The sequence below is a fragment of the Rhinoderma darwinii genome, chromosome 1 (assembly GCF_050947455.1).
Source record: "Rhinoderma darwinii isolate aRhiDar2 chromosome 1, aRhiDar2.hap1, whole genome shotgun sequence".
NCBI classification, from domain to species: domain Eukaryota; kingdom Metazoa; phylum Chordata; class Amphibia; order Anura; family Rhinodermatidae; genus Rhinoderma; species Rhinoderma darwinii.
Window position 1 is genome coordinate 63,845,000 of NC_134687.1, and position 121,896 is coordinate 63,966,895.

Consider the following 121,896-nt stretch of genomic DNA (forward strand, 5'->3'; position numbering starts at 1 on the left):
ACCCCGTATTTTGCACTTTTTGAGGGTATGAATTGGCGGAATGAGAGACGCCCTTTGAAATTCATTAGCGATTCATCCACTGCTAAATTTTGGTCAGGGGTATATGCTCCTAAAAAGGAGGAATTAAGAAAATTTAGCAAAGGCCTTAATTTATACAGCCGGTCACGACTTCTGTTGCTGGAAGGGGGTGCCTGTAGGTTATCACTAAAGTGGAGAAATCGCATAAGTATTTCATACCTGCTGCGTGACATAATGCCAGAAAAAATGGGGGTAGCATGTATAGGGCTTGATGCCCAATATGACCTAATAGAGGTTTTTTTTATAATTCCCATGTTAAGGGTGAGGCCCAGAATTTTTTTTATTTCCGTTGCATTTGTGGGATTCCACAACCTGGCATAAGGTGACGAAGGCTTATTGGCAATGCACTGCCTGGCATACAAATTTGTTTCCTGCACAAAATGTTCCAAAACTTGGTCCGTAATAAAAATATTAAAATAATTTAGTGGTGAAAAATTACTGACATTGGGATTTATGCCAGGAGTAGCAATAAAGTCATTTATGGTGGGAGAAAATAGACTTGTGGGTTCCCACATTAAATTGGTTTGGTGGGGTTGCGCAATTTCAGGGGCTGCACTTTGAACGGACGTTGTGGCAACTGCGCCGTCTCCCATATCACTGGTGCTGGGTCTCATATCCGTAGAATCCCTTGAAGCAACACTTTCGCTGTCGCTTTCAAGAAAAAGCTCAACTTCAGATGCAGAATCCGTATCGGAGCATAGCATCTGATAGGCTTCCTCAACGCTGTATCTTTTGGCAGCCATAATTATTATACAGTCTAAACCGGAAAATAATAAACGTAACTAGCGGTTTCAATTTTTTTATCAACTAATCACACTAAAGGAATTACATTTTTTTTTTTTTTTAAGTTTTTTTTTTTTTCCAACCTAAACCTAAACCTAAACCCTACGCCTAACACGAACTGTAAACCTAAGCCCAGAACAGAACCCTACGCCGTCTAACAGCGTACACGCCGTCTAACAGCGTACCCTAAAAAGAAAGTCGTTTATAGTACGATTCTTAGTATATACAGTAAATATATTTATATTTATATATATATATGTATATACTATATACTATAAAATACTGAAAAAATGTTTGTTTTTTTTGAAACTATGTGAGGAACAAGTGATTTTGTGAGGGGACACTGACACACTTGTATCTGTTTCTCTCCACAGCTAGAACAGTGAGGAGAAACAGATACATGTTTTACTTTTATTTTACAGTAGTGATCACTATGATTGGATATCATAGTGAACACAAAAAAGATCAGGAACCAATACTATTGGCTCCTGATCACTGCTCTAAGAACAGAGCTGCTAGCAACAGCTCGTTCTTAGAGCAGGAGCTGTCATTTAGACACTCCCAGCGGCTCTGTACACAGTAACAGCGTGTGACCGCTGTGATTGGCTGTCACAGCGGTCACATGCTGTTACGACGAAATCGGCAGGTCCTGATGGCTGCACTAAGAACCGGACCTGTTACATACAGCCGGTTTTTAGTGCAGACTTGACCAGGCTGCCGTTAAACCCACTCTACTACAGCGACGCCAAAAGGCGTCGCTGTAGACTGAGTACCTGCACCGCCCGACGTCAAAAGACGGTGGGCGGTCGATAAGGGGTTAAATGGGATAGTTGCAGAAACTTCTGCAACAAATTTGGTATCTGTAAACAAACTCTTGCAAACCAATCTCTTTCCCCATCTTGAAGTTTACCTAACCTTTCAGGTGACTTTTCTGAATAAGTTGCCATGTGTGTGTGATAAGTTGATAAAGAGGCTTTTTTCTCTAATAAGATATATTACAAAGTTTCATACATTTGCTTGTACTATCGATTTATGCAAAGTTTGTTGAAAAGTTAGTGACCATTTAACCCCTTCCTGACATTTTTCGTAAGTATACGTCATGGAAACCCAGTGCTTCCCGCAAATTGTCGTATACTTACGACAAATGGATGGCACCGGCTCAGAAGCTCAGTGGCCGTTTTTTACCTTTTTAACAACTGGGCATTGTAAAGAGAAGTGTATGACGCGGAACAATCAGAGTCATACACTTCTCTTCACTCATTTTTATCAGTACTCGCAACGCAGCGTGTCACATAATCCCACATTAACTTCACCGAAGTGTCTTGAGAGTGAATAAACATCACCTCCAGCCAGGATGCGATGTCTATTCCCACTCCCGACACTTCAGTAAAGTTTCTGTGGGACTTAATCACAGCACCAGCGTGAGCTCGTAAAAAACGCCCAGTTGTCTATTAAGAAACTAATTAAAAATGATCGTTTTTCAAATTAAAAACCACTGTTGTTATCTACATTGCAGCGCCGATCAGAGTATGTAGGAGATAGGGCACTTATAATCTGGTGACAGAGCCTCTTTAAAGGAACAGTGTCACCAAAAAATTTTTTTTAATATCAGTTTTATGTTAGGGTTTTATTAAAAATGTTTGTATTTATTTGTGTGTTTGTGTGTTACTTTTTTCTATTTTTACACTTTTTCTTCCCTATGGGGGCTGCCATTTTTTTTTTCTATTTCTGTATGTGTCGATTAACGACACATACAGACATGGAATACGGCAGCTCCAGTCCCATAGGGACTGCGAACGGGGCCCGTTCCATCCACTTTGGTGTACGCTGTGTGTGTGGGAACGGCGCATGCGCCGCTCCCACACAGTCCGATTTGAAATGCGCGCCGTCCGGCGACATTTTCCTGTGGACCGGAAGTCGCGGCAATTTTGCAGCATAAAGCAATGTGGTTGCTTTACCACATGCAATGCTGCAATTTTGGGAATTGCTCCATCTAGTGACCAGTGCTGGGAAATATTATAAATTGAATCCAATTTATAATATTTCCTGACTCGTGGAAAAAATAAAAAAAATTATAACAATGTTTAATCACCTACACACTAATTGTTTAACTAAAAAAAAACAACATGTTTTTCTGGCAACACATTCCCTTTAAAGAGGCTCTGTCACCAGATTTTCAAACCCCTATCTCGTATTGCAGCAGATCGGCGCTGCAATGTAGATAACAGTAACGTTTTGTTTTTTTCAAAAACGAGCATTTTTGGCCAAGTTATGAGCATTTTTATATTTATGCAAATGAGCCTTTCTTAATTACAACTGGGCGTGTTTACAGTTATGTCCAAGTGGGCGTGTATTGTGTGTGTACATCTGGGCGTTTTTACTTGTTTTACTAGCTGGCCGTTGTGAATGGAAGTGTATGATGCTGACGAATCAGCATCATTCACTTCTCTTCGTCAACACCCAGCTTCTGGCAGTTCAGACACACAGCATGTTCTACAGAGATCACGCTGTGACGTCACTTCCTGCCCCAGGTCCTGCATCGTGTCGGACGAGCGAGGACACATCGGCACCAGGCGACAGAGGCTACATCGACTTACCTGCAAACGCCGATGCTGCTGCAGAATCAGCTGTAGCCTCTGTCGCCAGGTGCCAATGTGTCCTCACTCGTCCGACACGATGCAGGACCTGGGGCAGGAAGTGACGTCACAGCGTGATCTCTCGAGAACACGCTGTGTGTCTGTGCACTGCCAGAAGCTGGGTGTTGACGAAGAGAAGTGAATGATGCCGATTCGTCAGCATCATACACTTCCATTCCCAACGCCCAGCTAGTAAAACAAGTAAAAACGTCCAGATGTACACACACAATACACGCCCACTTGGACATAACTTTAAACACGCCCAGTTGTACTTAAGAAAGGCTCATTTGCATAAATATAAAAATGCTCATAACTTGGCCAAAAATGCTCGTTTTTGAAAAAAAAAACGTTACTGTAATCTACATTGCAGCGCCGATCTGCTGCAATACGAGATAGGGGTTTGAAAATCTGGTGACAGAGCCTCTTTAACTAGCACTTTTTTACTGTACATTTTGTATCACAATTTTTCCTCATGGATTGTAAGCTCTTGCGAGCAGGGTCCTCACTCCTTGTTTGAATTGTTAATTCGTTTTGTCATTATGTAATGTCTGATATTGTCTGCACGTGTTCCCTCTAAATTGTAAAGTGCTGCCGAATATGTTGGCGCTATATAAATAAAGATTATTATTATTATTTATTTATTTTTATTTCAAATTTTTTTATTTTCCAGAAAAGAAATAGGGATACAGAAAAAGAAAAAAGGGGTGACATGGGTACAGAAACAGCCCCCGAGGGCTGGACATTTCAACCTTTATTCTACAACAATAAGTAGATATACAATCAAGGTCCTCTCTGCATAGCCCGATCCATGTGCAACAAGCCTGAACACATCAAGAGAAGACTGTCAACGTTACGCCCTCATCCACCCCTCCCTACCCACATCAGTAGTAATTCTCAGTAACAATAGATCCAAATGGGAAATTAAACGAAAGTTAGACAGAGTAAAAAAGCAAAAGCGAAAAAACTAGGTGGGGGGGGGGGAGAGGTGAGGAGAGGGCGGGGGGGGGGGAAGGGTATAGGGAAGTCTTAAGAGGGAGAGGGGAAGATGTTCTCCCCCCACTCCCTCCCCCACAGCACATCACAGACCAGAGAGAACTCAAAAGCTCCCTGAATCTCCACCAATCTGTTCACCCACAGCCCTCTTATATCTGTCCGACTTGCAGAAGTCGAACCAGTAGTACCAAGTTGCGTTGCTCGTTCAGGTGTAGAGTGGAGCAACTCCTCCATTCTCCGAATTTCGTGGATGCGCTCCAGCCATTGTCTAATCACTGGAGGCTCAGAAGACCTCCAACCCACCGGGATACATGCCTTAGCTGCATTCAACAAATGTCTCACTAGGATTATTATTATTATTACATAGTGACTGCACCAGAACTGTACTTAAATGGATGAGTCGGGTTAGTGAAGCAGTAAATGTAAAGTAAATATAATAAGATGACATCTGCATAGTTGTGATAACCTTCCCAGGTCATCTCATCTGATAACACCACCTACTGGTTGCAGGCACATTGCAAACATTATGAGAGATAAGATAGTCCCCTGTGGCAGTTCACAGTAGAGAGGGGGGACTATCTCTCCATCATCTACCAGGCAGGAGAAATTCCAACCAGGGCAACTAATAAAAATATCTCTGTTGTGCGCCATAACATAGTGGTGGTAGTAGTTCAGTGATGTCTGCTGGTCGTACAGCTGTAGGACTGTCTCTGCACTGTGTCATGGCATAGAAGATTTATTAAAGGACTGCTTCAGTCATAGAATGAATGGGGTTGTAAATTTCTTTGGTTGACTGATGGAATTCCAGTTTAGGTATATGGCCCAATGACATTCCATAGATAAGGAGGGTTCGAGATAACATTGTCCTTAGTCCTCTGAGGTTTTTAGAACAAACGTGCACAGCTTGCATACATAATATAACTAAAGGTAAATGATTTCTTAGCATGGCTGGACTCTTATTTCCCTTTGGATCTCTCTTATTTTCTCTCATTTTACCTATGGTCCTGGTTAGCTTATTTGCAGATTTGGGTTTCAGTTTCTGACGTCTCAATCTATCTGTCATTATGTAACATGTCATCCTGTGTGTGTTCTTTGCAGCCTCTCAACTCTTCCTCTCAACAAAGCCAAAGCAGAAAAGATAATGTCTACTTGTGGTCCATTTACTCTAGTTTTATTAAAGTTGTGCTTTTGGGTGATTTTCAATCGTTTTTAGCTCTTTAATTCAGACACATATTTCAAGTGAAGCTCTGTTTACTAGTCACATTGTTATACTAGGGGTATGCCGTATGAGCAGTTAAATAACACTGTATAATACAACAAAAATTGCTAATCTTCCAAGCAGGAAAATCAAAACTGAAAATGTTCAGGTTCAACTCTGGGATATATGATCCCTCTGGATCATATCCCTCCTATTACTACTCCATAGCTCTGGTCACACTGGGCAAACTTCTTTTTCTTGACATGACATTGTGCCATTATGCGACCTTGCATCTACATCGTGAGAACTTGGTTTGTGTCCACGATAGATAAGTCACCATCCCTTGAGAACCACCTTGATTCTCAAAGACATATCTGCAGTATCCTTTTTGGATCTTTGTGAAATTCACATAACATGCAAATGTTCCAGGTGAATTTTATGCAATTTACTGCAGTGGATGTGGTGTACATTGCTTTAGTCTCAGATTTCTTGTATAGTATATGTTTCCTGCTATTTATAGAAACATATAAATATCACATGATGATCATATTATATGATTATTGTACATGTGATGCTTCCAAAATACTATTGAATCCTAACCAGGGCCAATTCTAGCTTTTCTGCTGCCTGAGGCGAAAATGTAAATGGAGAGCCACAGATCTTGATTGACATCCTTCTTGCTGTTGTACATCACTACCAGCCTTATCCAACTCTTGCGGATGCGCCGTTGCAGAGTACACCTCGCTGCACGTTGCGTGCCCATGGAGTACAAGGCAATGGCGCATCCAAGAAAGCTGGAGAAGACTGGTAGTGATGTAGAACAGCCAGGAAGTTGTTAAACAAGCATGGGAAAGTGGGTTTGGAGTCAGGACTGTGTGACTCTTCAGGATAGAGGCACCGCCCTATGACCCTTTAAGCCCTTCAGGACCCAGCCTGTTTTGGCCTCAGGACCCAGCGATTTTTTCAAATCTGACATATGTTACTTTATGTGGTAATAACGTTGGAATGCTTTTACCTATCCAAGTGATTCTGAGAGTGTTTTCTCATGATATGTTGTACTTTATGTTAGTGAAAACATTTTGTCGATAATTTTGGTATTTATTTCTGAAAAACACCACAATTTAGAAAACATTTGCAAAAATTAGCATTTTCTAAATTTAAACATATCTGCTTGTAAAACAGATAGTAATACCACACAAAATAGTTACTAGTTAACATTTCCCATATGTCTACTTTATGTTTGCATCGTTTTTTGAACGTCCTTTTATTTTTCTAGGACGTTACAAGACTTAGAACTTTAGCTGCAATTTCTCATATTTTAAAGAAAATTTCAAAAGGCTATTTTTTCAAGGACCGGTTCAGTTCTGAGATTACTTTGAGGACATTATATATTAGAAAATCCCCAGAAATCACCCCATTTTGAAAACTGCACCCCTCAAGGTATTCGAATTAGCATTCACAAAGTGTTTTAACCCTTTAGGCGTTTCAGAGGAATTAAAGCAAAGTAGAGGTGAAATGTACAAATTTAATTTTTTTTGCCAAAATTCATTTCTAATACATTTTTTTTTGTAACACAGAAGGTTTTACCAGAGAAATGCAACTCAATATTTATTGCCCAGATTCTGCAGTTTTTAGAAATATTCCACATGTGGCCCTAGTGTTATAATGGACTGAAGCACCGGCCTCAGAAGCAAAGGAGCACCCAGTGGATTTTGGGCCTCCTTTTTTTTAGAATATATTTTAGGCACCTTGTCAGGTTTGAAGAGGTCTTGAGGTGCCAAAACAGTGGAAACACCCCAAAAGTTACCCCATTTTGGACACTACACCCTCAAGGAATTTATCTAGGTGTATAGTTAGCATTTTGACCACACAAGTTTTTCGCTAAATTTATTAGAATTAGTCTGTAAAAATGAAAATCTACTTTTTTTCTGAAAAAACATAGAAATTTTTAATATTTACAAGAAATAATAAAGAAAATGCACCCCAACATATGTAAAGCAATGTCTCCCGATTACGGCAATATCCCATATGTGGTAATAAACTGCTGATTGGACCCACAGCAAGGCTCAGAAGGGAAGGAGCGCAATTTGGATTTTGGAGCACAGATTTTGCTGGATTGGTTTTCGGTTCCATGTCGCGTTTGCAACCCCCTGGAGGGACCAAAACAGGGGAAACCCCCCAAAAGTGACCCCATTTTGGAAACTACACCTATCAAGGAATTTATCTAGGGGTATAGTTAGCATTTTGACCACACAGGTTTTTCGCTAAATATATTGGATTTAGCCTGTAAAAATTAAAATCTACTTTTCTCTGAAAAAACATAGAAATGTTTAATATTTACGAGGAATAATGAAGAAAATCACCCCAACATTTGTAAAGCAATGTCTCCTGATTACAGCAATATCACATATGTGGTAATAAACTACTGTTTGGACCCACAGCAGGGCTCAGAAGGCAAGGAGTGCCATTTGGATTTTGGAGCACGGATTTTGCTGGATTGGTTTTCGGTGCCATGTCGCGTTTGCAACGCCCTGGAGAGACCGAAACAGGGGAAAACCACCAAAAGTGACTCCATTTTGGAAACTACACCTCTTAAGGAATTTATCTAGGGGTATAGTTAGCATTTGGACCACACATGTTTTTTGCAGAATTTAGTGAAATTAGACAGTGAAAATGAAAATCAACTTTTTTTCTGAAAAAGCATAGAAATTTTACATTTTTACAAGGAATAAAGGAAAAAAAGAACCACAAAATATGTAAAGCATTTTCTCCTGATTACGGCAATACCCCATATGTGGTAATAAACTGCTGATTGGACCCATGGCAGCGCTCAGAAGGGAAGTAGCGCCATTTGGATTTTGGAGCACGGATTTTGCTGGATTGTTTTTCGGTGCCATGCCACCTTTGCAACGCCCTGGAGGGACCAAAACAGTGGAAGCCCCCCAAGTTACCCTATTTTGGAAACACCCCTCAAGGAATTTTTCTAGGGGTATAGTGAGCATTTAGACTCCACGGGTCTTTTGCAGAATTTATTAGAATTAGGCGGATTAAATTAATATCACAATTTTTTTCCACTAAAATGTTGTATTTTCTCATTTTCACAAGGAATAAAGGAGAAATAAACAACCAATTTTTGTAAAGCAATTTCTCCCGGGTACGGAAATACCCCACATGTGGTCATACATTTTTTTCATTAGAAATGAATTAACCCTTTCAGGACTGATCCATTTTTTGCTTTCTTATTTTTGTTTTTCACTACCCGCCTTCCAAGAGCCATAACTTTTTTCTTTTTCCGTCAGTGATGTGACGTGAGAGCTTATTTCTTGCGGGAGGAATTGTAGTTTCTATTGACACAATTTAAAGTGCCATAAAAAGTACTGGGAAACTGAAAAAAAAATAGGAAAATATAGTAATATAGGAAGAAAATCTGATTCCATTTTTTGGGGTTTTCGTTTTTACAGCTTTCGCCGTGCGGTAAAAATGAAAACTACAGCGATTTTGGCGGTTTAAATTATTTAAGTTTTTTACGGTGTTCACCGTGCGAGTTAAATAATGGTATATTGTAATAGTTCGGCCTTTTACGGACGTAGCGATATCAATTCTGTTTATTTTTTTACATTACTTTAGAAGAAAAATGGGAAAAGTTTTTTTTTTTAACTTTAAACTTATTTCTTTCTCACTACTAATAACTTTAATTCTTCTACACATTTTATTAGTCCCCTTAGGGGACTTGTACCAGCGATCATTGGATCCGCGGGTACAATATGCTGCGATACTAATGTATTGCAGTATATTATTATTTTTACAGACTCCTGTAACAGCGCGATCACTGTTCCTGTCCGTTAGTCCCGGGTGTCAGCTGTAATACACAGCCGACACCCGCAGCGTATGGAGCGGGCTCAGCACGTGAGCCCGCTCCATACATCAACCCCCGCACCATGACGTGCTATTAAAGCGAATGTGTTGTTAGCAAAAAATGTTTTTTTTTTTTTAGTTAAACAATTAGTGTGTGGGTGATTAAACATTGTTCTAATTTTTTTTATTTTTTTCACGAGTCAAGAAATATTATATTCCCAAAATTGCAGCATTGCATGTGGTAAAGCAACCACATTGCTTTATGCTGCAAAATTGGGAAAAAATCCCTCGCTCTAGTGAGCTCTCAGAATCCCCCCTCCTTTATCCTGGCTAGTGCCGGGAGAAACGAGGGGATTGAACGGTCTAACCTCCTACACTGTGTGTCGCCATTTTTTGAGCTAACACACAGTGTAGTAGGTTAACATATACTAGTAAAACACACTGAAACACGAACATACATAGAAATAACTTACCTGCTCCAGTCGCCGCCGCTCCCTCCGGTCCGTCCGCTCCGTCTGCTGCCGCTGCTCCATGTGCACAAGTCCGGAAGCCGCGACCGGAAGTAGTAATCTTACTGTCCGACCGCGACTTCCGGTCCACAGGAAAATGGCGCTGGACGGCGCGCATTTCAAATTGAACTGTGTGGGAGGGGCGCATGCGCCGTTCCCACACAGACGGCGTACACCATAGTGGATGGAACGGGCCCCGTTCGCATTCCCTATGGGATTGGGGCTGCCGTATTCCATGTCTGTATGTGTCGTTAATCGACACATACAGAAATGGAAAAAAAAATGGCAGCCCCCATAGGGAAGAAAAAGTGTAAAAATAAAAAAAAGTAACACACAAATACACAAATTAATACAAACGTTTTTAATAAAGCACTAACATCAAACTGATATAAAAAAAATTTTTTGGGGACACTGTTCCTTTAAGTCATAGTGCGCAAAGGGGTTAATGCACAGTGCATGGTGTGAATATTGCAATTTTCCACTGATATGCCATTTTAATGCATAATATGTTGTGCCCAGTTTGTGCCACTGAAGACAAATACCTCATAAAACGTTAAGTGGGTTCTCTCGGGTATGGCGATGCCATATATGTGGGCACAAACTGCTGTTTGGGCACGCTGCAGGGCTCAGAAGGGAGGGACACCATTTTGCTTTTGGAGCGCAGATTTTGCTTGGTAGTTTTCTGTTTTGGTTTGTTTCGCTGGTATTTCAGTTTATAATGTGGGGGCATGTGTAATCTGTGCGGAGAACATCAGGGCATAATAAGAGGGTATAATAATGCGGTAAATAAATAATAATTCATAGATGTGTGGCCGGTGTCGCACTGATAAATGGTGTTGGATGTTACCCGCTTTTAGAAAACACTGCACATTTTGCATCGCCATATTCTGAGAGCCAGAACTTCTTTATTTTTTCACCACCGGAGCTGCGTGAGGGCCTATTTGTTGCGGGACAATCTGTACTTTTCATTGGTACCATTTTGGGGTAAATGCGATTTTTTTTGATCACTTTTTATTACGTGTTTTTGCAAGCCGGGTGACCAAAAACAAGCAATTCTGACAATGTTTTTTTAGTTTATTTTTTGCGGCGTTCACCATGCACTATAAATGACTATTTTACTTTATTCTGCGGGTCGATACGATTATGGCGATACCATATGTATATAGGTTTTTTTTATGTTTTGCAGCGTTTGCGCAATAAAATCACTTTTTCATAAAATAATGTATTTTCTGTGTCACCATATTCTGAGAGCCATAACTCTTTTATTTTTCAGTCAAAAAAGCTGTGTAAGGGCTTGTTTTTTCGGGATGGGTTGTAGTTTTTATTGGTATTATTTTCGGGTACATGCGACTTTTTGATCACTTTTTATTCTCTATTTTGGGAGGGGTGGTGACCAAAAAATAGAGATTCTGGTGTCGTTTTTTATTGATTTTTTTGGGGGTGTTCATCGTGTGGGAAAAATAACATTATAGTTTTATAGTTGGGGTCGTTACGAACGCGGTGATACCAGATATGTGTACTTTTTTTAACGTGTTCATTTTTTTCCTATAATGAAAGTCTTATTATAGGAAAAAAAGCAGTGTTTGTTTATATAACTTATAACTTTTATTTTTACACTTTTTTTAAAACATTTTTATTACTTTTTTTTTACTTCTTTCACTTGTCCCGCTAGGGGACACTTCAGTGGCGGATTAAGTAGACCATAGGCCCTGGGCTGTTACCCATAGTTGGGCCCCCCTTCTCCACCGCCGCCCTGTAACTATTGTTAACACTTCCTTTTTGTCCAGACATTAACAAATGGGTGTTACTACTCCCCTTGTCAAAAGGCTGTGTCCCCACATACTGACAGTCTCCAACCATCGCTGACAGTATCGCACCGTGTAGGGACACATTCTCCTGACAAGGGGAATAGTAACACTTATTTGTCTATCAGTCCTGGACTGCACAAAGACTTTGTGAAATACAAGGATTTCCTATAATAAACATGTCAGTAGAGATGACAGATTGTCTATAAATCTAGTGACTCACAGGTGACGACGTAGTTTTTTTCCTCTTCTCCATCCAGTCCAGACTTCATGACGACTTTTCCCAGCCATGACCCATTTCTGCAGAATTTGCCACTCAGATGTCTTTGGCTCCTCACTTTTCCAACATTTCCACACCTATAAACAAAGATAATATTATCATGGTGCCACACACTCTGCCCCTAAATATAATAGCACCGAACACTGCGCCCCTGAATAAAATAGTACAAACACTGTGCCCCTAAATATTATAGCACCATAGACTGCGGCCCTGAATATAATTGTGTCAAACACTGTAGATAGCACCACACACAGCCCCCTGTAAATAGCGCTACACAGTCCTCCCCCTCTGTAAATAGCATCACATAGCCCTCCCCCTCTTGTATATAGTGCTACACAGCAATCCCCCTTAGATATAGTGATACACAGCGCTCCCTTCTATATAGTGCTATACAACAATCCCCCCGTGTATATTGTGCTACACAGCGTCTCCCCCCTTGGACCTGCAGCTCTTGTAATTGCTCAGTATAATGTCCCCCGTAGCTGCCCCCACAGTATAATGCCCTTCATAGCTGCGACACAGTATAATGCCCCCATAGCTGCGACACAGTATAATAGCCCCATAGCTGCTACGCGGTATATTGCCTCCATAGCTGCGACACAGTATAATATCCCCATAGCTGCGACACAGTATAATTCCCCATAGCTGTGACACAGTATAATGCCCCCATAGCTATGACACAGTATAATGCCCCCATAGCTGCAACACAGTATAATGCCTCCATAGCTGCGACACAGTATAATATCCCCATAGCTGCTACACGGTATAATGTCCCCATAGCTGCAACACAGTATAATATCCCCATAGCTGTGACACAGTATAATATCCCCATAGCTGCGACACAGTATAATTCCCCATAGCTGTGACACAGTATAATGCCTCCATAGCTGCAACACAGTATAATGCCTTCATAGCTGCGACACAGTATAATGCCCCCATAGCTGCGACACAGTATAATGCCCCCATAGCTGTGACACAGTATAATGTCCCCATAGCTGCAACACAGTATAATGTCCCCATAGCTGCAACACAGTATAATGCCCCATAGATGTGACACAGTATAATTCCCCATAGATGTGACACAGTAAAATGCCCCATAGATGTGACACAGTAAAATGCCCCATAGAGGTGACACAGTATAATGCCCCATAGCTGACACAGTATAATGCCCCATAGCTGACACAGTATAATGCCCCATAGCTTACACAGTATAATGCCCCATAGCTGACACAGTATAATGCCTCCATATGTACGTACCTAATAAAAAAGAAAACATAATTACTTACCTATCCCGGTTCCCACGACGGTGGGGGATGCTTCTCCTCCTCTGCACTGTGCTGTGAGTGACTCCGTGCAGACAGGCGTGATGACGTCATTACATCGCGCCTGCCTGCACCGAGCCGCTCACGGCAGAGTGAATGCTGGGGCGAGGCTCCAGCATTCAACCCAACTGAATCTGCGTCCTGCGGACGCAGATTCCGTTGGAAGCGGGCAGCGCGGCAGCGCTGCATAGTTTTTGAAGATTGTGTGCGCCCATATTATAATCCGCCATTGGGACACTTAGACTTGCAGCTCTGATCGCTGCTGGAATACATTACACTACACACGTAGTGTAATGCATTCCAACTGTCATTGTGACGTGACAGTCACACTGACAGGAAGCCTCGGAGGACCGGCCGGAGGCTGCTCCTCCGAGGTTTCCATACATGGCAACCTGGAGGTCATTGTCAGACCTCCGATTGCCACGACAAGCATCGGCAGCCCCCCACGATCACTTCGTGGGGGCTGCCGATGTGCTTCAAACCACTTAAATACGGCGACGGCAATCTGTCGCCGCATTTATGGGGTTAATTGCCGAAATCAGCGGCGATGGTCCGCTGACCGGCAAGGCTGGAGTGTCAGCTGTCGGAGACAGCTGACCTCCCGGTTCCCGGACACTGTCCGTTAGGACAGTGTGCGCCGGGAACTACTCCGCAACTGTACATCCTGATGCGGGAACTAACCCCTCTTCAGGACGTACTATTGCGGAGCAGCGCGGGAAGAGGTTAAAGGGTAATTAGCATATAGCGTGCACTGTTTTTAAAAGTTGACTTTAAAGATTTTGCTGCATCTAAAAAAAAAAACATACAGGGGAATGTTTGGAAATATTGTCAGGTCATGTATTACCGCATGGTGGCGGTTCAAGGGGTTAAAACGACCTGACAGGTTCCCATTAAATAGACAATGACTTGAAAAAATCCATCTGCCCTGCAAGTTTGTTATTATAAATATATCCTATATAATTACAGCAAAAGAAACAAGCTCTGACATATATACGGCACCAGACCAAAGTTCAGTACATTTATACAACACCAGAACTAATCTCAGGACATAAATAAAGCACCAGTACTAAGCTCAGTACACAAATACAACATCAGAACCAAGCTCAGTACATATATACAGCACTAGAACTAAGGTCAGTACATATATAAAGAACCAGTAGCAAGCTCATTACATATATACAGTACCAGAACAAGTTCAGTACATAAATACAACACCAGAACAAAGCTCAGTACATATATACAGCACCAGAACAGAGCTCAGTACATATATACAGCCCGAGCACAAATACAGCTCGATTCGGAGATCATTTGCAAATTCAGTGTAACCCCTGCCGTATAGGTGTAATGACGGGGAGGGAGACAGACAGGTGAGCCCTAATCTACCCACCACTCAGTCCCTGCCTAGTTGCAACGACCCGTCCTAGACGACGGGGTACAACTGGGCGACGGTCCCTACGCTCAGTAAGTGCAAGACAGACAAACAGACAAGGGTACACAGAAGCTACGGAAACGGGGCAGCTGCCCACGGACAACCGTGAGCAACCAGAGTAGTGAACGAGCCGAGTCAAACCTGGAGTGAACGAGGTACAAAAACGCTGAGCAGGAGAGTGGTCAGAAAGCTAAGGTCTATAACAAGCAGAGGATGAGTAGTACAAGCAGTAGCAGCAAGGCCAGGAAACAAGCAGAGCAGAATCACAAGCAAAGAAGGAACAGGAAAGGCAGGTATAAATAGACAGTGGGCGGGAGCTAGCTCCGTCTGGCCAGGCTGTGATAGGCTCTCCCACTCCTAAGCCTGCCATCCTGAGTGGTGGAAGATGGAGTCAGTCCACAGACATAGGAGCAGGTGCAGAATGATTGCCCATGGGCGTAGACACAGAAGCTGTGTCTTGCAAATCCTTTACAGTACCCCCCCTTTTATGAGGGGCCACCGGACCCTTTCTAGGTGGACCTGGTTTATTGGGGAAACGAAGGTGGAACCTCCTGAGCAATACCCGGGCGGGTACCCAAGTCCTCTTCTCAGGCCCGTATCCTCTCCAATGGACCAGGTACTGGAGGGAGCCTTGGACCATCCTGCTGTCCACAATCTTGGCCACCTCGAATTCTACCCCCTCAGGGGTGAGAACAGGGACCGGAGGTTTCCTCGAGGGAGCCAAGGACGGGGAGCAGCGTTTAAGGAGGGAGGAATGAAAGACGTTGTGCACTCGAAAAGACGGGGGCAACTCCAGTCGGAAAGGAGACCGGGTTAAGGACTTCAATGACCTTGTACGGCCCTATAAACCGGGGAGCAAACTTCTTGGACGGGACTTTAAGGCGCAAGTTCTTAGAAATTAGCAAATTTTTAGAAGATAGCCACACCAGATCCCCGACCACAAACAAGGGGTTAGCAGAACGTCTTCTATCTGCCTGAGTCTTTTGTATGCTCTGGGACGCCTCTAGGTTCTTCTGAACCTGGGCCCAGACTGTGCACAGTTCCTGATGAACGACATCTACCTCGGGATTGTTGGAACTACCAGGTGAAACGGAGGAGAACCATGGATTAAACCCAAAATTACAGAAAAAGGGGGAGACCCCTGACGAGTTACTGACCCGGTTATCAAGGGAAAATTTGGCGAGGGGAATGAATGAGACCCAATCATATTGACAGTCAGAGATAAAACACCTTAAATATTGTTCTAGAGACTGATTAGTCCTCTCCGTTTGGCCATTAGTTTCAGGATGGAAAGCCGAGGAGAAGGACAGATCAATCTCCAATTTTTTACAGAAGGCTCTCCAAAACAATGAAACAAATTGTACCCCTCTGTCAGAAACAATATTGACAGGAACCCCATGGAGACGCAGGATGTGTTTGACAAACAAGGTAGCTAACGTCTTAGCATTGGGTAGTTTCTTGAGGGGCACAAAGTGGCACATCTTACTGAAGCGGTCTACTACAACCCACACCACCAACTTGCCTTGAGATGGAGGCAAATCGGTGATAAAATCCATGGAGATATGGGTCCAAGGTCTCTGGGGAATGGTCAAAGAACATAGTAAGCCCGCTGGTCGGGGCCTGGGAGTCTTGGACCTAGCACAAACCTCACAAGCGGCGACGTAGGCCTTAACGTCTTTAAGCAACCCAGGCCACCAGTAGTTTCTGGCAATGAGGTGCTTGGTACCCAGGATGCCTGGATGGCCAGATAGTGCAGAGTCATGATTTTCCCTAAGTACCCTTAGCCGGAATTGCAGGGGAACAAACAGCTTGTTCTCAGGAAGGTTCCCGGGAGCTGAACCTTGATCAGCCGCAATTTCGGAGACTAAATCAGAATCAATAGAGGAAATGATTATACCTGGAGGCAAAATACAAGCAGGATCTTCCTCCGAAGGAGGGCTGGCCATGAAGCTACGTGACAGTGCGTCAGCCTTAATATTTTTAGACCCAGCCCTATAGGTGACCAAAAAGTTGAATCTGGTAAAAAAATAACGCCCATCGAGCTTGTCTCGGGTTTAGCCTCCGGCAGATTCTAAGAAAACCAGATTCTTGTGGTCGGTAAGGACCGTTACCTGGTGCCTAGCCCCCTCCAGGAAGTGGCGCCACTCTTCAAATGCCCATTTAATGGCTAAGAGTTCGCGGTTGCCAATATCATAGTTACTCTCAGGCTGCGAAAACTTCCTGGAGAAGTAGGCACAGTTCCGGAGATGGGTGAGGGAGACAGACAGATGAGCCCTAATCTACCCGCCACTCAGTCCCTGCCTACTTGCAACGACCCGTCCTAGGCGACGGGGTACAACTGGGCTACGGTCCCTACGCTCAGTAAGTGCAAGACAGACAAACAGACAAGGGTACACAGAAGCTATGGAAACGGGGCAGCCGCCCACAGACAACCGTGAGCAACCAGAGCAGTGAATGAGCCGAGTCAAACCTGGAGTGAACGAGGTACAAAAACGCTGAGCAGGAGAGTGGTCAGAAAGCCAATGTCTATAACAAGCAGAGGATGTGTAGTACAAGCAGTAGCAGCAATGCCAGGAAACAAGCAGAGCAGAATCACAAGCAAAGGAGGAACAGGAAAGGCAGGTATAAATAGACAGTGGGCGGGAGCTAGCTCCGTCTGGCCAGGCTGTGATAGGCTCTCCCACTCCTAAGCCTGCCATCCTGAGTGGTGGAAGATGGAGTCAGTCTCACAGACATAGGAGCAGGTGCAGACTGATTGCCCATGGGCGTAGACACAGAAGCTGTGTCTGGCAAATCCTTTACAATAGGTTTGTACAGCGTAAAACTACAGCTATATACTACATATATACAGCACCCGAACAGAGCTCAGTACATATATACAGCACCAGAACAAATCTCAGTACATATATACAGCACCAGAACAAATCTCAGTACATATATACAGCACCAGAACAGAGTTCAGTACATATATACAACACCAGAACCAAGCTCAGTACATATATACAGCACCAGAACAAATCTCAGTACATAAATACAACACCAGAATTAAGCTCAGAACATATATACAGCACGAGAACAGAGCTCAGTACATATATACAGTACCCGAACAAAGCTCAGTACATATATACAGCACCACAACAGAGCTCAGTACATATATACAGTACCAGAACCAAGCTCAGTACATATATACAGCACGAGCACGATTACTGGTACGGAGATCATTTGCAAATTCAGTGTAACCCCCGCTGTATAGGTTTGTACAGCGTAAAACTATAGCTCCCAAAATGGCCCGAATAATAGTAAGGATAAGCTTGCAGTTGCTATTTCACAAAAAAAACAAAAAAACAACACCCATCATCTCGCTGCAGATAATACAGTGACTACAGTACTGATTAGAGGCCGAATAAACATTTACATTGATTGACTCACAGTTTACATCATCTCAGGTTGCAGACTTCATCATGACCTCTCCCGGCTACGGTCCATTTCTTCAGTATTCTGCTCAGATGTCTTCAGCTCCTCATTTTTCAAACATTTCCGCACCTATAAACGAAGATAAAATTCTCATGGTGCCACACACTATGCCCCTAAATATAATAGCGCCATGCACTGTGTCCCTGATTATAAAAGCACAATATTACTGTGTCACACACACACACACACACACACACACACACTACCCCCTGTAGACAATGCCCCCTGTAGATAGAGCCCCTCATATAGTAAAAGCCCCTCATAGAGCCCCCTGTAGGTACGATACCTCTGTAGGTGGTGTCCTCCTGTAGATGGGGTCCACCTGTACATAGGGACCCCCCTGTAGCTAGAGGCACTCAGACTGGTAACTAAAAAACCCAAAAACTTTACATACTCACCTAATCCCGTTCCCGCGCCGTCCTCTAGCAATGCAGACCTCGTCTCTTCTGAACAACCCTCCTGGAGCTGAATGATGCAGTCGGTGCAATAACATCATGGCGCCGCTTGCATCATTGAAAGGCGCTGAATGGCAGTGTCTTTAAATGATGCAAAGGACGCGATGACGTAATAGTGTCGTTGAAAGGCGCAGAATGGCAGGGCAAGGAACATCCATATATGTAAATTGTACAATGGTGGCGAATTTACACTTTAATTTATTTTCACAATGTTGTTTTAAAAAGCCTTACTTACCTTAGACATAGGGTTTGTAAGAGAAATAGCAGGCGAAATTGCTGATTTTGGCTGACCATCGTTTGCATAATTGACGCAAACGTTTGTTTGCGATGGCTGACGGCAAACTTCTATCTGTCAAAAATGTTTTTAGCCAAGTTGGAAAATGTTGTTATGGTCGGACGTAACTACTTATGTATGGCATTATGAGACGAATTTGACCAGTTATTTCCAATTGTGCGCAAGTCCTCTGAGTTTTTACAAAAATGTCTTCATAATCTGCCAATTTTGTCTTTTATGTATCTAGTGGGATCTTTCATAAGAACAATACCATAGACAATTGATTTGCCGCAGTGCGGCTGATCCTTATTTTAGGTGTATGGCCAAGTTTAGATCTTTGTTATAGCAGAAGTATACATCACAAATAAATAAAGAACTGAAAAATAAACTAGAATCATGAAGTAATTTAAATTAAACTTTGTTTTTTTGCAGACTTGGAAGCGGTGGCACATAGGGCTGCAGACATAGAATTGCAAATGAGCCCCTTCTGGTGGTGGCCCAAGTTAACAGTAGCGTTATATGTGGTTATAGTGGAGCAATAGTGACATAGTGTAGCATGCTCCTTGCACAATGAATAAATAAAATTTTATTTTATACAGATCAAATACAGTATGATATGGCAGAATGTTATCAAGGGTGAGTCCAGATAGGGCTTTTGCCCCGGGGGTCCAAGAGCTTCACACTGGTTGAGAATGTCTATGTCACATCTTAAAGAGGCTCTGTCACCAGATTTTGCAACCCCTATCTGCTATTGCAGCAGATAGGCGCTGCAATGTAGATTACAGTAACGTTTTTATTTTTAAAAAACGAGCATTTTTGGCCAAGTTATGACCATTTTTGTAATTATGCAAATGAGGCTTGCAAAAGTCCAAGTGGGTGTGTTTAAAAGTAAAAGTCCAAGTGGGCGTGTATTAGGTGCGTACATCGGGGCGTTTTTAATACTTTTACTAGCTGGGCGCTGTGAAGAGAAGTAACATCCTCTTCTCTTCAGAACGCCCAGCTTCTGACAGTGCAGATCTGTGACGTCACTCACAGGTCCTGCATCGTGACGGCCACATCGGCAGCAGAGGCTACAGTTGATTCTGCAGCAGCATCAGCGTTTGCAGGTAAGATCGACTTACCTGCAAACGCTGATGCTGCTGCAGAATCAACTGTAGCCTCTGGTGCCGATGTGGCCGTCACGATGCAGGACCTGTGAGTGACGTCACAGATCTGCACTGTCACAAGCTGGGCGTTCTGAAGAGAAGAGGATGTTACTTCTCATCAGAGCGCCCAGCTAGTGAAAGTATTAAAAACGCCCCGATGTACGCACATAATACACGCCCACTTGGACTTTTACTTTTAAACACACCCACTTGGACTTTTGCAAGCCTCATTTGCATAACTACAAAAATGGTCATAACTTGGCCAAAAATGCTCGTTTTTTAAAAATAAAAACGTTACTGTAATCTACATTGCAGCGCCTATCTGCTGCAATAGCAGATAGGGGTTGCAAAATCTGGTGACAGAGCCTCTTTAAAGGGGTTTCTGGGCCTTTGTTTTTTTTTAGCTAGCCCTCTTGTTCATAAAAAATAAGAGGGCTTTCCCAATACATGTTATAGATAAAAAAAATACATACACGTTTTCCATACATTGCACAAAGAGTGAGATGGGGGGATATTATAAAACATGTGGTGGGAAAGCTCTCTTATTCATCATGAATAATAGGGCAAGATAAAAAAAAAAAAAAAAGCCCAGAAAACCTCTTTAAGTCGTGTATGTCCAGTTATCAAACAACTTTTCTAACATTGCAGAAATAAATATTAGCAACATCCTGTTTGGCTAGTGGGAGAAAAAAAATCAATGTTACCTGCCAGCCGATGATACGAGATTATGCCAGGAAATGTACAATTAAACGACTTACTCCCCCACAGATTTTATTGCTAATTAAAGTTTTTACACAACTTCCTTCCTTCCATGGTTGCTATGATCCCGTCAGAATGTAAACTGTATCTCACCTGACCTGCAGCTCACCTTGCCATCGCAATATGTCACATACTAATCCTGATTCCATGGAAACAGGATGAGGCTTGAGATGTGTAATGGAAAATGCTGAACATGGTATATCTAAAAAAAATAAAAAAATAAAAATTGCTTTTAATGTGAAGAAGAATGGTTGCAATAAGTGTTACTAATGTATTTGTCTGATGCCCTGTAGCATAGACATTTCTCCAACACACATTGATTGTATAAACTGTAATCATTATCTAATGATGTCTACATCTCAAAGAGTTCTTAAAGGGAAGGTGTCATGAAATATATTTTTTTTCTATCATACTGCTTTTAGTATGATATGACCATACATTTTATTTATTTGTGTTCTTGTGTTATACTTTTTACTTTTTTCTTACTTTTACTTCTCTATAGGGGCTGCCATTTTTTTTTTCATCTCTGTATGTGTCGATTAACGACACATACAGAGATGGAATACGGCGCATACATCCCCATAGAGAATGCAAACGGGAGCCGTTCCATTCTCTGCAGCATACGCCGCTTGTGTGGGAACGGCGCATGCGCCGCTCCCACACAGACCAAAAGGAAGCTCGTTAGCAGAGCGAAATCCGGCGCCATTTTCATGTGGACCGGAAGCCGCTGCCGGACAGTAAGATGACGACTTCCGGCCACGGCTTCCGGCCATATGTTCAAGGAATCGAAGACGCAAAAAATAGTAAGCGCTCTGGCCGGGAACCCTGGTCCTGGGGAAGCCCTTGGTGTCACTGTCCGTATATGGACAGTGACGTTAGAAGCTTTAGGATCCCAGAATCCCCGGCCAGGACGGCAGCAATGCTGCTCCTGGCAATTCTTCTCCAGGAGAAGCCCCTGACTTCACTGTCCATATATGGAGAGTGACATTAGGAGCTTTTAGATGCTGGAATCCCCGGCCAGAGCTTCCGTTCCTGGAGGAGCCTCTGACATCATTGTACATATATGGACAGTGACGTTAGGAACTTTGAGATGCCGGAATCCTTGACCAAAGCATCGACAGTGACGTTAGGGGCTCTTCCAGTCCCAGAGTCCTTCACCAGGGCACTTCCGATGCTCTGGCCGGGGACTCTGTAGTTGAAATCCCCTGACATCACGGTCTATATAGGGGCGTCAGGGCTTCTCCATTCCCGGAGTCTCCGGCAGAGAGTGCTTCTGATGCTATGGTTGAGGACTCCGTAGTTCAAAGCAACTGACATCACTGTTCATTTTTTTTTAGGTCCCTCAGGATGTAATAGTCTACTACGTTACTCCATCCTCAAAAAAAAGGTATACCAACTATAACAGCCGGACAGAGGCTAAAAGGACACTTTAAAAGGAGCTTTCCCGACGTACAAGCTAAACGTACGGTTAAAACACAATGTGAATCAGGCCATAGAAAGAACCTTTTAGGTTTCAAGTACTTGATATTGTGGCCCCTATGTTTATTTTGGAAAGACTACCAAGTGATGATGGTGAGAAAAATAAAAGTGGCACTGTCATTATGGCAGGCAGTCATTCTCAATGCCTTTTCTCTAGGCCATGTCCTAATTTTTTATTGGCATAGTATTGCATTGAGTAAAGTAGGAATAGAAATTGGTGAGGCTGGGTTCACACGACCATGTTACGTCCGTAATGGACGGAACGTATTTCGGCCGCAAGTCCCGGACCGAACACAGTGCAGGGAGCCGGGCTCCTAGCATCATAGTTATGTACGATGCTAGGAGTCCCTGCCTCGCTGCAGGACAACTGTCCCGTACTGTAATCATGTTTTCACTGCACTGTGTTCGGTCTGGGACTTGCAGCCGAAATACGTCCGTCAATTACAGACGTAACATGCTCGTGTGAATCCAGCCTTAGGAGAACGAAATGATAGGGAGATAAAAATCGGTAATCATTGTAGACAATTTTGTTAACTACCGATGATTTCCGTAGAGTCTAAAGCCTGGCATCTTTTCACCAGGAAAGCAGGGTTTTTATTCTTTCTACATTTATTTCAATTTATATTATGTCCCGCTGAACCGACTATGATGATGTTTTCTAGCATGTTTATAGAGTATGAGTCCTTAGGATAGGCACTAATCTAATAGCTGGAAACGTCAGTCTCATGCTGTTATTGATCTCTAGGACACCAGTAATCTCATACGTCAGCAAAATTATATAAAATCACCTTGTTAATCCCTGCAGGGAATGTTTTCTGAAGTACACAAAAGCTGAGAACATTGTGTTTACAAAGCAAGTTAAGATTATAGCTCAGCGGTACGAAATGTTCGGCAACACTTTAGGTGATTATATTAACGCATTAATATTCACTTATTCTGGGAAAAAAAACGAATGAAACGAGAACAGATTTAATTACAGTAGATGTATATGACAACATCCTTGTTCTTTGAGTTACTAATGAAAAATTCAGAAAGTGGTAGTGCAGCTGACAAAACTAAAAATTTGACCAAGAGTGGAGTATTATATAAATAATATACAGTAAAAAAAAAACATCTGATTGTACACGTCTAGTATTCATGAAGGATCCTGCTGACAGCCACCAATGGCTTCCTATTTCTGTGTCCTGAGACTTCTTAGATTGATGGAGAGATTTCTGGATCCAATGCGACCATCTCCTTGGGATGAATTTCTCTACAGCAAAGGAAGAGATCAGCTACATTGCAATTCCCTGCAGCCATTTTTCATGGCCAATTGTACTGTTTATATGTAAAATGGGCCCTTGTACTCTCAATTCATGTTGTCTCCAGGGACGTAACTATAGCGACCGACACCTCTGAACCTGGGTCCTGGAGAATTAGGGGGCTTAAAAGGTCCTTCTGTCCCATATGAGAAGACCACGTCATAGTTGGGAGCCCTGATCAGTGGCGGATTATCATATGGGCGATTCGGTTGGCCGCCCGGGGCCCGAGGCTCCCAGGGGGCCCATGGCAGCCCGAACCGCACATCATCTTGCAAAGGTACCTATTCAGCGCGCTAGCGCTGCTAACTAACGAAGATGAGGAGGGGAGGAGCAGGGAATTGGCCGGGAAAGGGGTAGGACACGCCTCCCTGACAAGTGCGGGCCGCCGCCATTGAGTAACAGAACAGCGACGGACGGCTGTTCTGTTACTCCGAATCTGCAAGACAAGAGCCGGGCGGTCGGTCACCGGTGCTGAGGTCAGTACAGCAGGCTTATCCTCCTGCCCAACTGGTTCCCGACCGCTGGCTGTATTTTTACGGCCAGCGGTCAGGGACGGGTCCTTAAAACCCGAGCCATAGACTTTCTACGGCTCGGGTTTTAACTTGCTGCCCGCGCGATCGGGCAGCTGAATGTCGGGTCTCCAGCTGTCAGTGACTGCCGGGGACCCTGAGGAGAAGACAGAAGCAGCTTTCGCTGCTTCTGTCTTCTCCGATGTCTTCTTACACAGCGTTCAATGAACGCTGTGTATAGGAATAGAGACAGCAGCAGCGGCGCAGTCTCTATTCCTCCCGGTGATCATGTGACTGGTCACATGATCGCTGGGTGCCGTTAGTGGCAGGCTGCTGCTGGGTCTAACTAGACCCAGCACAGCCCTATTAGTGACAATCCTCACTATGAGAGGGCTGATTTCCCCTGTAACTGGGGCTGCTGTGCAGCTCCAGTTACAGTGGAAAAACATGTTGTAAAAGAAAGAAAAAATATATATAAAGTTCCCCAAAGGTCTTTTTTGACCTTTGAGGAACAGACCACAGTAATAAAAAAATAGGAAAGTAAAGTGCAAAAAAAAATGAAATAATAAATACACATAAAATACCCACCCCAATAAAAACCGTCGTCCCCCCCGCCAATCATTGTTGTAACGCAAGCGCTGACCCAATTACCCTAATATAGACATGTAATATATTAACATTTACGGTAAACAATGACGATTACAAATAAAAGGTCTATTTTAGGGTAAAACTATGTTATTACCAAAAAAAATAGCTGAACCGTAAAAAAGCTTATTTTTTTACTATTATTTTCAAACTTTATGAATAAAAATTCTAAAATAGCAAAAAAGGTGTGTATAAAAATGATAAAAAAAAAAGAAACCTGCATTGTCTACGGAAAAAACGTCGCAAAAATCACGTCGTTTTTATTTATTTTTTATAAAAATGTGTGTTTGGTGCAACTTTGTAATTACGTTTTATTAAAAAATATTTTCACTTTTTGAGATACAGCTGCTTTGTATCCTGTATCCATCAGGTCAGCAGGACTGACGGGATCAGTGAAACGGGCCCTGCGCTAAATTATAATCTTAGATGTGATAGATTTGAGGTGGATCCTGCGTGTCACTGATCCTGTCAGTCCTGCTGACCTGACGGACACAGGATACAAAGCAGCTGTATCTCAAAAAGTAAAAATATTTTTTAATAAAACGTAATTACAAAGTTGCACCAAACACACATTTTTATAAAAAATTAATAAAAACTACGTGATTTTTGCGACGTTTTTTCCGTAGACAATGCAGGTTTCGTTTTTTATCGTTTTTATACACACCTTTTTTGCTATTTTACAATTTTTATTCATAAAGTTTGAAAATAATAGTAAACAAATAAGCTTTTTTACGTTTCAGCTATTTTTTTGGGTAATAACATAGTTTTACCCTAAAATAGACCTTTTATTTGTAATCGTCATTGTTTACCGTAAATTGTAATATATTACATGTCTATATTAGGGTAATTGGGTAATATATATATATATATATATATATATATATATATATATAAAGTTTTTAAATGTGTACATAACCTTGTGGCACTATATACAAGGGGGAGCGCTGTGTGCCACTATATACAAGGGGGAGCGCTGTGTGGCACTATATACAAGGGGGAGCGCTGTGTGGCACTATATACAAGGGGGAGCGCTGTGTGGCACTATATACAAGGGGGAGCGCTGTGTGGCACTATATACAAGGGTGAGCGCTGTGTGCCACTATATACAAGGGGGAGCGCTGTGTGGCACTATATACAAGGGGAGCGCTGTGTGGCACTATATACAAGGGGGAGCGCTGTGTGGCACTATATACAAGGGGGGGCTGTGTAGTGCTATCCACAGTGGTATGTGTGTGGCGTTCTTTATAGGGGGGGCTTTTTGGTGCTATTTACAAGAGGGGGAGGGCTGTGTGGCGCTCTCTACAGGGGGCTGTATGGCACTATCTATATGGGGCTGTGTGTAATGCTCTCTACGGGGAGGATGTGTGATATATAGAGGGGGCTGTGTATGGCGATATCTATGGGGGTGTGTAATATCTACAGGGGGCTGTGTGTATGTGGTGTTTTACAGTGTGTGGTATTATTATATTCAGGCACGCAGTGTTTGGTGCTATTATATTTAGGGGCACAGTATGTGGCACCATGATAACTTTATTTTCATTTATAGGTGTGGAAATGTTGGAAAAGTGAGGAGACGTCTGAGTGGCAAATTCTGCAGAAATGAGTCATGGCCGGGAGAAGTCGTCATGAGCGCTGGACCGGATGGAGAAGAAAAGAGGAAAAAAACTACTAGAATCTGAGACGTCGTCACCTGTGAGTCACTAGATTTATAGAGAATCTGTCACCTCTCCTGACATGTTTATTATAGGAATCCTTGTATTTCACAAAAAGCCTTTCTGCAGTCCAGGACTGATAGACAATTCCCCTTGTCAGAAGGTTGTGTCCCTGCACAGTGTGATACTCTCAGTATGTAGGGACACAGCCCTGTGACAAGGGAAATCGTAACACTGTTAATGCTTGCCCAAAAAAGTAGTGTCAAAAATAGTTACGGCGCGGCAGGGCGGCGGTGAGGAAGGGGGGCCCAAGTTTGGGTAACAGCCCAGGGCCCATGGTCTACTTAATCTGCCACTGGCCCTGATACAGATTTTGCTTTCATCCCTGGAGTAACCCCAGATCTGCTGGCATTTCTAGAGAAGCAAGAAATAGGGGATTGCATTTTGTATTGCACTGCTGAATGATATGACCATAATAAAGTGTGTTGTGTGTGAAAGGCCGGTTAAAAAAAACCCTGCTCTATTATATTCCTTCCCTTCCACATAGTGTTGCCTTCTTCCCATTTTAGTCTTTTCTATAGGAGAATGCACTTCAAATGACTGAGGACTATTGTACAGCAGAAGCCCATGTCAGAGCAGGATGACCAAACCAGGGGGTATTATATACTAGTACATATGCCTAATAGGATAAAGAGGTTATCTATAACAGACAACCTCTTTAACAAGTGAATGTGGCGATTACCTACAGTAAGTTTACCAGAGAAACGACCACCTTTTTAAAGTTTTTCTACACAGCATTTACCTAGACAATAACAGCTGATCTTAGTGTAGGGTAGTGAAGGGGTTAATGCCAACAACCAGGGTGGTTAAGGGTAATGAAGGTATTAATGCGAACATCCCTGATGCTCTAGTGTAGCATAGTGGTTAATGGCTTCATCTCTGGTAGACAAGAGTCATGATCAGGACCGAAAGTCCCCCAAAGTTCTCCATGAGAAACCTCAGACTTCCGGGGTCTGTGTCCAGCAGCTCCGTAGAAATAAATGGAGCGCCTGTCGCGCTTGTGCGCATGCGTGACCGGCGCTCCTTTCGTTTTTATTGAGCTGCCGGACGCAGACCCTTGTAGTCCGATGTTACTCATGGAGAACTTCGGGGGACTTTCGGTCCCCCCGTTCTCCTTATCGCTGGGGGTCCCAGTGATCACAGATGTATCCCCTATCATGTGGATAGGGGATACATGTCTTTTGTGGGAGAATCCATAGGCTACAGCCCGTTTTTTTGGGGTAGTTGGGGCTGTATGCCATTATCTACAGGGGGGGCTGTATGGCGTAATCTACAGTGGGGGCTGTGTGGTGCTATATACAGGGGGGGCTGTATGGCGTTATCTACGGAGGGCTGTATGGTGATATATACAGGGGGCTGTATGGTGCTATATACGGGGGGCTGTATGGTGCTATATACGGGGGGCTGTATGGTGCTATATACGGGGGGCTGTATGGCGTTATCTACAGGGGGCTGTATGGCGTTATCTACAGGGGGCTGTATGGTGCTATCTACAGGGGGCTGTATGGCGCTATATACAGGGGTCTGTATGGCGCTATATACAGGGGGGCTGTATGACACTGTAAAGAGGGAGGGGGCTTCATGGTGCTATCTACAGGGGGGCTGTATGGCGTTATCTACAGAGGGGCTGTATGGTGCTATATACAGGGGGCTGTATGGCATTATCTACGGGGGGCTGTATGGTGCTATATACAGGGGGGCTGTATGGCGTTAAAATATAGAGGGGCTGTATGGCGCTATATACAGGAAGGCTGTATGGCACTATATACAGGGGGACTGTATGGTGCTATATACAGGGGGCTGTATGGTGCTATATACAGGGAGGGGGCTATATGGCGCTATCTACAGGGGGCTGTATGGTGCTATATACAGGGAGGCTGTATGGTGCTATATACAGGGAGGGGGCTGTATGGCGCTATCTACAAGGCGCTGTATGATGCTATCTACAGGAGGGCTGTATGGTGCTATCTACATGGGGAGCTGTGTGGTGGAATCTACATGGAGGCACTATCTACAAGGGGGGTTGTGTGGCACCCAGGGGAGGGGGGCCCCAGTCAATAGTTTGCTATGGGGCCCAGTCTTTCCTAGTTATGCCCTTGGTTATGAAGTGGTTAAATGGGGGTAATAATAAATATTTTTACGTCTTCTGTGTTTTGGACCCAGTCCTGGTTTTGGGTCACAAATACTGATGCAAAATACCCCCGTGTTCAAGTGGCCTAACAGTGATGGCTTATCCTCAGGATAGGCCATTACTGTTTGATCGGTGTGAGTCCAACCTCCAATCAGCACTAATTTAAAGTCTATGTACTCCCTTGAATGGATTTTTTTTTTTATTTAGTTTTTTGTGCTTTGAAATATTTTACTTATTTATTTTTATTCAAAATATTTTTAATCTATACGAAACAGCTTCTATGTATCCTGTATACATAGAAGCTATATCGTTCTCTCAGCCGATTCTGTCAGTTCAGCTGTATTGTAAAAAGTAAAAAAATTTTTTTCAATAAGAGTAAATTAGAAAAGTAAACAGATAAAAAAATAACGATGTAATAAAAAAAAATACATTTAAAAGTTCACATAGTCTTTAGTTTTTAGCATCAATTATAAAGCAGAGGATCACACACTTGACAATAGATAATGCAGATGGATCAGCTCCTTCTCTCTCCTCCTCCTTTCTACACAGAGCATGCTCACAACACTCTATAAAGCAAATCTGTTAACAAATCAGAGCAGCAGCGTGGCCAAGATGGCTGCTCCAATAGTCATGTAAATAAAATAAAATAACAAAAATCAAGAATTTTGGACCTCATTTATCAAAACTCTATTTGGTGTCCATAGCAACCAAAGCTCAGCTTTTAATTATTAGACAGCTTTTGAAAAATTGAAGCTGCGCTGTGATTGGTTGCAATTGCTTTTCTATCAGACAGTTTTGAAAAATAAAGAGCAATATGTTTCTATATATATTTTAAATTATAAATAAAATGCATATTTTATGGGAATGCCCAATAGCTGCTCATTTTTGGAGACAGGTAAACCAGCTCATTCGAAATATAATTCAAGTCCATGGAGGAACCGCGCACTTCCTTGACTACATAGAGATGGATACGACCCCCTCTACCCTTCTACCTTTCCTCCTCCCCCCCCCCCCTCCGCCTCATTGTTGTGGTGTGTTTTTTTTCTTTTTGAGGATACTTATTGTACCTTTTTAGAGATTGTGATGTCTGGGGAAGTTACCTATAGATATGATACTTTTGCATTTACTTGCTCTATATTTTGCATGATCTTTGATATCATAGACTTTCATGATATGTAGGTTTGGATACGAGGCCATGTTGGCCTACTTCACTTTGTACTTTGTATTATTGTATTTCTATATGTGCGACTCTGCGTGTCTGTGTTTTTTGTTACATTTTCTGAAAATTGTTCAATAAAAATCTATTGAAACTAAATGATAAATAAAAGACATTCTCTACAAATATCACTGCTAGGACGCATAAATACCCATTTGGAAGAATCAAGTTCTACCACGTGGCTGACAAATACCACCAAAGTTTTGTTTTCCACTAACAAACAAACAAACAAACAAACAAACAAACAAACAGAATGACGAGAAAACCTCATTGATGCTTTCTCTGTTCTTTTTTAGCTTGAAATAACAGGACTGCGTGACATTTTTAGGTTAGTTAAAATTTAATTTATTTTGATCCCAACAACAACTCGGGTGCCAAAAGTAGCACCTGCTGTACACCAACTGCATTCTCAAAGTGAACCACTGGATGTCAGCATTGTATCAATTTCACATGGTGCTGCTCATTGATTCTGCAGTCCTCGAGGTCCCATGCACACGACCGTAGATTTTGTCCGTAATTACAGACCGTAATTACGGACTCATTAATTTCTATGGCCGACGGACACCTTCCCATATATTTACGGCAAGGTGTCTGGGCCGTAGAAATCTTCGGCAAAAAATAGGACATGTCCTATTTTTTTTATTTTACGGACCGTGCTTTAATACTTTAGAATGGGAGCACGGCCAGCAAATGCGGACGGCTATCCGCGGCCATCCACGACAAGCTGTAGCCGTAATGACGGACCGTGATTACGGCTACGGTCGTGTGCATGGTTCCTGAGAATCCATTTCTCTCTCTAGCTGCACAGTATCTTCTGCGCCAGTGCCTGCCACGCAATCCCAAAGCTTAATAGTAATACCCCGATTCTTCATAATTACCACTGTGTACTAGTGCACCAATACAAACATTCCTGCACGTTCCTGGCAGTGATGTGGAAGTTTTCCTTTGTATTCTAGACCAGTTTACTATGAGTTCATTATTAAAAGTTCATTTTTCAGTAAGCTACCTTTGCTGATTTGGTTGGCTATTCCCCAATACCCAGAAAACAGACCATACTGTGAAAATAGTAACTATTAGGAGAGCATCAGATTTCTCCAGTCTAAAGTCACTTCATTGGACGTAGACCACCATTGGATACCATGTTGCTCCAAGTCAGTTCCAGGCATTTTGACCGTAATATGGACACTAAGATGCACCCATATAATGGCTGTTTTTAAAAAAACATTTTCTACCTTTTCTGAATACAGGATAGAAAATCAAGACAGACCCTGTATTACAGATCTACAGAAGTAAAATGTGAAGATGTCAGCCTGCAATCTACAGACAGGAAAGTGACAAGTATTGCCCTGACCTACTGACGGGAAAGTGACACATATTGCCCTGACCTACTGACGGGAAAGTGACAAGTATTGCCCTGACCTACTGACGGGAAAGTGACAAGTATTGCCCTGACCTACTGACGGGAAAGTGACAAGTATTGCCCTGACCTACTGACGGGAAAATGACAAGTATTGCCCTGACCTACTGACGGGAAAGTGACAAGTATTGCCCTGACCTACTGACGGGAAAGTGACAAGTATTGCCCTGACCTACTGACGGGAAAGTGACACGTATTGCCCTGACCTACTGACGTGAAAGTGACACGTATTGCCCTGACCTACTGACGGGAAAGTGACAAGTATTGCCCTGACCTACTGACGGGAAAGTGACAAGTATTGCCCTGACCTACTGACGGGAAAGTGACACGTATTGCCCTGACCTACTGACGGGAAAATGACAAGTATTGCCCTGACCTACTGACGGGAAAGTGACACGTATTGGCTTGACCTACTGACGGGAAAGTGACAAGTATTGCCCTGATCTAGTGACGGGAAAATGACAAGTATTGCCCTGATCTAGTGACGGAAAAGTAACAAGTATTGCCCTGATCTAGCTTAATATATGATGACTAATGAGTCACATGAAGTATCATGTGTGATACCATCTGCTGGGCTCTTTATCTAAGCCTATCATGTGCATACCTCCCAACTATTCCGGATTCCGCTGGACAAACTTGGGCCCCCCTTCCCGACCGCCGCTCTGCCGTGTCTATAGTGACCACCTATTTGTGTGAGCATTGACACATGGACGTTACGATTTCCCTTGTCAAATCGCTGTGTCCCTACATACGGACAGTCTCCAACCGTCGTTTTCGTTTCTTCTCCATCTGACGCAGACCGTTATGGCGACTTCTCCTGATGAGACACACATATATATATATATATATATATATATATATATGGACAGTGACATCAGGCGAAACTCCTGAAGCTGAATCCCCAGTCACAGCATTGCAGACGCTGTGACCGGGGATTCCACTCCAGGAGAAGCCAATGACGTCATGGACACAGACAACAGGAGCTTCTCCTGGAGTGGAATCGACGGTCACAGCGTCAGCAACGCTGTGGACGGGCATTCCGCTTCAGGAGTTTCCCCTGATGTCACTGTCCATATATGGACAGAGACATCAAGCAGCGCTCCAGGAGCGGAATCCCGGGCCACATGGGGATTCCGCTCCTTCAGGGAGCTACAGTGGCGCTATATATACTGGAAGGGACTGGGGGGGGGGGGGGGGTTCTATCTACAAGGGGTCTGTGGGCTGTGTGGCACTACCTACAAAAAAGGACAACTGTGCAGGAGCACACAAAATACCCAGCTATCAAATAAATGTGTGGAAATAAACTAAGATATAACTTTTATTTAATCGAGCTAAAAGGATTAATCCTTTAGCTAGGCTAAATAAAAGTTATATCTTAGTTTATTTCCACACATTTATTTGATAGCTGGGAAAGCTGGGTATTTTGTGTGCTCCTGCACAGCTGTTCTTTTTTGAATGTCTATTGCCCACCAGCTATCAGGGTAATTTCATAGCCCTTGCACTACAAGGGGGCTGTGGGCAGTGTGGCACTACCAACCAAGGGGCTGTGGGCTGTGTGGCACTACCAACCAGGGGGCTGTGGGCTGTGTGGCACTACCAACCAGTGGGCTGTGTGGCACTACCAACCAGGGGGCTGTGGGCTGTGGGGCACTACCAACCAGGGGGCTGTGGGGCACTACCAACCAGGGGGCTGTGGGGCACTACCAACCAGGGGGCTGTGGGGCACTACCAACCAGGGGGCTGTGGGGCACTACCAACCAGGGGGCTGTGGGCAGTTTGGCACGACCTACCAGGGGGCTGTGTGGCACTACCAACCAGTGGGCTGTGTGGCACTACCAACCAGGGGGCTGTGGGCTGTGTGGCACTACCAACCAGGGGGCTGTGGGCTGTGTGGCTACCTACAAGGGGGCTGTGTGGCACTACCCACAAGGGGGCTGTGTGGCGCTACCTACAAGGGGCTGTGTGTACCTGAGTGGGGGGCTGATGGTCATTTTACTGTGAGTGGGGGGCTGATGGTCATTTTACTGTGAGTGGGGGGCTGATGGTCATTTTACTGTGAGTGAGGGGCTGATGGTCTTCAAGTGGTTTCGGCCTCTGACCTCCAATTGAAATTAATAGGAGGCATAAAACACCTGCGGCGCTCGTTTGGAGCTTTTTTTCCTGCGTCTTTTGCATTTGCTTCAACAGCTTAAGAAAAAACACAAAAAGAAGGTCACACAACGCTGTCAGTTGCTTAAGGAATATTGAGGCCGATTTTTTTTGCCTTACAAAAAACGTGTGTGAACATACCCTACGTGTGTAGTGCTTGTTCTTAGTCGTTTTCTGTCTTTCTCGAAACAAATTTTGGTAGGGGGGCCCTGAGCAAATTTTATTTTTCCAGTGCTGCCTGGAAAAATAGTAGATTTATTCATTTTAATGTAATATTTACAAATACCTTTTTGGATTCTAGAACACAAGGTACGGGGAGTTTGGATGAGTCATGTGAGGCCATCCACATTATTACGTATCCACCCCTATAAGATGATCCCATGGTGACGGCCATGCCTGTGATATGGAATGACATCTACATATATTCCTATAACACAAGGCGATGAGGGTGAATCGATTTTTTTCAAATCTAGAATATGAGGCGTTGAACTCTTTGATCATCCATATAAGTATCTAGGCTATAAAGATTCAGCCAGACGCCTCCCCCCCCCCCCCCCCCAAACTCTTTCCCGACATATTCCTTCCCACTCACCATGTTTGCTTTCTCAACCAATCAATGAGGTGTAACTTTTTTTTTCACTTTTATTTTAATGTAGCCATTTGTACATTTTACAAGCAGTGTAGTTCTATGTGCAGTTCTTGTTTCGCAGATCCATGATATGCAGCCGTATAAATGGCAACGGATGTGTGCTTGAGGCCTTAGGCCTCATGCCCACTTAAGTTTTTTTCGTCAGGGTGCTATCCGTTGTTTGAACTGATAGCACCCTGTCACATTAATTTCAATGGGTCCATGCACACTTCCGTTGTTTAAACAGAACCGTGCCGCCGTTCCCTCAAAAGAAAAAATATATACAGGGTGGGCCATTTATATGGATACACCTAAATAAAATGGGAATGGTTGGTGATATTAACTTCCTGTTTGTGGCACATTAGTATATGGGACGGGGGAAACTTTTCAAGCTGGGTGTTGACCATGGCGGCCATTTTGAAGTCGGACATTTTGTATCCAACTTTAGTTTTTTCAATGGGAAGAGGGTCATGTGAAACACACTGTGTATATACACACACACACACACACACACACACACACAGCTGTACTTATCAGTCCGGAGCTCCGTTAAGGGATCTTCATGTTGTCAGCGGTCACACGTTGCAGGCATTAGGTGAGCTATGTGTAAGACTTCTCCTCCCCAGCCCTCTCTTCCTCCATCCTCCCTGCCTGTCTGCTAGCTGGGGCTGAACACTTCAATGGTGTTCTCCTCACAGGCAGAGTGTATGGCCAGCTGCATTATATGACGTCACATGTGACACATAATGCAGCCGCCCGGAGCACACAAGCTCTGCCTGTGCAGGAGAACGTCGTGCATTACATTTACACAGCTCCCACTCCTGTCCCATGCGCTGCCCATGGCACTAAATGTCTATGGAGGTACCGGCCCGGAGAGCACATGCCTCCACTCCCCAGGTCGGCACCCCCCACTCCGTCCCTTGTAGTTGCGCCTGGGGCACATGCCCCGCCTGCCCCCCCCCCCCCTAGCTGCGCCCCTGTGCTTAGGTATTAGTTTGGCTGGGGACGCGCTGTCAGGTCCCCATGTGTAACAGATGCTGCATAGAGGGATGAGATGCTGGGACTATGTAGCCTACGAGCGGTTAATGAGGCTCAATGTCGTCATGGACGAGCCCTTCTGCCGATTGGCTGACACACCCTTGATCCGTCCCCCTTGTGGGAGGTTCTCAGTAGTCTTAAGCTCGGCATTCCCGAGCGCACGCGGCCATTGCACTACACCCGTATACATGACTATGTTTAGCCTGACTCTACCTGAATGCAAGGTGAAACATGTTGGAGAGGCTAAAGATAACTTGACTATAGTGACAGGATAAACTTAGAAGCAGATAGCTTAGGTAGTACGCTCTTCAGAGCGCTCCCAAGATAGTTCAGACTAGACTATTTGGAGGAGATAGAAGGAATTTGTATATCCTTTGTAGCGTCCATGGCCACGGGCCGTGGGGTTTACTCACCTCCCGACGCTCGCAGCCATGGATCCGTGAGTGCTGGTCCCCATCTCCTTCCTATGAGACGCCATCGCTCACTTCCACTCCATTCTGCTGTGTCCCGTAGGGTGCGCGCACACGCTCGTGCCCGGCCTTAAAGGGCCAGCGTGCGCACATCAGGAAATCATCATCAACGGCCCATGATTTCCTGGTCTATAAGAAGGCTCCAGGCCTTCTGATCCTTGCCTTAGTGTTGTTATTTTCCCAGTCTGTCTTGCAAATGGTCCCTTAGTGTTTCCCGTTCTAGTTGTTACCTGTGCCTGTTCCTGTATCCCGTGCTGTTCTTGTTCCTGTCCCGTCCTGTGTCTTCTGCCATGCACGGAGAAATTCGCCATCTGGTGCAACCTGCGGCATCTGTGTCTTCCGCCATGTCCTGTGTCTTCTGCCATGTCCGGAGGAATTCGCCACGTCTGGTGCAACCTGCGGCACCTGTGACATCCGTCACGTTTGGCGATACCTGCTGCACCCATCTCCATCCATGCCAGAGCTGCGGCCACTGTCTGGACTATCCAGGTACCCTTGTGCGGGACTTTGTATTTCTGGGGTTCCTGTTGTTTGGCCAGCTGCCTCCCTGCTACGGTGGTGCGGCCTAGTGGGTCCACTAATTCGCTTTGTGACAGTACGCTCAGGCCATTGACCCCCACTGGTAAACCTGAGGCCTTGACGATACAAGCCATGCTGGCCGAGATGGAGGATCTCCAGTCACGACAAGACCAACTCCTCCTGTCGGTCAACGCCATAGCCCATCGGCTGCTTGTTCCAACCACAGTCGTCACCACACCCATTCCTGCTGTTCCTCCTGCTACACTTCCTCTCTGTACCGGTACCGATCCCCTGTGCTTCCTGCTGCTACCTCCACGCTATGACGGAGACCCGAGGACCATAGCTTTATATGCTTCATTTGAACAAATCCCCTGGTTTCATATCTCTGTTCCTGGTCTTTTTTGAAGATTTTGAATCAGTGCCTGATCCAATTCAGACTACATGCCAGGTCCTTCTCTTCGGAGGTCGTCAGGATCGCCTTCATCATCTCTCTCCTTACTGGCAAAGCCCTGGCATGGGCTAATCCTCTTTGGGAACATCAGGGACCAGAGACCCGTGACTTGCAGTGCTTCTTACAGACCTTCCACTCGATCTTTGAGGAACCTGGGAGAGTTTCTTTGGCTGCTGCATCCTTGCTGACCCTACACCATGGAGACCTCTCCGTGGACGAGTATGCCATTCAGTTCCGTATCCTGGCTGCTGAATTGACCTGGAACAACGAGGCTTTGCTGGCCACATTCTGGCAGGGACTGTCTTCAGGGATTAAGGACGAGCTGGCTGCTCGCGATCTGCCATCTACCCTGGACGATCTTATTCTACTCGCCTCCCGGGTATACCTGGATCTGTTAATGGATCTATATCAAATCCTGCAAAGGTAAGAAAGGCTTTCCAGACCCTTATGTATATGTTAGAGGTAACCGGTTTCCTACTTGCCCATCAAGTAGAGATGACAGATTCTGAAATGCCTCTTTTCGTGAGGATCATCCTCTCAGGCTGGGTTCACACGACCACATTAACGTCCGTAATGGACGGACGTATTTCGGCCGGAAGTCCCGGACCGAACTCAGTGCAGGGAGCCGGGCTCCTAGCATCATAGTTATGTACGATGCTAGGAGTCCCTGCCTCTCTGCAGGACAACTGTCCCGTACTGTAATCATGTTTTCAGTACGGGACAGTAGTTCCACGGAGAGGCAGGGACTCCTAGCGTCGTACATAACTATGATTAAAGGAGCCCGGCTCCCTGAACTGAGTTCGGTCCGGGACTTCCGGCCGAAATACGTCCGTCCATTACGGACGTTAATGTGAACGTGTGAACCCAGCCTCAGTCTCCATGCTGTAACGTTGCAGCCTGGTGATGTCGGGTTGAACTACTGGCTATGAGATAGGAGTCTGATCTGGTCTGTCTGAAAGAATCCATGGTTCAGCTAAGGACAGTTTTCTCAACCTTGTGAACCATGGTCTTTTTGGCCAAAATAGTCCGATTAGGATGACTGAGGCCCTGTCTTTCCTAATCTTTTTTAATACTCTCGGAAGTAGACAAAGGGGGGGAAAGGCATAACCCTGTTCCTGACTCCAAAACTGGGAGAGCGCATCTACTGCTACTGGATATTCCCTGGGGTCCAGGGAGAAGAATCTGGGCACTTTCCTGTTCTCCCTGGTAGTGAACAGATCTATGGAAGGATTCCCCCACCTGGCCACAATCATCTGGAAGACTCCCTGGTTTAGGGACCATTCTGATTGTAGCAACGGTCTTCTGCGCAAAAACTCTGCTACCTGATTGTCTCTTCCCATTAGATAGACAGCTGAAAGGGACAATAGATGCAGCTCGGCTAGGGAGAAAATCTCTGTGGCTAAATTCATCAGAAGTCCTGATCTTGTACCTCCCTGATGATTTATGTACGCCACTGTAGTCGTGTTGTCTGAACTAATCTTTACCCTTTTTCCTGAAAGAATGGGAATGGTGCCTTTTATGGCCTGAAGTACTGCCTCCAGTTCCCTGTAGTTGGAAGATTTTATGGGGGTTTGAGGATCCCACTGACCCTGAAGGTAGAAGGATTCGCCATGTGTTCCCCACCCCCAAGGACTGGCATCTGTTGTAATGTTCAGGTTTGGAGACATTTCCCATGAAACACCCTTCCTGAGATTTTCCACCTTCATTCACTACCTGAGAGAGTCTCGCTACCGAGGAAAGGTGTAGGGAGAACTTGCTCTTGTCCCACTTCTCCAATATGTTCCTCTGTAGAGGTCTGGACCTGAACTGTGCCCACATTACGGCTGGGATACAGGAGGTTAGAAGACCCAGGACAGACATAGCTCTTCTGCAAGAACTTAAATCATCCAAAAAGAGGTCAGAGACCCTCTCTATCAAAGACTGGATCTTTCCCTGAGGGAGAAAAGACATTTGTTTGGATGAGCCCAAGACGATTCCCATAAAAATGCATCTGTTGGACAGTGTTAAATTAGACTTGTTTATATTCCACCCTAGATCTATTAACCCCTTAATGACCACCTATACGTGTTTTCACAGCGGCCATTAAGGGTACTTATGCCAGAGCGCCGCCTTTTCACGGCAGCGATTTTGCATAAGATAGTGCCCCCTGGAGGCGCTTAAACTCTGTGTACTCAGCTACGGAGGTAGCTGAGGCCTCGGAGGGCAGACAGAGGACCGTTTTGTCCGGTCCCTGGTCACGTGACCACCATTATTCACCGAATAACGTCGATCACTGTAAAAACAGCGGCGGTTAGTTCGCTCTCTTCTCTCACAGAATATATTCTGTGAGAGGAGAGAAATGGTAAAAATAAGGGCCAGCACCCCCTATTAGACCCCCAATCACCCCTCCGCCCGCCCCCATTCCCGATAATCAAAAGGGCGCACGCATGCGCCGTTAGCACATTGCCAATGCTGCCTGTGGCAGCATGAGGCAAATAGTAACAGCCAGGGACCAATCTGAGTGGTCCCTGCTGACATATATTTATAAAATACAACCAGGACATGGGCTGTGTCTTCCTCTCCCCTCACTGTAGTTGATCTGTGAGAGGAGAGAGACACTATAACCAAATCCTGAGCAGTATAAGAGAAGTGAATTGAAAAAACACACAAACTTCAAGTCTATGCCCCCTGATCACCCAGTTTGTACCCCCTAATCACCACTGTTTGTGCCCCCTCATCCCCTGTGTGAGCACAAGTGATCTGTACATTTTCTGGCAGCGTCTGGACCTGTTAGCCAGTTTTACGTCATTTTTTTCTGCGCTGCTTTTAGGAATCTATTAATTTACCTAGTGATAGGCAGGGTATCCTTTTTTTTTTTCTTAGTTTGAAAAAAAATACAAAAAGAAAAAACTTTAAAAAAAAGTTAGTAGCCCAACGGTTACAGTTCAACCTAAATAATGGCTCGGAGAATGTTTACTGCGGAGCAAGCGTACACCTTGCTATGCTCTAGCAGTTCAGGTAGTGACACCAACTCTGCTTCAGCGGTATAACTTTTTTCAGGACCTCTGGACCCCATAGCCCTATGGCGGTGGAGTCAGTCGTCGCTGTCGAATCCCCAGTAGTGGTGCAGGGCATAGTGGTGCAGTCCCTCCCATGTTCTGGGATCCTGCAATTTCATATTCACCCCAGGTCCCGCAACGGTCAGCAACCCCAGGTATAAAAGTGGATGTTGCTAATTATACTCCTTTGGACTTCTTCCGCATATTTGTCAGTGACCAAGTCCTGGAGTTAATTGTCCAACAGACAAATATATATTCAAGGCAATTCATTGCACAGAAGTCCACCCCATATACTCATCATGTACCCCCACTAGTGTCCCTGATCTTAATTTTTTTTAGGCATAACACTAAATATGGGGTTGGTCAAAAAACCAACTATCCGCTCCTACTGGGCATCAAGAGCTGTCCACGCTACTACCGTATTTGCAGCAGTTATGTCCCGACACAGATATGAATCTATAATGCACTTCATGCATTATACAGATAACTCACAAGTCCCCCAAAGAAATGACTCAGGCTACGATCGCCTTAATAAATGGAGACCATTAATTTCCCTCCTACAAGAATCTTTCCTCAAATCCTACACCCCAGATCAAAATTGAAAATCAGTGGATGAATCCCTGATGAGCTACAAAGGCTGTCTTTCATTCCGACAGTTCATCCCCTCCAAATGTGCCAAATATGGTCTTAAATTATATAAAGTGTGCGAGAGCACAACAAGGTACACCTGCGGTTTCTTAATTTATGAAGACAAAGACCGCCAAATTAATCCCCCAGGCTGCCCAGACACAATTGGCACATCCGGAAAAATTGTGTGGGACCTAATGGTGCCATTCCTGCACCAAGGGTACCATGTCTACACTGATTGCTATAAAAGTTGTGTCCCTCTTTTTAAATCCCTCCATGCTGCAAATACGGGGGCCTGTGGGACAGTCAGTAAAAACAGGGTGGGATTCCCAAAACAATTGGGGTACAGAAACGTGGGCGCCATTCGCACTGGCAAGCGAGGAGTTACTTGCGGTAAAGTGGAAAGATAAGGACGTCTATATGCTGTCCACTCTGCATCCAGACACCACGGTGGCAGTTAGAGAGAAGGGGGCCAGACTACAATAAATTCATGGGGGGGGGGGTGTAGATCTATCGGACCAGGTGCTTCAACCTTATTTGGTGAAGCGGAAGACCAGGGCCTGGTACAAAAAGGTAGCAATCTACTTAATTCAGATTGCTACCTATAATGTTTTTTTTTTATACAGTACAAACCAAAAACCGCTCACCTTCCTCCAGTTCCAGGAGGAGGTTATTGAGCATCTCCTATTTGACTCCAATGCCCCAGCACAACCCTACAAGTCTGGGGATGTGCGAAAACTTGCAGAGCGCCACCTTCTTCACCCCGTACCTTCCACCGAGACACTAAGATATCCCCAAAAAAGGTGCCGGGTTTGCAGTAAGCATGGAAGGAGGAGGGATAGTCGCTTCTACTGCCAGATGTGCCCATCTCAACCAGGACTCTGCAACTACCCCTGTTTTGAAATGTACCCCAGTTTACAATTCTTAATTTTATTTAGGGAATGCCAAAGTGGGGGAGGGTCCCACACAACTACCCCTGTTTTGAAACGTACCCCAGTTTACAATTATTAATTTTATTTAGGGAATGCCAAAGTGGGGGAAGGGGTTTTTTTTTTAGGAAGTCAATTTTAATTTATATTTTCATTTTAGTTTGTGGGCTTTCCAAATGGGGAGAGGTGTTAGAGTTAATTTTTTCAGAAAATATTTTACCCCTATCATATTTTTGATCATTTTGTTGCTTTTGACTGTTTTTATGACTATGACCTGCCGAACAAAGCTGGTATTTTTATTAATATTTCTGTATGGTGATACGGGCATGATCTTTTATTTTAATTTGGAGGATCACGAATAATCGAGCCGTTCCTAATCAGTACACTATGGGCTTTACTAAATTCGGGTTTTCGCTGGACCTCTTGCACCCAGCAATGCTTCTGGAAATACTGACATCATTCTGAGGAGTGATCCTTTACTGTTCCTATAGATGGTTTTGGACAATGCCCCTTTATATATACACTTTAACCGATTGGTTGTTTTGTGCACATAGCGGTTCCTACCTTGCTGGGCAGGGGCCTGTTATGGTGTACCGCGTCACTTGGCTCATTTGTCCCTTATATAGGGATCGATGGAGCTAAAGAAACGTTGTACAACCAGTCACTGGGGGGGAAAAAAAAAGCTTGTCATGACAGCCCTGCAGGTGTTCTTCTATCTTGTGAACAAACTCGAGTTTGCAACATAGTTGGATACATTTTCCTCCATTTTTTTTCAATATTGCTCATCACTCCAGTAGAGTTTAATGTCTCCTCTGACGGATTTCATATTAGGAGAGAATTCGGTCCACAATGGCATCATAATGGCGCAGATGCGGGACAACTGCTTCTTTAGCAAGACATAGTCATAAGTACAGGCAAATACGTCCATAGCGACATGTATCCATTATGAATACACGGCTTCACTTCTCTTCTGTATGCCGCACAAATTTATTAATGTAGCATATTTCTAACAAAATAACCTTTTACCACGTCTCCTCTATTTTATCTGGAAAATTAATATGAATTTGAAGAAAACATTATATACCCATAGTGTCTGAAATAATACCCATTATTTCCTCTTTTAAAGAGGCTCTGTCACCACATTATAAGTGTCCTACATAAGGCGATGGGCACTATAATGTAGGTGACAGCAGTGCTTTTTATTTAAAAAATATATATTTTTACCACTTTATTAGCGTTTTTAGATTTATGCTAATGAGTTGCTTAATGCCCAAGTGGGCGTGTTTTTACTTTAGACCAAGTGGGCGTTGTACAGGGGAGTGTATGACGCTGACCAATCAGCATCATGCACTCCCCTCCATTCATTTACACAGCGCATAGGGATCCTGCTAGATCCTTATGTGCTGTCTCATACTTACACATTAACAATACTGAAGTGTTTAGACAGTGAATAGACATTCCACAGTGTGTCTATTCACAATCTCTGCACTTCGTTACTGTTTCTATGGTAGTTACAGCCGAGGAAGCGTGATCTCGTTGTAACCTGTCATTTACTGCGTAATCTCGCGAGATTACGCATCCTCAGCTGTAACTACCACAGACAGAGTAACGAAGTGCAGAGATTGTGAACAGACATTCCGTGGAATGTCTATTCACTGTCTAAACACTTCAGTATCGTTAATGTGTTAGTATAAGACAGCACATAAGGATCTAACAGGATCCCTATGCGCTGTGTAAATGAATGGAGGAGTGCATGATGCTGATTGGTCAGCATCATACACTCTCCTGTACAACACCCACTTGGTCTAAAGTGAAAATACGCCCACTTGGGCATTAAGCAACTCATTAGCATAAATCTAAAAACGCTGATAAAGTGGTAAAAATAGATCGTTTTTTTAAATAAAAAGCATTGCTGTCACCTACATTATAGTGCCCAGCTCTTTATCTAGGAGATAGGGCACTTATAATGTGGTGACAGAGCCTCTTTAACATTTTTTTAGTCACCATGCTCACTACACCACTAGATTAATACCTTTAGGGGTCTGGTTTTTAAAATGGGGTAAATTTTTTGTTCAGGCAGCTCAATGCCTCTAAATCCATAATATGGGGCTTAGAATTTATTCAATTGTGCCCTGAAAGCCAAAGGGTGCTCCCTCTCTTTTTGGCCCAGCCACACTTCTAGTAACAAGATCAAGGCCACAATGTGGGTATTTTTTAACACAGGTGAAACAGGGTAATAGATTTTGGGGTGTGTTTCTTCATTCTTCTGTTCGCTTTACAAAGAAATCAGTCTTTACAGTGACACCTTTGTGAAAAAAGGTAATTTTTTTTTTTCCACCTGCTTTGCATTCAATTTAGCAAAAAACTGTGTGATCAAAATACTCACTACGCCCCTAGATAAAAGGGTCTAGTTTTCAAAATGGGGTCATTTCTGGGGAGTTCCTAGCGTTCTGGCAGCTCAAAGCCTCTCCAAATGTGCAGTGGGGCCTAAAAACATTTTCAAGCAAAATGTGTCCTGAAAGCCTCCAGGTGCTCCCTTCCTTTTGGGCCCTGCCACGTGTCCAGGCAACGCATTAGGGCCACAATTGGGGTATTTTTGAAAACAGGATGATAGATTTTGGGGGGTGTTTCTTCATTCTCATGTTCGCTTTACAAAGAAATCTGTCTTTACAATGATACATTCGTGAATATAGTGAATTTTTTTTTTCACCTACTTTGCATGAATTCTTACAAAAAAAACAGTGGGGTCAAAATACTCACTACACCCCTAGATAAATACCTTAAGAGATATGGTTTTCAAAAACGGGTCATTTGTGGAGGTTTACATCATTCTGACACCTATGAGGCTATGAAAACAAAAACGTACTTCAAAATTTATTTTATTTTTTCAAATGTGCTGCCAAAAGAGTAAAGAGATGGAAATATATATATTTAATTAAAAAAAAAAAAGTACAGTACAGACAATCCCAACACTTCGGTAACGTTTGTGTGGAACTTACAGCACATCGAGATCACGCTACTGCTGTCATTTACAGCGTGATCTCGCTACCGAAATGTCGGGATTGTTAATAGACATCGCGTCCTGGCTGGAAGTGATGTCTATTCACTCTCAAGGCACTTCAGTAACAGTAATGTGGGAGTAAGTGACAGCACATCGTGATCTCGCAAGATCACAATGTCTGAGTACATGAATGGAGAGAAGTGTATGACACTGATTAGTCACTGATTGGTCAGCGTCATACACTTCTTTACAACAGCCACTTGGTCAAAAAGTAAAAACACGCCCAGTTGTCTATTAAGAAAGTCATTAGCATAAATCTAAAATAGGTCAGAACTCCGTCAAAATTGATAGTTTTCCTAAATAAAAAAAACACTGCTGTGATCTACATTACAGCGCCGACCACATTATGTAGGAGATAGGCCACTTATAATGTGGTGACAGAGCCTCTTTAACTCATCCTCAAAAGGGATACATTCTTTTCAAAATGTTGGGAATGGTTAAAGGGTTATTCCCATCTTCCCTCATATTTTTTTTTATTCCCTAAATCTTTTTATTTATCAAAAATAAATATATTACACCCCTCCATTGTTTGATCTTACCCCACAATCCCACTACAGGACTGCATGGTCCCGCACCTCGTTCCCTATAATTTCTGCTTAAGTGGGCGGTACAAAGCTCTTTCCATTCACATAACCAGCAGATGGCGCTGTGAAAATATCACAGCACCACTTGCATCAGAACGCATGCTCCTGATGCTGCTATGTATTGTATTACATGCAGCATTAGGATTACAACATAGTACATAGTGCTAAAATAACGTCTGACAGGTTTACGCGTTCCTCCCTCGTTATCATTCACTATGTGGCGTGTAAAAGTACAGTGTCCTCTCCCCTCTTTCTCCAGTTCAGTGTTCCCGTCTCCTAAACTTGTCCACAGAACACAAACTTTGTGTTTGCTCCAAAGTCCATTCTGATATCTCACGCATGCCTGAGATCTGTCCTATTCACATATATTGTAAAGGAGAGAGGTGGCCAGGCCGGGATTTTCTGCGCATGTGAGACCAATGCGCGCTCCTGAGAATTCATCCAGAGAAACAGGAAGATGTAGAGGCGCATCTGCGCAAGCGCGGCCACTGCTGCAGGATCCTGGTGGTGGCCGTATCTATTGGAAACAGACCATATACAAAGAGGACATCCGATCCAAGAGGAGGAATATCTCAGACACGGTGAAAAAAAAGCAAAGTAAAGGTAATTGCCAAGTTTTATTAATTTACATAAGGAACCTATTTATCCAGAGAGTTTTGGTCAATGATTCCTACTCTGAATGGTCCCCAGTTATATGTGGTGTACCCCAGGGTTCAGTGCTGGGACCACTATTATTCAACTTATTTATTAATGATATAGAAGATGGGATTAATAGCACTATTTCTATTTTTGCAGATGACACCAAGCTATGCAATATAGTTCAGTCTATGGAAGATGTTCGTGAATTGCAAGCGGATTTAAACAAACTAAGTGTTTGGGCGTCCACTTGGCAGATGAAGTTTAATGTAGATAAATGTAAAGTTATGCATCTGGGTACCAACAACCTGCATGCATCATATGTCCTAGGGGAGCTACACTGGGGGAGTCACTTGTTAAGGATCTGGGTGTACTTGTAAATCATAAACTCAATAACAGCATGTAATGTCAATCAGCTGCATCAAAGGCCAGCAGGATATTGTCGTGTATTAAAAGAGGCATGGACTCGCGGGACAGGGATGTAATATTACCACTTTACAAAGCATTAGTGACGCCTCATCTAGAATATGCAGTCCAGTTCTGGGCTCCAGTTCATAGAAAGGATGCCCTGGAGTTGGAAAAAAGACAAAGAAGAGCAACGAAGCTAATTAGGGGCATGGAGAATCTAAGTTATGAGGAAAGATTAAAAGAACGAAACCTATTTAGCCTTGAAAAAAGACGACTAAGGGGGGGACATGATTAATTTATATAAATACAGGGTGGGCCATTTATATGGATACACCTAAATAAAATGGGAATGGTTGGTGATATTAACTTCCTATTTGTGGCACATTAGTATATGGGAGGGGGAAACTTTTCAAGCTGGGTGTTGACCATGGCGGCCATTTTGAAGTCGGCCATTTTGTATCCAACTTTAGTTTTTTCAATGGGAAGAAGGTCATGTGACATCAAACTTATCGAGAATTTCACAAGAAAAACAATGGTGTGCTTGGTTTTAACGTTACTTTATTCTTTCATGAGTTATTTACACCATTGTTTTTCTTGTGAAATTCTCGATAAGTTTGATGTGTCACATGACCCTCTTCCCATTGAAATAACTAAAGTTGGATACAAAATGGCCGACTTCAAAATGGCCGCCATGGTCAACACCCAGCTTGAAAAGTTTCCCCCCTCCCATATACTAATGTGCCACAAACAGGAAGTTAATATCACCAACCATTCCCTTTTTATTTAGGTGTATCCATATAAATGGCCCACCCTGTATATTAATGGCACATACAAAAAATATGGTGAAATCCTGTTCCATGTAAAACCCCCTCAAAAAACAAGGGGGCACTCCCGCCGTCTGGAGAAAAAAAGGTTCAACCTGCAGAGGCGACAAGCCTTCTTTACTGTGAGAACTGTGAATCTATGGAATAGCCTACCGCAGGAGCTGGTCACAGCAGGGACAGGAAATGGCTTTAAAAAAGGGTTAGATAATTTCCTAGAACAAAAAAGTATTAACTCCTATGTGTAGAATTTTTTACTTCCCTTTTCCCGTCCCTTGGTTGAACTTGACGGACATGTGTCTTTTTTCAGCCGTACTATGTAACTATGATCTTCAAGTTGGGAATACCCCTTTAACTTTCTATCAGGGTTCTCCCATTCCCTTTTAATGAGGCTGGTCACATTTTTGTCAATAGGAAAAGTCCTCCGTTTCCTAGGATCCAGGCCTTCAAACATAATGTCCTGGGTGGACCTGGGGCTCTTTGGGGTCATCAATATTCATAGTGGCCCGGACAGCTTTAAAGAGGCTGTCACCAGATTTTGCAACCCCTATCTGCTATTGCAGCAGATCGGCGCTGCAATGTAGATTACAGTAACGTTTTTATTTTTAAAAAACGAGCATTTTTGGCCAAGTTATGACCATTTTTGTAGTTATGCAAATGAGGCTTGCAAAAGTCCAAGTGGGTGTGTTTAAAAGTAAAAGTCCAAGTGGGCGTGTATTATGTGCGTACATCGGGGCGTGTTTACTACTTTTACTAGCTGGGCGTTCTGACGAGAAGTATCATCCACTTCTCTTCAGAACGCCCAGCTTCTGCCGGATCACGCTGTGACGTCACTCACAGGTCCTGCATCGTGTCAGACGAGCGAGGACACATCGGCACCAGAGGCTTCAGTTGATTCTGCAGCAGCATCGGCGTTAGCAGGTAAGTCGATGTAGCTACTTACCTGCAAACGCTGATGCTGCTGCAGAATCAACTGTAGCCTCTGGTGCCGATGTGTCCTCGCTCGTCTGACACGATGCAGGACCTGTGAGTGACGTCACAGCGTGATCTGGCAGAAGCTGGGCGTTCTGAAGAGAAGTTGAAGATACTTCCCGTCAGAACGCCCAGCTAGTAAAAGTAGTAAAAACGCCCCGATGTACGCACATAATACACGCCCACTTGGACTTTTACTTTTAAACACACCCACTTGGACTTTTGCAAGCCTCATTTGCATAACTACAAAAATGGTCATAACTTGGCCAAAAATGCTCGTTTTTTAAAAATAAAAACGTTACTGTAATCTACATTGCAGCGCCTATCTGCTGCAATAGCAGATAGGGGTTGCAAAATCTGGTGACAGAGCCTCTTTAAGAAGTTAGTCCACACCCACAGCTGGAAATAGGTTTTTTCGCCCTCCATCTTTGTCAGAGGAATATTCAGAGCATAGCTCCCCTTCCTCAAATATCTCTTCTAGAAGAATTAGAATGCCCTAGGCCGTTTTGTCTTACCAGATGAAGGGCTAGGAAGGTCATGTTTCTTTCTAAGGCATCTAAGGGAATTTTTAACCTCTGCTCACCATATCTTTGATGCTAGTGGCAAGGCTGGTGGATTCTTCTGCCAGAATCTTATCTAAACATAACTGGCATAAATGTTTCGGATAAGAGGCTGCTAGCGTCTTACAACACATAGCACATTCTCTGTTTGCGAGCCTTGTCCAACTTTTTCCTGGGACCCTCTCTGACCTAGGAAACATGTAATATACAAGGAAGGACAAAATTAATAAATGAAGAAAGGTTTGTTTTTCCTACCATGCTTCCTAGAAGATCCCATGCCGTTCAAAAGTACCAGACTGGAGGATCTTGCTGGGTCTGATCACTAAGGTCATTCCGCGCGCCCTGCTACTTCCATACTGGTTTCTTGGTTGGAGCAGGAGCCATCATGGTTCAGGCCTAGGATTGGCTGGGGAGGCACTCAAGGCTGTGATGCGCTGTAGCCCCTCCCCCGCAACTGGGCCACCAGTACACCACTTCCTGTGACGTTCGCACGTCACCTCCACCGTAAATGAAGTACGCCACGACCACCGGAAATGACGTACGCCACGACCGGAAGCGGTCCCTGCAGTAAGCCGGAAGTGGCCAAATGCTGGGCCATGAGTCCTGGCTCCCCGAGTCTTACACCTTCAGAATACCTCCAGGGACACAGGCGAGTACCTGCTGGAGGGTCGGCAATCCAGAAGTGTCTTGATCCACAGGACAATCCCATCCGGAGGACAGGAAACCTGACTGGGTGTGTGGAGAGATGTGTCCTTTTTTATATCAGGCTTCCTGTCCAGTGAATGGGATGTCTCTTCAAAGGTGAAAGGGTAAAGAATGGGTCTGTAATTACAAGTTAAATCTACAGTCGTGTTTTTATTGGTACTATTAGGGTACATAAAACTTTTTATTTAATGTTTTGGGAGGGGTGGTGACCAAGAAAATAGCGATTCTGACATAGTTACCTATTTTATTTTTTTGCGGTTTTCACCAAACAACATTATAGTTTTATAGCTTGGATAGGTACGAACGCGGTCATAAATTTATATATTAACTTTTTTTTTTTTTTTTTTAACGGTTTCATTTTTTTCCAGTAATAAAATACTTATAGGGGGGGAAAAAAAAGCCGTATTTGCTTTTTTAAATTATAACTTTTATACAACATTTTTATTAACTTTTTTTTTTTTTTTAGTCCCACTACGGGACTTGAAGACCTACAGCACCGATCTCTGCTCCAATACAATACCTACATAGTGTAATATATTAAAGAGGTCAGCGGGACAATGACAGAAAGCCTATCAGGACCTGCCGAAGACAGGTCCTCATAGGCTTTCGTACATGGCAGAGCCACAGGCCATTGTCAGGCCGCTGGATGCCTTGCCAAATGGCACCCCCCGCGATTGCATCGTGGTACCGATCTCAGAGACCCCTTAAATATGACGATCGCTATTGCCTGCCGCATTTAAGGGGTTAATTGCAGAAATGTCCAGCGTTGGATGGCGGTCCGGTAACAGGGAGTGTGATCTCCCGATTCCTGACCACTGTCCGTTAAGACAGTGAGCACCGGGACCGGTTCAGTCACTGTACATCCTGGGAAGCAACATTTCACCAGGATGTAGTTACTGACTCGGAGTAGGTAGGGCAAGGCTGATATAGTGAAGGAAATTCATTAAAGGGAAGCGGTCACGGGAAAAAATTTTTTTTATATGTTATTGCTTTTAGTAAGTCATTCCTTTTTTTTTTTTATTTATTGGTGTTTTTGTGTTGTACTTTTTTCTTTTTACTTCTCTATGGGGGCTGCCATTTTTTTTTTTTTACATCTCTGTATGTGTAGATTAACGACACATACAGAGATGGAATACGGCACATACATCCCCATAGAGAATGCGAACGGGAGCCGTTCCATTCACTATAGCGTACGCCGTCTGTGTGGGAACATCGCATGCGCCGCTCCCACATAGTCCAAAAGGAAAGTCTTCGGCTGAGCGACATCCGGCGCCATTTTCATGTGGACCGGAAGCCGCGGCCGGACAGTAAGATGACTACTTCCGGTCGCAGCTTCCGTCCATATGTTCAGAAGCAAGGATTGAGCGGAGGCAAGTTATGTTTGTGATGTGTGTGTATGTTTGTGTTATACTGTGATTACCACTGTATCTAATCCTCCTACACTGTGCATTCGCTCAAAAAATGGCGGCACAGAGTCTAGGAGGTTTGAACATTCAACCCCCTCCTTTCTCCTGGCACTAGCCATGATAAAGGAGGGGGGATTGTTTGAAGACACTAGAGCGAGTGTGTCTTCTCCAATTTTGCAGCATAAAGCAATGAGGTTGCTTTACCACATGCCAATGCTGCAATTTTGGGAATTGCTCCCTCTAGTGACCATCACATGGAAATGTTATTAGAATCTAATTTATAATATTTCCTGACTTGTGAAAATAATGTAAAAAAAATTAGAACAATGTGTAATCCTTTATATACTAACAGTTTAACTAAAAAAAATATATATATTTTTCTAGCGACACATTCCCTTTAAGCAAAATTCTTTAGACTATTTTTTGCACTTTTATGGACTTTTTTTATATGGACACTTTTTAAAAAAAGCAGTGCAGCTAAGGGAAGTTGTAAAATGCATGCAACTTAAGTATTAACAGCGCACAAAATATTGGTATAAAGTATGCCATCCATAAGATGGTGTAAAGAGGAAACTCAAATTTATCACCAATTGCTAGACATGCGAATAATTTCGTCTGCACCATTAGGATACACAATTTTCACCATCTCATAAAATGATGCATTGTACAACACGGATAATAGTCCCCCATTGCTTTGCCTAGTGCAGGGGCTGAGGCATTGAATGACTTCTCCTTTGAAACCCTGTGTCATGCTCTGCCCTCTCAGGTCCTGCAATAGCCATCACACATTGGGGCAGATGCACACAGCTATCTTAGTTTTAGACAATTTAAACTTAGACCAGGCAGTCAAGAAAACGCACCAAATGCATCAAAGTGGTGCATGCTATATAATAAATTCGGCACATCTTGCTAGACACTTTTCTCTCCTTATACCACCTCCTGGTTGGCTTAGTTTATGCCAATATTTTGTCGCAGTTGCACATCATACCTTTCTGCTAGCCCATGCCCCTGTTCCACTAAGTCACGTCCCCTCTCGCACCAATAGACTTTTATGTGCAGCTCCGGCTCTCAATAGACGTGCAGGCAGCGTTTCTCTTTTCTACTGCTCCCCACTTAAAGAGGCTCTGTCACCAGTTTATAAGTGCCCTATCTCCTACATAGTCTGATTGGCGCTGTAACGTAGATAACAGTGGTTTTAATGTTGAAAAACGATCATTTTTGAGCAAGGTATGAGCAATTTTAGATTAATGCTAATTAGTTGCTTAATAGACAACTGGGCGTGTTTTTACTTTTTACCAACTGGGCGTTGTACAGAGGAGTGTATGACGCTGACCAATCAGTGACCAATCAGCGTCATTACACTTCATTGTTCTAGCCCAGCTTCTTTCCTGCACAATTACACTGGAACAATGAGAAGTGTAGGTCACTGATTGGTCAGCGTCATACACTCCTCTGTACAACGCCCAGTTGATAAAAAGTAAAACCACGCCCAGTTGTCTATTAAGAAACTAATTAGCATAAATCTAAAATTGCTCAACTTGCTCAAAAATTATTGTTTTTTAAAATAGGGATAGGGCACTTATAATCTGGTGACAGAGCCTCTTTAACCTCCCCATAGACTTGAAAGGGCAGCACCTCACTCTCTCCCTACTATCCCCTCCCCTCTGTATTGATTTGTATAGGCACTTCCTTCAGTCCCAATCCTCTGATCGCACTAGAGCCAGAATTTGGCAGTGCACAGACACAGCGTGTCCTAGCTCGTCCGGCGCGATGAAGTTCCTGTGGGAGGAAGTGACGTCACAGCGTGATCTCGCGAGATCACACTGTGTGTCTGCACTGCCAGAAGCTGGGTGGTAACAATGAGAAGTGAATGATGCTGATTCGTCAGCATCAAACACTTCTATTCACAACGCTCAGCTAGTAAAACAAGTAAACACGCCCAGATGTTACAAATACAATACACGCCCAGTCGGAAATGAGAAAACACGCCCAGTTGTCCATTAGAAAGGCTCATTTGCATAAATATAAAATTGCTCATAACTTGGCCAAAAATGATCGTTTTAAAAAAAAACTAAAATTTTATTGTTATCTACATTGCAGCGCCGATCACATGCAATAGGAGATAGGGATTTGATCATCTGGTGACAGAGCCTCTTTAAGGCTTGACTATTTAGGCTTTTCTTTACACCTACCTATTGCAAATTCCAGAACTGTATTGCAAGCCGTATAGCTCCCTGTGGGGTGCCATAACACAGACTTAGGTTTCCCATTGAAGCACCATTTACAGCATCTGGTCACATGCTGTGATTTCTTTTATATGGCCTCATCTCACCTCTGTTCTCCAATCAGCCATATGAATAGTCCCATTGAAATAGATTACCACTGTGCTTGATCCACAGTAAAGTTCCCAAATACAGTTGTATGCATTAGACTTATAGCACACTTCATTTGTCCTTTCATTAAACAGGGCCAAATGGGAAATTAGGTTTGAAACGAAAATAAATTTTAGTATGGGTGCATTGTTTTTTTTTCTTCTTCTGTAATTCATGTCTTGCATCAACCCTGCAGGCCATGTACCAGGCATAACATAGTATAATTGTTACCTGAAGTATTCCTCATTTCTATACGTCAGACCAAGCAGGCCGAAATAATCCCATGTAGAACCTAAAACTAGGAGGTCAGCCCCAAAGGCCATTACAAAATACATCTGAATACCAGTATACCATTTATCAAGCAGTGATTAACCCATCTTACGTGTTTAGTCAGTATCCTTTCTCCAAGCGCACTAAACACCATTACTTAGAGGATTCATCAACCCAGAGCAACATGTGACAGATTAACAGCCAACGGTTTAGATAAATTGTCTTTATTGTTGAATGCAGCACACAGTTCAGACATCTGAAGCCAACCTGCAAAGGAAAAGAAAAAGTTTGCTGGTGTTACAACTTTCACCAGAGCCAACATCACTGAACATCTTGATCCACACAGAACCTGCCACCACCATGTGTAGGATTTTTAACACTTCTATGACTAATTATACTGAATGCTTTCTAAAGTATATCCGCTTATGACCGTTATCTGCCTAGGTATGGTGGAAGGGGGGCAGGTGATTGAACACCAGAGATTTGAGAAACCGGAAAGCATTGTGACAATCCCTGGGGGAGCTGCAATGGTGGCAGTCAGTGGTGGTCAACCAGCAGTCTACAGAAATAACAAAAATAGATCTTTAATTTACTGGTTCTTCTAAACGTAAAGACACATGTGAAAGTCTGTATACTCCGGTAGTCCCCACATTACACCTGCAAGTGTCCCCTACATCTCCGTGTACATCCTCCAAATTTGTAAACTGACCTTTTTTATTTTTCATGCTGCTGAACTGTTCCCTTCTCGGAGACATAGATACCATCCAAGAACTTTCGGATATCCTTGTTCTTCACGGTGGTGGCTTGCTGGATCAAGGCGGCTAAAACCAAAACATGCAAAATGTAAAAGCCAGGCAGACTCCATTATTGGACGCATGAAGCAAAACATCCCGTAGACTTCATAGCAATCCTTCCAGGTTAAAACAAACCTCTGCAAACGAGTTTCTTTTTAAGGAGCACAGGACATTTGAACTTTAACCCCTTAAAGTCCAAGTCAATTTTCACTCTGCCTTCCAAAAGCCTTGATTTATTTTTACGTCAATGGAGAAGTAGGAAGGCTTGTTTTCTTGCGGGAGGAGTTGTAGTTTTTAATTGCACCATTTAAAGTACCATATAGTGTACTGGGAGACTGAAAAAACAAAAACTGATTCCTCCATGTTTTTTTAGGGTTTTGTTTTGACCGCTTTCACTGTGCGGTAAAAACATCCACTTAACGTTATTCTGCTGATAAATATGAGATTTAAGGATGACTACGCTATGGTTTCCGCTAAAAAAACAAAACCTTATGGAACGGAAACAAACTGCAACTGAAGCATTGCCATCTAAATCAATGGTAACGCAAACTGACGCTATGGTTCCCGTTTGGCTCTGTTCATCAGATCCTCTGACAGAAAGGTCGAACGGAACGCCGACGCTGATGTGAATAGGCAGGAAGATACACATTAGCATACCGCCATGTTCAACTTACCAGAGTTTGACACAAGCTCAATGTCATTGCCTTCAAGAATCAGTTCATCCTTCTGGGCTTGGGACACTGCACAGAAAACACCTAAAAGGAAAGAAAACCAAAATATTATATCAAGTCACATTCATAGTGATATTCAGCAGTAGAAAACCAAGTACAGAGCATCAAACGCCCCCTGAAGCATTGGTCAAGGAGGTATTTAAAGGGTGAACTAAGCCGACGCTATAAAGTAATCCACACATTCAAAGGGGTTTTCTAGCCTTAGGAAATTGATGTTTTATCCCCAGGCTAGGCCACAATATATCGGTCAAGGTCTGACACCCCAGCCCATCAGCTGTTTTGAAGGGACCGCAGCTCTCCTACGAATACGGCTTCCCCTCCATTTCATTTACTGCTCGCACTGAATTGCGGACACTTGTAGCAGCGGGTCACAGTATTATAGCCTTCTCACATTCACTTTAATGGGAGAAAGCTGTAATATTGGGTACAGACGCTACACTATGTGAGAAGTAAAGGAAATGAAGGGGAAGCAGCGCAGGTATATCTGATCATCTTTACTCTCACTAGAAAACGGCAAAGCAGCAAGTGAATAAGCCCCACGAGAAGTCATTCTGCCTTAACATTGTTTTGGGAATTCTTACAAGTATAATAAATACGTTCTATGACTTACTAATCAGGCGGGATTCACACGACCGGGTCGGGTCCGAGCCCGAGTGCCGGCCGGTAAAATCGGCCATTCTGCCCGGCCGGTTTGCATAAAGTTATGCATCCGTGCCGGGCAGATCCGGACAGTGACATCAGCGGCAACTCCTGAAGGGGAATCCCCATGTGTTCGGGGATTCCGCTTCAGGAGTTTCCCCTGATGTCACTGCCCAGATATGGACAGAGACATCAAGCGCTCTGTCCAGGAGCGGAATCCCCGAACACACGGGGATTCCGCTCCTTCAAGGAGCTAAAATGCGGCTAGCACATAGCAGATTGGGGAGATACCTCCCCGCTCTGCTATAGTGGCGTCGCTACAGTAGTAGCAGCCGCAGCTGCTGCTGCAGCTGCTAGCGGCGCCATCAAAGGTGTCGCCGGGCCAGGGCGCTTTTAAAACAAACAGGAGAAGGGAGCCAGCGCAGCGCTCCCTTCCACCTGCTGTACACCCCGGCCCTGCCACACCGTGTACAGCGATGCCATTCGTCAGAATGGCATCAACTCCTCCTCCTCACATGCACTCTGCGCTGTGAGGAGGAGATAGAGCGCAAGAGCCAGAAAACCCGGCCGTCACTCGGGACACATCCCGGTGATGGCCGGGTATTACCCGGCCCCATAGACTTCTATGGGAGCCGGGCGGCCGGGTACCCGGGCGAAAATAGAGCATGTCCTATTTTTTGACGGGCGGTTTTCCCGGCCGTCAAAAAATCGGTCGTGTGAATAGCCCCATTAGGGGTCTATTATTTCTAATGCAGCCGGGTGCCGGCCGATTTATGAACGGCCGGCACCCGGCCGGGAAACCCTGCCGTGTGAATGAGGCCTAACTCTAAATCTGTATTCTGTCACCCATCAGATCGACAATAACCCTTTCAGATTAAGCCATTTTTTGTTTTGTTTTCCACTCCCCGCCTTCCAAGAGCCATAACTTTATTTTTCTGTTAATAGTGTGAGGGCTTATTTTTTGTGCGAGTTTCTATTGGCCCTTTTTAAAGTACTGTCATTTATTGGGAAATGGGAAAAAATTATTTGGAGGAATCGCAGTTTATCCAAAATCCACTGCACTATGTTTTTTGTTTTGTTTTTACGGATTTCAATGTGCGGTAAAAATGACAACTTAACTTTATTCTGCAGCTCAATACAATTACGGCGATACCGAATTTACACAGGTCTTGTTTTTCTTTTACTGTTAAAAATAAAAAATGGCATCGCCACATTCTGAAAGCCATAACTATTTTTTTGTCGATTGAGCATTTGGGGGCTTATTTTTGCAAGACTAGCTGTAGTTTATATTGGTACCAATCTTTGCTACAAACAAACTTTTGATCTTACATTTTTTTGTTTTTTACACCGTTTACTGTGTGAGTTAGAGAGGCTCAGTCACCACATTATAAGTGCCCTGTCTCCTACATAATGTGATCGGCGCTGTAATGTAGGTGACAGTAATGCTTTACTTAGAAAAACTATCATTTTTGACAGAGTTTTGACATATTTTAGATATATGCTAATTACTTTCTTAATGCCCAACTGGGCGTGTTTTACTTTTTCACCAAGTGGGCGTTGTGGAGAGAAGTGTATGACGCTGACCAATCAGCTTCATACACTTCTCTCCATTAATTTACTCTGCACATAGTGATCTTGCTAGATCATAATGTGCAGTCACATACACACACACTAACATTACTGCAGTCTCCTGACAGTAAATAGACATCACTTCCAGCCAGGACAGGATGTGTATTCACAATCCCAGCACTTCGGTAACATTTGTGTGGGAGTTACAGCACAGCAAGCGTGATCTCGCTGTAAGCTATCACTTACAGCGTGATCTCGCGAGATTACGTTTGCTGTGCTGTAAATCCTACACAAGCGTTACCGAAGTGTCGGGATTGTGAATAGACATCCCGTCCTGGCTGGAAATAATGTTATATTGAAATAGCTTAGACTTACAGACAAAGCAATACTAATTGTTTATTTTTTACATTACTTTAGAGGAAAAATGAGGTTGGTGGTTTTTGAACTTTTTATTTTTTGTCCAATACCGAAAATCGCTGGTTCAATACACGAGCGTATTGAAGTATATTGTCACTTACAGGCTTCAGAGGCAGAAAGGCAACAGACCTGGGGGCTTAGCCCACCAGCTGCCATAACAAACATCGGCAACCCGTCATCGCGACGTGTGGGGCGATGAGCTGGCGGAGGACGCGCCCTCTCTTTCTAACAGCTGAGATGACGCGGTCGCTATTGATCATTGCATCTAAGTAGTTTAACAGCCAGGAATAGAGCCATCTCTGTTCCTGGCAGTTTGCACAGGATGTCAGCTGTAATACACAGCTGACACCTGCAGAGTATGGAGCGGGCTCAGCACATCCAACCAGAATACTCACATCAACAAGGCAAATATATTAACCGATAACAGATGTTCGTGCTCGACAACTCAGAGCATAATGAGCCAAGTAATCCCCCAGCTTGAGACTCTTCCCATCTATTAACTACAGCGAGGCTTTGACAGCTCGGGATGCTAAGGACCAATGATTAAAAATGGACTCAATGTGGTTCACACACAAATCCATTAACTGTATGGACTTCAATATCATGACACATACAAACAATCAGCTGGGATAAAAATCTAAAGCTGACCAATATGTACAACTGTTCATCTGACCTGTTCCTCCTATTGAGGGTCATTATGGAGGCTACATGACCACAGACTGGTCCAGAAACCCTTTAAACCTGGCTTAGGGGATTACATCGTATGGGAAGAATGGCGTCCTCACAATGTCATAGGTGTGGAGAGATGCGGGCTGATTTTATTCACCTAATATGGGGTTGTCACTGGATTCTTAGCTTTTGGGAGGAGGTGGTTGCATTATTGACAGCGGTATTGGGGAGGACGATACCTTGTAGGCCGGAGGTGTGTCTGCTGGGACTGCTCAATGAGGAACAATGGTCGATATATGAGAGGACCTTTCTCAGAGAAACACTATTCATGGCAAGGAAGGCGGTGGCCATGAGATGGATGGCAGATAGGGCCCCGACAGTAGCGCAATGGCGTAAATTAGTCAATGACATACTTCCATTTGAGAAAATAGTGTATAAACACCGGGGGAACCGGCTAAATTTGATTTGATCTGTAATGGTTGGTGCTCATCGAATCTCACTCACTGTACAGTCCAAGGGCTATCAGATGCTCTGATTCAAGCTGGGGGCGGGAGCGGGTAAAGAGGGCGGGAGGAGGACACTTCCAGGTGCTTCGTTTTATGTCATACAAGGAGGATGGGTGCGTTAGTGCAGAATATCGAACTGGGGGCATATTCATACTATAGTGATGTACAGGATTAAAAGTTTTGATAGAATGATTTGATCAATCTGTACTATATATATGTGGTCTGCGAACCACGGTCTAACATCATGGGTACCTGCGAGTATTCCTTCTGTATGTATTGATTCTTCTGACATATGTAATATTGAGTGTATAATGTTATCCTGATGTATGTGATGGTTTGACTGACAGTTACTTTTAATAAAACGAGTTTAAAAAAAAAACAACCTGGCTTAGGGTGGCCATACAGTGGATTGCGCGGTCGAGAACCAAGCGGCATAAACTGCATGTGGTTTACAGCTGCACAGAAAGTACATGAGGAGCACACTGTGCTTCACCTACACTTGCCATGCTGCCAAGAACCAACTCAATACCATAGCAATTTTCAGTAACTGATCACAATTTGTATCAAATCACAATAACCATTGCAGATATTTAACTTTCGTCCCAAAGAGACTACCATTTCCCACACCTGGATGTCACAGCGTGCTTCAAGTATATATAACCGATTCGTCTTGCTCTTTGCTGTATCCTAACCAGAGTCAACTACTTAAGAGATTTCCAGGTTAAACGATACCTGAAAGCTTCATTTCCCCAGCTGACAGATTTTTCACATCAATTATTTATGGGAAGTACGCCATCACTAATCTGTGGGGTCCAGGAACTGGTACCTCAAAAATCATGAGTACACTGGCACTCTTCATACATTTCTATGGGAGACAGAGCAAAAGGAGTGAGGGCCAACGTCCACACATTTAAGGCATATCTAATAGATATGCCAAAAAAAGTCTGATGGAAAAATCCCTTAAATATTTGCCTCATTAAAGGGGTTCTCATGATTACAACACCTTGTAACTTCATAAAGGGTTCTCCACTCCGTGCCAGAATGACACATATGAACAGTCATTTGAATTCAATCCAAGCCTAAACGAGACTTCTCCTGCCGAAAACCCATTGATTGCCCGGGAGACAACCCTTTTAAATGTGATTAAAGGGAACCTGTCACTAGGTTTGGGGCCACTAAACCACAAGCACGCTGTTATTTAGCTGGGGTTTAGGGTTTCAAACCTGCCCATGTTTAAACCCAGCCATTTTCGCACCTTTTTAGAATAACTTTCAAGTTACTTTAATAAATCAAGCGTCATCAGGCACATACGAAGCGGAGGCCAGTACACTACACATCGCTTCCACTGCGCACGTGCACGGCCCTCAGCTTCGTATGCGCCTGATTTCAGGACATTCTAAGACCTTTCACTAACTATTCATGTAACAGTCTGTTTAGACATCGGCAGGTTCGAAACACTAAACACGAGCTGCATGCTGGAGACTTAGTGGCTCCAAACCCAGCAACAGGATCCCTTTAAGTTCAGCAAAGCCCATTCATTCTACACATACCTTGTCTCATGCGCACCCTGCGGATGTACTTTTCACCCAAGAAGTTTCTGATCTCCACGAGTGACCCAGTCTCCTGAATAACTACGTTGATGGGAAAGTGAGCGTACACAGACCTCATCTTGTAACGAAAGCCCTATGGGAAAACACGATCAAGTTAGAGATAAAATGACACTGTCAAGAAGAACACCTACCCGCTTTGTAAGCCTATGAAACAGTCAGCACAAACATTTCATAAGACTGGAGCGATATTTTAAACTGCTGGATACCGTGCATACGAAGCCTACAACAAACCATGCCCAGCCAGCAGCGAAGATACCACCAAGCCAGGGTGGGTACATACATATTCTGGCCTAACTTACGCTTTATACTGCACAAATCAATTTGGAGAGATTTATGGTTCCATTTTTCCTGGAAGAACATGCGCTTGTACCTCACTAGACAATTTTCAAAGGTGTCAAGAAAAGGGAAGTGGCTTAAAATGTGCCAACCAAGAGGTAGTAAAGAAATCGGTCTAACATTATCGTACAGTGTGGCCACTGATAACTTTAGCACATTTTTTTAATTAAATTTTAGGCTGTCATTCATCAGCATTACCAAATGTGCTCCAGTATGTTAAGAAGCCTCATGTCAGAAACCTAAAGTGATACTCACCAGAGTGACACCCTTGATCATGTTCTGTACATGGCTGCAGATTGTGCGCACCGTGGCCAGCTCCTTCCTGTTACCCCACCATTTGTCAACACGGAGCTGAAGAGGAACCACGCGGAATGTCAATACAGTTTAAAGGAATTGTCAGAGAAACTTTATAGAAAAGGTCTGGGAAACTTTAAATATGCAAAACAATTACCACTACTGACAATTTTACTTCACTTTACCACAGCAGCACGTTCCTCGGTCCTATGCGATGACAATGCTGCAATGAGCTTAGGTTGTTGGACTATAACACTACATGACCGCATACTCCAGTTCATGCCACATGACGTGTTTTAGGAACAATCCTCACCGGGACCTACAACAATTTGACACTGCAGCCAAATCCCCCTCACATGACTGAGGGATAAAGTTAACAGAAAATTCTGCCACCGCTACAAAACTCATAGGTTTTATGGTGGGTTGTTGAAGCGGTGGCAGAATTTTCTTACAGAAGAGCTGGTGGCACATGATTACTTAACAGTATTTTTTCTCAGGTAATAAGTGTAGAAACATTGTCTTATTATAAAGCTTAAAGGATTATTCCCATCCACAGAATGGGCTACAAAGGTCTGGTGCGGGTCCGACCTCTGACACATCCAAGCATTGCATTGAGAGGTGGCCGCAAATATGCGGATATCTCCATTCATTTCTATGAAAATGACGGAAACCGCCATGCAACCTAGTTTTATTGAAGCCAGCTTGCATTTGAGGCAGCTTACAAGGACAAAACTGCAGCCGATCTGACAGCCCCCTATACCTTTCGTAGCCGCTTGCAGAGGCAGAAGTGTAATGCTATGGGGGAAATCTGGTGCAAAAGAATAGTAGTAGCTGCCCATGACAACCAGTCTGGTTGCTACTTTTATTTTTCAAAAAGGAACTCTGAAAAAAATAAGGTGGAATCCCATTCCACTTCTATGCACCAGTTTTGATACTTCTCCCACAATGTATATTATAAAGTGTTAGCACAATCCTGACACTGACATTTACATTAGTACAGAAGCCCCTTAAACAATGATCAGTAAAAATCACGTCACACGAAAACTGCAACTACATATTACTCAATATATTCATAATGACCACAGCGCTACAGAACGTCTATACGCGAGTACTATTTTGTATCGCTTTTAGAAAATAAATAAGATAAAAAACAGAATTCCATGACCCAGCATTGGTCTTCACAGCGGGTGGGCAGACACTGGTAATTGACTTTATAGCCTCAGCCCACCCTATAGAGCAAACTACACCAACATTGAATATTAAGCCAGCAGTGTCTGGGGGCCAGTTTAAAGAGGCTCTGTCAGATTATAAGTGCCCTGTCTCCTACATAATCTGATCGGCGCTGGAATGTAATGTGCATTGTTTATATACAGTGAAGGAAATAATTATTTGATCCCTTGCTGATTTTGTAAGTTTGCCCACAGTCAGACATGAACTGTCTAGAATTTTTAGGCTAGGTTAATTTTACCAGTGAGAGATAGATTATATAAAAAAAAAAAAGAAAATCACATTGTCAAAATTATATATATTTATTTGCATATAATTTTGACAATGTGATTTTTCTGTTTTTTTTAAATATAATTATCTCTCACTGGTAAAATTAACCTAGCCTAAAAATTCTAGACTGTTCATGTCTTTGACAGTGGGCAAACTTACAAAATCAGCAAGGGATCAAATACTTATTTCCTCCACTGTAGATCACAGCAGTGGTTTTTATTTTGAAAAACGATCATTTTTGAGCAAGTTATGAGCAATTTTAGCTTTATGCTAATTAGTTTCTTAATAGACAGCTGGGTGTGTTACTTTTTTACCAACTGGGTGTTGGAGTGTATGACGCTGACCAATCAGTGACTAATCAGCGTCATGCACTTCTCATTCATTTTTAGCTGTAATCGCAGCACATACCCCCACATTAACTTTACTGAAGTGTCTTGAGAGTGAATAGACATTGCCTCCAGCCAGGACGCGATGTCTATTCACACTCCTGACACTTCGGTAAAGTTTGTAGGACTTAATCACAGCACAGCTAAAAATGAATGGAGAGATGGAGAGAAGTGTATGACGCCGATTAGTCACTGATTGGTCAGCGTCATACACTCCTCTTCACAACGCCCAGCTGGTAAAAAGCTAAAAACCGCCCAGTTGCTCATAACTTGCTCAAAATTGGTCGTTTTTCAAAATAAAAACCACTGCTGTTATCTACATTACAGCGCCGATCAGATTATGTAGGAGATAGGGCACTTATAATGTGCTGACAGAGCCTCTTTATGGTCTTCCAATTCTCCACACGGCAGGAAGCGGTAGTCTTAAGATATGACCAGTTGCCATGGCTGCTGCTGTAATTCCAGTAGCTGTAGGAAGACACTACCGCAATTTCTATAAAGATAAAATGTCAGGGCTTAATGCAGCTAACAAGCCCCTGATATTTTATGAAATGTGAGACCCCGACTGGAGGGTCGCTTTAGGCCTCTGGAAATGTAAAAACTAAATTGTGATCTTCCAATACTCACCCTCCTCTTTTTCCTGCCCAGCAAGCACAGTTCTACATTGATGTGGTTGAAGTTTTTCCGCAGGGTTCCTCTGGGCCCCTTCACAGTAACTGTGCGGCCCTTCAAGGAAATATCAACTATGAAGAAACAGAAGTCTGTCAGAAGAAATCTTATTAAAGTGAACTATAAAAACCAACGCATAAAGAGATACTCACCCTTGTCAGGGATGTCAACAGTCTGGTTGCTGAGAATGGTCTTCATTCTGGAAAAGCGTGAGCACGATGAGTAAACACAAGAACCAGTAGTCAGAAATGATCGGTAACATTAATCATGTCTAAAGGGTAGCTAGACGGTCAAACATCTGACATGTCAGAAGCTTTGATTGGTGGGGGTCCGAGCACGGAGACCCCCACTAATAGCCAACACGTAGCGGCAGAAGTGCTCGTGTGAACCGCTTAGTTTGTTTATTTTCCGTAACTTGATTTAGCGGTGTACGGACCCCATAGAAGGTCAGAGCCCATACACCGCTTCATCGGCTTACCGGAAAAGCCGAATAGATACAAAGCGGCTGAACGCTTCTGCTGCTCTGTTTTAGTGATTGGTGGGTGTCCGAACCCCCAATCAAAACTTCTGACGTGTCACTAACGTTTGGTTACCCTTTAAACAAAACATACACAAATTATACATCGGACCTAAAGGGGACATATATCGGAGGCAGTTTCACATAATTTATAAGGACCCATAAAAACCAAAGGAACCAATCAGATCACTTCATAACTACTGGCAGTGAAAAAGTGAAAGCTGTGCCTTGCTTAGCTGTAAATGCCAACCACTCCACTAATGGCTTGTACAGGACACCCGCTCAATGAATTAGCAGCCGTCCTACTAAATTTTAAACACCCCATCAAGCGGACTCCCGGGTATTAGCTAGTCCTTTATCTTCCACAGGGGTGTATTGCCTTCCCTGCACAGGGACATTGTCAGGGGAGGCCAGAGCAACAAGTGCCAATGCAACATCTTCATGGACAACACATCACTAGATGGAAACAGACACCGAGTCTACAGCAGTGAGGAATCACTAAGTAGCTAGTTTATTGGGGAAAGCTCTTAATTTTTAATGTCAGATCCCTTTAAAACATGCAACATACAAAGTGTAGGCAGTTCAGTAACAAAATAGGTTTCCCTACCACAAGCATAGATGGCAACAGGGCTAGATCTGCGGGTTACAACAGCTGGGTGCCCAAATAACACCTTTACCCACTACCACAAATGCAATCAGAGAACTACCAATGCAACCAGTGAGCAGAACCTCAACACAAATGTAAGCTCCTCTACACCGACACTTATAGGATAGCGCTCCAAAAAGAACCCAGACATGGCAGCAGGGGCATCTATGCCACACACACATTGGGCACAGCCTTATACCACACTAAACTTGGTGCTCCAGCATTAGGAAGAGGGACAACGCATGTAACACTGCCAAGGCCAGCGAAACTCCACCAGCTCTAGGCCCCACTAGGGTAAGGGACATTATCACATAGATATCCGGAACTATGGAGCAGATGGTAAGCCAATATATCCTCCATCACCGACACGACACCGCGAGGAGCCTGCACGTGATGTCGTTACATGCAGCAGACATGACAGTAACCAGGATGGAACCCGATTCAAAGCAAAATGCTCCGCCGACCGCCATCTCCTTACCTCGCTGCTGACAGAGGAAAGGGAAGGGATGTGTCGTCATCACGCTTATATACTGTCAGCGCCGTGCAACTAGGGACCGCCTACAGATCTCAAACGTGGAATACGCAGGCATGATCAATCCATGCCCGATGTAATGGAGCGATATGTATTCCGTACTAGCGGACAGATAGTCAGTGTATAAAATGGAAAAAATATATATGGCCCTGACATAAAGTGATGACGGGTAATGAAGCTGCCGCTATTGCAAGAGAGTCATCCCTAAATCCTCTGCGTTTCGATAAAATAATAAACTGCTATGACCTTTTTACGGGTGCCTGTAGGTGTCAACTTTAGCTTGGAAAACTTGATATGTTCATAGTGGAAGTACTCAGGCTCGACTAATCGATCGTGAAACATTTGGGTTGCCCTTACAGACCTTCTGCCACTGTGCAGAGTGCATAGGACGAAATGAGGGTGATCGGGCTGAAGAGGGGGGCAGAGCTGCTACGGTTCTCAGGGGTAAGATATCGTCAATATGTGACGGCTTTATAAAACATGACACCCCCTGCTTCCCTGATCGCTGCTTCTTGTATCGCTTTCCACAACTGATACACATAATGCACTACTGTTATTTTGTATAGTATATACAATGTATTAACCTGTCTTATATGTTATGGTATGTTAACAGTCTTGGTTCTTAAAGGGGTACTGCCAGAATCGACATTTATCACCTATCCCTACCACTGGGACTACATCAATCACTAAAACAAGGGATCCCAGGTCCCCATATCCTTCCACACTGCACCACCGCTGTTAGAAGGATTTTTTTTAATGGAGTGGCGGTCTAGCATGCACGGTGCCGATCATTCAAAGTCTTTGGGACTGCCGGTTAGCGGAGTACAGTGTCAGTCTCGTAGACAGTGATTGGTGCGGCAGGGCGCATGCTCGACTCCATTCAAGGTCCTTACTTCGGGTGAAGGGGGGTACAGTGAGGAAGAACGAGGGGCTCAGGACCCCCGTTCTAGTGATCGTTGGGGCCCCCAGCGATCAGAAACGTATCCCCTATCCCGTGAATAGGTGATAAATGTCAATTCTGGGAATACCCCCACTTAGACCATATTCAGGGGAGCTTGTTTTATTTGGGCATTTATAAGATTGAGATTAAAATACGTCTTGTATATGACAATGGTGTATTTGCTTATGAGTGTTTTCATACACTGAGGCCTCATGCACACGACCGTATTTTTTCCCACCCGTAAATACTGGCGTAAATACGGGTCCGGTGTCACACGTATTCCACCCGTTTTGCACCAGTATTTACGAACCCGTGCCCGTAAATATGGGTCCGGTGTCACCCGTATTCCACCCGTATTTACAGGCACGTTTTTGGCGGCAAAATAGCACTGCACTAATCGGCAGCCCCTTCTCTCTATCAGTGCAGGATAAAGAGAAGGGACAGCCTTTTCTGTAATAAAAGTTAAAGAAATTCATACTTACCCGGCCGTTGTCTTGGTGACGCCTCCGTCTCTTCACATCCAGCCCGACATCCCTGGATGACGCGGCAGTCCATGTGACCGCTGCAGCCTGTGATTGACCTGTGATTGGCTGCAGCGGTCACATGGCCTGAAACGTCATCCAGGACGTCGGGCCGGATGTCGAGAGGGACGCGTCACCAAGGCAACGGGCGGGAGACCGGACTGGAGGAAGCAGGAAGTTGTCGGTAAGTATGAAAGTCTTTTATTTTTATTTTTTACAGGTTTATACTGATCGGTAGTCACTGTCCAGGGTGCTGAAAGAGTTACTGCCGATCAGTTAACTCTTTCAGCTCCCTGGACAGTGACTATTTACTGACGTCGCTTAGCAACGCTGCCGTAATGACGGGTGCACACATGTAGCCACCCGTCATTACGGGAGCTCCATAGACTTCTATGGACTGTCCGTGCCGTTATTACGGCCTGAAATAGGACATGTTCTATCTTTTTCAACGGCACGGGCACCTTCCCGTGAGAAAACGGGAAGGCACCCGTCGCCAATAGAAGTCTATGAGCCCGTTATTACGGGTCGTAATTACGGCTCGTAAACGCCACGAAAAACGGCTGATAATACGGAGGCTGAACGCTTCCAAACATCTGCACATTGATTTCAATAAGATAAGCAGCGTTTCGTTCTCACGGGGCATTTATTTACGCGCCCGTTTGTAAAAACGCCCCGTTTTTCATTGTCTCAATAGAAATCAGCTCCAAAAGCGACCGTAAAAACACATCAAAAAAACGGTTGATGCTTTAAAAACGGCCAAAAATCAGAGGCTGTTTTCCCTTGAAAACAGGTCCGTATTTTACAGCCGTTTTTTTGTTTGCCGTGTGAACATACCCTAACAGTATTTTCAAACACTCAGCTTGTCCTATGGGATGGTAGGATAAGAGAAGGAGTTGGGGATTCTGGTTACAAATAAGCTAAACAGCAGTGCTCAATGTCAAGCAGCAGCTGCGAAAGCAGAAAAGATTTTAGGGAGCATAAAAACAGAAATAAAAACCTGTGATCCCAATGTAATGTTACCCCTCTATAAACCCCTTGTAAGACCACATCTTGAAAATTGGATTCAGTTTTGGATTCCACATTGTAAAAAGGATATAGGAGAACTGGAGAGAGTTTAAAGGCGAGCGACTAGATTGTTAAATGGGATGAGAGGTGTCTCTTACAATGAAAGACTAGAAAAATCAGACTCGTTCAACTTGGATCGAAAAGGTTGAATTTGATGGACCTGTGTCTTTTTTCAACTTATGTAACTATGGTATTATATGCTTGATGTGTATTTGCATTCATATGGGAACCATATTTAGCATTCAAGTACTGGGAGGACTATCTACTATGAAATACATAAATACGGGTTAAAAAAATAAAATACAGGCAAAATACGGAACCATTATGCACATTCATACAAAACCTAAACATGTATTTTAATACGCTCGTCTGAATTATTAGTGCAATTATTCACCGTTTTTGTTTTCTTCATTTTTTTTGGGTGGCAAAGATAAATAAGGCTGAGATTAATATTCCTTAAAGGGGTCGCTTCACCAAGACAACCCGTTTCTATAGGCCCTATTAGGTCATATAGGCATCAGAGAAGGGCTCCCCACCGGGGGCCCCTTCTCTATGAGCCATAGAACAACGAACTGCTGTGGCCGACCTGCCCTGTACATGTATTACACAGACAGCCATTGGTTGGACGCGACTTCCTCCAGTGATAAAGCTGATTGGCGGGAGTTTCTAAAGCCGGACCTGCGTTGATCAGCCAATCGTTCGACCCGTTTTATGTAAAAAAGGGAATGTAGAGATGATACAACCACTTTATCGACACTTTATCTTTGTGGGTGTGAATGGGAAAAAATATTTCTATCCAAAATCACTGGCTGGAAAGTTCATCTGCTTAGAAATTTTTCACTTCTAATCTTGACGATATGATCATAGCGCGTGCGTTTCTTTCGAACCATCTTTGCATGATACATCAGATATATACATTAGTATAAAAAAAATATATAGATAGAAATGTATCCTCTGATGTACCAATAGCTTTCTATGCAGCAGAAGTATGCAGGTTTCCATCGTTTTATCATGTCCATAATACGATCGCATGCTGCGCTATACTATCCAGGGGAAAAAAACGGAAACCTAGCAGACCTGATATAAGTCAATGGTATCTGTTATGCCAGTCATGGCTCTTGTACAAGTGACACGCGCAATGCCACTGTATACCGAGCCCAATATATAATAATTCTGTGATGTTTTCTGTTGTAGTTGGCGGAGTACCACACATCTTACAGAGTGTTGGCCGGATTATCAGATGAAAAGAAAAACCTTATTCAAAATGGACCAGACTTACAAGATTTTATATCGGGAGATCTGACAGATAAAAATCTGTGGTCAGACTATAAAGGCAACCTGAAGCGGCAGAAGGGAGAGAGGTGTGGAAATCTTGTTCTCCTTAATATTCCCATTAAAGCCGTTTTCCAGTTTTCGGCAAATTTATGTTATTTATTTTGTATTAAAAGTTATACAATTTTCCAATATACTTTTTTGTATTAATTCTTCACGGTTTTCAAGATCTCTGCTTGTTGTTATTCAGTAGGAACATTCATTGTTTATTCGAGTGAATACAATTCTGTCTGTGGTCATGTGATGGACACACAGGTGCATGGCTCGTTACAGTTACAGTATGTGTATCAGAGCTGTGTCTTCTAGTGATCCCCGCACCTGTGTGTCCATCTGTCAGGCGTTCGGGGAGCCATTCAATGGGTGCTGTTTTTTTTAATATTTTAAGTACTTTTTATCCATTTTTCAGATTAAGGCTCCCCCCTTGGGCAAAGACTGAAATTCCAATGGGAAAAAATTACAATAAACTGAAAAACAATTTAAGAAATCTGAATCTTCACACTGTAAGTATGAGACTTGAAGAGCATTTCCTCCTAAAATAAAAGGAATCGGTCACCGGTTCTACATTTTCCGCTCCTGTATCACTACATAACTAGGCGGTTTTGCCGCTCAGGACTTCGGGAGGGCTCGGTGCAGGAGCTGAAGTGGTAACCATATTGGCTGACACTTTTTTCTCTTCCACCAACATAACTAAGACTAAGAAATAACTAAGAAACAACTGAATAGAATTTATAACAACTTGACAGAAGAGGCAACTCAAAGGTCTTTATTGATCTATATATTATGATCTAGAGAACGATGTGAGTATATAAAAGGATCAGCCATAACAGTAAAACCACTGACAGTTGAATAACATAACTCATTACAATGGTGCCTGTCAAGAGGTGGCAAATATTAGGCAGCAAGTGAACGGTCAGTTCTTGAAGTTGATGTGTTGGAAGGAGGAAAAATGTCTAAAAATTAGGATCTTCGCAACTCTGACAAGGACCAAATTGTGATGTCTAGACGACCGGGTCAGAGCATCTCCAAACCTGCAGGTCTTGTGGGGTGTTTGGTCAGTACTAACAGTGGTTAGTACCTACCAAAAGTGGTCCAACGAAGGACAACCAGTGAACCGGCAACAGAGTCATGGGCGCCCAAGGCTCGTTGATGCACATGGGGAGTGCCGGCTAGCCACAGAAGAGCTACTGTAGCACAAACTGCTGAAAAAGTTAACGCTGGCTGTGATAGAAAGAGGTGTCCGAACACGGAGAGTAACGCAGCTTGTTATGTTTGGGGCTGCATAGCCGCAGAGCGGTTAGAGTGCCCATGCTGACCCCTGTCCACCACCCCAATCTCCTATAATGGGCACATGAGCATCAGAACTGGACCATGGAGCAATGAAAGAAGGTGGCCTGCTCTGATAAATCACGTTTTCTTTTACATCATGTGGACTGTTGGGTGCGTGCATGTCGCTTACCCGAGGAAGAGATGGCACCAGGATGTACTATGTGAAGAAGGTCGATGGAGGCCCCACCTTGCAACTTTAAGGATCTGCTGATAACGTCTTGGTACCAGATACCACAGGACACCTTCAGTGATCTTGTGGACAGTGGCTTAACTACCGCTATAGCAGCCGTAGCGGCTGCTACGGGGCCCGCAGCATGAGGGGGCCCGTGCCACCCGCTGGCACGGGCCCCCCCCATGACCAGAGGCTCCGCTAGCAGCCGCTATGGCTGCTATAGCACGACGCCACTGAAGGGGTTGTTCCTACAAAAGACATGCATCCCCTATCCACAGGTTATGTGGATCGCTGGGACGCCCAGCGATAAGGAGAACGGGGGACCGAAAGTCTGTTTGCAGCTCCATAGAAATGACTTGCGCACCGGTCGCGTTTGTGCGCATGCGTGACTAGCGCTCCTTTCATTTTTATTGAACTGCGTATTGAACGGTCCCCCGTTCTCCTTATCGCTGCCAGGGTTCACACATGTATCCCCTATCCTGTGGATAGGGGATGCATGTCTTTTGTAGGACAAACTATAGGCCGTTTTTTTTGGGGGGGGGGGGGCTATCTGGCGTTATCTACGGGGGGGTTCTGTATGGTGTTATCTACAGGGGGGTCTGTATGGCGTTATCTACAGGGGGGTCTGTATGGCGTTATCTACAGGGGGGGTCTGTATGGCGTTATCTACAGGGAGGTCTGTATGGCGTTATCTACAGGGGGGGCTGTATAACGTTATCTACAGGGGGCTGTATGACGTTATCTACAGGGGGGATTTGGGGCTGTAAGACGTTATCTACAGGGGGGCTGTATGGCATTATCTACAGGGGGGTGTCTGTATGGCGTTATCTACAGGGGGTGTCTGTATGGCGTTATCTACAGGGGGGGTCTGTATGGCGTTATCTACAGGGGGCTGTATAACGTTATCTACAGGGGGCTGTATGACGTTATCTACAGGGGGGATTTGGGGCTGTAAGACGTTATCTACAGGGGGGCTGTATGGCATTATCTACAGGGGGGTGTCTGGCGTTATCTACAGGGGGTGTCTGTATGGCATTATCTACAGGGGGGGTCTGTATGGCGTTATCTACAGGGGGTTGTCTGTATGGCGTTATCTACAGGGGGGTCTGTATGGCGTTATCTACAGGGGGCTGTATGGAGTTATCTACAGGGGGGTCTGTATGGCGTTATCTACAGGGGGGATTTGGGGCTGTAAGACGTTATCTACAGGGGGGCTGTATGGCATTATCTACAGGGGGGTGTCTGTATGGCGTTATCTACAGGGGGTGTCTATATGGCGTTATCTACAGGGGGGGTCTGTATGGCGTTATCTATAGGGGGCTGTATGGCGTTATCTACAGGGGGGATTTGGGGCTGTAAGACGTTATCTACAGGGGGGCTGTATGGCATTATCTATAGGGGGCTGTATGGCATTATCTACCGGGGGCTGTATGGCGTTATCTACAGGGGGGCTGTATGGTGTTGTCTACAGGGGGGATTTGGGGCTGTAAGACGTTATCTACAGGGGGGGTCTGTATGGCGTTATCTACAGGGGGGTCTGTATGGCGTTATCTACAGGGGGGGCTGTATAACGTTATCTACAGGGGGCTGTATGACGTTATCTACAGGGGGAATTTGGGGCTGTAAGACGTTATCTACAGGGGGGCTGTATGGCATTATCTACAGGGGGGTGTCTGTATGGCGTTATCTACAGGGGGGGTCTGTATGGCGTTATCTACAGGGGGGTCTGTATGGCGTTATCTACAGGGGGGGTCTGTATGGCGTGATCTACAGGGGGGCTGTATGACGTTATCTACAGGGGGATTTGGGGCTGTAAGACGTTATCTACAGGGCGGCTGTATGGCGTTATCTACAGGGGGTGTCTGTATGGCATTATCTACAGGGGGTTGTCTGTATGGCGTTATCTACAGGGGGGTCTGTATGGCGTTATCTACAGGGGGGCTGTATGGAGTTATCTACAGGGGGTCTGTATGGCGTTATCTATAGGGGGCTGTATGGCGTTATCTACAGGGGGTTGTCTGTATGGCGTTATCTACAGGGGGTTGTCTGTATGGCGTTATCTACAGGGGGGTCTGTATGGCGTTATCTACAGGGGGGCTGTATAGAGTTATCTACAGGGGGTCTGTATGGCGTTATCTATAGGGGGCTGTATGGTGTTATCTACAGGGGGGAATTTGGGGCTGTAAGACGTTATTTACAGGGGGGCTGTATGGCATTATCTACAGGGGGGCTGTATGGCGTTATCTACAGGGGGCTGTATGGCGTTATCTACAGGGGGCTGTATGGCGTTATCTACAGGGGGCTGTATGGCGTTGTCTACAGGGGGGATTTGGGGCTGTAAGGCGTTATCTACAGGGGGCTGTGTATGGTGCTATCTATAGGGGGCGCTGTGTGGTGGAATCTATAGGGAGGCACTATCTACAAGGGGGCGTTGTGTGATACCCAGCGGAGGGGGGCCCCAGTCAAAAGTTTGCTATAGGGCCCAGTCTTTCCTAGTTACGCCCCAGCTTGTGGAGTCCATGACTTGACGGGTCAGATCTGTTTTGGCAGGACAAGTGGGAACTATACAATATTAGTCGGGTGGTTTTCATTTTCTGACTGAACGGTGTATATCTAATTACAGGATTATAACTCAGAAGTGCTTACAAAACAGCCATATTTGTGTCTGTAAATAATGGTTTTTGTTGAATTAGGTATGTGAAGAAGCCCGATGTCCCAACATTGCAGAGTGCTGGGGTGGTGGAGAATATGGAACTGCTACTGCAACAATCATGGTAAGTAAAGGAATAAAGCAAGTTCCACATCTATATCTCATCTGACATAGCCTGTAGACTGTGATATTAGATCTAGGATTTTTCTATGATGCTAAAGTGTTTCGTTATCACACCAAATATTTTCTTCTGCCTTATTCGCAGTTAATGGGAGACACTTGTACCAGGGGCTGCCGCTTCTGTTCAGTGAAAACCGCTAAAAAACCTCCACCTCTAGATCCGGATGAGCCATACAATACATCTAAAGCCATAGCGGACTGGGGATTGGACTACGTGGTCCTGACCTCTGTGGACAGAGATGGTTGGTATGCGCCACATGGCCATAGTGCTTGTTGGGCACTTTCACTTTCCTAATGTATCTGAATATATATTGCTCTGTTTTACCTATTTGTATATATGGTAATTATCTTTTTTTAAGATGAAAGCTAAAATGTGATATGAGAATGTCAATATATATATATAATTTTATGCAAAAAAAAACAAAAAATAAAAGTTTAATGTACATATTTCCTTACTTTACAACAGGGGTCTCAAACACGAGGCCCCTGAGGCTGTCATCTGCAGCCCGCAGGGCACCATAGCTCCCACGGGAGAGGAGAGAGCAGGCTGAAAGAGGAGTGCCCTGGCGAATGACGAAGCCCCTGATGTCACTGTCCATATATGGACAGTGATGGACAGGGGCTTCCCCGGAACTGGAGTCCCAGAGCAGAGTTTATACTAGCGCTCTGCTCTGGGACTCCTGCTCTGAGGAAGCCCCTGACATCATTGTCCATATATGGATAGTGATGTCAGGAGCAGAGCTGGAGTCCCAGGCCGAGCGCTACTAGTGCTCGGCCGGGGACTCCGGCTCTGTGGTTGCCCCTGACTTCACTGTCCATATATGGACAGTGATGTCAGGAGCATACCAAGAGTTCCGGAGCAGAGCCTATACTAGTACTCTGCTCTGAGACTCCGGCTCTGGGGTTGCCGCTGACATCAAATTCCGGGTCCAGGAGGATCCCCTGACGTCACTGTCTACGGACAGTGACGTCAGGGGCTCCTCCAGCAGAGGAATTTCTGGCCTAAGCGTCGGCAATGCTCTGGCTGGGGATTCCACTTCTAGAGGGAGCCCCAATGGAGCTATCTACAGGGGTGTGTGTGTGTGTGTGTGTGTGTGTGTGTGTGTGTGTGTGTGTGTGTGGCACTATCTATAGAGGGTATATGTGTGTTTGGCATTATCTACAGAGGGCACTGTGGCATCTACAGAGGGCACTGTGGCATTCTCTAGAGGGGTGTGGCATTATCTACAGAGGGCACTGTGGCATTATCTAGGTGGGTGTGGCATTATCTACAGCGGGCACTGTGGCATTATCTACAGAGGGCACTGTGGCACTATCTAAAAAGGGGCTCCAATCTTCATATTCTTGTGTCTGCCAAACGCTGCCAACTGAGCAGCCATACTGCATTTAGCGACACTTAAACGGGAAAACTGGATGGTTAAAATAAGTACGTAGAGTAGACTCGCAAATTTCTGGTAAGTTTAAACCTAGCGCTATTATTATGGTAATGTAGTATTATTATTCTAGTAATGTAGTATTATAGTAATGTAGTAGTATTATTAGTATTATAGTTATGTAGTATTATAGTAATGTAGTATTATAGTAATGTAGTAGTATTATTAGTATTATAGTTATGTAGTATTATAGTAATGTAGTATTATTATAGTAATGTAGTATTGTTACAGTAATGTAGTATTATAGTAATGTAGTATTATTCTAGTAATGTAGTATTATAGTGATGTAGTAATGTAGTATTGTTATAGTAATGTAGTATTATAGTAGTGTAGTATTATAGTAATGTAGTATTATTATAGTAATGTAGTATTTTTATAGTAATGTAGTATTATAGTGATGTAGTAATGTAGTAGTATTATAGTAATGTAGTATTATTATAGTAATGTAGTATTTATATAGTAATGTAGTATTATAGTAATGTAGTATTATTCTAGTAATGTAGTATTATAGTGATGTAGTAATGTGGTATTGTTATAGTAATGTCGTAGTATTATAGTAATGTAGTATTGTTATAGTAATGTCGTAGTATTGTTATAGTAATGTAATATTATAATAATGTAGCAATATTATTCTAGTAATGTAGTATTATAATATTATTCTAGTAATGTAGTATTGTTATAGTAATGTCGTAGTATTGTTATAGTAATGTAGTATTGTTATAGTAATGTAGTAGTATTATAGTAATGTAGTATTATTATAGTAATGTCGTAGTATTGTTATAGTAATGTAGTATTGTTATAGTAATGTAGTATTGTTATAGTAATGTAGTATTATAGTAATGTAGTAGTATTATAGTAATGTAGTATTTATATAGTAATGTAGTATTATAGTAATGTAGTATTATTCTAGTAATGTAGTATTATAGTGATGTAGTAATGTGGTATTGTTATAGTAATGTCGTAGTATTGTTATAGTAATGTAGTATTGTTATAGTAATGTAGTAGTATTATAGTAATGTAGTATTGTTATAGTAATGTCGTAGTATTGTTATAGTAATGTAGTATTGTTATAGTAATGTAGTATTGTTATAGTAATGTAGTAGTATTATAGTAATGTAGTATTGTTATAGTAATGTCGTAGTATTGTTATAGTAATGTAATATTATAATAATGTAGCAATATTATTCTAGTAATGTAGTATTATAATATTATTCTAGTAATGTAGTATTGTTATAGTAATGTAGTATTATAATAATGTAGTAATATTATTCTACAGGGTGGGCCATTTATATGGATACACCTAAATAAATGGGAATGGTTGGTGATATTAACTTCCTGTTTGTGGCACATTAGTATATGGGAGGGGGGAAACTTTTCAAGCTGGGTGTTGACCATGGCCGCCATTTTTTTAAGTCGGCCATTTTGTATCCAACTTTAGTTTTTTCAATGGGAAGAGGGTCATGTGACACATCAAACTTATCGAGAATTTCACAAGAAAAACAATGGTGTGCTTGGTTTTAACGTTACTTTATTCTTTCATGAGTTATTTACAAGTTTCTGACCACTTATAAAATGTGTTCAAAGTGCTGCCCATTGTGTTGGATTGTCAATGCAACCCTCTTCTCCCACTCTTCACACACTGATAGCAACACCGCAGAAGAAATGCCTCCCGATCTGACCCCCTTAGACTTTTATCTTTGGGGTCATCTGAAGGCAATCGTCTATGCTGTGAAGATACGAGATGTGCAGCAACTGAAACTACGGATACTGGAAGCCTGTGCTAGCATTTCTTCTGCGGTGTTGCTATCAGTGTGTGAAGAGTGGGAGAAGAGGGTTGCATTGACAATCCAACACAATGGGCAGCACTTTGAACACATTTTGTAAGTGGTCAGAAACTTGTAAATAACTCATGAAAGAATAAAGTATAGTAGTATTATTATAGTAATGTAGTATTATTATAGTAATGTAGTATTATTATAGTAATGTAGTATTATAGTCATGTAATGTAGTATTGTTATAGTAATGCAGTATTATAGTAATGTAGTGTTATAGTAATGTAGTGTTATACTAATGTAGTATTATAGTAATGTAGTATTATAGTAACGTAGTATTATTATAGTAATGTAGTATTATTATAGTAATGTAGTATTTATATAGTAATGTAGTATTATAGTGATGTAGTAATGTAGTATTATTATAGTAATGTAGTATTATAGTAATGTAGTATTATTATAGTAATGTAGTATTATAGTAATGTAGTATTGTTATAGTAATGTAGTATTATTATAGTAATGTAGTATTATTATAGTAATGTAGTATTATAGTAATGTAGTATTATAGTGATGTAGTATTGTTATAGTAATGTAGTATTATAGTAATGTAGTATTGTTATAGTAATGTAGTATTGTTATAGTAATGTAGTATTGTTATAGTAATGTAGTATTATAGTAATGTAGTATTATAGTAATGCCATATTATTATAGTAATGTAGTATTGTTATAGTAATGTAGTATTATAGTGATGTAGTAATGTAGTATTATTATAGTAATGTAGTATTGTTATAGTAATGTAGTATTATAGTGATGTAGTAATGTAGTAGTATTATAGTAATGTAGTACTATTATAGTAATGTAGTATTGTTATAGTAATGTAGTATTATTATAGTAATGTAGTATTATAGTAATGTAGTATTATAGTAATGTAGTATTATAGTAATGTACTATTGTTATAGTAATGTAGTAGTGTAGTATTATAGTAATGTAGTATTATTATAGTAGTGTAGTATTATTATAGTAATGTAGTATTGTTATAGTAATGTAGTATTATAGTGATGTAGTAATGTAGTATTATTATAGTAATGTAGTATTATTATAGTAATGTAGTATTATTATAGTAATGTAGTATTATAGTAATGTAGTATTATTATAGTAATGTAGTATTTATATAGTAATGTAGTATTATAGTGATGTAGTATTGTTATAGTAATGTAGTATTGTTATAGTAATGTAGTATTATAGTAATGTAGTATTATAGTAATGTACTATTGTTATAGTAATGTAGTATTATAGTAGTGTAGTATTATAGTAATGTAGTATTATTATAGTAGTGTAGTATTATTATAGTAATGTAGTATTGTTATAGTAATGTAGTATTATAGTGATGTAGTAATGTAGTAGTATTATAGTAATGTAGTATTATTATAGTAATGTAGTATTATTATAGTAATGTAGTATTATAGTAATGTAGTATTGTTATAGTAATGTAGTATTATTATAGTAGTGTAGTATTATAGTAATGTAGTATTGTTATAGTAATGTAGTATTGTTATAGTAATGCCATATTATTATAGTAATGTAGTATTGTTATAGTAATGTAGTATTATAGTGATGTAGTAATGTAGTATTATTATAGTAATGTAGTATTATAGTGATGTAGTATTGTTATAGTAATGTAGTATTATAGTAATGTAGTATTATAGTAATGTACTATTGTTATAGTAATGTAGTATTATAGTAGTGTAGTATTATAGTAATGTAGTATTATTATAGTAATGTAGTATTGTTATAGTAATGTAGTATTATTATAGTAATGTAGTATTTTTATAGTAATGTAGTATTATAGTGATGTAGTAATGTAGTAGTATTATAGTAATGTAGTATTATTATAGTAATGTAGTATTATTATAGTAATGTAGTATTATAGTAATGTAGTATTGTTATAGTAATGTAGTATTATTATAGTAATGTAGTATTATAGTAATGTAGTATTATTATAGTAGTGTAGTATTATTATAGTAATGTAGTATTTATATAGTAATGTAGTATTATAGTAATGTAGTATTGTTATAGTAATGTAGTATTATTATAGTAGTGTAGTATTATTATAGTAATGTAGTATTATTATAGTAATGTAGTATTATAGTAATGTAGTATTATAGTAATGTAGTATTATTATAGTAATGTAGTATTGTTATAGTAATGTAGTATTATAGTAATGTAGTATTATAGTAATGTAGTATTATAGTAATGTACTATTGTTATAGTAGTGTAGTATTATAGTCATGTAGTATTGTTATAGTAATGTAGTATTGTTATAGTAATGTCATATTATTATAGTAATGTAGTATTATTATAGTAATGTAGTATTATAGTAATGTACTATTGTTATAGTAATGTAGTATTATAGTAATGTACTATTGTTATAGTAATGTAGTATTATAGTAATGTAGTATTATTATAGTAATGTAGTATTATAGTAATGTACTATTGTTATAGTAATGTAGTATTATAGTAATGTAGTATTATAGTAATGTAGTATTGTTATAGTAATGTCATATTATTATAGTAATGTAGTATTTATATAGTAATGTAGTATTATAGTGATGTAGTATTGTTATAGTAATGTAGTATTGTTATAGTAATGTCATATTATTATAGTAATGTAGTATTTATATAGTAATGTAGTATTATAGTGATGTAGTAATGTAGTATTATTATAGTAATGTAGTATTATAGTAATGTAGTATTGTTATAGTAATGTAGTATTATAGTAATGTACTATTGTTATAGTAATGTAGTATTATAGTAGTGTAGTATTATAGTAATGTAGTATTATTATAGTAGTGTAGTATTATTATAGTAATGTAGTATTATTATAGTAATGTAGTATTATAGTAATGTAGTATTGTTATAGTAATGTCATATTATTATAGTAATGTAGTATTTATATAGTAATGTAGTATTATAGTGATGTAGTAATGTAGTATTGTTATAGTAATGTAGTATTATTATAGTAATGTAGTATTGTTATAGTAATGTAGTATTATAGTAATGTGGTATTATTATAGTAATGTAGTATTGTTATAGTAATGTAGTATTATAGTAGTGTTGTATTATAGTAATGTAGTATTATTATAGTAATGTAGTATTATTATAGTAATGTAGTATTGTTATAGTAATGTAGTATTATTATAGTAATGTAGTATTATAGTAATGTAGTATTATAGTAATGTACTATTGTTATAGTAATGTAGTATTATAGTAGTGTAGTATTATAGTAATGTAGTATTGTTATAGTAGTTCAAATAGCTAATTGATTAACAATCATTTTGTATTTTATCAAATTTGAAAGTAATGTGGCCCGTCAACTTCACATTTTTCTATGTGCGGCCCATTTACCCGGCTGAGTTTGAGACCCCTGCTCCACAGTGTGTTTTACAGCAATCTTCTTCCTGCTATATGTTTAGGTAGCCACTAGGTGGAGCATTTGCAGCACTTTTCAGTACAGTCAAATGAATGGGATTTGGGACTGATGGGTACTGGATTATCAAATATTTATGGAAAAGTAAATTTGCAAGGGTAGAGTGCGATAAAGAAGACAGCCCCAAATAAAATGCTAATGCAAAATGATCAGAATTTCTTGAGTATTAAAAATTTCACTCTACATATACCAAAAACACTGTACATAAGATAGACAGGTAAGAGATAGACAGGTAAAAGATAGACAGGTAATGGAAAAGTCTACACTTTTTTGACTGTCATTTTTGTGATCTCATATTGTTGCATTAATAAAGAGTAGGCTTTCTAGTCGTTTTTAAAGGGGACTTGTCATTATGGTTATAATCTTTCCTAATCCGCTGGAAGGAGCAATGTGAAGTGGGCATTTTTCTTGTTTCCAGACCAACAATCGCCGCTATTAGAGAGAATTGCAGGGAAACAAGCTGCCCAGGATCCATCATGCAGTTAATGTATGCTCACCTTCTGTCGGGCCACATGGTTGAGCATACATGTATGCTCAATCCCAGGTAGCTGCTTCCACTCCGCAAGATAAGGCTAGGGCTAAACTGTGAAATGTGTCGCGCAACATTAAATCCCATGAGCGTCGCGATTGGGCACGTTTTGTTTGCTTTTCGGCTCTTGATTAAGGCTAGGGTGATACGGCGACTTTGACTGTGACACAGGTCGTGCGGCTAAAGATCACTGTGTTGGTCTGACTGCATCGCAGGTAATGAAAGTCAATGTGGTCGCCTTGGCGACCCGCAAGTTACCTTGGCCGTGACACCACAGTCGCAAATAATCCAAAGCCGCTGGACTTCTTGTAGTGTCGCGTTCACGACAACTTGTGGGTCGCAAAGTGACCAAATTTACTTACAGTGCTGCAATTTACACAGCGCGACACAGTGATTTTTGGACATGTGAACTATGTCGCAGTCAAAGTCTTATATTTTCACAACCTTATAAAAACTTGTCGCATTTGTGTCGCAGTCGCACACGACTTACATTTCTGACTATGGAAAGCCATGTCATGTGCGACCTGAGACCCACAATCCAGCTAGTTTGGATTTTAGATGACGGTCAGGTCGCAGTAGTATTAGGTCGCATGTCGCAACACGACCACCGCTATTATTAGCTGCAATGTTTTAAGCAACATGGCGATTTTCTTGACACATCCTGCCGTGCAGCCCTATCTTAAAGTGGTAATTGCTTCCCTCTGATAGAGCAAGGCTCCATATACTGCTAGGGCTGCACGGCCAAAGATCGTTGTGTTCTATGGGGTTACCAGTGGTGGGGCCTCCCCTATCCTGTGGATAGGTGATAAATGTTAATTGTGAGAAACCCCTTCAATGCACTATATATAACTACAGAAATCACTATACATTTCCAAATTGTAAAACTAAGGCTTCATTCTTATCTGTGCCGGGGTCCCGTTCCCGTCTGAGCTTTCCGTCGGAACGGGACCCTGGCTGACACAAACGGAAACCAAAGGTTTCCGTTTCCATCACCATTGATTTCAATGGTGACGGATCCGGTGCTAATGGTTTTCGGTTGTCTCAGTTGTGCAAGGGTTCCGTCATTTTGACGGAATCAATAGCGTAGTCGTCGTTTTGACGGAATCAATAGCGTAGTCGACTACGCTATTGATTCCGTCAAAACGACGGAACCCTTGCACATCTGAGACAAACGGAAATCAATGGTGATGGAAACAGAAACCTATGGGCTCATTTTGACGGAAAACTTTGACGTTCCATTCCGCAGATGTGAACAAAGCCTAAGTCGTATCATGTTTTATTAGAGAGGCTTCCAACTTCTACCAAAGTGTTTTATCATATACATGGGCAGGGAAACAGATCTGCGCCATTGTATGTAGTGTCATCTTCTCATTCACACATGTATTTGTAGGTTCTGTTATTTTGCTGAAGACATTTTCTGTTTCTCTTTTGCTCTTGCGTAGATCTTCCAGATGGAGGCGCTGAACACTTTGCAACAACAGTGTCTCTTTTGAAAGAGAGGTATATTATTAATAGAAAAACAAAAACCCGACTGTTGAGGATCTTTTGATTATTTTTGCCTTTTGGAAAGAGAATTTCCATTCAAAACTTCAAAACCTCCATATTTGAGTAAACCAGAAGTTGGAGCGGCTGCCACCGTTTGTTTTACCTGGTATATTGGCATATTCTGTTTAGTATTGGCAGCCATTTTTGCTAAGGTGACAACAAGAAGTGCAGCCATATTGGATGTCACCGATCTTCTCAGCAGCCGTTGGTAAAGCTGTCACTTTGATATTCATCTAAATACAAATTGATAGTTGATCGACAGTTTTGGCGCAGTTAATTCAGGGGTTACAACCAATATGGCTGCACTTCCTATTGTCACTATTGCAAAAATAACCGCTACAACAAAACGAAAAAATGCCAATGTCTTTGGAAGTAAATAAAACATTGTTGCATTTTGGGTCGCAATTCTCTTTCATTTTCCTGTTTGTTTTTTTTAAGTTAGCGTGTAAAAAAAAACTTAACACAAGTGTAAGGCACAGTTATTGCACGGAAACCGCCCTGACAGGCTAGTTTTGCGCGGTTTTCAAACTGAATGCAACTAAAAGCAGTTTGATTATTAATGGCCATGCGGTATTGCAACTAAGGCTGGGTTCACACGACCATGTTACGTCCGTAATGTACGGAACGTATTTCGGCCGGAAGACCCGGACCGAACACAGTGCAGGGAGCCGGGCTCCTAGCATCATAGTGATGTACGACGCTAGGAGTCCCTGCCTCACTGCAGGACAACTGTCCCGTACTGTAATCATGATTACAGTACGGGACAGTAGTTCCACGCAGAGGCAGAGACTCCTAGCGTCGTACATCACTATGATGCTAGGAGCCCGGCCCCCTGCACTGTGTTCGGTCCGGGTCTTCCGGCCGAAATACGTTCCGTACATTACGGACGTAACATGGTCATGTGAACCCAGCCTAATACCTGCAATACCGAGCGGCCATTAATAATCAAACTGCTTTTAGCTGCACTCAATGTGTGTACACGGCATAAAGGCCTGAAAGCACGTAGAAATAATCGTTGCAATTCCTAGACATAAAAAGATCAATTCTAAAACTATTGTTTATCGTTAATTAAAATTGATCTTGCATACCACAAATGATAATTTCTTTATGTATCACCCATCCAACATTTTCACTTACATTAAATATTCTGCTCTTAAATCGAACATGTTTGAAAACGGCGTCAAATGTACGAAAATTACAAACTGTAATGTGATCTGTGAACCGCCCCCATTATCACACATTTATATTCTTCAGCTGTATTATGTTCGTTTTTAATGGATCCACATGTATTATACAATTCTGCGTACATCTTACAAAAAACTTTTCCCTACATTACTACTGTTTCTTTGTTTTGGTTTATCTCCTTAACAAAATCCACTCTAACCCTCTTCTGCTCAGGAATTCCAAAATCCTTATTGAATGTCTAACGCCAGATTTCCGCGGTGATAAGAAAGCTGTAGAAACCATTGTCAATTCTGGACTTGATGTCTATGCCCATAATGTGGAGACCGTTCCAGCTCTACAAAGGTATTATTTGATCCCTATTCACATTATATCCTTTTTATTACTTGTAATCACCATCTATTCAATACCCTAGATGAGGAGTAGGCTACCTGTTTGTATGGCGTGCCGAAAAAAAATTGTGTGCCATGCAAACATGAAAGTCATATAAGACAAACTGTTACCACATATGTGACATAAACCAAATAATCTGTTAATTAATCTTGCATTTCAGTGTGACCCTTGTCCCTGACTTTTTTTGCAAAGATGATCCATCTGTGGTGCATACGAGGCTACTGGACACCAGCTGGGGGGGTGCACATAGGAGAGACTGCAGCTACTAAACACCAGCTAGGGTCTACTGCACACAGGAGAGACCGTGGCTACTGAATTCCAGATTTGGGGGGTAACACATAGGAGAGACCGCGACTACTGAAAACCAGCTAGGGAGTACTGCACACAGGAGAGACTACAGATATTGACCACTAGATTTGGGGGTGCACATAGGGAGAGCTGTCAATTTTGTTATCTTTTACCTATTACGGAGCTGTTACTGAATTACGGCCTTGTGGCGCTGATCACCAGGGGAGAGCAGCACTTCATTATGAGATTGGCACCACTGAACACTGGCAGAGAGAGCAGTGCTGCATTGTGTGCTTGACAAGTGTTCAACAGCATCAAACACAATGAAGCACTGCTCTCTCACCTAGTGATCAGCGCCGCCAAGCACATAATGAAGCGCCACTCTCTCACCTACTGATCAGCGCCGCCAAGCACATAATGAAGCACTGCTCTCTCCTCTCACCTACTGATCAGTGCCGCCAAGCACACAATGAAGCACTGCTCTCTCACCTAGTGATCAGCGCCGCCAAGCACATAATGAAGCACTGCTCTCTCCTCTCACCTAGTGATCAGCGCCGCCAAGCACATAATGAAGCACTGCTCTCTCACCTACTGATCAGCACCGCCAAGCACATAATGAAGCACTGCTCTCTCCTCTCACCTAGTGATCAGCACCGCCAAGCACATAATGAAGCACTGCTCTCTCCTCTCACCTAGTGATCAGCACCGCCAAGCACATAATGAAGCACTGCTCTCTCACCTACTGATCAGCGCCGCCAAGCACATAATGAAGCACTGCTCTCTCACCTAGTGATCAGCACCGCCAAGCACATAATGAAGCGCCGCTTTCTCACCTAGTGATCAGCGCCGCAAAGCACATAATGAAGCGCCACTCTCTCATCTACTGATCAGCACCGCCAAGCACATAATGAAGCGCCACTCTCTCACCTACTGATCAGCACCGCCAAGCACATAATGAAGCGCCGCTCTCTCACCTACTGATCAGCACCGCCAAGTACATAATGAAGCGCCGCTTTCTCACCTAGAGATCAGCGCCGCCAAGCAAATAATGAAGCGCCGCTCCCTCTCCCTGTGATCAGCGCCACCAAGCACACAACTGTGTTGTCGGAGAGGAAAGTGTGCCAGCAAACCATTCCCCAAGTGCTGGCTGTGGCACCGGTGCCACAGGTTGGTGAGCTCTGCACTAGATGTAAACATCCTAAAGAAGTTTTGCTTTTACGTAAGCTTCTTAAAGAGGTCCGGTCGGCTCTCCTGACATGTCTGTTTTAGAAAGTACTTGTATTACCCGTGAGATAACAATTCTGGAGCATTCTTAGAACTCTGCGTTTTCAGCTCTTCTGTTATTCCACCTGTAAATGAATGGATAAATTGATAACAGAGTTGTCAAAGGGGCATGTCCCTACACAGTCTGACACTGTCCAATCACTGCTGACAGTGTAAAGGTGGCCATCCACCTTACATAGCTTTTTGCTGAATGCTCGTTAGGCCAACAGCTATTCCTCCCGACCCACCCATACACATGCATACTCGGCTCAGCCGAGCGTGTATGTGTACTCAAGTGGGGACCAGAACTGCAATCCCAGGCACAGCCGCTATGGATGTGTATGGCGCTGTGCCTGGTAAACTATGAAGAGGCTGCTTTGTTTCTTACCGTGGCCCCTTCAGTAAGCTGATCGGTGGGGGTCCCAGGAGACAGACCCCCACTGATCTGATATTGATGACCTATTATAAGGACAGGCCATCATTATAAAAAGTCCTGGAAAACCCCTTTAAGACTATGTAGGGACTTCCTATTGACAAGGGGCATGGCAGCACACAGTTGTCAATGTATTCATCTTCCATGTTTTTGGGGTATCCCTAATAAGTCATAGTCTGACAATGTCCAGTTTCCGCTGAATATCTACAAACACTGACCGCTAGATTGCCAAATATCTGCAAAGCTGTAAGTTCTGCCATTGACAATGTAGTGACTATAATTTGTCAGTTTGATGTTATACTGATGAAAAATCGATTTGTTCAATAAAAAATAAAAAAATATATGAGTGATCCTAAACATTTGCAAGTCAGTGTATTAATATTAGGCTCTGTGGAAAATGTGGTAAGGAAATATCAGTCTATGTACAAAGTAATTTTCTGATATTCGTACGAGGCCACAGTGATGTCATTATACACCGGCTATGTCACTGCAGCTGCACCAAAACTCCCCATATAGTTAGTTGGATCATCCTGCCTACTGGTGCAGCCCAGGTATGTGCTGAATTTAGATGTAAGGACAAGTGACCATAATGGGCTGAATCTTGTCCAATTTATTCATTCATGCACATTGTGAAAGTGGTTATGCTCCATTCACATCTCGTTTTGTGCACACGTTTGTAGTATACGCCAACGTATACGTCAAAAAAGCTGCAAAAACGTATTCATTTTTAACATCCTTTTTGTCATATATGTTTTTATACGTTTGAGTCCGCTATCACTTCAAAAAACTTACGTGTTTTTTGTTCTTGAGCAAAATCAATAAAGATTTGTGAAGTCAAAATATAAAGGATGTAGTAGGAAGTGGCTGCTGTGTTTTTTGGCGTCCGTTTTGAGGGGCTTGAGGAACTGTTTTGTAACATGATCTGGGTAATACGTCAACCATTGACTTTAATACAAATAAAGTCTACGCTTTTCAGGACTATGAAAAAAAAAGATTAGGACATAAGCACACAAAACTTATGCACAAACTACACTATTGTGGCATCCGTCGTGTCCATAGGAATCAATGCACACGCTGTGGCATGCGTCTTCACACCTTCTTTTCATGTCAAAACGTGCACCTCCAGCCAGGAGATGATGTCTGGTCATTCTCCCGACGCTCTGGTGAAGTTACTACGAGAGTAAGTGACGGCACAGCATGATCTCGCGAGATCACGCTGTGCTGTGAGTACAGCTGGACATAAATGAAGAGAAGTGTATGACGCTGATTGGTCAGCCTCATACACTTTTCTTTACAATGCCCACTTGGTCAAAAGTAAAAAAATGCCCAGTTGGGCATTAACCCCTTAAGGACGCAGCCTAGTTTGGGCCTTAAGGCTCAGAGCCCATTTTTCAAATCTGACATGTTTCACTTTATGTGGTAATAACTTCGGAATGCTTAAACCTATCCAAGCGATTCTGAGTTTGTTTTCTTGTGAGACATTGGGCTTTATGTTAGTGGTAACATTTGGTCGATATATTCAGTGTTTATTTGTGAAAAATAGCAAAATTTAGAGAAAATGTTGAAAAATTTGCATTTTTCTGAATTTTAATTCATCTGCCTGTAAAACAGATGGTTATACTACCCAAAATAGTTACTAGTTCACATTTCCCATATGTCTACTTTAGATTTGTATAGTTTTTTGAACATTCTTTTATTTTTCTTGGACGTTACAAGGCTTAGAACATAAACAGCAATTTCTCATATTTTTAAGAAAATTTCCAAAGCCTTTTTTTTAAGGTACCTGTTCAGTTCTGAAGTGGCTTTGAGGGGCCTATGTATTAGAAACCCCCATAAACCACCCCATTTTAAAAACTAGACCGCTCAAAGTATTCAAAACAGCATTTAGAAACTTTTTTTTTTAACCCTTTAGGCATTCCACAGGAATTAAAGCAAAGTGGAGGTGAAATTTGCAAATTTAATTTTTCTTGCTGAATTTCAATTTTATTAAAAAATTTTTGTAACACAGGTTTTACCAGAGAAACACTACTAAATATGTATTGTCCAGATTCTGCAGTTTAAAGAAATGTCCCACAAGTGTCTCTAGTGCGCTCGTGGAATAAAACCCAAGCCCTAGAAGCAAAGAAGCACCTAGTGCATTTTGGGGCCTCTTTTTTTATTAAAATATATTTTAGGCAGCATGCCAGGTTTGAAAAGGTGTTGAGGTGCCAAAACAGTAGGAATTCCACAAAAGTGACCCCATTTTGGAAACTAGACCCCTGAAGGAATTCATTTATGGTTGTTGTTACCATTTTGACCCCACAGTTTTTTCACAGCACGTATTTGAATTGGGCTGTGAAATAAAAAAAATAAAAAAAATTCCAATAAGATGTCGTTTTTCATCAAAATGTCTTATTTTCACAAGGAACAAAATACCCCATTTTGTTGCCCAATTTCTCCTGAGTGCGGCAATGCCCAATTTGTGTCGATAAACTGCCGTTTGGGCCCATGGGAGGGCTCAGAAGGAGAGGACCACCATTTGGCCTGCTAGGGATTTTCTGGTGCGAAGTCATGTGTGCAGAAGCTCCTGAGGTACCAGTACAGTTGAAACCCCCGAGAAGTGACCCCGTTTTAAAAACTACACCCTTAAGGCATTCATCCAGAGGTGTAGTGAGCATGTTGACTGCAGACATACACCCCATAAACTGTAATGTGGGTTCTCCAGGGTATGGCAATACCCTACATGTGGCTGTTATCAGCTGCCTGGGCACATGGCAGGGCTCAGAAGGGAAAGATGAGGGGGATAAGCTGTGCGGAGTGCATCAGGGTAAGTAAAACTCGGGTAGATTAAAAATCAAGGGATGTATGATAAATTTTAAAACACTCTTTCATACAGAGCCCTGTTTTTTCGGGACACGTGTCACATTGATATATTGTGTCCTCCCTTATCCCCCTCTTATAGCAGACTTTGCACCTCTTTTCACTTTTTCCCTTCTTGCTAGTTTGGGGAACTCCTCCTGGAAAGTGTTGCCCTGGTACGATGCGCGTGGCCTCGCTTCCAGAAGTACTGGGTGCCCCCCCTCTTCTTGGTCCCTAAAGATTAGGTTCTTGATAACCACCTCTTGAAATTCCAGGAAAGTTCCCGTCTGGCCTGCACATCGACGTAGCACGTACGCATTGTACAATGCCATCTGTATGATGTGCACGGCCAGCTTCTTATACCACACCGCATGGCGCTGTAGGGTTTCAGGACTTGATCTGACAAGTCCACCCCTCCCATGTACCTATTGTAGTCCAGGATGCAGTCTGGTTTGGGGGTCTCTGTACTGTTACATGGGTACTGGTGTGGCATCTCTCTTGTCCTTATACTTGACACACAATATTTTGCTGCTAGAATGTGCCCTGCTCTCACCCCTTCTGAGTGTTTGCCCACGCAGAGTCTTAGGGAGGCCTCTCAGATTTCTTCTAGAAGTGCCGCATGCCGCAGGACTGGAAGCGAGGCAGTCGAAGAGTGGGACGCTGGTATAAAAATTATCCAGGTAGGGGGGGCGTGGCCAGCTATGGGAGAGTGAAGACGTGCTCTCTCCAGCTCCTCTCTTAGCGTTCCCGAAATCTGCTGACATCCGCTCCCAGCTATGGGGAAGAATTAAAAAAAAACGAAGGCAGCAGCCCCTACATGCCCCTCATCGCCCCAGCGCGATATCGGGGATTATTTTGGGCGACAGCCCCAGATGCAGCTGCGGGCTGCGACGCGGGCCGAGGCCGGTGGTCAAGATGGCCGCCCGACCTCTACATCCCCAACGGACCAGTGCACAGGGGTGCCGGAGATGGCAGCAGGACACGTCCACTCACCCTCTGAGGTGCAGATCTTGAAGGTCCCCGGTCCTCTGTCTCCTTCCCGGGCTGTGATGTATCCTGCGGCACGGCCGACAGCGCCTGCCGATCTCCAAGATGGCCGCCGGGACCATGAGGCGTGCGGATGCGGGCCTGCTCTGGAGAGCACGGCCCTCCTCTCAGCTGCTCCGGAAGAGAGTGTGCCAACGCAGAAGGTACCGGACCCAGAGGCACCAGATCCCCGGTCTAGCTGGGAGGCATTAGGGGCCCCTGTAGCGGCGGACGCCGTTCCCCTGTCACAGGACCATGTGGCCTCTCAAGATGGCGGCCGGCTTTCTCCGGAGGGCCTGCGCATGCCAGGACACCACCCTCCCCCGTCACTGCTCTCATGGCCTGCGGGCCCTCTCCTTCCGAGACCCGACAGCGGCCTACTACCATCCCCGGGAGTGAGAGACACCACACCTGCCCTGCCTGCAGTGCTGCAGTTGGAGGAGATAGCTAGGAGGCACAGTGAGTACCGAGGCCCTGAGCCTCCCATCACCCAGCTCACCTCACACGCTGTGGGACTGATAGCTCCAGATCTTCCCCTCCCACCCAGGGACCCTGGGCTGGTGGGGGCCTCTCCCTCTTGGTCCTCTGGCTCCGCATGGCACAGCTTCCCCAATGCCCCAACAACCATAGCCTCGACCCTGCCTATGGGAGCTCCCCAGCACCCTGGGGCTATGCCTGCACTACCTGCAAGTGGCCAAGGTCCTCAATTGCACCCACTCCCGTCGCCTGAAGTGGACACCCCAGCCAGTAGGGGATTAAGTTTTACTGACCCGTCGTCTGGATCTATATGTGAAAATCGGCCGGCGACTCTCTCAGATATCCGCCAGCTTGTTCAATTGTTGCCTACTAGGGCTGATATGACGTCCTTTGCCAGACAGATCGTTGAAGAATGCAAGCTGGAGTTTACACAGTTTCGTGCTGAACTTTCCTCACTTTCTACGAGGGTGGACACTCTTACGCAGGACCGGGTGGCTGATAATGCCACTATTGCAGATATCCAATCCACTATTCAGCAGCACTCAGCTCAGTTGTTCACTTTGCAGCAGCACCTTGATGATATTGAAAACCGTAATAGGAGGAACAACCTACGTGTTCGAGGATTGCCCGAATCTGTTCCTGCGTCTGAGCTGTTTTCGACTCTCTCCACCATCTTCAATACTTTACTAGGCCGTCCGCCGAATACCCATATAGAGATCGACCGGGCACATAGAGCTCTCCGCCCTGTAAGTGTTGATGATCCTCGGCCGAGGGATGTCATCTGCCGAATCCATTTTTACGCAATCAAGGACTCTATCCTCCAAAAAATCCGACGGCAGCCCATCATTCTCCACCAAGGCACGCAGTTGCGTATTTTGCCGGATTTATCTCGACACACGCTGGCGCAAAGAGCTGCTCTCAAACCCCTGCTGGAGGTGCTCCGGAACCGGGACATCATCTACAGGTGGGGCTTCCCGTTTGCCCTGATGGTTCGACAGGAGGGCCGTACCTATACTGTGCGATCCCCGGCCGACCTGCCTGGTTTCTTGCGGGACTTGAACCTTCCTCATGTTGCATTACCGGAGTGGCCCTCGTTGTTATCCTCTGCTGGCGGGGGATCGCGGGGGAGACGCCCGTTCTCTGGGCCCCTAGCTGTGGCGGAGGGTCGTCCTCCGCGTGGACCTCGCAGACGATCTAGACGCCGACAAGAACGTGACCCTACTCCACCCATGGAGACCGCCCGTTCGGCATGATGATCCGGACTGTCGCTCCTGGAATTCCTCCTTTTACTTACTTACTTGATGTCTGATTTCAAGATTGCTTGTTGCTCTGAGTATTACCTTCAGATGCCTTCCAATGTCTTCCTCTCTCGTTATTTAAAGTGTGCAAATGATGTTAAGCTGTTAATACTTATATTATTGTACGCTAGGGAGTGCGGATAACTCTTATGCATAGTTGTCACCTTCCCCCTGTAGGTTTTGGACCGAATTTTTGGTCTTCCGCAATTGTGCGCTTAGTTTGTGCGGCAGTTGTTTTCGTACTGCCTTTTTTGTTTGATTTTATGTCTGTGTTTTTCTCTAATGCTCTGTTCTTTACTCCTAGCTTGTTTCCCTCCTCTGCTTCCCTCCTGGTGATCCTGGACTCCGATCCTTCGTGCGCTACCCGGCATACCTCAGTGAGCCGTTTAGTCTGCATCCATGGCTGACCTTAATATTGCCTCCTTCAACGTGAAGGGGCTGAATGTTCCTGAAAAGCGGGCGCAAATCTTACACCATCTACACAAGCGTAAGGTACACATCGCATGCTTCCAGGAGACACATTTTAAGGAGGGACATGCCCCTACTATCAAGCACAAACACTACACTACGTGGCATTTCAGTAATAATCCCCTTTCCAGATCGTGTGGAGTTGCCATAGCCCTCCACAAGTCTCTCCCCCATCAGGTTGTCAATCTTGTTGTGGATCCCGAGGCGAGATACCTCATCTTAGTGCTTAATATTGGTGGGAGGGAATTCACGGTGATTAACGCTTATGCTCCTAACCAGGGTCAGGTGCCCTTCATTCTTCAACTTATAGAAACCGCCCTTCCGGTGGTCCGGGGGACTGTGGTGCTGTGCGGAGACTTTAACCTTACTCTGGATCCGACGGTGGATAATTCTACTGGTCGTTCTAGTGTTGCATACGGTGCTATTAGGCGGGCGAGGCGAGCTCTCCTACAACTTCAACTGTGTGATGCATGGCGCATTCAACATCCCACGGATAAGGATTATAGTTTTTACTCCCATCCGCATGGCACCTACAGTCGCTTGGATTACATTTTCCTTCAGCAACATGCTCTCCCCTGGGTAGCCTCTACGTCCATTGGCTGTATCCTGTGGTCTGACCATGCCCCGGTATATTGTACTTTACATCTCCCCTTCATCACTAAAGGCCCCTGGACTTGGAGACTGAATGAGTCCCTGCTCCTGGATGGGGTGTGCCATGCTGATTTGCTTCAAACTGTGGAACATTTCACACTTGATCATGCCCAGGATGACACGTCCCCCTTGGTTCGTTGGGAAGCCCTTAAATGCGTTCTCAGGGGGGTCCTCATAAAACACGGGGCGCGCCTTAAAAGAGAAAGGGCCCACTCCCTTAAAATTGCTCTCCAAAAAATTAGCGCTCTTGAACTGGCTCACAAACGTGCGCTGTCTCTTCCGATTTTACGGGAGTTACAGGTTGCCCGACAGGACGCCAGACGGCTGTTGGACTCTGCCCAGCAGCGCGCTCTCCAAGTCTGTCGCAGTAAATTCTACGAGTTTGGCAATAAGAGCGGACGTATGTTGGCCAGAGCTGTAAAAACTAGAATTGCCCAGTCACACATCCCAAATACTAAGGCTCCTTCTGGCCAAGTTGTTCACACGACCCCAGAGATAGCGGAGTGCTTCCATAGCTTTTTCTCTGATCTTTACAACCTTGACCCTCCCACCCCCGCCCCCTCCCATCCGCCGGACCGGGATTCTTTCTCATCCCCCTTCACACCGTGGTCTGGGGAGATAGCTGAGGAACTTGACTCGGACTTCACTTCCTCGGAACTCCTCAGGGTTATAACCGATCTTCCAGGGGGGAAGAGTCCTGGCCCGGATGGCTACACTGCCAAGTTCTACAAGGTGTTGGCGGACCGGTTGCTACCGCTTTTGTTGTTAGCTTTTAACTCTATTTCCCCGGAGGTCCTGTTTCCTCCTAGTTCCACCTTGGCTCATGTCGTAGTGATCCCTAAGCCGGGTAAGGACCCTCAATTATGCTCCAGTTATCGTCCCATCTCCTTGCTCAATGTAGACCTAAAAATGTACGCTAAATTGCTCGCCAATAGATTGAATAAATACCTGCCTGAACTAATCCACCCGGACCAGGTGGGGTTTGTGCCTGGTCGGGAGGCCCGTGACAACACCCTTAAAACCTTCGATATCATTCACCACGCCCAGACTAACCGAATCCCGCTCATGATCCTGTCCCTGGATGCTGAAAAGGCATTTGACAGAATATCGTGGCCTGCCCTTTACCAAACCCTTCGGCATGTGGGAATAGGACCTTCTCTCTTGGCAAAAATTATGGCATTGTATCGCACGCCTTCGGCCCAAATAAAAATAAATGGCTCCCTCTCGGCACCTTTCCCTATTTACAATGGCACACGACAGGGCTGTCCCCTATCCCCCCTGTTGTATGTCCTGGTTATGGAACACCTCATGGCCTCCATTCGGAGCAACACGGATATTAAGGGTATTAACATTGGAGGGAAGGAATACAAGTGCTCGGCATTTGCTGATGACCTATTGGTCTATCTCACAGACCCTCATGTCTCTCTTCCTTCACTGATGTCCGAGTTGTCTCGTTTTGGAACATGGTCTAATTTCAAAATCAATTTCTCTAAGTCTGAGGCGTTAAATGTTTCTCTTCCAGGCCCGTTAGTATCGCTTCTCCAAAGTAATTTCCCCTTTTCATGGCCCTCCAGGGGTATTACATATTTGGGTGCCCGTATAAGTGGGGACCTTACACAATTGTTTACAAATAATTTTATCCCCCTACTGGCCAAGTTTCGCACTGATCTTAATTCCTGGCATAAGACTGAGTTTTCCTGGTTTGGTCGTATCAATATTATTAAGATGTCTCTCCTCCCCCGCTTACTTTATCTCCTGCAGACGATCCCCATCTCTATTCCATCCTCCTATTGGTTGCGGCTTCAGCGATGCTTCGGCTCCTTCATTTGGCCGACTGGTCGTCCACGTCTGAGCCGGGCTCTGCTGACTCGTTCCAGGGGTACGGGTGGGGTTGGTCTGCCGGATTGTCGGCTCTACTATCTGGCATCAACTCACGCACGTGTTTTAGATTTTTTTCATAACCGAGAATCAAAACTATGGGTCCGTTTGGCTCAACAACTATGTCCCAGTACCCTATCATCCCTGCCGTGGATCCTGCCCGGGAACAGACCGACTCAAGCCTCCTTTGTTGTTTACCATACCCTCATGGCGTTGAGGTCCTTAGGGCCTGGATGTTCGCTTATAGACCCCCTGGGTCCTTTAACTCCTATCACAGATAATCCAGCCTTTCCTGCTGGTAAGGCTGGTCGCTCCTTCCTAGGCAGGCCGCCCACCGGCCCCATGTATTTTGCTCAGGTCCTCTCCGCTTCCTCTCTTCTCCCCCTAACCTCCATCTGCCCCGATGCCGTGCCCCTCACTCGCCATATATATGAATATGCCCAGTTAAAACATTTTTATGGAACAGTTAACCGACGCGCACACCTTCACAGGTTGTTGACGGACTTTGAGCGCCTATGTGTCTCCTCCCAGCCACCTACCCATACCATATCCACAATATATAAATTACTCCTTTCACAGCGTTCCCAACAACTACCCTCCTTCTGCGGGGCCTGGGAGAGAGAATTACATACTACATTTACTGACGCACAGTGGAAGCGGTGTTTCTCCCTCTCACAAAAAGCCTCTATAGCCATTAGGGCCCAGGAAACTAGTTACAAAATTGTCTCTAGATGGTATAGGGTCCCGGCTGCGCTTCATAAATGGTATCCGTCTGTGCCTGACAATTGTTGGCGTTGTGGTGCTGTAGGAGGTTCTATGTCTCATGTTTGGTGGAGTTGCCCCTTGTTGAGGAGTTTTTGGGATGCGGTGCTTAAATTAATATTGGAGGTTACTGGAGTCTATGTCCCCAACTCTCCGGAAGCAGCTCTTTTATTCATGTTCCCGATGCCAATACACGTTTATAAAAGCTCCCTAACTAGACATCTCCTTCAGGCGGCAAAGTCAGTGATCCCGCGCAGGTGGAAAACGGCCAAACCCCCAACATTAGATGAGTGGTTTCGGGAAGTTGCCTTGATACAGCGAATGGAACACTTGGTGGCTCACTCCCCGGCATCTGTGGTAAAATACACGTCTACATGGTCTCCTTGGATAGTGTTTCTTTCTTCTCCTTCCTACCTCACGGCGGTAACCTGAGTCGGCCTATACCCCTGTGAAATGTACTATGGCTTTTGCGCGCTGCTGATTTTCATTCATAATACGCCAGAACTGGAGTCCAGGATCCCCTTGTCCTCTCCCCTCCCTCCTATCCCTCCCTCTCTTGGGGCCTTTTTCTATACTTTCTCTTCCCCTGTCTAGGGTAATGTGCCTCTTCTTCTCTGTTTGAATTAAGTGGTCTCGTTGTACATTCTGTTGTTATGCCTCTAGGATTACTCATGCTACTGTTGTATACCGACCATTCTTTTTCATGTTGAGATGTGTTGCACATTATTGATTTTCCTTTTGGTGTTTTGTTTGTTTTTGCTTTGGTCCACTGACCTTGTTTGTTTTTATTTAAGGTGTGGAGGCCTTCCCTCCACTATGTTTTGTAAATTTTGTGTTCTGAAACTCAATAAAAATTTTGAATAAGAAAAAAAAAAAAATTATCCAGGTAGAGGTGGTAACCCTGGTCCAGCAGTGGGTGCACCAAATCCCACACAATGTTTGCATGAACTCAGAGTAAGGGGGGCATTCTGGGGGCTGAGCACTGGTGTCCTTCCCTTCATATATCCTAAATTTGTAGGTATACCCTGATGCACTCTCGCACAGCTTATACATCTTCACGCCATACCTTGCCTTCTTACCCGGCAGGTACTCGCGGAATTGAAGCCTCCCTTTAAAATGTACCAGGGACTCATCAATAGAAATACACTTCTCGGGGTGTATGCTTGGGAAAACCGGGCACTGAAATGGTCTAATAGGGGTCTCCGTTTATACAAACGGTCAAAACTGGGGTCATCTCGGGGTGGGCACGGCTCATTATCAGTATAATGTAAGAAGCAAAATATTGCCTCATTTATTTATTTTTTTAGGTTCCAGTTCAGTTCTGAAGTTGCTTTGAGGGGCCTATATATTAGAAACCCCTATGAAACACCCCATTTTAGAAACTAGACCCCTCAAAGTATTCACAACAGCATTTAGACAGTTTATTAACCCTTTATGTGTTTCACAGGAATTTAAAGCAAAGTAGAGGTGAAATTTACATGGTTTTTTTTTTTGTCAGAAAACCCTTTTTATACCACTTTGTTTTTATAACACAAAAGGTTTTATCAGAGAAACGCAACTCAATACTTATTGCCCAGATTCTGCAGTTTTGAGAAATATCCCACATGTGGCCCTAGTGCGGTAATGGACTGAAGCACCGGCCTCCGAAGCAAAGGAGCACCTAGTGGATTTTGAGGCCTCCTTTTTTTTAGGCACCATGTCCGGTTTGAAGAGGTCTTGTGGTGGCAAAACAGTGGAAACCCCCCAAAAGTGACCTTATTTTGGAAGCTAGACCCCTTGAGGAATTCATTGTAGTTTTCTTGGGGTGCATGCGGCTTTTTGATACATTTTTATTTTATTTTTAAAAGGCGTGGTGATTAAAAAACAGCAATTCTACTATTGTTTTTTTATTCAAATTTTTTTTACAGCGTTCACCGTGCGCTATAAATGACACATTAACTTTATTCTGCGGGGCGATACGATTACGCCGATACCATATCATATCTTTATAGTTTTTTTTATGTCTTATGGCGTTTGCACAATAAAATATTTTTTGTAAAAAATCATTTACTTTTTGTGTCATTTACTTTTTGTGTTACCTTATTCTAAGAGCCAGAACTTTTTTATTTTTCCATCAAGAAAGCCGTGTTTTTTGCGTAATGAACTGTCGTTTCGATCAGTACCATTTTTATGTACATTCGAGTTTTTGATCTCTTTTTATTCCATTTTTTGGGAGGTGAAGTGACCAAACAATTGTGGTTCGGTTTATTATTATTTTCTTTTACGGCGTTCACCGCGCGGGATAAATAACGAAATAATTTTGTAGTTCAGGCCGTCACGGACGCGTCAATACCAATTATGTATAGTTTATTTGTTTATTTTTATTAATAATAAAGGACTGATAAGGGAAAAAGGGGGATTTTTACTATACTGAGCTGGAGGAGTGTATGGAATCAGTAGTGCGGCTGTGAACCGTGCTGGTCGCTGCAAGGTATTATGTTACCTAACAGCCCATCACAAGCAATGACATTAACTTTTCAATATATTTGTAGGCAAGTCCGTGACCCTCGTGCAAACTTTGGGCAATCTATTAGCGTCCTGCGATATGCCAAAAATGTGCGCCCTGACATTGTAACAAAAACGTCCATCATGCTGGGGTTAGGAGAGGCAGATGAACAAGTCTATGACACTATGACAGGTGAGTAACTAGGAGTAAACATTGGGTTATATTCCCACTAGTCATGTGTTGGGATAACCATGAAGCTGATGATGTGTATTTTGTACCTTATTGACAGCTCTACGTGAAGCAGAAGTAGACTGTCTGACCCTTGGACAGTACATGCAGCCAACAAAACGTCATCTTAAGGTAACATTACAGCCTCAGAATGCAATGAGATTTTTTTTCTAGACATACCAGAGTGTTTCTGGGGCTCAAGTAGCTAATAATATTCGATGCGTGCTTTTCTTTGAATATTGGTTTATTTGCCACTTAAGTTGTTATCGGTCTTCCGCAGGTTGAAGAATATGTTACACCTGAAAAGTTTAAGCACTGGGAGAAAATAGGCAACGAGCTAGGATTCCTGTACACAGCCAGCGGTCCTCTGGTCCGATCCTCTTACAAAGCCGGTACGCCGCAGCATATTTTCAGGTTTTACTGCCGAGACTGTTTTATGGATATGTAGCTGATACTTACAGTAGTGTTCAAAAAAATAGCAGTGAGTTTGAAAAAGCAAATAAAGCGCAAAATTATTATAATAACTTTTATTTGCCTAAATGCAAACGCACTGGAAATAACACACATTCACTTCCAAATCAAAACGATAACAACATTTCTCCAGTTTGTGTTAATCCTTTCCAGAAGGTAAGGAAAAAGGAATATTAGGCTGTTCAAAAAAATAGCAGTGCCGGCATTTGTCTTGAAAAACACAAAAATTTAAAGTATAAACTGAAAAAAATGTTTCAGATTTCACTTTACTGAACCAATGTTTAGTGGCATAACCTTTGTTTCTGAGATCTGCCTGACATCTGTGTTGCATACAGTGGACCAACTTCTGGCACCTCTGAGCAGGTATCCAGTCCAGGAAGATTGGACGACATTCAGACTACACAGTTCTTCTGCATTTTATAAGTCACCCCACAAGTTCTCTAGGGATTGAGGTCAGGGGATTGGGCTGCCACTCCATTACCTCAATCCTGTTTGTCTATAACCAAGATGTTGTTCTCTTAGGGCCTGTTCACATCAGCGTTCGCTTTCCGTTCCGGGGTTCCATCGGAGGTTTCCGTCGGGTGAACCCAACAACGGAAAGTCAAACTGAAACCACAGCTTCCGTTTCAGTCACCATTGATATCAATGGTGACGGAAACATTGCTAATGGTTTCCGCTCATCACCATTCCGGCAGGTTTCCGTTTTTCCCACGGAATCAATAGCGCAGACGACTCCGCTATTGATTCCATCGTTAAAACGGAAACCTGCCGGAATGGTGACGAACGGAAACCATTAGCAAAGTTTCTGTCACCATTGATATCAATGGTGACGGAAACAGAAGCTGTGGTTTCAGTTTTACTTTGCGGTGTGGGGTTCACCCTCCGACGGAACCCCGGAACGGAAAGCCAAAGCTGATGTGAACAGGCCCTTACTGCTGTGTTTTGGGTCATTGTTGTGTTGGGCATTTCTTCTTCAGCATAAGGCAACATGATCTACTCAAGTCTTTTGATATATTCAAACTGATCCATGATCGCTGTATGCAATAAATATGCCCAACACCATGGTATGAGAACATCCCCATATCATGATATTTGCAGCACCATGCTTTACTGTCTTCACAGTGTTCTGTGGCTTGAATTCAGTGCTCGGGGGTCGTCTGACATACTGTCTGTGGCCACTAGACCCAAAAAGATAAATTTTGCTTTCATCAGTCCACAAAATGTTGCACCATTTCTCTTTGGGCCAGTCAATGTGTTCCTTGGCAAATTTTAACCTATTCAGGACATGTTTTTCTTTCAACAATGGAACTTTGCGGGGAGTTCTTGCTGGTAACTTGGCTTCACTTAAAGGGGCTCTGTCACCAGATTATAAGTGCCCTATCTCCTACATAATCTGCTCGGCGCTGTAATGTAGATAATAGCAGTGGTTTTTATTTTGAAAAACGATCATTTTTGAGTAAGTTATGAACAATTTTAGATTAATGCTAATTAGTTTCTTAATAGACAACTGGGCGGTTTTTAACTTTTTACCAAGTGGGCGTTGTACAGAGGAGTGTATGACGCTGACAAATCAGTGACCAATCAGCGTCATACACTTCTCCTCAGTCATGCCCAGCTTGTTTCACTGCACAGCGTGATATCACTTCCTCCCACAGGTTCTTCATCAGAGCCATGGAAGACTGAACAGGCACGGCTGGAGGCGATGTCTGTTGACTCTTCCATCGCTCCGGTGAAGGACCTGTGGGAGGAAGTCCCGTCAGTGTGATCTCGCGAGATCACGTTGTGCAGTCAAACAAGCTGAGCTGGAATGAAGAGAAGTGTATGAAGCTCATTGGTCAGTGTCATACACTTCTCTTTACAACACATGGTCACATGGGATCTCATGGTCATGGTCATCTCAGGAGGCCAGCCCTCTGACGTCATACAGGCCGGCCTCCTGGGATGACGTTTCATCCCATGTGACTGCTGGTACGGCCTGTGATTGGCTGCAGCGGTCACATAGGATGAAACATCATCCCAGTAGGCCGGCCTGGAGGAAGAAACACAGACTTCTCTGTAAATATGATTAAGAAAATTCTGAGTTGTGTTTTTTGCGGTGGAATCTCTGCGACTCCACCGCAAAAAACGTGACAGCTGCTATTTGTTGCAGGTTTTACCTCCCATTGAATTCAATGGGAAAAACCTGCAACAAATAAGCAGCATTTATGCAAATGAAACTGATACGCTGTGGAATAAAATTCCGCACCGTATGTCAATTTCTGAGCGTTTTTTTCCGCTCAATATTTACGCAGAGGGTGGATGAGATTTGTTCTATCTCATCCACTTTGCTGCTACTGTTTTATGCTGCAGGTTTTCCGGAACTAATTCTGTAGTAGTTACGCAACGTGTGAACTTGGCCTTATTCCACAGAATGAACGACTTCACCAATTGGACTCCTCACTGCTATTATTTTGCCCCTTTCAATTAATGATTCAATTACTCAGAATGAGCGGCATGCATGTCCGAATTGTTGGGTCTGTTTTTTTCTTCTACTCTACTCCTGTGCTGTGTAAACGAGCGCCGATCAACGAGACGGCTCGTTGATTGGCGCTTGTTTGCTCCTTTCACCAGGAGCTAATATGGGGGATGAGCGCTCGTTACTCCGATCATTCGTCCCCATACATTATTATCATGTCGGCAGCACGTCTCACTGTGTACATAGGGAGATGTGCTGCCGGCAACAATAATATTTTTCAGTTTTAAAACGATACGATCAGCCGATGAACAAGCTTTTTCTCGTTCATCTGCTGATCGCTGCCCTGTTTACACAGAACAAGGATCGGCAACGAGCGTAAACGATATGAATGAGCGTTTTCCCGATAATTGGCCAGTGTAAAAGGCCCTTTACAAGTAAATTATTTGCTATGCAGAAATATCACCTACCAAAATAATTGATTTATCAGGTTAGTAAAGTTGGACTGCTACTTTTTTTTAACACTACTGTATATTAGCTTTGTGGTAGATAACCGTATTTATTTTCTTACCAATGAGAAAAGATATGTGCTATCTGGTTGTCACATTTAGGGGGCTTTTTTATCCCCTACTACATAGGTGAGAAGATGAGCAGTTATACATCTAACCTCACCCTGTGCCTAATCTGAACACGTGTCGACTCCACATGGTCTATTTAGTTCGGGGCTTATGTAAAGATATATGCATGTTATATGTATGATTGAACTCTGCACATTATGTACTTCTCTTTTTGGGAAGTTTTAGAAGGCGTCTCAGGATCTGATTGAGTCATGGGGGTATAATGATTTTTTATTATCTAATTCAATTTTTTTTTGTATATGTCAAAAGTGTGAACATGGACACTTTGGACAATACTTTTTTGTTAGAAAGGTCCCCAGACAACATGCAGATAATAGGATATCTCACTGCTAGGAACCCCAATGATCAGCTGTAATCTGCGGGAACCTGGTGTCATAGACATGAGTCTGGTGTATTCATGGGGGTAGTCCTCCGCCCGCCTGCCCTCTCATCAGTGACTAATGGCTGACTGGTGTATACTTTCATCGCTCCTATTAGCCAAATAGAAGGGAGGACATAGTGTGAGTGTCCTCACACTAAGTTACGCTTAAAGGGTTTGTCCACTTTCTAATGCAATTTCTGAGATGCCTTAAGTTGTTTTGTTCTGACACAAGCATCTGTTACCCCCATCACTCACCCCTACACTTAATTTCAGGGTCCCCCATAGATTTCAAAGATGGCGGTGGTCAAGTGATTTGGCCACATGAATGCCTTCTCTTCTGCTCTTCTGTGCAGGCACTTAATTCTCTTAGCGCATGCACAAATACAGAAGATTCTGCGCATGCGCTTAATGTAATCAGCGGCGGTGCAGAAGGGGATGCAGTCACGTGGCCAAGTCACCTGACCAATCATATGGCCGTCCTCTGTCTACTAAGCCCTTCCAGGGGGAGAAGGGGACTTGTGTCAGAACGCAGGTTGTTTTACAAATTTCATTAGAATTAAATAGGGCAGCATAGTCTGATGACAGATCTACTTTAAAGTCCACCACAGGAAAAATTAAGCATTACAAAGTGCCCATTGAGAAGTGTTAGGCCCCCTGCACACAGCCGTAGCTTTGTGTATGGTCCGTGATTACGGCATGGACAGGCCACAGAGTGTCACCCGCTGGCTGTCTGCAATCACAGACCGTGCACACACAAGATGTGCAGTGATTTCAATCAGCCCGGACTGCAAAGGCGGACCGTATAATGACATGTCCTATTTTTTTTTTTTAACGGTACGGGCTCCGGGCAATGCTTGGACCATGGAAACCACGGTCGTGTACGTTGGCCCATAGGAAAGTATGTATTCTATACTATCTGCAATTGCGGATACTACCCGGCCGCAAAACTGCGGTCCTGTGCATTACGCCTAACTTCACATTCAGCGACCAAAAAGAAAAGAAAAAATCGATGAAATCCATGGAAGAAATTAAAGCTTTCACAACAGTGAATTTGTGTGTCTCATTAATAAAATGTCTAATGAAAACTTTTTCCACTTTCCTGTACAATAAAAAGGACTTCTTTCTTACTTCTGGTAGTTGTTTTTCTTTTTTTAAGTGTTTCTGCAAATTTTAGGCGAGATTGCATAATCATTATGTTCTCTCTCTTTTTTTAGGTGAATTCTTCTTGAAAAATTTGGTGGAGAAAAGGAAAACAAAGGCCATATAAGAAAGAACATGGCACGGTTATTTGCACCAGGATAAACAATACCTGTTGTATTTCAAGAAATGGGATGAGAACACATTAGTAGCAGCCCATGTTATGCCATAAGGTATATTATAATAGGGGTGAGCAGTGACGTAGCCTTGGAGTCTAAGGGTATGTTCACACGCAGTGTTTTCAGGCGTTTTTGGTCACTACGTGTGAACATACCCTTAGCTGAAACTTGTCCAAAGCTTCAGATTGTCATGGAATATTTAATTTTTCATTCCGCACTTTAAAAGCCGAAGATGTAAAGAATTCTTTATTTAGAGGAAAACGGCACATATAAAAACCAGCTCAGACAAGAGCAGTTGCACCCATCAACAATTCAGATGACATCTTCAATTTTTCACGACGCACTGGTAAAATCATACGTAATTTGATTGGATGCCCCCAGCAGCTCCTCCACTCGTCTGAACTAGTTTTCATATATAGGGTTAATTTTTTTCCCCAGCCTTATCCGCCATGTCTGTCTACAGTTTTATTCTCTGTGTTACAAATCAGTCATTTCATAATGTCATATACTGTACGGCATGATGCTTGTTCCAACATATTGGAGGTTTTGAACTCCATCATTTTTGTCTTGTAAATATCTTGCATATATTCAAGGAAAAAACACTTTGCGGTTATGACATCAACAAAGATATTGATGACTCCTTAATAAAATTTTATTCCTGTGGCTTTCCATGATTGACACAGTTTTGTAAAATACTTTATATATTATTTTAGATGTTAGGTCCGAGGAGGTTCAAGGAGTGGGACTACCGCATTCAACCTTTTGTCGGAGAACTAACAAACAAAAAGGGGTGGTCCAAAGCGGTCAACCGTATCGTTTAAGAGTTCTCCAACAATAAGCTGATTGCAGTAATCCCGCTCTTTGGACCTCCCCGAATCACCTGCTGTAAACTCGGGAAGGAGCCAGCAAGTCCTCCATTCCCCACTAAACAGAGAGCGAGCAATGAATGTGCAACCATCTCTTCACCAGGGACCAGGCTTCCCTGCTCTTAGGATCTGGGGGGATTCCTGCTTACGAAATAGCCCACCCTCCACGCCAGACCAATCAGGCATTGGTGGCATATACTATTGATGTGCCATAAAGGTCTCTAGTGTGAATCCCCTTAAATAACACCCACAGGAGGGGCGTGGCTTAGCTATGGAGCCGTGAGCACGCATTCTGGGGGAGCTCCGCACCAGCAGCTGAATACCAGCCATATTTCCCGGGTAAACCCGGCAGGCGATGCCAGGAAAACGTAGCGGAACCTGCCCTGGAACTTCCCGGTCCTTACCTCGCTCCTCTGGCCGCTGTAAAAGCATGGAGCGCTTCCTCTCCTCCTCGCAAACGGCCGCGGACCAGCGAGCAGCAATGGCGGACGCATTGCCGCCACATCCGGCCACAGTCACTCTGGCTCCCTCTCCTCCTGCTCCCCGGCTACAGTCAGCACATGCGGTCCCAACTGCCGACACGATTCCTCCCTGCTGCAACACCCAGGATGCGGTAAGCTCTGTCTCTCCCCTCAACATGTCCTCAGTGAGAGATTTGCCCGCCATTATAACACACACATATGCCCCTGAAGTTCAGGCTGGGCCATCTGGCTTACACGCTGACCTACAACTACTGAGGGAGATGATACAAGCCCTCCCCACCCGGCAGGACCTTGACTCTCTGGTGTCCAGGGTTGAGCAGGCACATCAGCAAGATATAGCTGACCTGCGTCAGGATGTGATCAGAATAGACTCTAGGGCTCTTACATCTGAAAATACTGTGTCTGCCATTGACTCCAGAGTAACTGCTTTGTAAAGAGCTGCCACGGACACTAGAACACATTTACAATCCTTGGCGCTTCAGTTAGATGATCAGGAGAACAGAGGACGCAGATACAATGTACGTTTGAAGGGCCTTCCAGACCTTGGCCCACGAGATGAGCTGGCGACCAGAGTTTCTATTCTATTCAACAAGCTCACTAATCGACCACCAGAAGCGACTTTTCTCCTAGATCGAATTCACAGAGTTTCGCGCCCAGGCCCGCTCGAATTGTCTTCTCCGACAAAGATGCAATTATTCGGGGGGCATGGTCACATGGTCCGGTCTCAGTCGAAGGAAGTACGGTTACTATATACCCTGATGTCTCCCCACGGACACTTTATATGAGACGGCTCCTGCATCCTCTGCTTGAAAAGATCAAGTCCGCAGGTGCCACTTATAGATGGGGACACCCGTTCCATGTTGTCGTGAAGAACAACTCTGGCTTCTACATCCTGCGCCACTCCTCGGATCTTGAGGGCCTATTTCGTTTTCTTCAGATCGAGCCGTTCCCAGTTCCGGACTGGCTAGCCCTGGACAGAATTGAACAACCTCAACGTCGTCGCCCCAACAGACCTGGCCAGCCCATCCGAAGCAGATCCATCCCGGGAGCACCACATCTTCCGTTAATCGACCTCTCCCACCGGGTCCCGCCTGAGGCCTAAAGAGGACATTCCCGCTAATATACTTTTACTTGTCAATGTTTTGCTAGGCCGCCTACAGCATGGTTGTTCAAGGGACTCAATGTCGCCAAATGTTATTTTGTCCATATAATGCTTTGCTAGGTACCTAACAAGGTTCTCTTGCAACCAAATGTTTTGCCCAGCTTTTTCATAAGATGTTCAGATTTACTGTATAGATATAATGGCTGCTATAGGTCTCTACTTAGCCCTCAGGAAATACGTGCTAATTATACCGTAGTAGTTTAAGTGTCAATTACAGACCGACATAATAAGGGGTTAGTGTCCGAAGATGTTTAGAGGGCGTGTTATCACCTGCAGCGCATGAGGCACTTAGCCTACTGTTACCTCCCTCATCCCCTCCCTCTTGCTGGTTCACTATATTAGACAACTGATTGCGACGGTGGGTATGGGGAATTTCATATGATTCTTCTAGCCTGTATTTCAGGTAATTTTAAAATGCGGTGTCTGCCAGGTATATATCAGTTGCATGTCAATTTTTCAAATCCTCTTAACAGCTACAAGGACGGATTTATGTCTGATATGCGGTTATAGCAGCCTTTAATACTTATCCAGAAGGGTGCTGCAACTCTATAGGTTATTCATAAGAGGCCATGGCTCTTAGCGCAGGTTTTAGGTTAACCTACCCCGGGCTATTAGAAGCTGAGAGATGCACGTCGGTTCTGTCATTGTTTGTGCCTCCATCGCCTCCCCATTGGTAGGCGATGGAAGAAATGGTTTACTGTTTGATTATTATGTTTGCGGTCCGGGGCTCCCCCCCCCCCGTGGTTTTCCAGGTCCCCACAAATTTAACAACCCTCCTTTACAGGTTTTCGTACCTTCTAGGAGTCGGCCTTCGGACCTCTTTCTTGTGTATCGTCTCATTCTCTTTCTTTTTTTTTTTATCCTTACCTGTCCTCTTTTTGCCCTTTCCTTCGCCTTCCCCTCCCCCTCCATCGCATCCCAGGGCAGATATGACGCAACACACACAAACGGACCTGATAATAGGCTCATTGAATGTCAAGGGGTTACACAGCCCTGGAAAACGATCCATACTTTTCAATTTGCTGAAAGGCAAACATGTACAGGTGGCGTTCCTCCAAGAGACGCACCTATGCCAGCAAAAACCTTTCAAACTCTCTAACGCATGGTTCCCCAATGCATATCATAGTTTTTCTCCTGACACGAAATCCAGGGGGACAAGCATTTTGATCTCCAGATCTCTCCCTTGGGAATTCAAGGGGTCTCGCGGTGATGAATCGGGACGGATGCTCTTGATCAAAGGTGCTATTGACTCTCAAGTGTACACCTTTGCCTCATTTTATCTACCCAACTCCGGTCAAAGCACAGCCCTGGTTGGCTTTCTGAATGCTCTGGAGGAGTTTGGGGAGGGTACCATTGTTCTGGGAGGGGACTTCAACGTAGCGCTAGATCCCACACTAGACACTTCCGTAGGTTCTTCATCATTCTCGAGGGTACATCTGCGCCGCATTATGAAATCATTTCACGAACACCAATTAGTGGACACGTGGCGTCTCCTACACCCAGCAGATAGGGACTTTTCCTTTTACTCCGCAGTACACGACAAATACTCCAGAATTGATCTTTTTTTCGTCAAACATCACTCGCTACACTCTATACGCTCTGCCGATATTTACTCGATTTCCCTTTCAGACCATGCTTTAGTCACCTTGACCCTCTCTCGATATTCCCCTCTATACCGCCAATCTCAGTGGAAACTGAACCCAACGCTTCTTTCGGATTCAGTTGTTACTGCTGATATTCAACGCAATATAGCTGACTACTTTGCAACTAATGCCACTGAGACCATCAATCCTCGCATTATCTGGGAGGCTCATAAATGCATGATCAGGGGTATATTTATCAAACATGGAGCCCGCTTGAAGAGAGAACGGGCGGTGGCCACGGTCCGTTTGCGGTCCGAAATCGAGATCCTTGAGATCTCACACAAACGTTCCCATGACCCGGAATGTAGGATCGCCCTCCTCCGCAAAAGAGAGGAACTGCGAACCTTATTAATGGCCCGAGCCAAGGCTACGCTTTCTAAGTGTAAACGTCACTACTACGAATATGGCAACAAAAGTAGTAGGTCCCTGGCTAGAGCCTTGCGGACTCAACAAACCCAGAATTATATACCCTCGATAGTATCCCACTTACAAACACGGATTCGTTTGCCGTTGGACATAGCCTCTGCATTCCGGGATTACTACGCTGCCCTGTATAATACGGACTCTACTAATCCGTCTGTGGCATCCCGGGAATTCAGATCTAATATCCCTAAATATATCGCAGATTCTGGTCTACCCGCCCTATCGGAAGATAACATTACTAGCCTGGAAGAACCACTTACTACACAAGAACTCTCATACGCTTTAAAGCACTCCCGAACAGGCAAGGCACCTGGCCCAGATGGATTCATAATCCAATATTATAAAAAGTTTTTGACGGCCCTAGGTCCACATTTCCTAGCCTCCTTTAACTCCTACTCGGCCTCCTCCCCCATCCCTCCCGATACCCTTAGGGCTCATATCGCGGTGATCCCCAAGCCTGGGAAAGACCCTACACAATGTGCCAGCTACAGACCTATATCCCTCCTCAATACGGATATCAAATTATTTGCCAAGATTCTGGCGGATCGTCTTGCACCATTGATTGGATGAGTTGTGCATACAGACCAGGCAGGGTTCATGGCAGGTAGAGAGGCACGTGACAATACAACTAGAGCCATCAATCTTATCCACAAGGCCAAAATCTCCAATATACCCCTTATGCTTTTATCTACGGACGCGGAAAAAGCGTTTGATAGAGTCAACTGGACCTTTATGGAAGAAACCCTCACACGTCTGGGCCTTGGATCCCATATGATGGGCTGGATAATGTCACTATACTCATGCCCATCTGCTCGAGTTCGAGTAAATGGACTTCTCTCAGAGGAATTTGCTATACACAACGGCACCAGACAGGGCTGCCCCCTCTCACCCCTGATCTTTATACTGACACTAGAGCCCTTTTTACGCCATATACGTGCGAACCCGGATGTGAAGGGACTAGAAACGAATACCTCAACTAACAAGGTGGCTGCTTACGCAGACGATCTGCTTTTTTTTCTGACCACTCCAACTGTCTCCCTTCCTAATCTCATGCGGGAATTCCAACGCTTCTCAAGTTTATCCAATTTTAAAATTAATTTCTCTATGTCCGAAGCCCTGAACATCTCTCTCTCACCCCATCTTTTCGCGACACTGAAACATTCTTTCAGTTTTAAATGGACTCCGACAACTCTGAAATATCTCGGGGTTCGCTTATCAGCAGACCTGAGAGATCTCTTTCAATTAAATTTTCCCCCACTCCTTGCTGAACTTAAGGCAGATTGCACCAGATGGTCTAAAGGCACCTTTACATGGATGGGCCGCTGTACCATCTTCAAAATGAATGCACTTCCCAGGCTACTATATCTATTTCAGACCCTTCCCATAGCCATCCCAACACAGTTCTTTAAAATGGTCAACTCTCTTCAGATTACGTTTATTTGGAATGGTAAGACTCCACGTCTCTCCCGCACGCTATTGTGTCGCTCTAGGGTATCGGGAGGGCTAGCACTACCTGACGTCCGCACCTACTAGATAGCATCTCATCTTGCTCGGGTAGTTGATTGGTGCAGATACGCGACCTTTAAGTCTTGGGTGTCTCTGGAGCAGTGTTTCTACTCTATTCCATTATCGGCTCTTCCGTGGCTGCACCGTAGCCAACTCAGACATCTCCACCATCACCCTACTATAGGCCCAACACTAGTGTGCTGCTCTCTCCCCTCGGTAAGGACATCTTGCTTGCCACTCCCTTCCTCTATGTTTTCGATACTGGGCAATCCAGCCTTTCCCACTAGCTTGACGGACCCAATTTTCCGTATTTGGCAATCCTCGGGATGGTATCGTGCAGATCGGTTCTTGACAGTGAATGGCTTTCTGTTGCAGACTTGGCCCAGATTCCTGATCTTCCTCCGTTGGGACACTGGCGTTCTCTGCAACTACGACACTTTTTAACCTCTATCTCAGCTCCTATGTCCTACCAAGTGGTAAAGACTCCACTAGAGACCCTCTGTACAGGCTCTGACTTGATTAGATATACTTTGTCCGCAATTTACAAAATTCTCATGGAACCCCCAGATTTGCCCACCCCTACATACATTTCAAAATGGGAAGAGGATCTGGAGATATCCTTCTCTCCCGCACAGGAGCAGCGTATACTCATTTTGGTCCAAAAAACTTCCATCTGTTCAAGATACCAAGAGGCAAGCTTCAAACTACTCTCGTTCTGGTATAGGACCCCAGCCCGCCTACATAACATCTTCCCCACAACGTCCCCTATGTGTTGGAGATGTGGGCAAGACATTGGTACCCTCCTTCATACCTTCTGGTCATGTCCCCTCCTTACCCCATTTTGGGAAGGCATAAAACGGGTGATAATTGAAGTCACAGATACAAATGTAACTATGGATGTGGCCTTCTTCCTTCTTCATCACTGCGACATTCCAGCGAACAAGTATAAGCGTTCTCTGCTTCACTTTCTAGTGATGGCAGCACATCATTGCATCCCGCTACGGTGGAAGGATCCATCTCCCCCACACTATCCCTCTTGGTTTCACAGGTTAACGACATCATGCATATGGAGGACTTGACATCCGTTATTCACGATTCAAGCTCCAGGTTTTGCCAAACTTGGACCCAATGGATAGTTTTTCAGGATTCGGACTCCTATAAAGACATCATTTGAGAGCCGCATCCCTTTAGTCAGCCAGAATAGCACCTTTGTCTATGGGATGCTGTGGAGGGTCCCCTTCTCCTTTCCACTTTCACCTTCTTTCATCATTCCCTAGATTGGGAACTCAGCTCCAGCCTCACTTTGGAGATTCGCGTTCCCCTATCATTATTCTCTCTTTTTCAAATCTGTACACTGATGTATCACAATGTATTTATTTATTTATTTATCTTTTTTGTGTGTACATTTGCTTTAGGATTATGTATTCTAAATGTACATTGCCTTGTTTTATGTACCCTTTATGTTACAAAATGGACCTCTTGGGTCAACAAAATAAAGAATAAAAAAATAAAAATAACACCCACAGCCGTGGACTGTCTTTATAAGGGCTTATTCACATGAACGTATAATACGTCCGTGTGACGCGCGTGGGAATCACGCGCGTCGCACGGACCTATGTTTTGTTTGTTTTTTCTTTATCAAAGATTTTTATTTTTGAAAATATAAAAAACATAACAGCATACACATTGTTTCATAAATTTGCAAAATTTGCACGCAGTGCAATATAACAACTTCAATATCGCATAAAATATACAGATACATATAAACAGCAGTAGGAGGTAGCCTCCTAATCAGTAAGCAGAAGCTAAATAAGAATGCAATGAGAATAACAGTATCATAAGTGCAGCAGGAGTAGTGCATTATTTAGGGAAACCAGTCCCCACAGTTGGATAAGAATTGTCGCATATAAGTGCACATTATACTTTAGACTAACACAGACACAAGACAACAAGGGGAAACACATACGGACATAGCACGCAAAAAGTAGGCTTATATAGGTGTTCAAAAGAGGCCATCCAGCCAGAGAGGTAGATCATTACCACCCCGGAATCCAGACCACACTGCCCAAGTGCGGACAAAGAGCTCAGATTTACCCCGATCAGCAGACATCAACTCCTCCATCCTCATAATTCCGTTCACCTCCGTTACCCATTCCTTCAAAGAAGGTACAATGCTGGACTTCCAATGACGAGGGATCACTGTTCTTGCTGCGGTCAAAAAATGCCGAAAGACACCCTTTTTGAGGTGTGGGAGTGATCCAGGAACCATGGAAAGTAAGCCAATGGAGGCCGAAGTCTGAACCTCAGTATGAAAAAGTTTGTTACCAAGATCAAAAATGTTACCCCAAAAGGGACGAAGCTTGGGACAGTCCCACCAAATGTGCAGCATGGTTCCAGGAGCCTCCCCACACCTCCAGCACTCATCAGATACATTAGGGAATATCCTATGCAGCAAAGAAGGACAGCGGTACCATCTGGTGAGAATCTTATAATTTTTTTCCTGGGCGAAGCACGAGGTCAGTAACTTATGCGCCAGGAAGAAAGATGTGCCCCACTCCTCAGTCGAGTCCCTAGTTCCTCATCCCATGCGGTAGTGAATGTCAGCTGAGAGTAATCATATTTAGGTAGAAGGATCCCGTGTAAATAGGACAACACATGAGAGGGGGCAGCAGTCAACAACAAATAGTGCTCCAGAGGAGTCTTATCCTGCAGCAATACAAGACGGTCGCCCATGGAAGAAAGATAGGAGCGCAACTGAAAATAGGACCACCAAACTGAACGTCTCCCCGGGCAGGCCTCAGAGACAACAGTCTGTGACAAAATTGCACCCTCAGGTGTAAGAGTCTTAGCCAAGAAACCACCGTCCTGTCTCTCCCAACAGAGGAATGTGTCCACACCCACCGCCGGAGGGAAGGAAGGGTCATCAAAAAGAGGAGTTAGAGGACCTGGACGGTGAACAAGGTCCACCGCAGCAATGATCCGCTCCCAGACTACAAGAAACTGACGTGTGAGGGAAGGCAGAGAAGATGAAGGTCGCTGGAGAGCAGACAACCAAGGCAGAGACAACAGTGCTAGGGGAGACATAGCCTTCTCAATGCGCACCCATTGCTTACCCGCACCTGAGCGGAACCAGTCTACCAATCGCATGAGGACCGCAGCTTGGTGGTAGCATTTAAAATCCGGCAAGCCTGCCCCCCCCCCCTCCACTTTTGGCCGACTAAGGACAGCAAAACGAACACGAGGCTTAGAGGAGCCCCAAACAAATTTAGTTATGGCCCTATGTAAGGTTTGGAAGAAGCTCGTTGGAATTATGATAGGGACGGTTTGGAATATGTATAGGAATTTGGGCAGAATGTCCATTTTAACCGCGTTAATGCGCCCAAACCACGATATGCGGTTCCCACCATATGACATTAAATCCCTCAAGGTGCGCTGCAGAATGGGTGTGTAATTCAAAGCGAACAAATCCGACTGTTGTGTGGGGATATGCACCCCCAAATATTTTAGAGATTTAGATTGCCATTTGAACGGGAAAACCCGAGCGAGATGGGTGGCTAGCGCAGTATCGAGAGATATATTCAATGCCTCCAATTTAGAATAGTTGACTTTAAAATTACTCAAGTGACCAAATCGCTCAAATTCCCCGGTCAAAGATGGCAAGGAAACCATGGGAGTCGTAATGTACACAAGGAGATCATCGGCATACAGTGCCAGTTTGTGATGTTCCGCGCCAACACAGACACCATTAACATTAGGGTTGCTCCGCAGTGCCACGGCCAGGTGTTCCATGACCAAAACATAGAGTAAAGGTGAGAGTGGGCACCCCTGTCTCGTGCCATTAGTAATAGACAAAGAGTCAGATAACAAACCATTAACTCGAACCCGGGCCGTAGACCCATGATATAATGCCATAATCCTATCCACCATAGTGGCGCCAAGGCCAACCTGTGTCAGGACACTGCGGAGAAATACCCAATGTACCCTGTCAAAAGCTTTTTCAGCATCGACCGAGAGTAAACACATCGGTATCTTATGGGATTGGCAGTATGATGTTAAAAGAAGGGTCTTGTTAGTGTTATCCCGCGCTTCCCTACCACGTACAAACCCCACCTGGTCATCTGTGACCAGGTCAGGTAAGAAAGGCGAGTGTCGAGAGGCAAGCAACTTCGCGAAAATCTTAACGTCTACATTTATCAATGATATTGGTCGGAAATTTGCGCACGACGTCGGATCCTTGCCCGGTTTTGGTAAAAGGGTAATATTGGCCTCAAGGGACTGAGGTGCAAAGGGACACGAGGAAGACACGGAATTAAAAACTTTCGTCAAGAATGGAGCCAATTGATCCTTAAATGTCTTGTAGAATTTATTATTAAACCCATCGGGTCCCGGACTTTTGCCCAAGGGAGAGTCTCCAATAGCACGCTCCACTTCCTTTTCCAAAAAATCTTCCTCAAGTCCCAAGGCCTCCCCGTCCCCCAGTGACGGCAACGCAGTGTCGTGCACATAACGGTCTATTTTATCCCGCAACGCATCCGCCTGCATATCCTGAAAATGGCCTTTAAGATTATATAATGCCGAGTAATACTGTCTGAAGCAATCAGTGATGCCCACCGGATCATGAACCTCACCGCCCGAGGGAGAAGTAATTTTAGGGATATACGACGCCTGGGTGCGAGGATGTAGTATCCGTGCCAGAGACCTACCACATTTGTCTGCAAATTCGTACGAATGTTTTCGCATCCGGTCCCTGAATCGAGCGTGTGACTGGTCTATCAGAGAACGCAAGGATTCTCTCGCTGTAGTAAGTTCCGCAAATATCTGTGAGGACAGAACACGCTTATGACGGGATTCAAGGTCCCGTATCTGAGTAAGGAGCCGCGCAATAGCTACCCCTTTTTCCCGCTTCAAACGTGCCCCATGTTGGATCAGAACTCCCCTAACTACACACTTCAGCGCCTCCCACTGTAATGGTAATGGGGTGGTGTCATGTGTATGCACCTCAAAAAAGCCGGTTAGCGAGTCCTTAAAGGGAATGTGTTGCCAGCAAAACATGTTTTGTTTTTTTTTAGTTAAACAATTAGTGTGTAGGTGATTAAACATTGTTCTAATTTTTTTTATTTTTTTCACGAGTCAGGAAATATTATAAATTGGATTCAATTTATAATATTTCCCAGCACTGGTCACTAGATGGAGCAATTCCCAAAATTGCAGCATTGCATGTGGTAAAGCAACCACATTGCTTTATGCTGCAAAATTGGGAAAAAATCCCTCGCTCTAGTGAGCTCTCAGAATCCCCCCCTCCTTTATCCTGGCTAGTGCCGGGAGAAACGAGGGGTTTGAACGGTCTAACCTCCTACACTGTGTGTCGCCATTTTTTGAGCTAACACACAGTGTAGAAGGTTTACATACACTAGTAAAACACACTGAAACACGAACATACATAGAAATCACTTACCTGCTCCAGTCACCGCCGCTCCCTCCGGTCCGTCCGCTCCGTCTGATGCCGCTGCTCCATGTGCACAAGTCCGGAAGCCGCGACCAGAAGTAGTAATCTTACTGCCCGGCCGCGACTTCCGGTCCACAGGTAAATGGCGCCGGACGGCGCGCATTTCAAATCGGACTGTGTGGGAGCGGCGCATGCGCCGTTCCCACACACACGGCGTACACCACAGTGGATGGAACGGGCCCCGTTCGCAGTCCCTATGGGACTGGAGCTGCTGTATTCCATGTCTGTATGTGTCGTTAATCGAAAGTGTAAAAATAGAAAAAAGTAACACACAAACACACAAATAAATATAAACGTTTTTAATAAAACCCTAACATAAAACTGATATAAAAAAAAAAATGTTGGTGACACTGTTCCTTTAAGGGCTGACACACACACTGAGTCACGCAATAAATTATCGTTAAGTTTCCAAGATTGGAAATTGAGTACCGAGCTAGGAAACGTGAGTGTCAGAAATACGGGGGCATGATCCGACCAAACCATAGGGCCCACCTCAGAGGTAGGATGCCAGGTAAGCAAATGGTGGCTAATAAGAAAGGCGTCCAGCCGACTGTACATATTATGTAGCGGGGAGAAGTAAGTATATTCTCTTACCTGAGGATGCAGAATCCTCCACACGTCAATCAGTTGCATGGAATGCATCACAGTTTTCAAGGCTCCCAAGTGGGACTTCGGAACCGCAGACCTGCCCGAGGAGGTGTCAAGCCTGGAATCGAACGTCAGGTTAAAATCACCGCCCACAATTAAGACTCCCTCCGTGAACTCCTCCAATTTCCACAAATACGCACAGCACACCCGAGCCTGATCCTGATTGGGGAGGTACACATTAGCCAAGGTGAACAGCTTATTCCGAATGGACAGTTTAAGAAACACATACCGACCACCCGGGTCAACCAGGACGTCTACCAGTTTATGTGAGAGTGGCTTGTGAATACATGTACTAGCGCCCTTGGATTTGGATTCCGGGTTGGCACTGTGGAACCAGACTGGATAATAACGATTTGTAAACTGTGGAGTGTGGCCCACCTGAAAATGAGTCTCCTGTAAAAACAGGATATTTACACGCTCTTTGTGCATGTTGTACAATATCTGCGAGCGTTTTTCCGGGACATTAAGCCCTCTAGCATTAAAGGTACAGACTTTCAACTGCGCCATTTCCAGCGCCCGTAGGACGAGCAAGTCAAGAAATGTGCTACAACAATGAAAAGAAAGACAAGACAGACAAGGAAGGGAGACACGACAACAAGGACAAACAAGCGGGTGAAACAAGCACCCACTCCTTGATCTAATCAAGGAGAAACAATCCAATATACACCGGATATAACCAGTGAGTCCCTAAGAGAAGCGTCAGGACAAGGTCTAGCCAGCGCCCCGCACCCCCCAACCCAGCAAATTTTATATAGCAAATAACGATATAACAGAAAAGAAAGGAAAACCAAGGCACTTAGTATGATACCCAAAAATAATTAAATAAGAGTATACATTGTTAGTAGGGACCTAAAGAAACCCCAGCAGAGAACACCCCTTAATACATTCATTGTCAGCATAAATGTACATACAGGTTAGCAATAAAAGAAAATAATAAAAATAAACATTCACGATTGTGGCGTATTAACAGCAATCAACCAACATCAGTAGCCACCAGATCTCCAGCAGCAATCACCTAGAACAAAATGCAGACCCACACAGCAATGTCCACATGAAACTCTGAATATAATTGCCTCAGCTGATAAACACAATAACCATTGCAATTAAGCTCTGACAGCAGGCTGCAATTTGGAGACATTAAAAGGGCATCACATCGGCTCCGCAGGACGACCATCGTGACGCCTCATAGGAGAAGCAGGAGAACGACCTCGCCTGCGTGATCGTGGACGCGGCGGCGGGATGGGAACATAAGGCTAATCAGGGAGAGAAACTCTAGGCAAACGGAGAGCAGCGCAGAAATTCGGAACATCCCCTGGGTCACGAACACTCAGCAGTGCCCCGTCCCTGCGAACCTGCAGCTGAAAGGGGTGACCCCAGGAATAGGAGATCTCATGTTCTCTCAAGACATCCAGCAAAGGACGTAGCACTCGGCGCTTGTCCAGAGTCATCCTGGACAAATCAGACAGCAGCTGGATCTTGACTCCCTGTAATAAAACCTCGCCTTTATCTCGGGCCTTCCTCATGATCTGCTCCTTAAGAGAAAAGAAATGGACACGGCATAGCACATCTCTAGGCCTATCAGGATCCGGGTTACGCGGGCCTAGAGTCCTGTGGGCTCTATCCAGCTCCAGAGGATCATCAGCAGGGCGCCCTAATAATGCATTAAACAGAGACTGTAAAGCAGGGATGAGTTGACCCGGAGAGATATTCTCAGGGATGCCCCGAAGCCGAATATTATTACGGCAATTTCGATTCTCGTGATCCTCAGCAAGGTTAAATAATGCGTGAATCTGATGAGAGTGTTGATCCAATCGGTCGGCATGAGAAACTTGTTGCTGTGTAATAACGGAAACATCGCTTTCCATCCGCTGTACTTGATCGGACAATTGAGATAGATCGGTGGTAAGAGATTGTATCTCTGATTTATACGTCGTCTCAAGACGGTTTACATAACGTTCCATGTCCTGTTTAGTGGGCAATGCTGATAACTGTTGTCTCAAGCCCTGTAAATCATCCCCTAGGACAGCAGAACCCCCTATGCAGGGGCGTAGCTAGGGGGAGGCAAGTGGGGCATGTGCCCCGGGCGCAGTTCAGAGGGGGGCGCCAGCGCCACCTCCTCCTGCACTATAATTGTACCTGTGTCGCAAGGACACAGGTACAATTAGAAGCACGGCCATTCAGCGCCTCTCCACAAATGAAGCGACTGGTACCTTTTGTACCAGTGACGCTTCCGTCGATGAAAGGCGCTGACTGACTGACAGAGAAAGTCATCCTCCCCAGCCAATCAGCGCCTTTCATAGACGCTGTGTTCAACCCCCTGGAGACCTGCGCAGAAGAGAGCAGGTCTCCATGGCTGCCGGACGGCGTGGGAGCGGGAATAAGGTGAGTTTGAAATTATTATTATATATTTTTTTTTAATTGTAATAGAAGTGTGGCTGTATCTGCGGGGGGGGGGGGACTTTGTCTACACGGGGGACTTTATCTACGGGGGGTGTCTATCTACAAAGGGGACTATATCTACAGGGCTGGGCTATATACAGGGGGACTATATCTACAGGGCTGGGCTATATACAGGGGGACTATATCTACAGGGCTGGGCTATATACAGGGGGACTATATCTGCTGGGCTATATACAGGGGGACTATATATACAGGGGGGCTATCTACAGGGCTGGGCTATATACAGGGGGATTATATCTGCTGGGCTATATACAGGGGGACTATATCTACAGGGGGACTATATCTACAGGGGGGCTATATACTGGAGTCGGCTGCCTATAGAGCACCATATACAGGGGTGGGCTATATAGTATATAGCCCCCTGTAGATATAGCCCACCCCTGTATATGGTGCTCCATAGATAGCCCACCCCAGTATATAACCCCCCCTGTAGATATAGTCGCCCTGTATATAGCCCAGCCCTGTAGATATAGCCCAGCCCTGTAGATATAGCTCCCTGTAGATATATTCCCCCTGTATATAGCCCACCCCTGTATATAGCCCACCCCTGTAGATATAGCCCACCCCTGGATATAGCCCCCCTCTGTAGATATAGCCCCCCTCTGTATAGCCCACCCCTGTAGATATATCCCCCCTGTATATAGCCCAGCCCTGTGTATAGCCCAGCCCTGTAGATATAGCCCAGCCCTGTAGATATAGCCCAGCCCTGTAGATATGGTCCCCCTGTAGATATGGTCCCCCTGTAGATATGGTCCCCCTGTAGATAGCCCACCCCTGTATATAGTCCCCCTGTAGATATAGTCCCCCTGTAGATATAGCCCACCCCTGTATATAGTCCCCCTGTAGATATAGCCCCCCTGTATATAGTATCCCACAAATAGCTCCCCCTATAGTGCTCCACAGAAAGCCCACCCCTGTATATAGCATCCCTTGTACATATAGTCCACCCCTGTATATAGTGCTCCACAGATAGCCCACCCTTGTATATAGTATATACAGGGGTGGGCTATCTGTGGAGCACTATATACAGGGGTGGACTATCTAGTGGAGCACTATATACAGGGGTGGACTATATGTACAAGGGGGGGCTATATACAGGGGTGGGCTATCTGTAGAGCTCTATATACAGGGGTGGCCAATATCTACAGGGGGCTATATACAGGGGTGGGCTATCTGTAGAGCACTATAGGGGGAGTTATTTGTGGGACACTATATACAGGGGTGGTCTATATGGGGGCACTATCTACAGGGGCTCTATGGCAGGCACTATCTACAGGGGGCTCTATGGCAGGCACTATCTACAGGGGGGCACAGTGTGTGGGACACGGTTGTATGGTGCTATTATAATTATTGGTGCAGGGTATGGCGCTATTATATTTAGGGGTGTAGTGTGTGGTATAATGATAACTTTATATTTATTTATAGGTGCAGAAATGTTGGAAAAGTGAGAAGCTGAAGACATGTGAGCCGCAAACTGCAGAAATGGACCGGGAGAAGTCATCATAGAGGTCTGGACCAAATGGAGAAAAAGAACTAGAATCTGAGACGTCACCGGTGAGTCACTTAATGTAAATATTTATTCTGCCTCTAATCAGTAATGTAGTCACTGTACGATCTGCAGCGAGATGATTGGTGGTACGATTATGATAGGATTTATTTTTTGTGAAACGGCATCTCCCAGCATATCCTCACCATTGTTCGGGCTATGCTGGGAGCTGTAGTTTTACGCCGTACACACCTATACGGCAGGGGTTGCACTAAATTGAGCTGTATTTGTTCTGGGGCTGTATATATGTACCGAGCTTGGTTCTGGTGTTGTGTATAGAACCATATTGCTTGTGAAATGTACAAATAATTTTATGCTCGCGTTACATAAAAAGAAATGACACGTCGATTGGTAGAGAAAACAAACACGGCGAGGGGGAAGGAGATGTCGGGAAAGAGGTTGGGGGGGGGGCGCCAAACTGAATCTTTGCCCCGGGTGCTGGAGAACCTAGTTACGCCTCTGCCCTATGTGAGAGGAGGGATGAACAGCCAAATCTCTGGGAGAGGTAGAAGGCAGCAATGCAGGCCCCAGCACATGAGGGGAAGATAAGGGAGAAACCCGGCCGCCATGACAGGCACCACGTGGCGAGCAGTCCCGCGCAGGCAGCGCCATCACAGCCCCAGAAGAGCTCGGCTCCATCCCATTCAGCAGGGAGGGAAACTGCCCCTGAGAACCCGAGATCGAGGGGAAGGTACAAGCGGTACCTGATGCAGCAGCGCCGGCCGCAGATGACAGCCCCTCTGGAAGCGAAGTCCAGGCGCCATCTCGTTTCCCCTCCAGCGGCGTCATCTTAGATGATGGTCCAGCAGCAGCGTCGGTCAGGAATCGCTGGATGGAGCCGGCTGAAGACATCTGCCGTGTACAGTAAGGAGTCCCCGTGGAGGCCTTGGATTTCCTGACCATCAGGTTGATAAAATGTTGCGTATTAATGTGCTTATGATCGGGTTAGGGAAGTGCAGGAACGGAGCTCTCAAGCAGCACGTCTGGTCAGTGCCATGTCCAAGCCACGCCCCCCGCACGGACCTATGTTAATGAATGGGGCCGTTCAGACTGTCAGTGAATTTCACACATCGTATGTGCGCTGCGTGAAACTCATGACATGTCCTATATTTGCCCGTGTTTCGCGCTGCATGCACACATTGAAGTCAATGGGCGCGTGCAAATCGCGCTCGGCACACGGAAGTACTTCTGGGTGATGCGCGCTTCAAAAACTATGAATGAAAACAGAAAAGCACCACGTGCTTTTCTGTTTGTAAACAAAAAAACAGTGTCATCATGATGCCGGCTGCGCGAAAATCACGCAGCCGCGCACCATATGCTGATGACACACGGACCTTTTGCGCGCTAAACAGCGTTTTTTTGCGCACGCAAAACGCACACGCTCGTGTGAGTCCGGCCTAAGGCACAGATGGGCCTAGACTAGTCCTCCAAAGCAAGAGGGGGCTTTTTTTGGCAGCCTGAACTTGGAACCTTCCTAGAACGGCATTTGAAAAGGTATTGTCTAATTAGTTAACCCCTTTTAGCACATCCGTTCGTGAATTAGGTAGAATATCAAGGTAGAAGATCTCAGAACCAAAGAGCATGGTAAATAGTCATGGAGTGTCATTAGATAGCTATTCCTCCCGACTGCCCCATACACATTTGGCTTGGATGAGCGTGCACGTGCATTCAATGGGGAGAGTGGAATAAGCTGATGCCAGACACCTTTCGGCGGCGCTTATCTCCAGTCAGAACAAAGGATCAGCATATTGAAATCTAAGGCTATGTTCACACGGAGTATTTTGCCGAGTTTTTTGACGCGGAAACCGCGTCGCAAAACTCGGCAAAAACGGCCCGAGAACGCCTCCCATTGATTTCAATGGGAGGCGTCGGCGTCTTTTTCCCGCGAGCAGTAAAACTGCCTCGCGGGAAAAAGAAGCGACATGCCCTATCTTCGGGCGCTTCCGCCTCTGACCTCCCATTGACTTCAATGGAAGGCAGAGAAAACGTATTTCGCGCTGTTTTATGCCCGCGGCGCTCAATGGCCGCGGGCAAAAAACGGCGCGAAAATCGCCGTGAAAATCGGCGTGCAGGGAGAGGAAAATCTGCCTCAAAGTTCCAAACGGAATTTTGAGGCAGATATTCCTCCCCCAAAATACTCCGTGTGAACATAGCCTAAGGGTATGCTCACACGCAAACTCAAAAACGTCTGTAAATATGGAGCTGTTTTCAAGGGAAAACAGCTCCTGATTTTCAGACGTTTTTTAAGCCACTCACGATTTTCGTGCAGTTTTTGGAGCCGTTTTCTGTAGAGTCAATGAAAAACTGCTCCAAAAACGTTCCAAGAAGTGACCTGCACTTTTTTTTCGCGACCGTTTTTTAATTTCGGCTGCGTAAAAAAAAACGCCCGTCGGAACAGAACACCGTTTTTCCCATCGAAATCAATGGCCAGTAATTTGGAGGCGTTCTGCTTCCGATTTTTCGGGCGTTTATGGGCCGAAAATAGGCCATGTGAAAATACCCTAACGTGCCAGATCCTTTTTAACCCCCTATCATCTGCCATCGGGACACCCCCATACACATTACATGAAAGCTCAGTCCCACAGTGTTCATGGGCATCTTTAGAGTCAGAAAGACCCGGATTATTAAATTAATGCTGGGTTACTACAATTTATTAAATAGGGAAAATTTACCTGATGAAATAAATTGATTGGTGCAGGCCCAGATCATGTTGTATTAGGGCTTATTTACACTAACGTGTAATACGTCCGTGCAACGAGCGTGATTTTCACGCGCCTCGCACGGACCTATGTTAGTCTATGGGGCTGTTTAGACAGTCCGTGATTTTCACACAGCGTATGTCCGCTGTGTGAAACGCACGACATGTCCTATATTTGTGCATGGTTCGCGCGTCACGCACCCATTGAAGTCAATGGGTGCGTGAAAATCACGCTC

The 121,896-nt window shown here is 44.0% G+C and overlaps 2 protein-coding genes across 2 annotated transcripts; one reads left to right on the forward strand and one right to left on the reverse strand.

Annotated features, from left to right (window-relative positions):
• Nucleotides 1-53,256: 53,256 nt before the first annotated feature.
• On the reverse strand, nt 53,257-63,414 carry RPL9 (ribosomal protein L9). The gene is made up of 7 exons (XM_075859250.1): nt 63,318-63,414; nt 63,124-63,239; nt 60,575-60,670; nt 59,924-60,056; nt 54,517-54,597; nt 53,758-53,869; nt 53,257-53,315 (listed from the first exon to the last, which is right to left on the reverse strand). Exons 1-6 carry the CDS (start codon nt 63,361-63,363, stop codon nt 53,763-53,765), a joined length of 579 nt encoding a protein of 192 aa, XP_075715365.1. The 5' UTR covers nt 63,364-63,414; the 3' UTR covers nt 53,257-53,315; nt 53,758-53,762.
• A 1,424-nt stretch (nt 63,415-64,838) lies between these two features.
• Nucleotides 64,839-103,383, forward strand: LIAS (lipoic acid synthetase). The gene is made up of 11 exons (XM_075859240.1): nt 64,839-65,304; nt 68,581-68,747; nt 69,125-69,218; nt 72,910-72,990; nt 73,132-73,288; nt 81,710-81,767; nt 83,211-83,339; nt 97,301-97,446; nt 97,544-97,614; nt 97,763-97,874; nt 102,619-103,383. Exons 1-11 carry the CDS (start codon nt 65,254-65,256, stop codon nt 102,669-102,671), a joined length of 1,119 nt encoding a protein of 372 aa, XP_075715355.1. The 5' UTR covers nt 64,839-65,253; the 3' UTR covers nt 102,672-103,383.
• Nucleotides 103,384-121,896: the final 18,513 nt, after the last annotated feature.

Excerpts from the sequence above, each read along its gene's own strand:
- LIAS (XM_075859240.1), top strand. The coding sequence starts at position 65,254 with ATGAGGGTGATCGGGCTGAAGAGGGGGGCAGAGCTGCTACGGTTCTCA. Across the intron at positions 69,219-72,909 it reads GAAATCTGAATCTTCACACT|GTATGTGAAGAAGCCCGATG; the intron begins GTAAGTATGAGA and ends TTGTTGAATTAG. Across the intron at positions 97,615-97,762 it reads CAACAAAACGTCATCTTAAG|GTTGAAGAATATGTTACACC; the intron begins GTAACATTACAG and ends GGTCTTCCGCAG.
- RPL9 (XM_075859250.1), bottom strand. The coding sequence starts at position 63,363 with ATGAAGACCATTCTCAGCAACCAGACTGTTGACATCCCTGACAAGG. Across the intron at positions 60,057-60,574 it reads TGATCAAGGGTGTCACTCTG|GGCTTTCGTTACAAGATGAG; the intron begins GTGAGTATCACT and ends GTTTTCCCATAG. Across the intron at positions 53,870-54,516 it reads TGAGCTTGTGTCAAACTCTG|CCGCCTTGATCCAGCAAGCC; the intron begins GTAAGTTGAACA and ends TTTTGGTTTTAG.